This window comes from Lissotriton vulgaris, chromosome 5 (genome assembly GCF_964263255.1).
Source record: "Lissotriton vulgaris chromosome 5, aLisVul1.2, whole genome shotgun sequence".
NCBI classification, from domain to species: Eukaryota; Metazoa; Chordata; class Amphibia; order Caudata; family Salamandridae; genus Lissotriton; species Lissotriton vulgaris.
Genome location: NC_141693.1, coordinates 789,044,035 through 789,188,213, shown reverse-complemented (window position 1 = coordinate 789,188,213; position 144,179 = coordinate 789,044,035). Strand labels below are relative to the sequence as shown.

Sequence of the window (144,179 nt, the reverse complement as noted above, 5' to 3'; positions counted from 1 at the left end):
AGCAGCCTGTATGATCGTCATATCTTTCACTTTTCTATTTCTTTTTGCCTGCTTAATTTCTTTCTGTTTGGCTTCTTTAAGCCAAAGGCGGAAAGAGTCAAACATTGCCGGCCGGGCTTTTCTCTTGAACAAAATTGCTTCCAAATTATCTAATATATCAGGCTCAAAGCTACCATTTTGTGGCCACCGTAAAACACCACCTTTCTTCGTGTATCGGATCCATGCCTCATTAAAGGCAATGGGGCCAATACCATAGAATAGAGCTCATAAGTGGGAGTTCCAACCGGAGGAATCGGACATGAGTCCTCGAGCCAGGAATCCCTATTACAACCAAAACAAGAAAACTTCTTAAATTTGCTAAAACCAGGCATCTTAAATTCACTGGTCCGTTTACGAACTTCAAGGAGTGAAAGCAAAGAACACAGCACAAACGTACTCACCCCTTGGCTTTGGCTATTGCAATGGTCGAATAACAAAATTCAAAAGCAAAACAAAGAGGTGGGGGCTACCCACGAATACTTAACTAAGTGGTCTTCTCATGCCAACAGAGGTCCGTCTAATGTCTCGCAATACCAATCATCACCAGAGGGTCCCAGGCAGGGTGGCAGTCAGGGCAGCAGTCGTCAGCATCCGTCGGTAAGGAGTAGTCATGCTGCAAAAGACCTTCGGTCCACTTCGACATACAGGGGTCGCTTGACGTGGTTTGCGAATCCTCCGGAATTTTCTAGCGGGGCTTCTCACGACATCGGGCTTAACCGCTACCACTGAAGCCGCCCCACTTTGGGCGCCAATTGGAGAACCAGGCCTTATGGGCCTGGTGGCGCAGGGTACGCCTGAAAACCCCGAGTTCACCTGCCTTGTCGAACAGAGACACGAGACACTCTGTTGGGCGTAGTAAACCAAGTTTATTAGCTGCAGCCAAGCACAGTTATCCCAGAAGTTACATACAAGGTAGGTTCTGAGGAGACTGCCACTTCAATCCATGGCGCACAGTCTTTTATAGCAAACATATTTACAAAGTTTACTCCTTACACATACAAAATTAACCAATGAGAAAAGTTGGAAAACAATCTATCAGGTATCTCAAATACACCCCCCTCTCAAACGCCGTGTGTTACCCCTCCCAACAAATTAATCAGTGCTAGTACCGACAATCCAATTTGCAGGTGGCAGGACGTATTTGTGTGTCTCAAAGGATAGTTGTGTAACAAGAGAATACAAGGAGAGAATAGCGAAGGCAAGTCGGATAAGATAATGTAAGGAAAGAATAGGAGAAGGCAAATAGTCAGTCGAGACAGGGATCAATCAACCCAGATATGGATTAACGAACTCGGCCAGACCCTGACATAGGTTTCGTGAACAAGGGCAGGCGGTTACTCTTTAACCGAAAGGACACGTAGCAGCTGAGAAAAGCAAAAACACTCCGTTTGCCGTGCTGCCTGAGTGAGGGCACCACAAAATGGCGACGAAACACAAAATGGCGGCTAAATACGGAACAAAGTCAAAAACCAAAGAACCTCACCCTGACACTAAGTTGGGCAGTCCCCATCTCCTTTAGGGTGGCGCGAGCGGTCGTGAGTGTGCCCGCCACCCTAATCAGGTCCATATTTATAATACACCTGTCATAGTGCTGGAACTAATAAAAAGTACTCAAGAGACCAATACATTGGGGTTCAAGGTGTGGCAGAGGAAAGAGGGTAGAGTCACGGGGAGAGGAGCTTGAAAAACAGTCTGACAGTCAACGCACACATTTATTTTGTAACACATCTGCAGAAGTGAAACAGCAAAGACATATACAACAACAAATCTGTTCTAGATTACTAAATTGGTCCCAAAGAGGCTGCATTTTAAAATATCTTAAGGGTTTAAGACAGCTCCTGCAGAGATCATGCCCAGCAATTGTAAAGGGATTGTAATAGCGACAAGATAACTACCTCCAGTGGTTCACACTGTTCTGAGAGAGTTCGGTGTTTTCTCCTGTCACAGTCCTGACTCATGAAATAGCATAGTGTGTTAATATGCCTGTTACAAAGCACATTCTTTAAAATGCAGATCCCGTATTTGTAATTTATTTAGGTAGGTAATTGGGCTAATGCTTTTGACAAATCGTTTTGTTACTTCCTGTTCATAAGTTGTAAGCCTTCTAATATAGCACAGTAATCTATTTACCGGCATCAAGGAGCTGCATGAAAATTGTAAGTCATGCGTTTAGAACCTTAATGCAGATTTTCTCAATCTGCTGTTATTGTAAGAATTAAAAGAAGAGTTCCTTAGGGAAGTAATAAAGTATTTTTCGTACAGATAACCACAATCTCTGTGCTATGTTTTAGAACTTGACTTTGGGTCTCCTCCCCATCTATTCACTCTTAATATATAGAGTCTACAAGTATGGATGATATGTGGTTCCTGTGCCTCACTACCCTTATTGTCTTATGTAACATTTCTGAACACCGATTTACACACCGACCTTGGAATTGCATGTGCCCGGCAACCTCCGACAGATACTATAGCAGCTGATGACGACTTCCACACTACGCACAGCCAGACGAAAGACCAACGTATACACACCCCACAGACAGAAGTCCTTACTCGAAGTTATCTTGCATGAAATGGCCTTCACACTAACTCCCACACCATCCCAGGCGTACAACCGTTGCACACTAAAACAACTCATTTATCCGAGCTGTGGCATTTCATCCACAGAACTGGCGCAGGTCAGAAAAGTGCAGCGTCAACCAGAGCCATTGACACAATGGCAGAACATCCCAGACACATGAACAACCCCTGTCACGTGGAAATGTACAGTGCACATATGCTGCATTTACTGGGGACTCTGCCATTGGCAGTGCTGCGGATCAGTTACCGGCTAAGCTTCCACCTTGCCAATGTCACCTGCATTCATCCTGTGTTGCATTGTCGATCGTGCATATTCAAGTGGTGCATGGATGTCTGCCTATTGAACAGGACAGTAGATGAACTGGATTTTGACACGTGTGTGAACCCCCTGTTGGCACACGACCAGGAGTGATACCGGTTTATGGGATGCCTTGATACTTGACATACATGCTGGCAGCTGGACTTGGGAGATTGCACAAATCCATGTGCAGTGACCACATTGAACTGCTCCCCTATTGGGCTGTAGTGCTAATTTGTGAAAGGTGGTGAACGCAGCACATCTGTCCGGACCTGCTAATGGATGGACTCACCGTCCTGTTTGATGAAGTCGACAACGACCTCATGTTGGAAATGATGGCCTACGAAGCTGCAATCGCTTTCATGGACGAGTAACTACGTACCTGCAGCCACAAATGATTGGAACCTTGGAGGAGATTTCAAGGAATATGGCTGCCACCAGCTAAACGGCCGCGGGCACGTCTCACCTCAGGGTTTTCTGATGGTGGTCTGAAGTATCGTACTCTATGTGTCTATTCCTGATGGTTTGACCTCCTCTCCTGGGTTTCTCTTTTTCTTCCATCAGGCGGAGCAGGCAATGCGGGATGCCCTTGGTGGTCTCCGCTCCGGTGAATCGATAGCTCTTCCTCTCTGCCCTTGGGAGTTCGGAGACTGGCAGTGGGAGGAGGCAGCGTGGCTCCGGAGACGCCAGGACGCTGCCTGCTTCTGGCGCCATGTCACTGGGGGCAGAGGTAGCACTGGCTCCGGTCTGCGTTTTGATATTGCTGTCGGGACCAGGCAGCTGCAGGAGGGCGAGGAGCGGCAGTACGAAGGCGGGAGGAGGTATATAGCGCTTCAGTTTGGTGAAGCTGCAACACATGTAACTCACTCACTGGTCAGTTTATCGATTGGTGCTTGTTTCACGAGCAAGGACCTAGGGAGTGTGGGTTTTTCTTCAGCTGGGCGGGGAGCGGACAAGTGACTCTCTCTACCACATGGAGGCGGGCGAAGGAGGTGGAATAGAGGCAAAAGGGATATTTTCACCCTCCCAAACTCGGTTGATATACTCTGCGAGCCAGAGTCGCCCATTCTTTGCAGAACATCGATATTACTCAGCCCATACTGACGCCTAAAAAATCTCCTCCTATCTTGGAAACCAATGCAATAATTAAACAGCGAAAGCGAAGGGCTATGATCGACGAAGCAGATTTAAAGGGGAAAGAGGTCCCTAAGAGTAGGGGGAGAAGGTAGGGCGAAGAAAAAACTATCCTTAAAATTGAAGATCACCCTTTCTTTAAAAACCTACTTTAAAGTTATGTCCTCCACAGCGGATACTGGTGAGCCAGTTAAGACAACCAGGCAAGGGGAGTCGAAGGGGGGCCCTCTAAGCCTAAGCCCAAGCCTAAAACCAAGGTACCAGCTAGTGATACAGGGCCCCCTCCACCCCTTACCCTATTCTTGCAGTGTAAACAGAGAGGACCCAAGCAGTAGGGGGGGCCTACAGTAACTTTGCCATTAACTTCACCCGATCCCCACCCAGCAGTGAGCCTGTCTAATAGATATAATGTTCTCAAAATACAGGACTCTCAAGTCTCTTAAGATTCTCAAGACAGTGCAAAGGAAATAGTTACTGAAACAGCCACCGAAACTCAGAATGGGGAAACTGTAGAAGCCGGTGCCCAAGGATTTGCGCCTCTCTCCCTGTCTGATATCCTACTCCCCATGAAGGAGATGTTAAGTGGGTTTAAGATTTCAGAAATGAATCAGGCAGAGTTGGCCAGTAGGTTTTCCATCTCTGAAGCCAACCAGGCAGTAATCCAATTGTCTTCCGAGGTGTTAGCCCTGAAACTGGAGGAGGTTATGGCAAGGACGGATCTAATAGAGGGGAATATCCCTATAATTAAGGAGGCTACACACTCTGCTTCAAAGGATGTGGCAAAATTGACAGCACAGAACAAAGAGCTCAAGGATGACCTAGAACTGTTGGAAAACCACTTCAGGAAAAACAACCTGAGACTTTTAAATATTCCCAAGACTTTAGAGGGAGCAGACATTAAAAGATTTGTCATTTCCCTGATTCAGGGGACTGTTCTAAAGTGCTCACCTGGTATTAACCCGGCCCAAGAGATTCCAAGGGTCCATCGAGATCCTTTTAGGAGGAATCCGTGCAGACAAAAACCTAGGAAGATTTTGATCCTTTTTCTTTCCTTAAGTAAGGCTCAATATCCTTCTCGCTCACAGGCCAATAACCATTCTCCTTTCTGATAAGTTCTGACATTTCACACACGACAGCAGCAAGGCAATAGGAGTTGGGGAGTAGACTAGTCGAGCTGAAAAGGCTCAATTGAAGTTTCCAGCTCAACTTCGAGTAATGTATAATAATCAGATGCATCAGCTCCGCACAACAGAGGAGGTGGACGCCTTTATGGCGAAGATTAAAAAGGGGAAGTGATTTAGGAGAGGGAGGCAACAATAGTGTCAGGGGTTCTTTGGCTTTAGATTTTCAGAACGTCTCGATTTTTTCTTTCTAGTTTATAGACCGAGGGGGGAGTGACCTAATAGGCATCACCGATTAGAAGGGAGGTTCCTCATGGGAGCCAGGGGGCACAAGAGAGCGGGGTAGGGGGTGCACAGGGTGGGGCGCAATGGGTTACAATAAAAAATAAAAAAACCTCATCTCACTTGAAGCATTTAACAGCTCAGTCAACTGATCTGGGTCAAGAACTTGTATTCCAATGGCAGGTGATAAGATAAAATATATGAGGATGAGTTTTATCTCTTGGAACGTAAACGGGCTGAGATGTCCAAGGAGGCAAAGATTGATATTAAAATATTTGGAGCTCTCCGAAGCACAGGTCTGCCTTTTGCAAGAGACACACTTGATTTTGGGGGAATCTAAATGATTGTTTTCCAGTATCCCTTGGATTAAAGGTTATTGTTCTTCTGAACAAACAATTAATAGCCGTGGAGTAGCAATCTTGATTAAGCAGGGGCTAGCTTGTTCTATAAAGTCGGCACAGACTGACCAAACAGGCAGGTGGATTGTTGGACCATTGGACCTGGGAGGTACAGATTTAACATGTGCTTCCTTCTATGGACCAAATGTGGATGATGCATCCTATATCTATAAGCTACAGTCCAAGTTAATCTTGGGAACCCCTCCTACGAAAGTGGGCAGGGATTTCAATGTCCTTTTAGATCCTCTTAAGGACAGGTCAAATCAGGTCCATTATAGAGGGGCTCTGCATATTCGCCGTGCAATGAAGAATTTGATGCATGACTTGGAGTTGGTTGACGCCTGAAGGGGGAAGATGGGTGACCTCTCGGGGTTTACGTTCTAAAGTAAAAAATACCATCATTCTTCCAGGATTGACTACTTTTTAGTTAGTAGAAATCTCCTGGATACTACATCTGCAGTCACCATACTTCCAAGCCATCTCTCAGATCATGCACCAATCTAGTTTTCCTATAAAAAAAATAACTAATGCGACACAAACAAGATGGATGCTTAATAGGGCAAAGTTAGCAGACCCTGAAATTATACAAGCCATTAAAATATCTTCCTTAGAGTTTTTTGATCTAAATATCAGTTCTACCGCTATTAAATTTGTTTGGGATGCCTTTAAGGCCAACCTGAGGGGCGGCTCCACCTCCTTATATGCTCCAAAAATCAAGCCGAAGCCCGGGAGCTAGGATCAAGTAAGGAAAAAATCAAACACCTAGAAGCTGAAAGAATGCTGTTAATAGGAGGGAGCCCAGCAAGGTTGGTTAAAGTGCAGGACGGTCTTGCTAAAGCTAGGCAAGAGTTTAGAGGGAAGTTAGATGAGAAGTGTAAGGCTCAATGGCGTAATAAGAACATGAATAATTATTAGTATAAGGAGTATAGGGAGAAAGCAGGTGCCCTTCTAGCCTGGAAGGCCAGAGCTGACCGCTTTGAAAACAACATTAGCGAGCTAGTAATAAACAACAACGGGGATACATCTACTAGTATACAGGATATTCAGACTGCCTCCTCACACTATTCTCAGATCTCTATAAAGAGAATGTAACTCCTTCAAAAGAACAAATACAAACATGGCTGAGTAGAAAATCTTTACCTACTTTAACCCAATGTAGCCAAGACCATCTGGATGCCCCTATTAGGCTGAAAGAGATACAAACTCAAATTAAGTTATCAAAAAATAATAAAGCATCAGGCATGGATGCATTGCAAAATGAAGTTTACACATTTTTGTCAGATGAATTGACCCCAGCTCTGGGAACTTTGTTACATTCAACATATAGCTTAACAGGTCGAATTCCTAGCTCCTGGAAGGAAGCAACCATTGTCCTAGTACTTAAACCTGAGAAAGATCCATTAAAAGCAGGTTCATATTGTCTGATCTCCCTGCTAAATGCCGATTATAAGATATTTATAGGCATTTTGGCAGGGAGATTGGCTAAGCTGGTCCCTGGATTGGTTAACATTGACCAGAAAGGCTTTAGAACCGGGCGTTACATCTAGGAGAAGACACAGCTGATTATAGGTAATATAGACCTGGCCATAATAAGATGAGACCCCTTGGCAGAGATAGCTTTAGACGCTGCCAAGGTGTTCAACAGGGTATGTTGGGTTTACCTCTGGGAGGTATTGGGCGCAATGGGTTTTGGTCCCACATTTATACAAACTTTGAGGAAATGCTATCAGGGAGCATAAGCAAAAATCTTGATAAATGGAATGCTTACCTCCAGCTTCGAAATCCAGAGGGGGACTAGGCAGGGTTGCCCTATCTCGCCCTTGTAATTTGACTTAGACATAGAGCCGATGGCTCAGGCTATTAGATCAGAAGAGCTAATCCCCCCTTTTAAATCTCAACTATATCAATCTAAGATAGCTTTATATGCTGATGATATAATCCTATATACTAGTAACCCAGAAGTGACCTTCCTGCGGGTTGGAACCGTACTGGAGGAGTTTGGCTCTATTTCTGGCTATTTAGCCAATTCCTCCAAGACAGAAGTGATGTGCTGGAATATCGATCAGTGGGGGGACCGGTTAGTAAAGAGTTCAAATATCTGGGCATTAATATTGTTAATGATCTTGAGAAAATTCCCCTCATTAATATGAAAAAATTATTAAGGAGATAGATTGTCTCTTCGTAAGGTGGAGGAACCTTCCCCTGACTATTTACGGGAAGGTTAACCTAGTGAAAATGATCATCCTCCTGAAGTTGACTTACCTGTTTAATGCAGTTCCCCTGACGTTGCCCTAACAGACTATTTCCAAGGTTCAAAGTTGGTTTGGGGGGATAAGGGAGTAAGGCTGTCATGGAAAATATTGAGGTGCAGATTAATCAAAGGTGGGTTAGCTCTTCCAGCTGGTATCTAGTCGCATTCTAATTTCAAGCTACATGGATGCTACTGTCTAATCCAGCAGAAACGGCTTGGGGAAGGTTGCTTAGCGAATTGGCAATAAATTATGGCGGGAGAGGTGCAGAGTGGTTTCTTTACAAGTTTGGGTCTCCGACGTTCTTTAAAAGAGTGTGTTTGAAGGTTCTTAAGACTGCGTTAGAAACTTAGTTTAAAGTAAGAACCAGATGGGGGATTGGCTACTATTCCGATTTTGCCCCCATATGGGATTCCCCGGGGACCACTGTGTCTCCAAGATGGTCTAGCTGGCCCTATTAAGAGAGCAGGAGTCTCTACATGGTCTGATTTGGGGACACAAATGGTATTCTTCCGTGGGAACTACTGAGAGCCAGGATAGGCCCTAGTTTTTCAAAGTTTAAGTTTCTACAACTCAAATCTTGGTTTGAGGCGGACAATGGGGGTATCAAAGGAAATTGGGATACAGAGGTCTTATTTCAATATGTTCAGCCGTTGAAGAAAGAAATTTCTATCTGGTATAAAAAGTTATTAGATACAGATGATCTAGGTATTCCATCACAGACATAATGGCTTTTTGCTAATGATGGACTTTCCACCTCAGGCTTAACACAGACTCACAGAGGGTTTTTGGTATGTTGATTCTGTTGGCTCGCAGGGAGATATGTATAAAATGGAACGAACATTTGTGGCTAAACCTACCTTACTCTGTGCAACGCCGCCATCGCCAGGAGTCACTGGGAGCCCAACACCGTCACCGCCAGGAGTCACTGGGTGTCAAAGCCGCGCCGCCACCCCGGGACTACAATTCCTGGCTGCCTTAGCGGCGGCGCGTTCTAATGACGACGCGCCAGTACCAGGAGGCGCATTTAAACAACGCTGAGACCGGCGGAGTGGGGGAACATTTGTGGCTAAACCTACCTTACTCTGTGCAACGCCGTCATCGCCAGGAGTCACTGGGAGCCCAACGCCGCCACCGCCAGGAGTCACTGGGTGTCAAAGCCGCGCCACCACCCCCGGGACTACAATTCCCAGCTGCCTTAGCGGCGGCGCGTTCTAACGACGATGCGCCAGCGCCAGGAGGCGCATTTAAACAACGCTGAGACCGGCAGAGTGCGGGAACATTTGTGGCTAAACCTACCTTACTCTGTGCTACGCCGCCATCGCCAGGAGTCACTGGGAGCCCAACGCCGCTACCGCCAGGAGTCACTGCGTGTCAAAGCCACGCCGCCGCCCCGGGACTACAATTCCCGGCTGCCTTAGCGGGGGTGCGTTCTAATGACGATGCGCCAGCGCCAGGAGGCGCGTTTAAACAACGCTGAGACCGGCGGAGTGGGGAAACATTTGTGGCTAAATCTTCCTTACTCTGTGCAACACCGCCATCGCCAGGAGCCACTGGGAGCCCAACGCCGCCACCGCAAGAAGTCACTGGGTGTCAAAGCCGCACCGCCGCCCTGGGACTACAATTCTCGGCTGCCTTAGCAACAGGAGGTGCATTTAAACAACGATGAGACCCGCTTCCCGGGACGAGCCGGGCAAAGCCCGGGCCAAGGGCGGGCCCATTTGAGCCCGTTCGAGAACGGTTCGAGGACGGGATGGGGCCACATCCGGTTGATGCCATTTCAAGGTCAGTGGTGATTAGTCCTTGGGGACATAAGACTAAAGCATCTACATATTACTAGATTCTAGTTGACTGACTGGCAAAGGGTCCCACCATCATTTACTAAAGAATAAAAGCAGGCATGTCTGTTAAAGGGGGCAAAGGAGTGAAAACTGCCCCTACAGGCACCATCATGGGAACGCTGGACCAATTCATTGTACGGGCTACATCAGTTGTAGTGCACGAAATTGACCGTGCTGAGAAAAGGCTGTCGATGGAATCTGGTCTCAACAAGAGGTCCTCAATTGGAGCACCGGCTAGGATGATTTTCCCCATAACAATTCAAGGCCCTATTGCCCCTATAGGCGAAGGCATGGGTGGAAATCAAGTTACTCATTCTGCTTTAATTCATAGGGTCCATGGGGAGTCTGGTGATTTATGTTCACCCCAAGAGAACTTGCAGGAAGTAGAATATAGTGGTGCAGATCGAAGCATTCTGAACAGCCCGAGGGGGTGCCCCCCAAGAACGTGTCAAACGCGTGGTTCAAAGCAAGCTGAATCAGTAATAGCAACTAAAAGGAAAAGAGGGGGCTCAATCCAGAAGGGGAGACAAGCTAAAGTAAAGAAGATAAACGCTCACGGAGAATCATCTGAGGCTCATACTTTACCCTTAAATACTGTGGAGCCATTATCTCCGGCAAATGATCTAAGAGACCCAGTGACACCTCAAAGGATGGACACCCCACAGGACTGGTCACAAGAAACATGGGATAAACTTGAGCAGCTTTTCTAAAGGTCTTCTATCCCCATTTACAATAGACTGAATGCCTTGGAAAAGAGATTGTCAATCTTGGAAGGGGCAGGGAGCAGGGACATAGATATTGGTGGATCTATGTTTAGCATAAGGAGTGTTCATGAGCCAGTGAGAGCCCCTGAGGCTCCTGAAGTCACTGTAAATGGCAATGTTAACCCCCTACCTAATTTAACACAGGTATCAAGATCAAAAGATAACACTGTTATAACTAAAAGTGACCCTGTTGCTCTGTCCAGTTCAAGTGCAACCAAAGGTGCACAATCTATGGTTAATGAAGGCCTTGAGAAAGAGGGCGTAAACCCGGGGCTTTATAAACCGGGCCCCCATAAACGGGCCAATAGTGATCCATTATTGGGCTGTCTCCCACGCATCGATCTCCCCCCAGCCTCTGTCCCCTATGTGTGTATTGTGCCAGGGGTACTCCCATTAAGACCAGGCCAACGTGAGGACTATCCGGACCTGAAGAATAAGTGTATATATTGGCTTAATGCCAATCGGTCCCTTCCGCCCTGGATGTCGGCGGGAATCCTTTTTGCAAGAAGAATGGATTGGGTAGGTTCGAGACCCAAGGATAGAAAGGGGGATAGTGTCATTATAAATTTTAGAGACCGTAGAGTTGTGGATCACATTTGTAGTTGGGGTAATTTGGGTACTGACACTTGCATTAAACCATTTGCATTAACCTACTTTTACCCATCAAATGCCCGGAGTCCTTGGAACAACCAGGGAGGAAGAGGAGGGTTTACGGAAGGTGTTGAGTATGGCTTTGGAATTCGCACATCGAATAAGTACAATGCTTTAACTGGCCTAGACGAGTGCGATTGACTTAAAGCTGACTCTTGTAACCGGAGCCCTCTATGTGACGTGAATGCTGCCAATCCATCCACTTCTGAATATGTATTGGGTGACCCAGGATATGCCATATCTAGCTCCAATAATATCCCACATGGGGGGCTTAGTTCTTGTCCTGCTCCCGTGGCTATGAACCCGAGATCCCTGAGTAGTTCGGGGGTAAAGGGATTGTCACCAGTCATGGAGCTGACTCCGAGACTGGGCCAATCCCTCCCTCAGCCAGCAAGGGAATTTGGTGCCAATTGATTTGGTGCCAATTGATTATGAGATTTGTAGGGCGGAAAATGTCACTCTGCTATCCTGGAATGTTACAGGACTAGGTTGCAAGATAGTACTCCCCGAATGGTCTGATTTTATTGAATCCCATGACATATGCCTCCTACAGAAGACTTGGGCGACTGAACCTGTGTTCAAACTGGGTATCTAACTTTTCATGTTCCAGTGATCAAGCAAGCAAAGGGCCGAGCAATGGGGGGTCTGTTGGTTTGGGTACACCAGGCATTGCGCTGCAAAATATCTCAGGTCCCTACCAACAATGCTGATATACTTCAGATAAGAATTAGCCCTGTGCTTGGCCCTAACTTGTGTATTTTTAATGTATATGCACGAGGCCTTAAAGGTGGAATAAGCTCTGAGGTTATAGCAGATTTGGAGCAGTTGTTAGATGGCATGCCAAGGGGCACTAGTGTAATAATAGCGGGGGAATTATTTTCAATACCACGTTTGAACCACTTAGGGTGGACGATTTGGCCCTAACCGAAGATGAAGATAGGAAATGGGGCATACCTACCCTTGAGATCGAGCCTATTAAAAAGTGGACGGACATGGCAGTCCAACTAAAGGGGATGAGCGTAAGCCAGCAGTTGAGAGCCTTGAATTGGCGATCACAGTCAGATAAGCAGGGGGCCAATACTTTCAACAACTGGGTCAGGTCGAGCCGCATTGACTATTTCCTTGTAAGCCTACTATTGTGGCAGTTCATAAAGGACATGGCCGTTATCACACGAGCCGAAAGTGATCATGACCCGCTGATAGTCACGGTAACCGGCCTATCTGGTGCAGCAAATCCCCCGAGGTTAGAGGTAGGGGGTAGTGATTTTGGCATTATCTAACGACATGCTGCACCTGAAATGGAGTAACGGTTCCAATTCCCCAGATGCTTTGGTAGCCACGAATAAGGAGGTGGACAGGGTAGTGGAAGAGTGGGGAACCAGTGAGGATAAACAGTCCTCATTGTCTAATGTTACAGTAACACATACTGCCCTTTTCCACCGGTTAAAACTATTTTTCTGTAAACCTAGTAATCCCAACAGAGCCAAGCTACAGAAAGTGGAAGGGTGGTTCAACATGAAATGTCGCCTAGCACGGAGGTCTTTAGGAACAGCACTTGGCACTCGGGATTCAGTAAAAAAAAGGCTGGCACATGACTCATATAGAAAGGTATTAAAAGAAGCAAAAAAGTTCTTGAACCAGTCGAGATGGCAGGAGCTAAAGGAGGCATGTACGTCCAGGAACCCTAAATTATTTTGGGACACATATAAAGTGTGCCCAGACCGCCCACAAAATAACGTTGCCCACCACTCCTGGGTTGAGCACTTCGAACCCCAATATGCATCTTTGGGGGAAGAAGTGAATATGTTATGTTATGTTATTTATTATTTATTAAGCGCACATACGCCCGAGGGCTTCTTGGCGCTGGTGAGAGAGTCAACATAACAATACATAAAAGAAATACAATCACTGTTTACCATAAGCCTGGGAAAAAAGAAAAGTTTTAAATGCCTTCCTGAAGGCAAGAAGGTCCTTACTGTGTCGCAGAGTCAAAGGGAGGGAGTTCCACAATGAAGCGGCTAAAAATTGAAAACTGCTGCCTCCCTGACGTTTCTTTTTGAAACGAGGGACCTCAAGAAGGTCTTTGTGGATGGATCTCAAGCTGCGCAAGGGTTTGTATTTGCGCAGTAGCAGTCTAAGGAACATAGGACCCTTACCTTCCAAAGCCTTGAACACAATACAGCCCACCTTGAATGTGGCTCTCTGTTCCACAGGCAGCCAGTGCAAAATCTCTAGTCCATGTCTAATTGATTCCCACTTAGGGACTTTGCAAATAAGTCTCGCAGCTTGATTCTGCAAGTATTGCAGTCTTTTAAGTTGGCCAATAGGCGCCCCCAAGTAGAGGCCATTTGAAAAATCAATATGAGACAGGACTAGGGCACTAACTGTCTGAATTAAGGCCAGACCTGTGAGGAGATGTGCTATTTTCTTAATCTTCCTCAACTGAAAAAACCCCGAGGAGACTACAGTTCCGATTTGACTTGCCAAGGTAAGATCCTCGCTAAGAGTCACACCCAAACTTTTTACCGTACGGGATTTTTTTGGGGGCGAGCCCATGTCCGACGGCCAAAAGCTAGGACTCCAACTGATCTCACTCTTCCCAGGTAGAATAAGCTCCGTTTTTCCCGGGTTTAACTTAAGGTGGTTTAGAGACATCCACCTCTGGATAAAAGACATAGTCGCTCGGAATTCCTCAGCAGCATTGTGAGAATTTAGCACAAAAACCAACTGCAGGTCGTCTGCATAATTATATACATCAACCTTAAACTCTCGTAGGGAGAACAGCAAAGGCCGCATATACAAATTAAATAATAAAGGGGACAAGGAGGATCCTTGAGGAACCCCACAAAAGGAAATTTTCTTTGGGGCTGTGAAAGAACCCAGTCGAACCGATTGGGTACGTCCTGAGATAAAGGACTTGAGCCAGGCCAAGGCCAAGTCCCGAAGACCGGCCTGTTCGACACGGTTGACCAAGATGGTATAGTCAACCGTGTCGAACGCAGCAGACAGGTCCAATAACACCAAGGCCTGGTGCAGGTCCCTGTCTGCGTTGGACCTTAAGGTATTCTGAACGGCCAATATCACTGCCTCAGTCGAGTGACCAGGCCGGAACCCTGCCTGGTTGGGTTGTAAATAGCCAGAGGCTTCCACAAAACTTGATAGGCAGTTGGTTACATGCGCCTCCAATATTTTAGATAAATAAGGCAGTAACGATATTGGTCTATAATTAGAAAGGTCTGAGGAGTCAATACCAGGTTTCTTTTTTAAAGGGATCAGTAAGGCCTGTTTAAAACTATTAGGAACATTCCCTGACATAAGGGAGTTATTAAGCAGTGGAATCAGGCTACTTGGGAGTGCCCGACCTATTTCTCTCATTACTTGGGGAGGGCAGGCATCCTGAGGAGATCCTGATTTAACTCTAGTGAGCAGATCTTGAAGGATTTGGTCAGTGATTAAAGAAAAGGAATGCAGAGTAAGAGGGTTAAAAAAGATATCATCTATCGGGACACAGACTGGTGACTTGGATAGAGTATCCTTAATCAACACTATTTTATCATTAAAATAGTCATTCAGCGAGTTGCAGAGCAATTGTGAGGGGACAACCGGGGGAGAAGTTCTCTCATCATTGCACAGCTCAGTCACAATCCTGAAAATTTCTTTCGACTTGTTGGTCGCATTAAGTATTTTAGAAGAGAAATAAGCAGTTTTGTGAGTGTGCAACGTCTTTTGGTAGGCTTTACGAACTGAACAGTATACAATCCTTGCTTCGGGACAGTAGTTGGTACGCCATGTTCTCTCTTGCTGCCTCACTTCAAGTTTTAATTTCCTTAACTCCGGCGTGAACCACTTATGCGCGTCCGCGCCGCGTGAGTTGTCAAAGCGAGTGAGGGGAACACAGACATTAATGGCCGAGGTTAGCCAATCTTGAAGCCTACAATCGGCTATCTCCACATCTGAGCTCTGCTCTGGCAAAGTAGACTTTAACAAATTTAAAAAAGCTGACATGTCCAACGAGGACCATTTCCGAGTCAGACTGGTAGCCTTCAGCTTAAATTGAGGAGCTTTCGCAACACAAAATGAGAAACTGATGATAAAATGGTCAGACCAGCTACAGGGTTTAAAATCAATAAAATCAATAGCCAAATTCTGGATTCTTGGATCCCTATGCCCACAGTTTTTTCTTAAGCGAGATATTCACACTAGCGGATGTGGATAGGGCGTTAAACTCTATAACACCAGGAAGAGCACCAGGAATAGATAGTGTCCCTGCAGATGTGTTCCTGAGTTACAAATCCTCCTGGCAATTGTACATTAGACACCTAGCAAATGCTATTGCCCTTGGTGCCCCAATTCCAGCCTCCTGGAAGGGGCAGAGATAATTCTAGTATTTAAAAAAGGGGATAAGTCCATGGCAGCAAACTATAGACCAATTAGTCTTATAGATTCTATCCAAAAGATCATTGGTCGTTTGGTCCTACAAAAAGTTCAGGTGTGGATGGAGGAGGAGACGATTCTATCCCCATTGCAAGCGGGCTTCCGTCCCCTTTCCAGTACAATTGACCAGGTCTTCCGGTTTATTACCATCTACTGGAAGACAGTTGTTCTGGGGAAAGGGGCCTTGTATGCAGTTTTTGTGGATCTTAAGGCAGCCTTTGATCTAGTGCCTCGTCACAGGCTGTGGAGTGTCCTGAGGGAAATGGGGATGTTGCCTGACTTACTATCCCTGATCGTCCGCCTGCATGAGGGTAACAATGCGCGGGTGCGGTGGGAGGCACTGGTGGAGGTGATGGGATCATTTCCCATTGATAGGGGGGTGCGACAGGGTTGTTTGCTTGCACCGACCTTGTTCTCACTCTTCGTCAACGGGGTGGCTGGTTTCCTCTCCGCGGTCCCCCTGGATGCCCCAACGCTGGCAAATTAACAAATACCCATCCTCATGTTTGCGGATGACACTTTAATCATGTCTAAGACACCCAGTGGACTGCAGAAAGCCCTAAGTAGGTTTGAGGATTTTTGTTGTATGCAGGGCCTTACCATTAACACGGAAAAAACAAAGTTCATGTCCTTCAATGAACATAGGTCATTCCGTGGTAAGGTATATATGAATAAGGTCCCCCTTGAAAAAGTTGATGCTTTTACCTACTTAGGAGTGACGATTCAGGCAAATATGGGGTGGTCAAAACAAATCGATATTGCCACCATAAAGCATAAGCAGCAGGCTGGGATCCTTGTAACTAAGTTCAGATCCTCACTTTCTAAACCAATCAGTCCATTAATGGAAATCTATGGTATGAAGGCCCTAAGTTCAGCGCTCTACAGAGCAGAGCTCTGAGGATTTGCAAATGTATCATCATTGTCATTAGCCGAAAATTCCTTTTTTCGAAAGGGCACTGGTGTCCCTAAAAGTACTCCAATATATCCACTGTTGCCGGATCTGGGTAGAAAAACTGTACACGATCTGGCGAAACTCCGACCCCTTCTATACTGGAGAAGACTATGGTGTACGGCTGAGCTCGCCCATTATGCTAATAGCCTTAAAGATGTAATGGTTACAGATCGATTCCATAAGATCAGATGGCTGAGGGAAATCAGGGTGCTGCTGGAAAACCTTGGCTTGCACAAATTGTGGGCCAATCCCGACAATGCCTCATTTCCTTCTAAAAAGATCTTGAAGGAGATATACTGGGATAAGATTATAGCTACAGCCTGCACAAACAGTTCAGTAAGACATTTGATTGGTCGATTTCTCAATTTTAAGACTAGGCCTGTACTTGAACAGTATTGGGATCTCATTGAAAAACCATTAGATAGAAAGCTGTACTTTCAATTGAGGGTCGGTACATTACCCGTTAGGTCATTTACATGCAAATGGTCAGGGGCCGCTGAGAAGGTGTGCCCAAAATGTAATGAGGTACAAGAAACAACTAGTCATCTGTTGTTTTTTTGCCCGCTGTACAAGTAAACTGTTTGGGTTTAGCAGGCATGAAGAGGCACTGAGAGTACTAACAACGGACTCTTCTCCAACAATTGCAGTTGCTACAGCCAAATTTTTGGGCTGGGCCTGGATCATTCAGATTAAGGCACTTAGCTAGGGCTGTTTTATGGCTCTAATCCTACAGTGTTGCTTTTGTACTGTATTACCCGCAATGAATTGGGGCTCTAGAACATTTGATATATATTGCTGATGATGAACTTGTTTTATCAATTTTTAACTAGAGTCTTATCCGGCAGTTACTTGTGGTTTAATAATACTTTTAAATTTGTTTTAAAATTTGCAATATTTATTGTTTTAAATTGTTATATCTGTATGTTGTGCTTTTATGACAAATCTGTCGAATAAAGCTTTTGAACTGAACTGATATGTATAAAATGGAAAGATCCCCTCCCCCCTTAAACGGAAGACTGGCTAGAATCCTCACTTGCAATGGCCTGGCTTGAACCTGTTGGAACCAGCGATAGCTCAATGACTATTTGGCAACCTTTTACCACCATGGGCCGAGATATGAGGATACTATGACATCTATGGTAAAATTGATCTGGTCCTATGATTACACCATAACCCCAAAGAGGGCTGGTCGGGTGAACTAAGCACGTGCAGGAAGCCGAAGGGCACCCACTTCGAAAATGACAGCTTTGCAAGTTCTGCAGCATGTTCATTGGTGAGATGAGGACAAACAAAAAAGAAGAAAAAAACTGATTGGAACCCATTGCACATGTCCCAACACCTTGTTACATCTTGGAGATCTGGTCACATATTCCACGACAACAGTGGGCATGGCTGCATATGCCTGGACTCCGACTGCATGAGCAGACAACAACGCAGGTTAACACACACCTGTGAAAGGTGAGGCAGTCCCCCGGAGTGGACAGTGGTGCTTAGCAACGTTCCTCATTCAGAGATACTGCTGCATAGGTCAGCATGTTGTGACACTTATCTTGCCCATGCTGATACACATATGCTAATAAAGTCTACGCCCCTTCACTTGTATCCAACTGTGATGAGTGTTGATTTGAATAACAATGTGTATCTCACTGCCTATCTAGGTCATGGCCATACATGCGCATTGATAGCATTACCAAGGGAGTACCTTTTTGTTGCATCACTGTCCCTACATTCATCCATACTTACATACTTGATTGATCATAGCCATGCCACATCTGTGTGAATTAAAATGTTTTATTCACATTCAGTGGTGTGCTGAAGCTGGAGCAGTACAGGGCGATGCAAACCCCACTTTACATTGTTGCCCCGTGGAGGGCCAGTTAGAGTCCTTTAGGGATTGACAAGTTAATCGGAAGCGGAATACATCAGTCCGCAGTGATTGCTGTGTCATTGGTAACCAGACAAAATATGGCAGTCAATGTCGAGGTCCAAGGTGAGTGCCACTGAGTGTATCGAGGACAGTGGAAGGTGTTATTCCAGGGCATGATGCAGAGGGCAAAACCAAGCTGAAACCGGCCATATGGCGGAGATGAATACTATCACTTCATTCTTACCACAAAGTTGGATTCATCATCATCTTCGTCCTCTGATGTGTCAGGTGCCTCACATTTGGGTGGTGGTGTTTTGTCTGCATCACTGTGTGGCAGTGACACATCAGGAGCCATGGGTGGAATGTCTGCTACACTGTGTGGCACTGACACTTCAGGGGCCAGAGAAGTAGATGGAGTGGTAGCAGCAGCATTCATCTGCGCCAGGCCTTGTGGTGGCAATGCCATGAAGAGGATCTGCAGGGCATGGAAGATCCCAGCTACATCTCGCTGGTGTGCATGAATGGCAAACATTCCTTCCACCTGCATCTGCTCAAAGCTCCCCATCATTTTCCTTATGTGTCCCAAATCCTGGGTGACATTGCTGGAGCTACTCTGAATAGACAGTTGTTCTTCGCTCAGAGTCATGACTCCAGCAATGTCAGCCATGGATTGTTGAAGAGCATGGAGCGGACAGTGGCTGTCCGTTAGGGACTGTAAGTGGTCCCTGATGGGACTTAGCGATACAAAAGGGGATGATGGATGGAGCGTTTGAGCAAATCAAACACTCACCCCCAGTCAACTGATCTGGGTTTAATCCATCACCATTCTTTAGCTCACTCTGCCACCCCAGTTCAGACATGGCCATATGCAAATCAGTCTGACCCTGTGCCTGATGGGAACAGTCCAGCCCGAACTGGCAAGCCATGCCTTCCGTTGACCAGATACAAGCATCCCGGGACCGGTTTCGGATTCATAATCCTCATCAGCCAGGCTATCTTGAATCCAGTGGCAAAGTGAGCAAGGGACTCACGTCTGAGCATACCCTGCCAACTTAGAGCGAACAAAGCGATACAAAAGGGGATGATGGACGGAGCGTTTGAGCAAATCACACACTCACGCCCAGTCAACCGATCTGGGTTTAACTCATCACCATTCTTTAGCTAACTCTGCCACCCCAGTTCAGACATGGCCATATGCAAATCAGTCTGACCTTGTACCTCATGGGAACAGTCCAGCCCGAACTGCCAAGCCATCCCTTCCCTGGACCGGAAACAAGCATCCTGGGACCGGTTTCGGATTCATGATCCTCATCAGCCAGGCTATCTTGAATCCAGTGGCAAAATGAGCAAGGGACTCACGTCTGAGCATACCCTGCCAACTTAGGGCAAACAAAGCGATACAAAAGGGGATGATGGACGGAGCGTATGAGCAAATCAAACACTCACCCCCAGTCAACTGATCTGGGTTTAATCCATCACCATTCTTTAGCTCACTCTGCCACCCCAGTTCAGACATGGCCATATGCAAATCAGTCTGACCCTCTGCCTCATGGGAATAGTCCAGCCCAAACTGCCAAGAAATGCATTCCCTGGATTGGAAACAAGCATCCTGGGACCGGTTTCGGATTCATAATCCTCATCAGCCAGGCTATCTTGAATCCAGTGGCAAAGTGAGCAAGAGACTCACGTCTGAGCACACCCTGCCAACTTAGGGCGAACAAAGCGATACAAAAGGAGATGATGGACGGAGCGTTTGAGCAAATCACACACTCACCCCCAGTCAACCGATCTGGGTTTAATCCATCACCATTCTTTAGCTCACTCTGCCACCCCAGTTCAGACATGGCCGTATGCAAATCAGTCTGACCCTGTGCCTCATGGTAACAGTCCAGACCGAACTGCCAAGATATGCCATCCCTGGACCGGAAACAAGCATCCTGGGACCGGTTTCGGATTCATAATCCTCATCAGCCAGGCTATCTTGAATCCAGTGGCAAAGTGAGCAAGGGACTCACGTCTGAGCATACCCTGCCAACTTAGAGCGAACAAAGCGATACAAAAGTGGATGATGGACGGAGCGTATGAGCATATCACACACTCACCCCCAGTCAACTGATCTGGGTTTAACTCATCACCATTCTTTAGCTAACTCTGCCACCCCAGTTCAGACATGGCCATATGCAAATCAGTCTGACCCTGTGCCTCATGGGAACAGTCCAGCCCGAACTGCCAAGCCATCCCTTCCCTGGACCGTAAACAAGCATCCTGGGACCGGTTTCGGATTCATGATCCTCATCAGCCAGGCTATCTTGAATCCAGTGGCAAAATGAGCAAAGAACTCACGTCTGAGCATACCCTGCCAACTTAGGGCAAACAAAGCGATACAAAAGGGGATGATGGACGGAGCGTATGAGCAAATCAAACACTCACCCCCAGTCAACTGATCTGGGTTTAATCCATCACCATTCTTTAGCTCACTCTGCCACCCCAGTTCAGACATGGCCATATGCAAATCAGTCTGACACTCTGCCTCATGGGAACAGTCCAGCCCAAACTGCCAAGGAATGCCTTCCCTGGATTGGAAACAAGCATCCTGGGACTGGTTTTGGATTCATAATCCTCATCAGCCAGGCTATCTTGAATCCAGTGGCAAAGTGAGCAAGGGACTCACGTCTGAGCATACCCTGCCAACTTAGGGCGAACAAAGCGATACAAAAGGAGATGATGGACGGAGCGTTTGAGCAAATCGCACACTCACCCCCAGTCAACTGATCTGGGTTTAATCCATCACCATTCTTTAGCTCACTCTGCCACCCCAGTTCAGACATGGCCGTATGCAAATCAGTCTGACCCTGTGCCTCATGGTAACAGTCCAGACCGAACTGCCAAGATATGCCATCCCTGGACCGGAAACAAGCATCCTGGGACCGGTTTCGGATTCATAATCCTCATCAGCCAAGCTATCTTGAATCCAGTGGCAAAGTGAGCAAGGGACTCACGTCTGAGCATACCCTGCCAACTTAGGGCGAAAATAGCGATACAAAGCGGGATGATGGGCGGAGTGTTTGAGCAAATCAAACACTCACCCCCAGTCAACTGATCTGGGCTTAATCCATAAACCATTCTTTAGCTCACTCTGCCACCCCAGTTCAGACATGGCCATATGCAAATCAGTCTGACCCTGTGCCTCATGGGAACAGGCCAGACCGAACTGCCATGTCATGCCTTCCCTGGACCAGAAATAAGCAACCTGGGACCGGATTTGGATTCATAATCCTCATCAGCCAGGCTATCTTGAATCCAGTGGCAAAGTGAGCAAGGGACTCACGTCTGGGCATACCCTGCCAACTTAGGGCCAACAAAGCGATACAAAAGGGGATGATGGACGGAGCGTTGAGCAAATCAAATACTCACCCCCCCGTCAACTATTCTGGGTTTAATCCATCACCATTCTTTAGCTTAATCTGCCACCCCAGTTCAGAGATGGCCATAGGCAAATCTGTCTGACCCTGTACTCATGGGAACAGTCCAGCCCGAATTGCCAAGCCATGCCTTCCCTGGACTGGAAACAAGCATCCTGGGAACGGTTTCGAATTAATAATCCTCATCAGCCAGGCTATCTTGAATCCAGTGGCAAAGTGAGCAAGGGACTCACGTCTGAGCATACCCTGCCAATTTAGGGCGAAAAAAGCGATACAAAAGGGGATGATGGACGGAGCGTTTGAGAAAATCAAACACTCATCCCCAGTCAACTGATCTGGGTTTAACCCATCACCATTCTGTAACTCACTCTGCCACCCCAGTTCAGACATGGCTATATGCAAATCAGTCTGACTCTGTACCTTATGGGAACAGTCCAACCGGAACTGCCAAGCCATGCCTTCACTGGACCGGAAACAAGCATCCTGGGGCCCGTTTCGGATTCATAATCCTCATCAGCCAGGCTATCTTGAATCCAGTGGCAAAGTGAGCAAGGGACTCACGTCTGAGCATACCCTGCCAACTTAGGGCGAACAAAGCGATACAAAAGGGGATGATGGACGGAGTGTTTGAGCAAATCAAACACTCACCCCCAGCCAACTGATCTGGGTTTAATCCATCACCATTCTTTAGCTTAATCTGCCACCCCAGTTCAGACATGGCCATATGCAAATCAGTCTGACTCTGTGCCTCATGGGAACAGTCCAACTCGAACTGCCAAGCCATGCCTTCCCTGGACTGGAAACAAGAATCCTGGGAACGGTTGCGGATTTATAATCCTCATCGGACTCGCTATCTTGAATCCAGTGGCAAAGTGAGAAAGGGACTAATGTGTGAGCATAACCTGCCAACTTAGGGCGAACAAAGCGATACAAAAGGGGATGATAGACGGAGCGTTTGAGCAATTCAAACACTCACCCCCAGTCAACTGATCTGGGTTTAATCCATTACCATTATTTAGCTCACTCTGCCACCCCAGTTCAGACATGGCCTTATGCAAATCAGTCTGACCCTGTGCCTCATGGGAACAGTCAAGCCCGAACTGCCAAGCCATGCCTTCCCTGGACTGGAAACAAGAATCCTGGGAACGGTTGCGGATTTATAATCCTCATCGGACTCGCTATCTTGAATCCAGTGGCAAAGTGAGAAAGGGACTAATGTGTGAGCATACCCTACCAACTTAGGGTGAACAGAGCAATACAAAAGGGGATGATGGACGGAGAGTTTGAGCAAATTACCCCCAGTCAACTGATCTGGGTTAAATCATCACCATTTTTTAGCTCACCCTGCCACCCCAGTTCAGACATGGCGATATGTTTTGCCATTGTGTAACATTCCATCCATCATCTTGTGAATTTTGCTGTTCACCCTATATGGGAAGGATATGCCCAGACGTGGTTCCCATGCTCACTTATCCACTGGACTCAAGCTATCCCGGCTGAAGATGGCTGATAGCCAGAAACCGGTATTAGGATGCTTGATTCCGGTCCAGGGAAGACATGGCTTGGCTGTTCGGGCTGGACTGTTCCCATGAGGCACAGGGTCAAGACTGATTTGCATATGTCCATGTCTGAACCTGGGGTGGCTCGGTGAGCAAAATAACAATGGATTAAACCCAGATCTGTGACTGGGGGTAAATGTTTTGCCATTGTGCAACATTCCGTCCATCATCTTGTGTGTTTTGCTGTTCACCCTACGTGGGAAGGGTATGCCCAGACGTGGGTCCCGTGCTCACTAAGCCACTGGAGGCAAGCTATCCTGGATGAATTATTTATTTTTTATTTATTTATAGCATTTATAGAGCGCTCTGCAACCCTACGGGCATCCTGGCGCTGGGTACATATAGCTGAAAAACCTGTGTAACAGAGGAGGACAGTGGTCTAGGTTCTGAACGATTAGATTTTTGGGAAGAGCCATGTTTTAACCTTTTTTCGAAAGGCCATCAGTTTGTTTGTTTTTCTGATGTCAGTTGGAAGGTTGTTCCACAAATGAGCTACAGCTATACTGAAAGCTCTGCCACCACAGGTGGCTTTCTTGATCCTGGGTATGCTGATAAGGTTTAAAGATGTGGAGCGAAGAGACCAGGTAGGCTCATACCAGTTAAATTTATTTTGGAGTGGTCGGGGGCCTAGCCCATGAACTGCCCTGAAGACAATACATAGGGATTTGAAACAAATCCTCTGGTGTATAGGCAGCCAGTGGAGGTCGGCCAAGGCGAGAGTGGTAGAAGATCTTCGTTCTCGAGAGAGTGCCAGTTTAGCTGCAGCCACCTGGATGCTTTGAAGTAAGGAAATAAGATAGGCAGGGGATTCCAGTAGAAGAGCGTTACAGTAATCCAGGCGGCTGGGGGTGGTGCTCCTGACTATGTTGGCTCTGGCCTGTGAAGGCAGGAGAGGTAGCAGCTTTTGCAATCCTCGCATTAAAGCAAGGCAGCTGCTGACCTGCTTGTTGACATTGGTCTCTAGGCTCAGACTGTTGTTAAAAGTAACTCTGAGATTCCTTACTGATTTCACTGGGGCAGGCGCATCTCCTAACAGCTGAGGCCAGAAGTCTGTAGGTAAAATTTTGGGGATTTTTCCTACCATACAGTGCAATATTTCAGTCTTGTCACTTTTAAATTGTAATGAATTCTGGTTTAACCAGAGTGACATTTCCAGCATGCAGGTGTGGAAGGTCTCAAGTGAGTTTGCATGAGCTCCATCAAGAGAGATCATCAGCTGTGTGTCGTCTGCGTAATTAGTCACGCTAAAGCCGTGACTTTTGATGATGTTCATCAGGGGTTGCATATATATGTTGAAGAGTATAGGGCTGATAGCGGACCCTGAGGGACCCCATGTGGAACTTTAATAAACTCTGATTGATACGGAGGGATACCTACTGCCTGCCATCTATCCGTCAGGTAGGAGCGGAACCAGTCAAGCGCGATTCCTCCCACTCCAATGTTCTTCAATCTTTTTATCAGGATTTCGTGGCTCACCGTATCGAATGCGGCGGACAGGTCTGGCAAAATTAGGATTGCTGATTCTCCCCTGTCCGCCCTTATTCGTAACTCATCCAGAACTGTCAGCAAAGCTGATTCAGTTCCATGAGCTGGTCTGAAACCAAATTGCTCCTCTTCCAGGATGTTGTTGGTTTCTAGGAAGAGGGCTAGGGATCTGCTGACCCATCGCTCTATGATCTTTATCGGGTATGGTAGGAGCAATATAGGTCGGTAGTTCTTTTGGCAGTTTGGGTCCAGATTTGGTTTCTTTAGTAATGGGGTGATAACTGCCAATTTCCATTCTTTAGGTACGGAGCCTGTGTGGAGAGATTGGTTGTATAACTGATGCAGCACTGGAAAGATTTCATCTCCGAAATCCTTAACTATTCTTTGAGGTAGAGGGTCTAGAGGGGATCCTGATGACGTGTTAAGGGCTATTCTTAAAAATTCTTGTTCTGTAGGAACCTCAAAATGTTCCAAGATGGCGTTTGGAGGAGGGCCTTTAACATTTTCCGCCTTCTTATCTCTATTTTCTTGATTGCTGTTGTCCTGTATTGTGGGAGTAGAATTACCTTTCATTCCCTCGACAATTTTACTGATTTTTTCCTGAAAGAATAGTGCTAAGCCGTCACATAATTCTTGTGAGGGCTTGATTTGACTGTCAGCGCAAGCAGGATGAGATAGCTCTCTGATAATCCTGAAGGTGTCGCAAGATTTATTAGAGCTTTTGAGAATTAAGTCTGCGAAGTGGCTTGCTTTGGCTCTAATAATTTCCTTCTTATAATGTGTGATTGTAAGCCTCCACAACACTTTCTCCTGTTCCGAGTAGTTTTTCCTCCAGAGCTTCTCCGCCTTTTTGCAGGCGTTTTTCAATTCTTTCAGTTTGTCCGTATACCAGGGCGCGGAGGGTTTTCCTCTTTTCCTGATTGTTTTCAGAGGTATAGTATCATCAAGTTTCTTAGTTATCTCTTTACATAATGAGAGGTAATTTGTAGTGACATCGTTCTCCGATTTGAACGAGGTCCCAACATGACGAAAGACGGCTGATAGTCAGAAACCAGTCCTAGGATCCTTGATTCCGGTCCAGGGAAGACATGGCTTGGCAGTTCGGGCTGGACTGTTCCCATGAGACACACTGTCAAGACTGGTTTGCATATGGCCAAGTCTGAACCTGGGGTGGCTTGGTGAGCAAAATAAAGATGGATTAAACCCAGATCTGTGACTGGTGGTTAATGTTTTGCCATTGTGCAACATTCCGTCCATCATCTTGTGTGTTTTGCTGTTCACCCTATGTGGGAAGGGTATGCCCAGACGTGGGTCCCGTGCTCAATAAGCCACTGGAGTCAAGCTAACCTGGCTGAAGACGGCTGATAGCCAGAAACCGGTCCTAGGTTGCTTGATTCTGGTCCAGGGAAGACATGGCTTGGCAGTTCGGGCTGGACTGTTCCCATGAGGCACAGCATCAAGACTGATTTGCATTTGGCCATGTCTGAACCTGGGGTAGCTTGGTGAGCAAAATAACGATGGAGTAAACCTAGATCTGTGACTGCGGATGAATGTTTTGCCATTGTGCAACATTCCGTCTATCATCTTGTGTGTTTTGCTGTTCAACCTATGTGGGAAGGCTATGCCCAGATGTGGGTCCCGTGCTCACTAAGCCACTGGAGTCAAGCTATCCTGACTGAAGATGGCTGATAGCCAGAAACCGGTCCTAGGATGCTTGATTCCAGTCCAGGGAAGACATGGCTTGGCAGTTCGGGTTGGACTGTTCCCATGAGGCACAGGCTCAAGATTGATTTGCATATGGCCATGTCTGAACCTGAGGTGGCTTGGTGAGCAAAATAATGATGGATTAAACCCAGATCTGTGACTGGGGATGAATATTTTGCCGTTGTGCAACATTTCAACTATCATCTTGTATGTTTTGCTGTTCACCCTAGGTGGGAAGGGTATGCCAAGACGTGGGTCCCGTGCTCACTAAGCCACTGGAGTCAAGCTATCCTGGCTGGAGATGGCTGATAGCCAGAAACCGGTCCTAGGATGCTTGATTCCGGTCCAGGAAAGACATGGCATGGCAGATTGGAATGGACTGCTCCCATGAGGCACAGGGTCAAGACTGATTTGCATATGGTCATGTCTGAACCTGGGGTGGCTTGGTGTGCAAAATAACGATGGAGTAAACCTAGATCTGTGACTGCGGATGAATGTTTTGCCATTGTGCAACATTCCGTCTATCATCTTGTGTGTTTTGCTGTTCAACCTATGTGGGAAGGCTATGCCCAGATATGGGTCCCCTGCTCACTAAGCCACTGGAGTCAAGCTATCCTGACTGAAGATGGCTGATAGCCAGAAACCGGTCCTAGGATGCTTGATTCCAGTCCAGGGAAGACATGGCTTGGCAGTTCGGGTTGGACTGTTCCCATGAGGCACAGGCTCAAGATTGATTTGCATATGGCCATGTCTGAACCTGAGGTGGCTTGGTGAGCAAAATAATGATGGATTAAACCCAGATCTGTGACTGGGGGTGAATGTTTTGCCATTGTGCAACATTCCGTCCATCTTCTTGTGTGTTTTGCAGTTCAACCTATGTGCCAAGACGTGGGTGTGGGTGTTTTGCAGTTCAACCTATATGCCAAGACGTGGGTCCTGTGCTCACTAAGCCACTGGAGTCAAGCTATCCTGGCTGAAGATGGCTGATAGCCAGAAACCGGTCCTAGGATGCTTGATTCCGGTCCAGGGAAGACATGGCTTGGCAGTTCGAGCTGGACTGTTCCCATGAGGCACAGGGTCAAGACTGATTTCCATATGGCCATGTCTGAAACTGGGGTGACTTGGTGAGGAAAATAACGATGGATTAAACCCAGACCTGTGACTGGGGATGAATGTTTTGCCATTGTGCAGCATTCTGTCCATCATCTTGTATGTTTTGCTGTTCACCCTATGTGGGAAGGTTATGCCCAGACGTGAGTCCATTCCTCACTAAGCCACTGGATTCAAGCTATCCTGGCTGAAGACGGCTGATAGCCAGAAACCAGTCCTAGGATGCTTGATTCCGGTCCAGTGAAGACATGGCTTGACAGTTCGGGCTCAACTGTACCCATGAGGCACAGGGTCAAGACTGATTTGCATTTGGCCATGTCTGAACCTGGGGTGGCTTGGTGAGCAAAATAACGATGGATTAAACCCAGATCTGTGACTGGGGTGAATGTTTTGCCATTGTGCAACATTTCGTCCCCCATTTTGTGTGATTTGTTGTTAAAGCTATGTGGGAAGGGTATGCCCAGACGTGGGTCCTATGCTCACTAAACCACTGGAGTCAAGCTATCCTGGCTGAAGATGGCTGTTAGCCAGAAACCGGTCCTAGGATGCTTGATTCCGGTCCAGGAAAGATATGGCTTTTGTCAGTTCGGGCTGGACTGTTCCCATGAGGCACAGGGTCAAGACTGATTTGCATATGGGCATGTCTAAACCTGGGGTGTCTTGGTGAGCAAAATAACGATGGATTAAACCCAGATCTGTGACTGGGGTTGAATGTTTTGCCATTATGCAACATTCCGTCCATCATCTTGTGTGTTTTGCTGTTCACCCTATGTGGTAAGGGTATGCCCACACGTAAGACCCGAGCTCACTAAGCCACTGGAGTCAAGCTATCCTGGCTGAAGATGGCTGACAGCCAGAAACTGGTCCTACGATGCTTGATTCTGGTCCAGGGAAGACATGGCTTAGCAGTTCCGGCTGGACTGTTCCCATGAGGCACAGGGTAAAGACTGATTTGCATATGGCCATGTCTGAACCTGGGGTGGCTTGGTGAGCAAACTAACGATGGATTAAACCCAGATCTGTGACTGGGGGTGAATGTTTTGCCATTGTGCAACATTCCGTCCATCATCTTGTGTGTTTTGCTGTTCACCCTATGTGGGAAGGGTATGCCCAGACGTGGGTCCCGTGCTCACTAAGCCACTGGAGTCAAGCTATCCCGGCTGAAGATGGCTGATAGCCAAAAACCGGTCCTAGGATGCTTGATCCGGTACAGGGAAGACATGGCTTGGTAGTTCATGCTGGACTGTTCCCATGAGGCACAGGGTCAAGACTGATTTGCATATGACCATGTCTGAACCTGGGGTGGCTTGGTGAGCAAAATAACGATGGATTATACCCAGATCTGTGACTGGGGGTGAATGTTTTGCCATTGTGCAACATTCCATCCATCATCTTGTGTGTTTTCCTGATGGGACTTAGACACCCACGAATGGCTTCTAGTTTGTCTGCCATGAGGTCGAACCCCACCTGCAGCTGATCAGCCATCTGCTCCTGGCACCCTAACACACGGCGTTGTAATGCCATGTGTTGGTCGTGGGGGTCCTAGGAGACGGCCGTGGTGGTGGGTGCTTCCTGCTGTGTGGTCTGTGCAGGGGTGGGGTCTCCTCGATGCAGCTGGGCTGCCCTGTTCCTGGAGGTGGGGTGCTGAGCTGTCCATGAGCGTTTGGAGGGCATCGGTTTCGATGTTGGTGAGGTCCTCTTCATCATCAGTGCTGTGTTGCTGGGTCTACTCTGCAGGAGTGTTGATTCTTCCCCTGCAATGTGAAGGGGAGATGCAGATTGACATTGTGTTCACATTTATGTTCACAGATTGTACAAGTTTACTAACAGACTGCATGACAATGTACATTTTAACTGTTTGTGAGGAGATGCCTATTTAATGCGGGACAATTGACGTTTCTATGCCATCACGGATGTGAGGTTGTACTTGTACATTGTCATCTCAGTTTCTTGCTATACACTATAGCCAGGATTTCTGGGACCTGTTGTGCCTCCTTCGCAGAACCGGTGAAGGAGGCACAACAGGTCCCACGCCGGTGCTGGCCAGAAATCCTGGCCACCCCTTGCCACTTCAATAACCTTGGAGCTAAAGCAACCCAAAACTAGCGTGATCCGCCTCTAACGTCCCACAGCCTTATTTTTAACCGCTGACTGTAATCAGGCGTCGTAGCACAGCCGGGACACGCTAGGTGTCACTGGGTGGGCCCGATGATGAAGCATGCCACCAACTAGGTTGGTGGGTGAGGGCTTTCAAAAGACACCCAACAGGTGCCACCACCGATTGACAAAAAATAATACTGAGTCACCATGACTGTTATAATATTAATGTCATGCTAACCCCATTCCTAGCTAGTCTCTTTTTGATTTACTGACAACCATAAATGTGGAACATGCCATGCATGTGCCAATGCCATTGTCAACAATCAAATCTGCATTAATGGCTATCATGTACAATTGAAAAAGATGACAAATTGCAGAACGTCCAGTTGCATTTATGCCATCCAATGTCCCTGCCCTCTCACCTATGTTGGTGAAACCGCCAGAGAGGTGCGGGTAAGAATAGGGGAACACAAGTCCAATATCAGACGTTCCAAGGATACAGCACCACTTGTAAGCCATTGGATGGAGAGCAACCACTCAGAGGAAGATCTTCGTTGGATCATTCTTGAGAAAATCCACCCCAAAAGGGACAGGACAGTAACGACGTATGCAAAAGCCGCAAAGTGTTTTGGATCTTTGTACTTAATTCCAAAGACAAAGGACTGAACAAATCCCTTCCTTGGGAAAAAGCTATTCTTTAATTATCTCTGCCTTGTCTGCATGCCTAGTCCTGATTATAACCTCCTTTTTGCATCTCATTGTCTATTCTGAGCTGCTTTTCTGTAGATAAAAGCTGGTCCGTACATACGAGACGTGCTTCGATTGTGCTCCGCCCGAACTCGAGGTGATGCAGGATTAATAACTGCTACTCCTGTCCATACCTGTTCAAGTTGGATATCTTGATACTACTATTCCATACATACCGGATTTTTCTGCTTCTTTTGTATTTACTTGAATACCGATGAGGAACAACCCGTCGCCAGGCTGAATTATCAAGTACAGCTTCCCACTTAATAGCGAATAGAATCGATAAGTCATTTTTGACGAACAGTTACCTACGGGATGCAGTCATTTCCTGTTAAACAGATAACAATCTCTTTACAGACCATAACTTAATAAACAGTCCTGAGGATGGTTTCAGCAAACTAACGTCAGAGAAACCGAAACGTCGACTTTACACCTTATCCCTTTCTTTTGTTTGGTTCAATGTGATTTGGGATAGGTGTCTTTTTAGGTTCTGTTGTGTCACTTTGTAATTTACTTATTTGTGTACCTACAGCCCTAATTTTATTTACTTATTGATCTGTATATGTAGCTGATTTCTTTGATTGAGCTATTTGATAAAGTTATATTTTTCGTATACACCTTGTGTCCTTGTTTTCATGTTTATATGTTATATGTTGATGCATTGCTCGTACTGAATTATAAAATTATTGATAGATTCATTTTAAGGATAAGTAACTGATCCTTTGTGGAAATAATTTCAATTAAACAAAATATAGTTTGAACAAATTCCCTTGAAGGCAAATTTACCCTTTCAACTTCATTACCCAAGCCCTCAAGGGTATTCCGGGTCGCTCACTCCTCCTAAAACTTTCTGTAGATAAGTCTGCCTATTCTGGAATACCTTGCCTTTTGTTTTTCTCTCTTTAGTTATTTTTTAGTCTCCTCTGACGCCTTGATTGTAAAGGACCTTCTTTTTTCTGCTGATGCAGAATTCTTGTTACTATGATTTAACTATCAAGCTTATATGACATACAGTTTCTCGTATTTCACCATATATATACCCCACTATGGGACGAGATTTTTAAATTATTCCTTTTTAGGTCTCACCTACGCAGCGCATATGCACTACAAAGGCAAAAAGGCCTGTTTCGATCGCTTTGCCTTTTCAGCCAAAACGTGCACGTGTTCCATTGCCTTCAATGGCAACGCATGCAAGTGTGGCGATTGACTTGCGGGAGTGTGCGGCGCCATATGGTAGCAATTATCGGTCCTGACGCTGCTCGCTCTCGCAAGTGAAACACTTTCAATCGCCCCCTCCTCTCGCCCCTTCCCCTGCTGCCTCCTTTTAGCCCGAAGATCGCACGTGTTTTCTGTAAGAAATGCATATCAGTTGTGCTTAAGGTGAAGTAATTACTTGTACAAAACACTCTAAACGGAGAAACTCCATGTCTTTGACCTCTTCTTCCCTGCCTTCGAGAACCTCTCATCACAAAAATGAAGTCGGTTGTCACTAGGCCAACGACTTTCCACGCAGGTGAATCACGCCTCTGCCCCAGCTTGACACCAGTAAGCCTGTCACGGGTTCTGATGACGGCAGACGTGATAAAAGTAAGTTGCAGAAGGTTCACGTGATATTAGTAGAAGCAGTAACGTGAGCGGTACAGACTTCCCGCTGCACGGGTGGCGGCCGCGGAAGGCTGCTGGCCCACTGCAGTGTTCCATCAGGGTTAGCACTTGAGGCTGTGGGAAGCCGGCTCAATCTCCTGTGGTAACACAGCCAAGCCAACCTGCATGCAGAGAACCTGCATTGATTGCACTCATCAGGAACTGAGGCTGTGGCTGATGACAGGCAGGCGAGAGGGTCACTCAGAGAGGCAAGACGTGCCGAGATTCGGCCGGAGGACTCTGAGCACTGCCCTGGGGTAGAGAAACCAAAGGGGTTCTATGTAAAATTTCCACTAGACAAACTTTGATCAATCCCCAGCAGGTCCATTAGTCACCAGAGTTTTCTTGACAGTTTTATTGGTGCTTGAAACATGCTGGAGGCAAGCAAACTGTCAGGTGCCATTGGAATGTGGCAGACACATCGAAGGGTGTGTCAAAACGTCAGTGCTCAAACCTGCTGTCATCTTTATCAATGAAACATTGTTCCAAATACGGATTTTGGACTGGGGGATAGGGTTGTTTGAATGACACGACCCTGCGCGCATTACCGGTTCCCCGTGAGCCCATATCATGTAGTAGTATTATAAACACTGCTGGTGGTAACTGTCACGCACTGTGACCCGTGAGGATTATAAACTTACTGGTGCCCCTATGATCAGATCTGAGACTCAGACAGAGTACATGCGCTGGCAGCAGAGGTGCGCAATGCAACAGGCGTTCACACTGCACAAGGGTCTGCAGACACTAACACTGCTGTAATGCATACCACACAATTGCTGATGGCTCCAACACTGCAGAAGGGCACACATCACAAATGCTGTCTATCACAGGCGTAAGAGTGCATGCAGTCCTCTGTGTAGGAGTACACTTGCACAGGGGTTATGAACTGCCCGGGGAGCTCCAGAATAAGTTCAGTCTTGGTGCACACTGCATTGGAAGGTTGCCGCTCTGCCAGGTGGAGTGCAAGAGGCTGCAGGCCCCGATTGCATAATGCACGCTTTACATATGTGTGCAGGCTCTGGTACCAGGCCTGGGAAGGGTTAAGGAAGTGGACACTGTGATTGCAGTCTCTGACTGTAAGGGGTTCACTCTGCACAGAGACTGCAGCCTCCGACTGTAAGGGAGTGCACGCTGTGGTTGCAGTCTCCGACTGCAGGGGGTGCAAAAAGCACCGAGGCTGCAGTGTTAAACTGTATGGGGACTCATATGGCACCCGAGGCTCGACCTCTGCCACTGCGGTGCCAAGGGGAATCTTCAAACCCTCGCCGCGCTCTCACTGACGTAAAGAAAACTGAGGGGGCCTCCCTGAACGGTAGATAGAGGGGGCCCCCCTCCGGGCTCAATCAGGAGCTCCCCGGCCTGAGTGCAGTGCCGAGGGGGCCCCCTGGATCTTTGGGCCCCCCTGCACTGCGGGGCCTGCAGGGGCCTGTGATACGCCCCTGAGTGCTCTGCAGATTACACTGCGGCCATGTGCATTTATACAAATTCGGCTTGCTGTGAACGGCACATGCATAGCCCTATTAGTTCAACATCTTTCATGTAGACATCATGGCGGCTGGTGTGCTGCTCGTCTAGGAGGTAAATATTGGCCTAACCCCACCCACCCTGCTGCGTGTCATGTGAGTGATCCCTCCTCCCAAGGAAACCGACATTAGGTTATTGCAGGCCATCCTCAAATGGGATTGTCGGGCCTTACCTGCTTCTTGGCACCACGATTCCCAATATATGCAGCAGGTCTCAAGTGTGTAAAGGGGCCCCTCCCTCATTTCATCACACTCTTCCCTCTCTTTGACACTTTTGAGGATTCTCGGTCACTGAAAAATGACAATTTTTTGTACAGAAAGTGCGGCATGGGCTTGATCTTTAATAGAATATTGGCCAGGGTTATTTTCTTCCTTAGACTCTGTACAATAACTAGCATTCGCATAGCCAATGGGTCTCGCCTTTGGGATCTTATACGTGTTTTAGCCATGTAACAGTTAATGTTGTTGCAGTGAGGATATTGGCTGCATAACTAAATACTTATAAGGTCCCAAAAGCGAGACCTATTTGGCCATGCCAATGCTTGTTACCTTTCAAGTCCGGCCCATCAGTACTGACCAGACGCTATCCCTTTATTATTATCCAAGGGCTATGTCTCACTGACACACCCCCACTGGCTACGTGTTTCTTCATGGGCTATTTAAACGCCCATCGCTGATTGGCTCCTGCCCATGGACTTTTTCCGGCCACTTTACCAGAGGGAAGCGCTTGGATTCCACCAACGAACAGCCGCTTTATCGTTCAGGTATTTCTCTCTGACCGCTCAGCCTCTGCTTCTATTAATCCACCGTCTGACTTCTGACTTCTGCTTTCTGTGTGTTTTTGCCGTTCGTGCCCGAGTGCAACTATTTATATGTTTCCCTTCCTCTGTTTACTCCCTTCCTGCCTTGCTATTATCACGTCTTTATCCGCTACATTATTGGACCATGCCTTTGCCTGCTAAATATCGCTAGCAGTCTTGCGTCATTGAGCTAAGAGACTGCCCTTCCCTACTAGGTATTTACCCTCGGACTTTGTAAATTCCTTCTAGCTACGATACTATTGGGGATAGCGTTAAAACTTATGTGCGTTTGCTGGTCTTCTTGTAATTTTATTGCAGTGTCCCGTTAATTAACAGTTTCCAGTTCAGCAGCAGTGTTTCCAGTCACGCCCATCAGTCTCTGCACGTTTCTTTTTCATTACCATCACCAGGTGAGTGCTCTGTCCTTGCTTGATCACCATGTTGTTCCCTGAGTGTCACGTGGCCTCGGAACATTACTTCTTGGACATTTTGCTGACTATCTCTCTATCCCAGAACCGCCTCAAGTGTTCTTATTTGATAAACCGATGCGGTTGACCTAACCTCCCCTACCGTTTCGAATTTCTTACGCCTTCTGCGCATTAGATTAGATATTATTTATATATATATATATATATATATTTATTTTTTTTTCCTGGTTGTGCCGTTCGATAATTTATTTTTTTATTGAAGCTAACGCTACAGCCTTCATGTCAATTAATGTGATATTTATTGCCTTCTTATTTATGTGAAATAGTGTTGGCTACCGGTGCCCAGACGGAGGAGAATCCCGTCTACATTTGCTTCTGCTGTCATCTTTTGCGAGCGACATTTTTCTACGAAGTACTTGTTTTTTCCTAGGACAGGTAAAAGATTTAACTAGCTAGTCTTTCATATTATTGTACTATAGAGCCACTCTTAAGAACTTATCGTGCTCTGCCTATTTGTCCGGGCATGCTCTACTCAAATAGATTCACACGTGTTTTGAGCAAAAGCTTGTTTCTTTATTGTGTTCTCAGTACACCCTTTAACATAAAGCTGCCTTTGCGGTTTCTTTTATTTATTTATATATTTATTTTTCTTCGTATTCTGGTTCAGCAGCTATTTCTCCACTTCCAGAGGCGCGCAACTAGAGCCAAATTTCGGGGGACTAAGAAAAAATTTCGTGGGGGGCTAAACCTTTAATCAGTAGGCAGAGTGGAGCTGCAGGGCCTCCAACAAGGTGTGATTAATATTCAAAGACCTTTGAAACGTACGGGTGTGGCTGTGTGTGTGCCCAGGATCTGTCTCATCCCGGGCTGCCACACACGACGGGGGGGGGGGGGGAGCTGAAGCCCAGTGAGTCCAATGGGTGTTGCCCGCCTGTCCACTTCTGGGGTATCTCTTCGGAGGTTGGTGCAATACTTATTTCTTTTTAGGTCTCGCCTACGCAGCGCTCATGCGCTGCTTAGGAGAGACCTGTAGTCTTCGCCACAGCTTTGGGCGCAAAAATGTGTATGCATTGCAACGCGTGCACATCTTGGCGATTTTTCCTTTCGGGAGCGCGCAGTGCCATATGTTGGTGCCATATGGTTGCAGGCTCCCGAAAGAAATGCGCCCATGCCCCATCCCCCCTGCTGCCACTTTAACTGCCTCGCGGCTTCACTGCTGTGCAGTCAATGATTGTTGGTCCTTTCCAGCACAAATTCTTAGTGACCTGGTATGTAATTAGAAAAACGTTTTAATTGTATGTATAGTACAGAAAGTGTATTGAAATTACCGCTACCCTCACTGGGAAGGCGCTGTAGTTTTTCCAATTAGTATGTTAAATCTCGAAATATATTCATTTTAGTCCTCATATTGACTTAATTTTTAATTGTGTTTTCGAGTTAAATTTGGGGTTGCGTTGTGCTTGTGGGAGGAGTGGCTTCCGTTTCGGTCCAAGCCCACATGGCTCTGCCAACTCTCCTTTTATATGACTGAGCCTGAGGACTTTGTACTAAGTCTGTGCTTTTCCTGAGCGGATTTGATTCAAAGGTGCGTTAAATACGTATGTTTTTGAAGGGCCACGATTTACTAACCAGTCTGGCGTTTACACAGCTACCCATTTCTAGTGGGCAAAGTAATTAATATTAAGCAGTATTATTTTTCACAATTTTCTTTTGTCCTTTATCCAAAAACGAGCTGCTGCCTCTTTATTTGATGAAATGCTGGGTTTCTAACGTCACTAGAAGTTGCAGAGTAATTTACTCTTTAGCCTACATGTTAAGTCTTCGTAAGCTACATTTGGTTTGTCATAGTCTGATTCCACGCAACCGAATTCTTTTCAACTGTTTAGTCATGCGTTTGCTTTAAATCTACATACGACGAAGTAAACCGTATTGGCTGTTCCGAATAGGGCGTTGCAAACCAAACCATGGTCTGATTAACTCATTAACATTTTAAATGTCCTGGCTTAAATTTAATACTAGTTGTCACGTTTACCTGTGCTTTTAATCAAGGCCCTGATCGAAGCCATGCTAGCATGAAATTGTGTGGCTGGTGTGGTCAAACAGGTGCCAAAAGCAAATGTTTCTTTTGACGGTCGCTAGTTTCCATTTGCTGTGTAATGGACTGGCAACATTGCAGGGAAACACAAACTTACTAATAACTGTATGTAAACGGAAGAAGCAACAGTGACCCACCAGGGTTGTGCATATGACCAGTATGTTGCATGTAGTATACGTGTTCTAGCACTGACCTCTGACCAATCGGTTTGCTTGTTAGGTCAGGTAAGGTATTTATATGAATGTCTTTACCAGCTGCTTAATTGACAGTACTGTTAACTTTACTTATAGACTCGCATTTCTAGAGGCATATATGCATCATGGCCTGGAGATGAACTGGACCCAAAGTAATAGGTAAGTCCTTAGCCAGGGCGGCTTTGTCGCATATTCAGGCTTTGAACTGTGCCCCAGGGTTGGGAACTGATCACATTGGTATTGTGGTCACCTGTGTGTAGATCCAACTTTATTATGGAATGTGTAAATACAATGTATTGTGGAATGGTTTAATCCCACACACTATTTGATGTGGGTGTGATAGAGAATGTTAGGAGGTCTCGGATGTACACTAGGTGTCAGGTGCATCTTTAAGTAATGCTTTAGGGATACACTGACTCCTCTGCCCCTTTAAACCGAGCCCTGTTCTCCAACTGCAATTGAAACTCCGACTAGCTGCTTCAAATTGACCCCCCCCCCCCCCCTGTCCCTAATGCTCTATTAGATGTGTGCCTATACTCGGAATAGCGCTAGTACTACATGGTGTACTGGCCATTCAGTTCCTGGCTCGCCCAGGTGCAGAGTGGAACAATTCATTCCTTCCTTTATGTACTATGACCTGATATGCACTATGCCTGCCTACTGCCCCTGGACCATCAAATCTTATTGAATAATGCACCAATAAGCTGATTTGGGATAACTTTGTGGCTTTCATCCAAGTCATGTAGACTTGCTGTGGTTTATGTGGATAGAATTTAGCCTAGAGACTCCTTTACTTGACTGTTACTGAGAAGCAGCATTTCAGGAAAGCACTTAACTTGTGGCGTGGGATTAGATCGCATTCACGGTGGCTATGGCTAGTTTTATGATGTACAATTTTTTTGTTTGTAGGAAGATGCCTGAAGGCAATACCAAAAGGAGCTGGATGTCTTCTATTCAGATACCTTTGGTAAGACTCGAGTTTTGTAATGCATAGAAAGTTTATCATGTTCTGATTAACTTTTTCACTTTGAGTGCAGACATATTGCCGTAGACCATGGTTCCTTGCGGCGCCAGCGTTTTTTACTATACTTCTAGATTAGTTTATTTGCCATATAGATAAGCAGAAATAAAGCGCCATGTGGTGGCACGCAGTGGAAGGCCATTTGTAAAAGGCCTTTGTTGCTTATCGCTACTTTTGGGTGTTAAACGGAAACAGAGGTTCAAAAGTTGCCGCATACCTTGCCTTTTCTTGTCACATAATTTTCTCAACCGTGCCGCATGATTTGGCTCCCCTGTCAATTCCACCGGCAATGCATATAGCTTTAAATGGTATCTTGCTCCAACTCTAGTAAGGCGAAGTAGGTAGGTTTGTGCGGATCTGCAGGATAACCGAGGAATTTAGGTCTGCAGTAGCTGAAGGACTTCCAACTTAAGGCTAAAGTAAGGTGGATGGTCTTTGGAAGCTCGTATCTGTATTTGAAGCAGTCACTACTACAACTGCAGGGAATTCTAACTGCGTAACAGGCACAATTGCTACCTCCGGGCTTTATATCGAGTCAATGCATAAACCTTCCTATTGCCGCCTACGGTTTACCTTGTCTGGGACAGTTATACCGCTACACACCATACTGTTAACCTTATATAGTCAAATGTTTGGATGATTGATTGCATATGGCGTGCATAGATTGATTACAAATTATGTTAACCACTGTTCTCTCACAGGTATTGAACACCGCGTGGTGCCTCGTGGCTGATAAATTAAGGTGATGCCTTTGTTAATGTCCTCGGCGCGTCAAAAGCCAGCTTACAGCATACTACACGTTCTCTAGGTGCTTCTACAACTAGGTTACTAGCTTGACCCTGTTTAAGGCTGTATACTGCATTTTATCTTGTCATGGGGTTTGTTGTCTTATGATGACGAGTTCATGCACCACACAGAATGTTCTGTTGATTATGAAACTCTGAAGACACAACACTTCCATTAATCGTTTAGTGAGTACGTTTTATCTAGCCTTCTTTGTCTTGCTTTATGCTGCTAGTGGCCTGTAATGGGTTAATTGAGCAATGGTGACGCGGACCATAAGCGCACTGACTAGTCAATGTGCCTCCGGTTTCAACGGTTCTCATTCTATTTTTCTTTTCCAGGTGAACCATGTAGTCTGTGCTGGGCCTGCTAGTCCAGGTAAGGCATGCTGCTTGATGACTATTTACTTTTAAGATGATGGTAATGATGATACAACTAAACACAGCTGGAATTACCGGCAGATTGTTTGTGGTGAGACTGTTTTTCTGAACACTGTTGATCACGTTAAATGGAGGCGTTATGTACAGATTATCTGCCCATACTGAAAGTACTTTGTTGTTTGCAGCCCCACTGGTGACGCAGCGATTCTGAAGACTGCGTTGCATCAACTGGTAAGTGTTAATGTGCAGCTGGATAATATTGTTGTAGGCCAGTGACTTTTAACCATGAGGAGTTAAGCGGTTATCATCTGCGGACCCCATATAATCATTACTGGAACAAATCAATTAAAACAAATTACATGAAATGAAGCTTTTCTAAATGCAGAGATCTATTCAGATTGGTTTGTGGAAGCATGGAAAGTGATCAAAACAGAAGTTACGATCCTAATTTTTAGCCTCGGATTTGAAATCCCTGCAGTCTTTCAGAACGTCTTTGAATTTTCATTTTGCTGCTTTCTATGAAGTCACCGACCGCCCTGAGTAAGCTTTGCGGGCCATCCGTTTAGACCCTCTTATAGAACATTGAATGTTTAAATGTATATGAAGCCATGGAACTGTGCTTGCATTAAATGAAGATGAATGAAGATGAGGTTCAAATCTTGGACTGGTTAAGATCTCGCCTTCCAGTGGTGCGCTACTGCGCTGCACGAAGCATGGATACGCTGTGCAGTCTGCACCAACTCCGTCAATAGCCAAAGGTCACTTGGACTATATCCGATCTGCTGAAAATCTATTTGTGTACCCCAGTACCATCCCAGTAATGCGCTATCTGATTAAATTCCTGAATTGGTCGCGGGTCATCTTGACACAAGACTGCCTTGAAAATCACACATAATGAAGGTGTCTGTCTCACCGGACTACCACTTTTTAAGCATGCGCAATGAACAACTGATTAGCACGCAGTGATTTGTCCACTTCTGTCATATCTCACTTCACTTCAAGGCCAGTTACAGGACGTCTAAAACGAGCAATTTCCTTGGTATAAAACTAGCTTTTCTGAAACCCCATTTTCTGTGCAATGAAACTTGTCTAAACTTAACTTTAGATGAAATGCCAGGTCTGCAAGTAAAGTTGCCCCTGGCATCCTTTGCAGCCGTAGTTCCTACGGACATCATTGGTCATGTGGCGGCTAAATGTCAATGTCTACTTTTTTTGTTCATGGGTTACATTTGAATTCTACTTTTACTACAAAACTAAACCAGGCTTTTACTTCACCTTTAACCTTAGTGGCTTTTTGAGATGTTTCCATGTCTGAAATAGCTGGAATTACCGGCTGATTGCCAGTGATTATGTTTTTCTGAGTACATCGTAAATCTATAAATTGTAGGTTGTGTAGGTCCGAAATGTTACTTGCTAACCCTTGTTTTGCCTTTACAGGGCTCGAATTTTGGATATTTTGGTGAGTTGGCATTTTTCAATTATCTGGTCTCCATTTGTACTGTGCAGAATGATGACTTGGAAAAGCCGTCCGATGCGACAACTGACGAGTTTTCTGTTTCTGACTTCATGGCTAATCTACCATAGCCTGCTTCTGTTTGGCCAGAGTCTAATTCCCTTCCCCTGCCTTTCTACAGCAAGGAGTACCCTGGGTGATCAACGTGCCCTCCCTGGGTCACACGAGCTTCGCTTGCAATGGTAAGGAGATCCACTGCCTATATAGATAACTGTCTTAACTCATGCATAAACATGATGAATCCTAAGGATATAGGAAAAGCCGACAGATGCGATAACTGACGATTATTTTCACTTCTGACTTGATGCGGTTATTGGGCTAGCTAGAATTTGTGGCTATTTTGGTTTCTTCAAGTTTTGTTTGTTGTTTTAGGACCATTCTTGGTGGTGAAGCCTAAATCTGCGAACACTAGCATGCCTGCCAGACTACAGCACTCCATGTAAGGCGCAGCAATGTCAAGTTATTGATGCAGATTCCCTTTAAGTAGGAAACTGCTCGCCCCTAGGATTGTTTTTAGTTCCGAAACTACATTTGTGGGGAGCATTATATGCTGACATTGTGCCTTTTTAGGTTCTATTCAGTAGTTTCAGGGAGCAGCATATTATAAAGTTGCGCCAGATCTTCATCTCATATTAGTGGCCTTGCGTTTTAGGGAAGAGTGGCGCAAATCCTGTCCCAGAGGCCTGTTAAGGTGGGGCTCACACTTTTAATTCTAATCTGAGGTGGTGAGGTTATGCAATGCGAGTCTGGTCTGTGATGATACCATTTCAATTTGCTGACTCACTGGATGAGGCTTGCGGATATGGGACTGAGACCAGCCTGTTTGATATGACTTTGTGCTCGTCATGTTTTTATTCCACCTAATGTATTTTTCCTCCCTTTCAGGTCTACTGGACGTGGCAATACTGAAATATGTTTCGGATTGCTAGTGCTGAATGCTAATTTGGAATCTCGCTGGTGTGGTCCTGTGCAGCTGTGCCGTTTTCTGGGAGGGAAATGAAGCAGACTTTTATAGCTATGACACCGGAATGGGGGCCGATCTAATTTGTATTGGTCAGCCCTTCATCTTGTCGTTAAGTTTAAATGTGTTGTACATTGATATGCGCTTTACTTGGACTTTATCATTTATGCACCACACTTGTCTACACTAAATAAAATGCACTGTGACAAATCACCAACTTCTCTAGTGGCTCTGTGGGCATACATGCTTAATTACACCTTGCTGCATGGTATGCGGGAAGACAAGTGATTTACGAAGATGCCTCCACTGAGGATAGCTTTCTGATAACAGTAGGCCACCCACTTTACCCCTGTACTCAATCACCCCCCTAAGTTCAGCTTTATGGAACTCTAACTCAGTTTTGTGAGTGGCAATTGACAATCGTTTATTTACTCTTGCATGCTGGGAGGGGCACGAATTGGGAGGTGCCACAATGAGTGGTTGGGTATACAACTGTTACAACGAAGTTTTTACAACGCACTACCATTACAACGCAGGCATTACCACACATACCATTACAACGCATTGCGCTGGGGGGCGCTCTAGGATAGGGAATAAGTATAATTTTATATCCAACACCTTCCCTAGTGTCCACGGGGACTGGAGTTGGAATATAAAATTATACTTACCACTATCCAGCACCTCTAAGCGCTATGCGTTGTAACGGTATTCGTTGTAAATACCGCGTTGTAATGGTATGCGTGGTAAAAGTATGCGTTGTAACGTCATACATCCGAGTGGTTGGTAGTGGATGCAGGAAATAAGCTCAGGCCAACTGGTTTATACCCTTATTGTCCCATTGGAGCCAGTGTACATCTGAGCAGCATTCGGAGTGGCATCCCAGCTGTGTATTTTGAGACACCCAGGAAGAAAATAACTATTGAACCTCTGTGGCTCTGGTATTGCTAATCTTGAATTGCCACTTCTAGAAAGTGGTTGTTTAGAAAGTGGTCGTTTCTCGCCTCTTAAGCTCTCGTGTATATTACAGTCTGTCTCCAATACAATTTCTGGGATCCCAGCTCTGAACATCAAGTGCAGGACACTATACTGCATCTATCTGTATAATGATGAGCCCTCCTGGGCAAAGTGTGTGTGTGTGGGGGGGGTTGACTCCTACACCTGAATAGGTAGTGTCCAGGCTTAGTAACACCCCTTCAGATAGGCAGACCGAGCTGGGCTGAAAAGAGGCTTGTATACCAAAGGCTTTGCAGTCCTACACTTAAAGGACACATTTGGTTAAAAGTGACGACACCCCCTCCTAGTTCGCTTTGGGGTTCTAATGAGCCTGCCAAGACTAGGCTGCCACAGTAGGGACTACCACTTTGCTGACTGCTGTTTGCTCGCTACCTCTGATCTGGGCAGTGAGGACTTTGCTGGTTACGTGCAACAGAAGTAACTCCAAGGGCTTGTTGGCTTTTCCCTGTTTAGGAAAATTCAGGGCCTTCAAAGATTTAATCCACACAAGCCAAGCTACTGCTGTTCGGCTCTACTAATCTGCTCTCAGCCAGTCCTGGGCTTTCAGTGTTGGTAGCTGATCAGCACTGTGCCGATCAAGAGCCAGTGCCTGCCTGTTAAGAGCAGACATGTTTGTCAACACTTGATGATCCATTTAAAATAACTTAAAGCATGGTTTCCTGCTGACCAGGGGCAGAGTATGTTCCTAATCTATGGTGTGGATTACTGTCTTTTCTCATCAGAACTGTAAAGAGCCTACTGAAGGCGCAAGGTCTCTTGGATTGTACAATCCTAAATTGAGATGCTTTAATTGGATTCTTGGTTATTTTGAAGGGTAAAATACTAATTTCATACTTATTGTGGTGTTTTCACTCCTACTCGCTATAGGGGTAGGCAGCTGGCTGTCTGTATACACTCTACTGACCAATTACTTTTAATACTGCTCATCTCCCACAAGCCCCCAAAACTGCCACCAAGTTTTACACTATTGAGGTGGGATCCAACAAGTCACACAATGGTATAATACAAATTATAAACTAGACTGGAGGAGGTAAGTAGTGTACACTTGTATTAATGATTAGGGCATTGGCACATGGATTACAAATCTGATATTTACAATTACAAATATATCAAGATCTCTGCTTGCTTTTTCCCAGCAAGTCTCCAAGGTATGAATGGAAAATTGGTATGGGAAATGTATATTTGTAAGGCAGTGACACTAGTCTTTCCACCGTGAGGTGGAATGCAGGTATTCATTTTACCAAAATAAGTGTCCGTATTAAATGCAAGATATCTATAAGCATATAATGAACTGGCATCTTTATATCCATGAAAGAGGAAAAGCAACTGCAAAGCTAGCCATAAGTGAAGCAAAGCAGTAAAGTAGTTTGGCACCAAGAAAAGTTCAATTTACTGTCTGAATTGCTTGATTCTTTGGCACTTTCTAGACTAAGTGAGAATCCAATAGAGGCATTTAAAGTTGAAGCAACCTCTTCCTTGAAGCTGTAACCAGTTGTCACCTAGAAACTTAATTGCCATGTTCGATTAAAGCAGGTATGTATTTGTTGGAGCATAGAGCAGGCTTGAAACCAGAACTTGAATTTGCCTAGAGTTCCTGTAATTGTGGAAGACATGGGAATAACTACCGACAAAGTTGCAGGAAGCTAGTTCTGTGCACACTATACCATACTTTTGAATGGTATATACGGAGTCCAGTGGATCCCCAGAGGCTAAAGTAGATCACACTAATGCTCCTGTGTAGTGTTGCTGAGCAGCTAGACTTAGAGGGCAGAGTTGCGTGTTTGTTGTACACACAGGCAATAAAATGATTCCACACACACTCCATGACTAAATCTGAGACCATGGTATGCAAAATTATTACTTTTAGTATATTTTATAGAACCAAGGATACTTTGTTGCAGTAAAATAAGTTTTGCAAGATCGCTGATTTTCAAGGGTTCTGAAGGATTACTCATTAAAGATTGAATACTTTTATACAGAGCAAATAAAGCCTAAAGCAGGGGATTTGTATGTTCACCCCCCACAAAGTGATCATTGACATATGATTATAAAATGGTGAATTTTGCAGCAGCACTCCCATACAATTATTTAGCTAACAAGTTAAAGACAGGGCTACTGTAATTATGTTGCAGGGGAGTACCAAATTATGTGGTAAAGCTGACTAAATTATGCAGTGAGAAGAGGTAAATTATGAGTAATAGCTCATCCTGTTATAGTTTTGTTCCTTCATTTTAACTCAGTTTATACTGTGAACAAAGGTTAGATCTCATTAGTATTGAACACTGGTCTACAGCAATAAGCAACAGAAATGACCAGTCAACCTTTGCAAGGTGCCTTCCACCGTGCTGCATGGCTAACCGCTTATATGGTCCCAAAGGCGAGACCTATTGTCTATGCCAATGTTTGTTCTGTGTCTTGTTTCTAGTGCCATTTAAACACTGAATTATATCCTTGAGAAACTCGGTACTGTTGACCTTATTGTTTATTTTTTTAATATAGACTTAAAGCCTATGATGTAATGTATACAGCTAGTTCTTTAAACTGCTATCAATACATAGCCTGTTTTTATTTCTGACCGGTCCTGTTACACCATTGGTTCTCGTGAACCTCTACTTGCTCCCTGAACAAGGTGGTACCTCAATGAGGGGAAGGTCACCGAAACGTGTGTCGGCGCTCTGAATGAGGCCCCTCAAATTTTCTGTATATTATGAATACCATTACTGTGTATAAATTGTGGAATATACTGATCTATTAGGCAGCGATCAGATGTAGTTTGGGGCCCTAATGCATAATCAGCTTGTTTGGGTATAAATGTGACATGCGTATTTGTGGTGCTGTATGGTTTGAGTTTGCAATGTGGACTGTATCTGAGTGCTGAGTTAGTTTATGTAATGGGATCGATTTGGGCAGATTAAGATTATTTTTGTAATTCGTTTGCCATTTTTAATGTACTGCTTTTTGATTCACTGGTAGCATAACTTTCTAAACTTTTTGGTTTTTCTAAAAAATATGGAAACACTAACAATAAAATGGAACAAAAAATGATAGTAATTTTCGTGATATTTTAATTTTCTTGCTATTGGTCCAGTCAGTGTCACACTTCGAACATATGATGCATTGCACATATTGAAATCAAATAGATGGTAGATATTCTTCCTTAGTGATAGTTTCCTGCTATGCCAAATGCGAATGGTCCTTTTCTGCACACAAGTGGCAGCAGTTGTGATCTATGTTCTGTTGTGAAAGTGTTGTAGTTTGTACCACGTTATCATTGTTAATGTTGAAGTGCTGGAATTGTGTGTGCTGCATTGTGGATGAGTTGCCCCTTCAGCTCTGGTTTTGTGGGCCCTTATCCCGTTCAGGCAGTGTGCCTTTCACTTCTGTGCTTATACAGTGCAGAGATGTTGCAGACTTGGGTAAATTGGACTCTTAGTCGGGGTTGTGACTCTTGGACATGGTTTGTCCGCAGATGTGCTATACTTAATTGTGCATGTGTCTATACTTAATTGTGCATGTGTCTATACTTGTGCATGTGTCCCATTGTGCCCATCTCCCCCATCCCCCTAGTCCCTGGTCGTTGTTCACCCTGTTGCTGTTGTAGTGTAGTTCCTAGTTTCCCACTAGGCCCTGCGCATTGGAATAACATAAACAGTAGTATCGACGTGGAACTGCAGATATTCCAGGCCTCCACTGACTATGCTAAACTTAATTGGGTTGTGTTACCAACTAGCTCAGAGGTCACTGGAAACTTTCTTCTCTGCATAGGAAGTGATCAGCTTCCTTGGCACAGACCAGAAGGGATTCAGTTTTCCAACAACCGTGCAACATGACAACTTTGCTCCTCAGATCAAGAGTCAATCTCTAGGGTCGTGTGAAACAATAGACATAGATTTCACTCAGTCAGTCTAGTGCAGTTTACTTTCACGAGATGTAGAGAACAGAGAGACGGGCGTGTATCAAAGGTTAACATTTATTGAACAGTCTTTCTTCTCGTACAAGAGAAATGTATTGCCACAATTGCAATAATTGTTATTATAAAAAGTACGTACAGTAAGATAAGTATTGCGAAATAGAACTGTGAAAGCATTGATATGGTTTCATAGCCATACAATGGTTTAAAAGTAATTAAACATATATACAGTCATATATACATTAGGCTAACATACTCAACTGGTGCTTCTAACTAAGCCTACCCCAGTGTGCCTGACCTAAGCCTAACACGTGAAAAGGGGAGTAAGTAAGTAGCTTAAGTTAAGTTGGTTTTGCCAAGGTTTGTTTCAAGAATTCTCGTCTAAGGGTTTAGTCAACACCATACCTCTGAATAGAATGATGGAGGATTGGTATCTCCTTCAGGGGTCTCTCTCGATATCCCAGTCACCGGCGAGGGTAAACCGGAAGCGCCGGGACTGGATTTCTCTGCACGAGAAAGGCAGCGGCTCTCTTCAGCGCGTCGAGGAAGGAGGGGGGACAGCGTCCGCGGGCAGCTGGAATCTGCTGGATGTCTTCGCAGAGGACGGCTGTTCAGCTCCTTAAGCGTACTGCACCATAGTTCGCGCTGTAGCGGCGATAATGGTAATCAGCAGCTTCACCACCACAGGATAGCAGGCTGCAGCGACAGAGTGCTAGATTTACCAACACGGGGTCTTGCAGGCAGCCAGCATCAGCTCACAGCTCTCATTGCTTAAGGCAACGTTGGTAATATTTATACCTGACAGGTGCCGGGTTTGACGCAAGTTTGCTGGACATAAGACGTCAATTAAAGATGTCACTAGGAAGTGACAGTTATCAGTTGCTCATTAGAGTTCCATTACTAATCAAAACATAGCAAGCGGGGATTTCCAGGTTTGCTAAGTTTTTATCTTGTTGAAGAACTCGGAGTGTTATCTAGGAATATCAGATAGTGACTGCTGCTCTGTCATTGCACTAATTGGTCGCAAAGGAAGTAGCAGAGAGTCATGCTGGAATGTGGCTCTGTTCGTGTGAGGCCAGAGATGACTTTTCAGAAAATCGCACTTGAACGGTTATGCCAATATAGGGAATAAATGGATTTATAGCCGAATAGGGGCATAAGGTCACAGTATCGATCAGGAACCTAGAACCAGGAACCTCTGGTCTGGAAAACTTTTTCCTTGGGAGTGGATTGTTTATTTCCATCCCAGCTCTTTTTAGGAGTGTTTAAATTATTTTTAATAAATAATTTTTCAGGATTTTCGAGCAGTTGGGGCTTAACTGGTTTTCCACCCAAGCTGTCTCTACCTAATTCTTCATAGCATTTTTCTATGATTTTTGCAAGCTCAACAGGATCTTTTATATCTGTTTCCCTCAACTTCTGGCGAATCGCCACAGATGCTGCTTCTCCCTTTACGTTGGCTAATAATATAGCTGTGACCTGCTTGAAATCTTTCAGTAATTTCATACCCAGATTTAAAGCGGGCTCTGGACCGAATTAATTTTGAATCTGTTTTAGCACTTCTGGTATTACCGCCATAGACGGAACACCGTGTGTTTTTGTGTAAATGGAAGCAAAGACTGTACCCCAAGTGTCGCAGTCTTCCACGTGTGGTGCGATTCCCATAGGAAGGCAGATGGTCAAGATTCTGTGTTTCTCAATAGGGGTAGTATCAGGAAATACTGCCTCTATTTGAGTGATTTTTTTGTGCTAACCAGAAAGGAATTTGTTCCCGTTTTACGGGTGTTTTACCAAGACATGACTGTATGTTCTGTGGTGTAATTTTATTTGTGTTCCCCTGATGAGGGGTCAGCTGGTGTGAATTAACAGCTGTCTGGACTGTTGCAGTCCGCATTACATATTGGACTAATTGCCTATGTATTTTTATTAATGTGTTTAGCTGTACTAACAGCTCTTCTCTTGACATTCTTGCAATGTCAGGATGTGGTGTGTAGCTGGCTAGAACCGGCCACGTTGCTCCTGGTCTACCTAGTGGACCGAGCCTCGTTATGTGATTATTGTGTTTTAGGGCGCCATTAAACCAGAGCAGGTGCTCTTGAAATTTAAGTGGGATTTCAATTTCCTCGAAAGGAGCGTACTCTCCCGGAGGTTCCTCTATTTTGTAATAGTAACTCTTGTGTTGCAGCGTTTGCCGCTGGAAAGTTTATCCATGAATAGAATACCTCTGTCTGCCGATACTCGTGAGCCTCTATCACGAAAATTACTGTACCACCTTGAGGTGTCAGTCCGTTTTCTATAAGTTTTAAAGTTATAGATTTTCTTAAGTGGACCGGGATGATAGTAGCATCCGGGTCTGCTTGTTCGGCACCTTGCTGAGTCACGTCTACTGCGGCCCCAGAGGTTCCGTTGGTTTCTACTGACATTTTTTATAAATGCAGGCTTTGCAGAGTAGGTCTCCAAGGAGACAAAGATTAGGTGCACAATATTTTGGAACACTGTATCCTTCAACGTTGAATAAACCGGAGCTTTACATAGGAATCTCTTCCTACTAAGGTCGGGCGGATTTTAACCTTTCACCCACTCCAGACGTCTATTGGAGTTTTTACGGGAGAAAGGGGTCTGTGAAATATGCACGACTGAGTTACTCTATAAGTCTTACGTTAGTTTATCGCCTTACCAAATGTTGGGCGCCATGTAGTGTAGTTCCTAGTTTCCCACTAGGCCCTGTGCATTGGAATAACATAAACAGTAGTATCGACGTGGAACTGCAGATATTCCAGGCCTCCACTGACTATGCTAAACTTAATTGGGTTGTGTTACCAACTAGCTCAGAGGTCACTGGAAACTTTCTTCTCTGCATAGGAAGTGATCAGCTTCCTTGGCACAGACAAGAAGGGATTCAGTTTTCCAACAACCGTGCAACATGACAACTTTGCTCCTCAGATCAAGAGTCAATCTCTAGGGTCGTGTGAAACAATAGACATAGATTTCACTCAGTCAGTCTAGTGCAGTTTACTTTCACGAGATGTAGAGAACAGAGAGACGGGCGTGTATCAATAAAGGTTAACATTTATTGAACAGTCTTTCTTCTCGTACAAGAGAAATGTATTGCCACAATTGCAATAATTGTTATTATAAAAAGTACGTACAGTAAGATAAGTATTGCGAAATAGAACTGTAAAAGCATTGATATGGTTTCTTAGCCATACAATGGTTTAAAAGTAATAAAACATATATACAGTCATATATACATTAGGCTAACATACTCAACTGGTGCTTCTAACTAAGCCTACCCCAGTGTGCTTGACCTAAGCCTAACACGTGAAAAGGGGAGTAAGTAAGTAGCTTAAGTTAAGTTGGTTTTGCCAAGGTTTGTTTCAAGAATTCTCGTCTAAGGGTTTAGTCAACACCATACCTCTGAATAGAATGATGGAGGATTGGGGTCTCTCTCGATATCCCAGTCACCCGCGAGGGTAAACCGGAAGCGCCGGGACTGGATTTCTCTGCACGAGAAAGGCAGCGGCTCTCTTCAGCGCGTCGAGGAAGGAGGGGGGACAGCGTCCGCGGGCAGCTGGAATCTGCTGGATGTCTTCGCAGAGGACGGCTGTTCAGCTCCTTAAGTTTACTGCACCATAGTTCGCGCTGTAGCGGCGATAATGGTAATCAGCAGCTTCACCACCACAGGATAGCAGGCTGCAGCGACAGTGCTAGATTTACCAACACGGGGTCTTGCAGGCAGCCAGCATCAGCTCACAGCTCTCATTGCTTAAGGCAACGTTGGTAATATTTATACCTGACAGGTGCCGGGTTTGACGCAAGTTTGCTGGACATAAGACGTCAATTAAAGATGTCACTAGGAAGTGACAGTTATCAGTTGCTCATTAGAGTTCCATTACTAATCAAAACATAGCAAGCGGGGATTTCCAGGTTTGCTAAGTTTTTATCTTGTTGAAGAACTCGGAGTGTTATCTAGGAATATCAGATAGTGACTGCTGCTCTGTCATTGCACTAATTGGTCGCAAAGGAAGTAGCAGAGAGTCATGCTGGAATGTGGCTCTGTTCGTGTGAGGCCAGAGATGACTTTTCAGAAAATCGCACTTGAACGGTTATGCCAATATAGGGAATAAATGGATTTATAGCCGAATAGGGGCATAAGGTCACAGTATCGATCAGGAACCTAGATTAACACGCAACACTGTTGGCTCGGGTCCTGTTGTGCAGTGTCCGGTCCCCCAACTCCTGTCACCTTATCACCAATGATGGTCTCAGGCTGGTCCTCCGTGGGGTTCTGGTAGTCTTCTGTACTTGCTCCGGCTACCTCTGTGGTGCTTTGCAGTGGTATGCGTTTGAGTTTTTTGCTGCCGCTTTCATAGTGAATTTTCACGCCTGACTTGTGGGACTTGCAGGTGTGGCGCTGCTTATCGCTGGTTTTAAAAAAAAAAAAATGTTTTTATTGCAGTTGGGGCCCATCACAACTTTTTTCACGTTTGGGTTTAGATTATCGCAGTCCCAGTGATTTTTATTGTCGATATTTGATGCGTTATTGGGAAACTATCGCATGTTACCACCGTGTTGTGTATACAAGAAGTTCTTTTCCCACGATAGACGGTGATATGAATTTGCGTTGACCTCCTTTGACTAAGATTATTGAACGTTTGGGAGAATAACCCCCATAGGGTCAAACTGAGAGGGCCAAATTATTTCAAATGCTCACGTGCAGGATTAGTTAGTGCCTCCTATCTTACAGCAATGTATTTAACACGGCAAGTGAAGCTGTGTTTAAGAATAACATTTAATTCAATGATCAGCGTTTCATTATAGTAAGCAGCACAAAGATGCACAGTAATAGAAAAGAGGCTTGCTGTGTTCTTGTCTCATTGCATCAATAAAAAGGAACAAAGATAGTGTTTGCACATGAATCAATCGATCAAGCCCCCCTGTTTCTCTCACAGCCCTTGGATTTCCTTTGCTGTCACATTGACCTGTAGTTTATGGGACAGGTGGATCTAAAGCACAACCACTAAAACTGAACCTTAGGTAGCAGCTGCTCAAATTCAAAATGAAATGCAACTGCCCGTGGACCCCACAGGGGGCTGATCTAACGGGTGGCCCTCTAGTGCCATTAGGGCACAGACCCACCCCCTCTCTGATACAGGGACGAGTCCAACCTTCTTGCCTGTGGTGCCCTAGGTGCGTCACTTACGGCGCACTGAGGATTTGGGGAAGCTATATAGGTCTTCCCCCGCTATCTTGGCGTCCTGTTGCACCAGACACGCAGTCTTTGAGCAGGCCTTTTGATGTGCCCTTCTCGACACCTTGTCCAGTCCCGCCATTATTGGCATCGCCAGGTTCAACTCACTTTGATTTACGATGAGTGCGGGCCCGGAAGGGCCATTGCCGGTGCTAAATTTCACCACCCCCCCCCCCCTATTTTCCCCTTTTGGGATGCAGTGCCTCCAACCTCCTTGGTTTGCGGGCAATAGTAATGCACGGGATAGGGGACAACAGCACTGGGGCTGGCAGAATTAGGAGCTTACATGAGAGCACGTGGCCCACGAGTGGGCTGCATGGTGGCTCGGGCGAGTGCAAGGGAATTAATCTTCCTGCCACCCCCCCCCCCCCCCGCACCACAAAGTCTTTCACCGTGTTTAGTGGGTCCAACCGCTTAGTGGTTACTTGGTTGCAGCCAGTGTTTTAAAACATGGGCCCTGTAGGTTATACACTGATGGGTTAAGAATCTCCAGCTGTGGTGGTGGACAGGAGATGCAAGGGCTGGTCACGTTCACTACTGCGGTCTTCCGGGCATTGTGCCCCTGTTCTGTTTGGCACGGCTCTTGTTGTCCAGTGGGGGAGGGATCTCGCTTCATTCTCACTGCCTGGAGGAGGGGTTCAGGCTGTCCTGCTGCGCCGCAATGAGGAGATAGTGTTACCTAGGCAGATGCTGCGCTGGCCTGGGGCAAGGAGGGTGTCGGCCAAATTGGAAGGGGTAGAATCCCACGGTTGCTACATTTGTGGCCGTCTGGGTAAGTAAGCCTTACTGACCTCCAATGTCTGGATCGTTTGGTCACTCCTCGTGCATGGCTGTTTTGAGTGGTTGCTCTGTTGGGGAGCACACCGGGCCGCATTTGCTCTGAGTCCCGGCGTGATACCGCAAGTGTTTTCTTGGGGGGAGGGGGCGTGCTTCAGGGCACTTTTTCTCACTATGGCCTGGGGGTTCAGTCGATTCCCCGGTGGAAGAGTGACGATCTGGCAGTGTCTCCGTACATTTTAAGGTAGCAGTGGTTTGGCAACAGAGGTGGCGTTGCCTATCTGCACATATAATGTAAGGGACACGCACTAGTGAGCAGTAATTTGTTTCTGCTTACCACCATGGTAGGGCTGCGAGCCCAGTTCAGAGTCCTGTCGGTGGCGCCGTGAGAGGATTGTGTCAGCCTGTGCAGTCATGGCTTGTTGGATTCTTTTGGGGCAGCCGAGGGGCATCTGTATCCTCCAAGGTGTTGTGCACTCGCTGCTCTACGTCTGGTGTGAGCATGTGATCGCAGCAGAGGGAGTGGAGGAGCATCAGGGTCTATCCTTAGGATTTGCGGTGAGCCTAGCTGGGTACCCCGCCCCCTCAGCTCGTTCAAACTGCGCATGGGACCAAAAACAGTGGATACAACCGGGTCAACGTGGTTCCAGACGTTCATGGCCAGTGGATCTGGACTGTGAATAGTCCATGGGAAAGTCGCTGGGCGAAGGTTTCGGGTCCTGCAGTACTATGATTGTGGCAGTACTGCCAATGGGACTTAATGTTGTGACAGGAAGGAAGCCAGTTCCGCCATGGTCTATCCTTTACATGTGGCTGAAGTGCGGGTGAATCAACACACGGTTTGCTCAGGGTCATGCTGTGATCTGTGGCTATTGTTGATGGATTGTAGTTTCTGTTGCTTGCTGTACAATTGAGGCACGGCGAGTGGTTGGTTGATACAGAGCAGCAGACCCTTGCGGTGTCCCGATGGCTAGCAGTAGCACCTGGGTAAAGGTACCACTGAGCATGCTGCTGCCGGCAGTGGCAATGGTCACGATTTCACTCTGTTGCGAAGTGCGAAGGCCTGCTGCGGCGTCCTTGCGCACATTTTATTTGTGTTGCCAATTGGATAAATGCGTATGACGGTTCTTGTGCTACTGTCGGCATTGGCAGCATTTCACAAGGTTGTCCGCAGCGATTGGGTACTTTGTGGTGAGTTGGATGCATCGTGAGCACAAAAGATTGAACGCATGCTCCCTTGCCAACTGTTGATTAAAGGAGTCCTATCGAATTATCATAAGTGTTTCCCCCCCCCCCCCCTGTTGCTTATTTGTACTTGCGTTGTGCATGTACAGGGTAGTGCTGTATGCCCAGAGTTGCGGAATACATGTTAAGCTTGTATCACTGGCCAAATGCAAATTAAGCAGATTGTGGGCTGCAGTGGACGATGGGGTTCTCGCATGCCGATGTAAGGGGAAACACGGTACTAGTTTGCTGCAAGGGTGCGGTAGCGCGAGTGAGGACAGTGTGGTGCTGCATATAACAAGGTCACAGGTAAAACTTGGCAGATGTACATGCAGCAAAACATTGGCAACTGATTCTCACGTCTTATGCCTTTAGGTGTATTCTAGTCATTAGTGACATGTCTTTTGGTCTTTGTTTACTGGAAGTTTCAGTGATGGACAAATAACGTGCCTGGAGAACCCCCTTGGTGTTTACCATTTGTAGTGGGTTTTTATTTGTGGGAACGCTGAATAAAGCAGATTCTTTGTTATGTTAGCAGGCCATAGTTTCATGGGGCGGTCGAAGGCCTGGCACGGTGTACCTGAGCCTCATCAGCATGCGTACACATCCAGTTTGATTACTTACGAAGGTACCCTCTCAGTATACCTGCTATGGTTATTGCTTGGTATTTCCCTGGTCTTACTGGGACCCCACTGGCCATTCGTCCTCCTTAGCTATTTTTAAATGTATTGACCTGAGAGTACAATGAACATCCCAGTAATGCCTGAGATTGGTGCCACCTAGCTCCCCTGATTGGTTACCATCGCCCTGCCGGGTAATGACCGAGAACACACACCGCTAGTAGCACCTGCCAGACTCTGTGCTCAGGCAGTATCGCAAATTCCGGAGTGCTAGGTCGGACACTTTATTGTGTAATGGTCCACTTATTCCTTTTGTACGAAAAAGTCTCTTCCAACTTCTCCATGAGTCACGGGGACCACATCCCCTAAGGTTTTATGGTACTCGAAACACAGCCGCAACACGTCACTCACTCATTGGTCAGTTTATCGATTGGTGCTTATTTCCCGAGTAAGGACCTCAGGAGTGTGGGTTTTTCTTCTGCGGGGCGGGGACATGTGACTCTCTCTACCGCATGGAGGCGGGCAAAGGAGTTGAAATAGAGGCAAAAGGGATATTTTCCCCTCCCAAACTCGGTCGATATACTCTGCAAGCCAGAGTCTCCCATTCCTCGCAGAACATCGATATTACTCTGCCCATACTGACACCTAAAAAATCTCCTATCTTGGAAACCAACGCAATAATTAAATAGCGAAAGTGAGGGGCTACGATCGACAAAGCAGATTTAAAGGGGAAAGAGGTCCCTAAGAGTAGGGGAGAAGGTAGGGCCAAGGAAAATCTGTCCTTAAAATTGAAGATCACCCCTTCTTTAAAAACCTACTATAAAGTTATGTACTCCACTGTGGATACTGGTGAGCCAGTTAAGACAACCAGGCAAGAGGAGTCTGAGGGGGGCCCTCTAAGCTTAAAACCAAGGTACCAGCTAGTGATACAGGGCTACCTCCACCTCATACCCCATTCTTGCAGTGTAAACAGAGGACCCAAGCAGCAGGGGGCGGGGGCCTTCAGTAACTTTGCGCTTAACTGCAATCAATCCCCACACGGCATTGAGCCGATCTAATAGATATAAATTTCTCAAAATACAGGACTCTTGTCTCTCCATTCTCAAGACCGTGCAAAGGAAATAGTTACTGAAACAGCCCCCGAAACTCAGGATGGGGAACCTGGAGAAGCCGGGGCCCAAGCATTTGCGCCTCGCTCCCTGTCTGATATCCTACTCGCCATGAAGGAGGAGATGTCGAGTGGGTTTATGATTTCAGAAATTAATCGGGTCGAGTTGGCCAGTAGGTTTTCAGTCTCTGAAGGCAACCAGGCAGTAATCCAATTGTCTTGCGAGGTGTTGGCTCAGAAACTGGAGGAGGTTATAGCAAGGATGGATCTAACCGAGGCGGACATCCCTATAATTAAGGAGGCTACACACTCTGCTTCAAAGGATGTGGCAAAATTGACAGCACAGAACAAAGAGCTCAAGGATAACTTTGAACAGTTGGAGAACCACTCCAGGAAAAACAACCTGAGACTTTTAAATATTTCCAAGACTTTAGAGGGGGCAGACATTCATGATGTGTAATTTCCCTGATTCAGGGGACTGTTCTAAAGAGCTCACCTGGTATTAACCTGGCACAAGAGATTCAAAGGGCCCATTGAGATCCTTTTAGGAGGAATCCTGGCAGACAAAAACCTAGGAAGATTTTTATCAATTTTCTTTCAAGGAGCAAATCCTATCTGTAGGCTGTAAGGAAGGCTCAATATCCTTCTCGCTCACAGGCCAAGAACCATTCTCCTTTCTGATCAGATCCGACATGTCATACACGACAGCAGCAAGGCAATGGGAGTTGGGGATCTGACTAGACGAGCTGAAAAGTTTGGGAGCCAAGGCCCAATTGAAGGTTCCAGGTCAGCTACGAGTATTGTATAATCAGATGCATCAGCTATGCACAACATAGGAGGTGGGTGCCTTTATGGTGAAGATTAAAAATGGGAAGTGATTTAGGAGAGGGAGGCAACAATAGTGTCTGGGGTTCTTTGGCTTCAGATTTGCAGACCAGCTCTATTTTCTCTCTCTAGCATATAGCCTGAGGGGTGAGTGACCTAATAGGCATTGCCTATTGGAAGGGAGGGTTCCTCATGGGAGCAAGGGGGCACAAGAGGGTGGGGGGGGCACAGGGTGGGGTGCAATGGGTTAAAAATGAAAAAAGTCTCACTTGAAGCATTCCAACTCACTCAACTGATCTGGGTTAAGAACTTTTATTCCGAGGGCAGGTGATGCGATAAAATATGAGTGAGTTTTATCTCTTTGAACGTAACGGGCTGAGATGTCCAAGGAGGCAAAGATTGATATTGAAATTTTTGGAGCTCTCGGAAGCACAGGTCTGGATTTTGCAAGAGATGCACTTGACTTTGGGGGAATCTAAACCATTGTTTTCCAGTATCCCTTTATTAAAGGTTATTGTTCTTCCGAATCACAATCTTGATTAAGCAGGGGCTAGCTTGTTCTAAAGTCTCACAGACTGACCAAACAGGCAGGTGGATGTTTGCGCCATTGGACCTGGGAGGTACAGATTTAACATGTGCTTCCTTTTATGGACCAAATGTGGATGATCCATCCTATATCTCTAAGCTGCAGTCCAAGTTAATCTTGGAAACCCCTCCTACGAAAGTGGGTGGGGATTTCAATATCCTTTTAGATCCTCTTAAAGACGGGTCAAATCAGGTGCATTATATAGGGGCTCCGCGTATTCACCGTGCTATTAAGAATTTGATGCATGACTTGGAGTTGGTTGACGCCTGGAGGGGGAAGATGGGAGACCTCTCCGGGTTTACCTTCTACAGTAAAAAATACCATAATTCTTCCAGGATTGACTACTTTTTAGTTAGTAGAAATCTCCTGGATGCTACATCTGCAGTCACCATACTTCCAAGCCATCTCTCAGATCATGCCCCAATCTTGTTTTCCTATAAAAAAATAACTAATGCGACACAAAAAAGTTGGATGCTTAATAGGGCAAAATTAGCTATTGAATTTATTTGTGATTCCTTTAAGGCCAACCTGAGGGGCCGGCTCCATGGCCTTATATGCTCCAAAAATCAAGCAGAAGTGGGGGAGCTAAGATCAAGTGAGGAAATAATCAAAAGCCTAGAAGCTGAAAGAATGCTGTTAATAGGAGGGAGCCCAGCAAGGTTGGGTATAGTGCAGCTTGGTCTTGATCGAGCAAGACAAGAGTTTAGAGGGAAGTTAGATGAGAAGTGTAAGGCTCAATGACTTAATAAGAACCTGGATATTTATGAGTATGGGGGAGAAAGCAGGTGCCCTTCTAGCCTGGAAGGCCAGAGCTGACCGTTTCAAAAACATTAGTGAGCTAGTAATAAACAGGGATAAATCTACTAGTATAGAGGATATACAGACTTGCCTCCTCACACTATTCTCAGATCTCTATAAAGAGAATTTAACTCCTTCAAAAGAACAAATATAGACCTGGCTGAGTAGTAAATCTTTACCTACTTTAACCGAAGCTAGCCGAGACCTTCTGGATGCCCCCATTACGCTGGAAGAGATAAAACCTCAAATTAAGTTATCCAAAAATAATAAAGCATCAGGAATGGATGCATTGCCAAATGAAGTTTACAAATTTTTGTCAGATGAATTGACCCCGGCTCTGGGAAATTGTTACATTCAACATATAGCTTAACAGATCGAATTCCTAGATCCTGGAAGGAAGCAACCATTGTCATAATACTTAAACCTGGGAAAGATCCATTAAAAGCAGATTCATATTGTCCGATCTCCCTGCTAAATGCCGATTATAAGATCTTTATAGGCATTTTGGCAGGGAAATTGGCTAAGCTGGTCCCTGGATTGGTTGACAAAGACAGGGAAGGTTTTATAAGCAGGCGTTATGTCCAGGAGCAGACGCAGCTGCTTATAGGTAAAATAGATTTGGCCATAATAAGATCAGACACCTTGGCATTGATAGCTTTAGACGCTGCCAAGACGTTCGACATCGTATGTTGGGCTTACCTCTGGGAGGTATTGGGCACAATGGGTTTTGGTCCCACATTTATACAAACTGAGGAAATGTTATCAGGGAGCATCAGCAAAAATCTTGATAAATGGAATGCTTACCTCCAGCTTCGAAATCCAGAGGGTGACTAGGCAGGGTTGCCTCAGGCTATTAGATCAGTTTTTAAATCTCAACTTTATCAATCTAAGATAGCTTTATATGCTGATGATATAATCCTATATACTAGTAACCCAAAAATGAACATCCCTTGAGTTGGAACCTTACTGAAGAAGTTTGGCTCTATTTCTGGCTATTCAGCCAATTCCTCCAAGGCAGAGGTGATGTGCTGGAATATCAATCAGTGGGGGGGAACCGGTTAGTAAAGAGTTCAAATATCTGGGCATTAATATTGTTAAAGGTTTTGAGAAAATTCCCCTCATTAATTTGAAAAAATTATTAAGGAGATATAAATTGTCTCTTCGTAAGGTGGAGGAACCTTCCCCTGACTATTTGCAAGAAGGTTAACCTAGTGAAAAGGATCATCCTCCTGAAGTTGACTTACCTGTTTAATGCAGTTCCCCTGACTTTCCCCCAACAGACTATTTCCAAGGTTCAAAGTAAGATCTTGAGTTTTGTTTGGGGGGCTAAGGGAGTAAGGCTGTCATGGAAGAAATTGAGGCTCAGAACACTCAAAGGTGAGTTAGCTCTTACAGATATCAGCTGGTATCTAGTCTCATTCCAATTTAAAGCTACATGGATGCTACTGTCTAAACCAGCGGGAACGGCTTGGGGATGGTTGGTTAGCGAATTGGCAATAAATGATTGCGGGGGGGTTCACAGAGGGGTTTCTTTACAAGTTTGGGTCTCCCAAGTTCTTTTAAAGAGTGCGGTTGAAGGTTCTTAAGACTGCGTTAGAAACTTGGTTTAAAGTAAGAACCAGACAGGGGATTGGCTACTATTCTGATTTGGCCCCCATATGGGATTCCCTGGGGACCAGTGTGTCTCCAAGATGGTCTAGCTGGCCCTATTAAGAGAGCAGGACTCTCTACATGGTCTGATTTGGGGGTCACAAATGGTATTCATCTGTGGGAACTACTGAGAGCCAGGATAGGCTCTAGTTTTTCAAAGTTTAAGTTTCTACAACTCAAATCTTAGTTTGAGGCGGACAATGGGAGTATCAGAGGAAATTGGGATACAGAGGTCCGATTTCAATCTGTTCAGCCGCTGAAGAAAGAAATTTCTATCTGGTATAAAAAGTTATTAGATGCAGACAATCTAGGTATTCCATCAGACATCGGATTGGAACAAATCTCCATTTGAATCCGTCATTGGCGATCTAGAACCATCCTTAAAACTATTGAATAAGTTTACTAAATCATCCAGTCTTAAAAAAAAATATTTCTTTTGTCACTAATCGCATTTACTATACACCTGCCAAAATATGCTTGATGCACTGCACCCAAAGCAAACGATATCCATATGTTCTGAGTGCCCTGAATTAAGTTTGTTTTGGGAAGGGGTTGGAGACTACTTATGTAAAATCTTTAAAGTTAACATTGAGGTTAATGGCTCTCTAGTTTTTTTTTGGTAATGATGGACTTTCCACCTCGGACTTAACACAGACTCACAGAGGGTTGTTGTTATGTTTCATTCTGTTGGCTCACAGGGAGATATGTATAAAATGGAAAGATCCCCCCCTTTAAAACGGAAGACTGGCTAAAATTCTCACTTGCAATGGCTCGGCCCTGTTGGAACCAGCGACAGCTCAATGACTATTTGGCAACCTTTTACCACCATGGGCCAAGATCAGAGGCTACTATGACCTCTATGGTATTCATCTGTTCCTATGATTACACCATAACCCCAAAGGGGGCTGGTCGGGTGACCTAAGCAAGTACAGGAAGCCAAAGGGCACCCAGTTCGAAAATGATGCCTTTGTAAGTTCTGCAGCATGCTTATTGGTGAGATGAGGACAAACAAGAGAAAAAAAATGATTGGAACCCATTTCACATGTCCCAACACCTTGTTACGTCTTGGTGATCTGGTCACATATCCCATGACATCAGTGAACATTGCTGCATACGCCTGGACTCCGACTACATGAGCAGACAACAACGCAGGTTTACACATACCTGTGAAAGGTGAGGCACTCCCCCGGAGTGGACAGTGGTGCTTGGCAACGTTCCTCATTCTGAGATACTGCTGCATTGGTCAGCATGGTGTGACACTTATCTTGCCCATACTGATATGCATATGCTAATAAAGACTACGCACCTTCACTTGTATTCAACTGTGATGAATGTTGATTTGAAAAACAATGTGTCTCTCACTGGGTCATGGCCATACATGCGCATTGATAGCATTACCCAGGGAGTACCTTTTTGTTGAATCACTGTCCCTACATTCATCCATATTTACATTCTTGATTGATCATAGCCATGTCACATATGTGCGAATAAAAATGTTTTATTCACATTCAGTGGTGAATTGAAGCTGGAGCAGTACAGGGCCATGCAAACCCCACTTTACATTGTTGCCCCATGGAAGGCCAGTCAGAGTCCTTTAGGGATTGACAAGTTCACCTGAAGCGGAAGACATCAGTCCGCAGTGATTGCTGTGTCATTGGTAACCAGACAAAATATGTCCGCCTATGTCGAGGTCCAAGGTGAGTGTCGCTGAGTGTATCGGGGGGATAGTGGAAGACGTTATTCCAGAGCATGATGCAGAGGGCAGAACCAAGCTCAAACCGGCCAAATGACTGAGATGAATGCTATCACTTCTTTATTACCACAAAGCTGGATTCATCATCATCTTCGTCTTCTGATGTGTCAGGTGCCTCACATGTGGGTGGTGGTGTTTGTCTGCATCACTGTGCAGCAGTGACACAGGAGCCAGGGGTGGAATGTCTGCTGCACTGTGTGGCACTGACACTTAAGGGGCCAGAGATGTAAATGGAGTGGTAGCAGCAGCATTCATCTGTGCCAGGCCTTGTGGTGGCAATGCCATGAAGAGGATCTGCAGGACATGGAAGATCCCAGCAACATCTCGCTGGTGTGCAGCCGTGACAAACATTCCTTCCACTTGCATCCGCTCCAAGCTCTCCATCATTCTCCTTATGTGTCCCAAATCCCAGGTGGCATCGCTGGAGCTACTCTGAATAGACAGTTGTTCTTCGCTCAGAGTCATGACTCCAGCAATGTCAGCCATGGATTTTTGAAGAGCATGGAGCGGACAGTGGCTGTCCGTTAGGGACTGTAAGTGGTCCCTGATGTTATGTTATGTGTTTTTATTAGGCGCACAGATGCTTTAGCCAAGGAGCGTCCTGGCGCCCGACAAGGCAGCTGCACAACACAACGAAACAATAATCGGACAATATTAAAAACTAAGGGAACAAAAAAGTTTTCACCGCACGGCGAAAAGAGAGCAGATCCCTCAGAGCACGAATCGCCGGGGGCAGGGAGTTCCACAAAACCGCCGCGCGAACTTGAAAGGAACGCCCTCCTGCCCTACTCCGCTTAAAGCGTGGCACAACAGCCAGTTCTAAATCCGCAGATTTTAAAGCTCGGGCTGGGATATAATGGGCTAAAAGGGCAGTAAGGATCATTGCTGGGGACCCCTGCAGAGTCTTATAGGCGACACAGAGGACCTTAAACTGGATCCGCTGAGCCACCAGGAGCCAGTGCAATGAGCGCAAAGTACTAGAGGTGGGGCAAAATCTGGGTAGGCCTACCACCAATCTTGCTGCGGCATTCTGGATCCGTTGTAGGCGCCCAATCTCTGCCTGATTCAAGCCGACCAATAGGGAACTCGCATAATCCAGCCTAGAGATGACAGTGGCTTGGATCATGAGTTGCCTAGTGGGGGCATCAAAGAATTTAAGCACTGGACGGAGCCCGCGCAGAATACCAAAGCAACAAGCCGCCGTACATTTGGTGTGACACACAAACGTGAGGGAAGGGTCCAGCCAGACCCCGAGGTTCTTAAGCTCGGCAACTGGGATGGGAGCAGGACCCAAATCCCCTGGCCACCATCTCTCTCCCCAAAGTTCCGGTTGTTTGCCAAAAACCATGACCTCGGTCTTACTAGCGTTCAGCTGGAGACAGTTGGACGTCATCCAGCTGGCGACCGCCCGCAGTCCTTGCTGGAACCTAGGGGCATCGACTTCAGCATCCCCGCTGATCGTAACCGCTAGCTGGGTGTCATCGGCGTATGACACCATCTTCATACCCCATTGCCTGACAACCTCAGCTAGCGGCCTTGCGTATAGATTGAACAACGTAGGACTCAGCGATGAGCTTTGGGGGACCCCCAGGCTCAGCGGATGGAATTTGGACTGGTAGGGTGGGACGGTCACGCTAAAGGCCCGATTGGCTAAAAAAGACCGGAACCATTGGAGAGCGATGCCGGTGACACCAGCCTCCTCTAAGCGGCGCAGAAGGATGGGATGCGTGACGGTGTCAAAGGCAGCGCTCAGGTCTAATAGCACCAGCGCCGCCGTTTGTCCCGCATCAAGCACGGAGCAAACGTGAGGGATGGGTCCAGCCAGACCCCGAGGTTCTTAAGCTCGGCAACTGGGATGGGAGCAGGACCCAAATCCCCTGGCCACCATCTCTCTCCCCAAAGTTCCGGTTGTTTGCCAAAAACCATGACCTCGGTCTTACTAGCGTTCAGCTGGAGACAGTTGGACGTCATCCAGCTGGCGACCGCCCGCAGTCCTTGCTAGAACCTAGGGGCATCGACTTCGGCATCCCCGCTGATCGTAACCGCTAGCTGGGTGTCATCGGTGTATGACACCATCTTCATACCCCATTGCCTGACAACCTCAGCTAGCGGCCTTACGTATAGATTGAACAACGTAGGACTCAGCGAGGAGCCTTGGGGGACCCCCAGGCTCAGCGGATGGAATTTGGACTGGTAGGGTGGGACGGTCACGCTAAAGGCCCGATTGGCTAAAAAAGACCGGAACCATTGGAGAGCGATGCCGGTGACACCAGCCTCCTCTAAGCGGCGCAGAAGGATGGGATGCGTGACGGTGTCAAAGGCAGCGCTCAGGTCTAATAGCACCAGTGCCGCCGTTTGTCCCGCATCAAGCACGGAGCGAAGATGCTCCACCATATAGAGCAGAGCCGTCTCCGTGCTATGACCGGCCCTAAACCCATTCTGCGTCGCATCGAGGATATCAGCGTGGCGTAGATGTTCCGAGAGGACTGCGTTAACATGCGCCTCAGTCACCTTAGCCGGCCACGGCAGGAGTGAAATTGGCCGATAACTCTCAGGCTTGCTACCGTCCAAGCTAGGTTTCTTGATGATAGGACGAACCATGGCTCGCTTCCACTTCAGAGGGACATCGCCCGATGTAAGTGACAAATTGATCAGAGAACATAGCGGTGAGATGTCATGTACCGCTAAGTCTTTGAACACACCTGGGCAAAGCGAATCCGCTGGGGACCCCGACTTCACTTGACGAACCAATTTGTCGAGGCTATCAGGTGTTAAAGTAGGAAAGGAATGCAGCCCCTCTGATGATAACGGCTTAAGAGGTGGATTAGCCGCTGGAGTGGTCAACGGAAAGGCCCGGTAGATAGCATTAACCTTTTCTAGAAAGAACTCTGCCAGTTTTTCACAATGCTCAACAGAGCTCTGGTGTATCGTAGTTGCCTTTTTGGCAGTGAGATCTTTCAGCACCTTAAAAATAGCCTTGGACGGGTTCGAGCTAGTCCTAAATTGTGCAGCATAGAAGGCGGCACGAGTTCTGCACACTGCCCGGTGATACAATTTCACCGTAGACAGGTACAAAACTTTCTTCACGCTAACATAAGATTTGCGCCAGGCCCGCTCTGCACGCCTACAAGAAACCTTCAGTGCCCGCAGCGAGTCATCGTACCAAGGGCTGGCTTTGCCGGTCCCAGTTTTACAGCATACCAAGGGGATAAGTGTGTCTAAAGCCCTGGTTACCCAATTACAAAACCTGTCATAGACCTGATCTGCCGACCCAGTAATGTCAAATGAGTCGGCCGATAGGAGATGGAAAAACTCGTCCAGCTTAAGTTTATTCCAGCGTCGTCTTGGAATAGAACATACCACTGGCTTAGGTTGTATAGCCGGTGTAGGGCAATGGATCTGTATCAAATAATGATCAGTCCATGCCAGAGGTGTGTAGCTGGAGATGCAGGCTTCCGTAAGATTGGTGAAAAACGGATCGAGGGTGTGACCCCCTGAATGGGTGGGCTGTAACACCAGCTGAGTCAGCTGGAGCGCCTCAAGATCTGCCATAAAACTGGACACCGTAGGACTGGCTATGTTGTCAAAGTGCAGATTTAAGTCCCCAACGATGGAGAAGTTGGAACACCCTGCAGCCAGTTCACTAATGGCGTCAGGTAGCGCCGCTCTAAAAGCCACTTCACTCCCTGGGGGTCGATAAATCAATAGCCCGACAGGGTGAAATTAGGCGTAATGGCTACCTTGAACATTGCACTTTCACAGCCCGAGATTTTTTGACCCTGCCACGAACATGAATGACAGGACTTAACAGCAAGGGCTATCCCTCCGCCTCTAGAGGCTCGGTTAAGAGTGAATACCGAGTATTCCGGCGGGAAGGCCAAGTTGACAACGGCCGTGTCGGCATCCTGTAGCCAGGTCTCCGTCAGGCAAAATAAATCAGGAGAGTCATTACTTAGCAGGTCGAAAATGTCTAGATGATGCCTGACAAGCGACCTAGCATTTAAATTCCAGATGCTGATAAAAGGCTGTGGGCTGACGGCCACAGTGATGTGATCTCTACAGTCCCTACTTACGGGGGCAGAAAGTGTGAAACATCCGCATCCACACGTAAAAGGGCCGCATAAGGGATCCACCCGAGGCGCGGCACAAGTCACCCGTGACCGGTTGATAGCAACAAGACTGTCTCTAGTATAACACAGCATAATGGACAGGAGAACAGCCAGGAGCGGTGGCATGTGACTTAGACACCCCCGAATGGCATCTAGTTTGTCTGCCATGAGGTCAAACCCCACCTGCAGTTGATCAGCCATCTTCCCCTGGCACCCTAACACACGGCGTTGGAATGCCATGTGTTGGTCGTGGGGGTCCTAGGAGACAGCCATGGTGGTGGGTGCTTCCTGCTGTGTGGTATGTGCAGGGGGTGGGGTCTCCTCGATGCAGCTGGGCTGCCCTGTTCCTGGAGGTGGGGTGCCGGAGCTGTCCATGAGCTGTTGGAGGGTTTTGGTTTAGATGTTGTGGAGGTCCTCTTAATCATCAGTGCTGTGTTGTTAGGTCTACTCTGCAGGAGTATTGATTCTCCCCCTGCAATGTGAAGGGGAGATGCAGATTGACATTTTGTTCACATTTGTGTTCACAGATTGTACAAGTTTACTAACAGACTGCGTGACAATGTACATTTTAACTGCTTTTTGAGGAGAAGCCTATTTAATGCTGGACAGTTGACATGTCTACAGCATCACCGATGTGAGGTTGTACTTGTACATTGTCATCTCACAGTTTCCTGATATACACTAAACCAATGGCTAGGAACACACTTCTCCGTTTCAATATCTTCCATCCGAGATTCCAAGAAGATGGAATCCCTTTCAGTCAGTTTCTACGCTTGCTTATCTCCAAAACGCTGAAACCTTGAAGAAGTAATTCATCCAATGAGGATATCCACCGAGAATGGTTAGACATGCCCTCAAACGAGCGTGTTTTACCAATCGAGACTCCATGTTCCAACACAAACAACAGGAACAAATGGATAAGCTTGTCTGTGTCCCATACATTCCCCTATTTACAACAAAATCAGACAGATTGTTAACTCACAATGTCATCTACTCAATCTGGATGAGCGAACCACTTGTCTACCGAAACCTCTTTTTGCTTTCCATAGAAATAAAAACTTGAGCAATTTGTTAGTTAAAGCTACATATCCGGAGCAAAGAGGATGGACTCAAAGGTCCATCACAGGAGTCAGTCCCATCAGTGGCAACCAGAAAAGTGGGACATGCCATGCATGTGCCAATGCCATTGTCAGCAATCAAATCTGCATTAATGGCTATCTTGTACAATTAAAAAACAGATGACAAAATTGCAGGAAGTCCAATTGCATTTATGCCATCCAATGTCCCCGCCCTCTCACCTATGTAGGTGAAACTGCCAGAGAGGTGCGGGTAAGAATAGGGTAACACAAATCCAATTTCAGATGTTCCAAGGATACAGCACAGCTTGTAAGCCATTGGATGGAGAGCAACCACTCAGAGGAAGATCTCCGTTGGATAATTCTTGAGAAAATCCACCCCCAAAAGGGACGGGACAGTAACAACGTATGCAAAAGGCACATAGTATTTTGGGTTTTTGTACTTAATTCCAAAGACAAAGGACTGAACAAATCCCTTCCTTGGGAAAATGCTATTATTTAATTATCTCGACCTTGTCCGCATGCCGAGTCCTGATTATAACCTCCTTTTTGCATCTCATTGTCTATTCTGAGCTGCTTTTCTGGAGATGAGTCTGCCTATTCTGGAATACCTTGCCTTTTGTTTTTCTCTCTTTAGTTATTTTATAGTCTCCTCTGATGCCTTGATTGTAAAGGACCTTCTTTTTTCTGCTGATGCAGAATTCTTGTTACTATGATTTAACTTTCAAGCTCTTATGACATGTACAGTTTCTCGTATTTCAACATATATATACCCCTCTACAGGACGAGATTTTTTAATCATTCCTGTTTGGGTCTCACCTACGCAGGGCGCATGCCCTGCAAAGGAAAAAAGACCTTTGCGATCGCTTTGGCTATTCAGCCAAAAACGTGCACGTGTTCCATTGGCTTCAATGGCAACGCGTGCACGTGTGGCGATTGACTTGCGGGAGCGCGCAGTGCCATATGGTAGCAATTATCAAGTCAAGTCAACAAAGCTTTATTTCGATATGTGTGATATCATAAAAGCACATTTACAGTTAAAAACACAATTCATTAACAGTACATTTAAAAGAAATTACATATAAAAGCCTTTTATGTTACAATAAATAATTAATTTAAATTCATCATATTAATTTCATGTCCATCAACATAATTTCATCCGTCCAATACATTTCGGGTTGTGCACTTCATCGGGGACAGTAGGCTGAAACAAGGTATAATCACTATATAATCAAAATACAAGTGAGTGTTACACAAAGCATAAAAAACGTAAAAAACAAACACTAATATTTCATGCTGGGTGACTCAGTGAAAAAAAACCAAAGTGACTGTGTGCCATGATATGAAAAAAACAACTGCCTTCGGGCACTCACATGGATCGAAAGTGACAATAGATATCTCATCAAATCGTTTGCCACAATAGTTCAAACTGAAACAACAACAACGTAAATATAATCAGATCAATCTGTATACAAGCATACATGTGGGAAAGCTCCTCGTTTCGGCATGGAAACACTTACTAGTGGGACGCGCAGCGTCTCTATGGCAAACTCATAACGAGAAATAGGGTCTCTGAGATGGTATCAAGCAGTCGCACTAGACCGCCAATAGATGCATTCAAGTCAAAAAGGATACAGACAAATTCAGTTACCCGTGTGTGGATTGGTCCGGTTCCCGATCATGTTATTGGGAATCAGCCAATCCTAACTTCGATAGAAACAAATACATATAGCAGTGTCTAAAGTTTGAGAATGTGAAGCAGTATTTCGTAAAGTTGTGCATTGAAATAAACAGGAAAAAAGTGTATAGAATTGAAACAAAGTAAAATAAAATAAAATGACTGATTTGCATGTGGCCATGTCTGAACTAGGGTGGCTGAGTGAGCTAAAGAATGGTGATGGATTAAAGCCAGATCAGTTGACTGAGGGTGAGTGTTTGATTTGCTCAAACGCTCCGTCCATCATCCCCTTTTGTTTAGCTTTTTTCGCCCTAAGCTGGCAGGGTAAGCTCAGACGTGAGTCCCTTGCTCACTTGGCCATTGGATTCAAGATAGCCTGGCTGATGAAGATTATGAATCCGAAACCGGTCCCAGGATGCTTGTATCCGGTCCAGGGAAGACATGGCTTGGGAGCTCGGGCTGGACTGTTCCCATGAGGAACAGGGTCTGACTAATTTGCATATGGCCATTACTGAACTGGGGTGGCTGAGTGAGCTAAAGAATGGTGATGGATTAAACCCAGATCAGTTGACTGGGGGTGAGTGTTTGATTTGCTCAAACACTCCGTCCATCATCCCCTTTTGTTTCGCTTAGTTCGCCCTAAGTTGGCAGGGTATGCTCAGACGTGAGTTCCTTGCTCACTTGGCCACTGGATTCAAGATAGCCTGGCTTATGAGGATTATGAATCTGAAACCGGTCCCAGGATGCTTGTTTCCGGTCCAGGGAAGACATGGCTTGGCAGTTCGGGCTGGACTGTTCCCATGAGGCACAGGGTCAGACTGATTTGCATATGGCCATGTCTGAACTGGGGTCGCTGAGTGAGCTAAAGAATGGTGATGGATCATTAAACCCAGATCAGTTGACTGGGGGTGAGTGTTTGATTTGCTCAAACGCTCCGTCCATCATCCCCTTTTGTTTCACTTTGGTCGTCTTAAGTTGGCAGGGTATGCTCAGACGTGAGTCCCTTGCTCACTTGGCCACTGGATTCAAGATAGCCTGGCTGATGAGGATTATGAATCCAAAACCGGTCCTAGGATGCTTGTTTCCGGTCCAGGGAAGACATGGCTTGGCAGTTCGGGCTGGACTGTTCCAATGAGGCACAATGTTAGACTGATTTGTATTTGGCCATGTCTGAACTGGGGTGGCTGAGTGAGCTAAAGAATGGTGATGGATTAAACCCAGATCAGTTGACTTGGGGTGAATGTTTGATTTGCTCAAACGCTCCGTCCATCATCCCCTTTAGTTTCGCTTTGTTCGCCCTAAGTTGGCAGGTTATGCTCAGACGTGAGTCCCTTGCTCACTCGGCCACTGGATTCACGATAGCCTGGCTGATGAGGATTATGAATCCGAAACCGGTCCCAGGATGCTTGTTTCCGGTACAAGGAAGACATGGCTTGGCAGTTGGGGCTGGACTGTTCCCATGAGGCACAGGGTCAGACTGATTTGCATATGGCCATGTCTGAACTGGGGTCGCTGAGTGAGCTAAAGAATGGTGATGGATCATTAAACCCAGATCAGTTGACTGGGGGTGAGTGTTTGATTTGCTCAAACGCTCCGTCCATCATCCCCTTTTGTTTCGCTTTGGTCGTCCTAAGTTGGCAGGGTATGCTCAGACGTGAGTCCCTTGCTCACTTGGCCACTGGATTCAAGATAGCCTGGCTGATGAGGATTATGAATCCGAAACCGGTCCTAGGATGCTTGTTTCCGGTCCAGGGAAGACATGGCTTGGCAGTTCGGGCTGGACTGTTCCAATGAGGCACAATGTTAGACTGATTTGTATTTGGCCATGTCTGAACTGGGGTGACTGAGTGAGCTAAAGAATGGTGATGGATTAAACCCAGATCAGTTGACTTGGGGTGAATGTTTGATTTGCTCAAACGCTCCGTCCATCATCCCCTTTAGTTTCGCTTTGTTCGCCCTAAGTTGGCAGGGTATGCTCAGACGTGAGTCCCTTGCTCACTTGGCCACTGGATTCAAGATAGCCTGGCAGATGAGGATTATGAATCCGAAACCGGTCCCAGGATGCTTGTTTCCGGTCCAGGAAAGACATGGCTTGGCAGTTCGGGCTGTACTGTTCCCATGAGGCACAGGGTCAGACTGATTTGCATATGACCATGTCTGAACTGGTGTGGCTGAGTGAGCTAAAGAATGGTGATGGATTAAACCCAGATCAGTTGACTGGGGGTGAGTGTTTGATTTGCTCAAACGCTCCGTCCATTATCCCCTTTTGTTTCGCTTACAGGCGCTGGCAGCAGAGGTGCATAATGCAACAGGCGTTCACACTCAGGGCTGGACTGGCAGTAGCGAGCACCGGGCAATGCCCCGGTGCGCCGCACAGGTTGGGGGCCAGTTTGGGGCCACTCTGGGCCGTTTTTGTTACAGGGCCGTTTTATGCAGCATAGCTGCAAAATCGGCCCTGTAACAAAATCGGCCGAAAACCGGCCCCGGCAAAGCGCTCTGCGGCACCCACAACTCCCGGCGGAGGGGGGCCCGGCCGAGCACTTTGCCAGGAATGGTTTTGGTTCCCAGTCCGACTCCAGCCCTGTTCACACTGCACAGGGGTCTGCAGACACTAACACTGCTGTAATTCATACCACACAATTGCTGAAGGCTCCGACACTGCAGAAGGGCACACATCACAAATGCTGTCCATCACAGGCGTAAGAGTGCATACAGTCCTCTGTGGAGCAGTACACTTGCACAGGGGTTATGAACTGCCCGGGGATCTCCAGAATTACTTCAGTCTTGGCGCACACTGCATTGGACAGCCACCGCTCTGCCAGGTGGGGTGCAAGAGGCTGCAGACCCCGATTGCATAATGCACGCTTTACATATGTGTGCAGGCTCTGGTACCAGGTCTGTGAAGGGTTAAGGAAGTGGACACTGTGGTTGCAGTCTCTGACTGTAGGGGGAGCACTCTGCACATAGGCCGTAGCCTCCGACTGTAAGGGAGTGCACGCTTTGATTGCAGTCTCCGACTGCAGGGGGTGCACAAAGCACGGAGGCTACAGTGTTAACCTGTATGGGGACTCATATGGCACCCGAGGTGTTGTGGGTTCCACCTTCCGTCCCAAGCCCTTTCATGGAGGGCCATTCTTGCTCATAAACTCTGTGCAATATGGGCCTGGTTCCAGCGCTGCTTTTGGCTGCTTTTCATACTTTGATGAGGTGACTGGAAGCAGAACAAGCATTTCCAATGCAATAGGTCTCGCATTGGGAAAGTTTGAGCTATTGGTATTGTAAATGACACATTTTTTATTTATGTTTTGTTTTTGAAAATAGCGAAATTAATAGCTTTGTCATTTACAATGCCAATAGTTACAACTTTTGCAAATGTGACACCAATAGCATTTGTAATGCAATATGTTTTGTATTTAAGTGACTTACATGTATTGATATTACAAATAACAAAGGCTTTTAATTTTTCTATTTAATTAATACTTAAATAAAAGGTATTGTAATTTCTAATGGCAATAGCTTAAACTTTTGTAAGTAACTTTTGTGAAGATTATGTTCAGTGTATTTTATTGTGACAAAAATCCAAGAACAGAAGTGAAATATTAACATCTTTTTGTTACATTGGTAATAAAGCTTGAATCATTGAGAGAACATATTTGAACCAGTTGTTGTTGAATGGTTGCACAGATTGATGCTGTGGTGGCGCTGAGTGATGTTGTGATGGCGAACGAGTGATGCTGTGGCGTTCAGTGATGCTGTGGTAGCGCATAGTGATGTTGTGGTGCCCCTGAGTGATGCTGTGGTGGTGCTGAGTGATGCTGTGTGCTATGCCATGTTTTGTTTTGCTTCCCTATGTTTTGTTTTGTTATGCTATGCTATTTTTTGCTATCCTATGCCTTTGATTTGTTATGCTATGCTGTGTTTTGTTATGCTATGCTATGTTTTGTTATGCTATGCTATGTTTTGCTATTCTATGCTTTGCTATGCTATGTTGTATTTTATTATGCTATGCTTTGTTTTGCTATGTTATGTTTTGTTATGCTATGCTATGCTTAGTTCTGTTTGGTATGCTATGCTTTGGTATGCTTTTATATGTTTTGCTATGCTATGTTGTGTTGTGTTTTGTTAAGCTATGCTATGTTTTGTTGTGGTTTGCTATGTTTTGTTATGCTGTGTTGTGTTTTGTTATGTTATGCTACGTTTTGTTATGCTATGCTATGTTTTGTTTTGCTATGCTATGTTTTGTTTTGCTATCCTATGCTTTGTTTTATTATGATATGCTATGTTAAGTTTTGCTATCCTATGCTTTGATTTGTTATGCTATGCTATGTTTTGTTATGCTATGCTATGTTTTGTTCTGTTTTGTTATGCTATGTTTTGTTATGTTATGCTATGTTTTGTTCTGCTATGTTTTGTTGTGTTTTGTTATGCTATGCTATGCTTTTTTGTGTTTTGCTTTGCTATGTTTTGTTTTGTTATGCTGTTTTGTTTTGCTATCCTATGCTTTGTTTTGTTATCCTATGCTTTGTTTTGTTATGCTATGTTTTGCTATCCTATGCTTTTTTGTTGTTATGCTATGCTGTGTATTGTTAATCTATACTTTGTTTTGTTATGCTATGCTGGTGAGGGTGTGTGAGGATGAGTGAGAGTGAGGGTGAGTGAGGGTGTGTGAGAGTGAGGGTGTGTGAGGGTGAGAGGGCTGTGAGGGGGTGTGAGGGTGAGTGAGGGTTGTGTTGATGTGTGAGGGTGAGGGGGTGTGAGAGGATGTGAGGGTGAGGGTGTGTGAGGGTGAGGGCGCGTGAGGGTGAGGGCGTGTGAGGGTGAGGGTGTGTGAGTGTGATTGAGGGTGTGTGAGGATGAGAGGGGGTGTGAGGGTGAGGGGGTGAGGGTGAGCGGTGTGAGGGTGAGGGGGTTTTAGGGTGAGGGGGTGTGAGGGTGAGAGGGTTTTGAGGGTGAGGGGGTTGTGAGGATGAGGGGGTGTGAGGGTGAAGGGGTGTGAGGGTGAAGGGGTGTGAGGGTGATGGTGTGAGGGTGAATGAAGGTGTGTGAGGGTGAGGGGGTGTGAGGCTGAGGGGGTGTGAGGGTGAAGGGGGGTGAGGGGTTGTGAGGGTGTGGGGTTGTGAGGGGGAGGGGGAAAAAGACATGTTTGCAGGGCAGAGGATTTGTAGAAGACCTCTTAATGGGAGAGAAAGAGGCCGAGCATTTGACCGAGGATAAGAGCAGCTGTCCGCACTCAAACATGCATCTCTGGGGCTGGAAATGCTGCTGTCTCCAATTCAGACTTTCTCTGCAGATCGCCACTATAATTGCGCATATATTTACTCAAATGGCTGTCCTATTTGAGCTGTTTACCAAGGGTCAACTCGCAATTGTAGTCTTTACGAATTACAGTTTAGGAGCCCACACAGCCCACAATAAATAAACAATTTTAACGCATGCCTATGGACATTTTAAATGTTAAAAATAGGGACGATGATGGCTTAAAGCGATACAAGCATATTAAGCCACAGATAAAATAAAGCACGGTCACTAGACACACATAGTAAAAGAGTAGGGGAGCTGCCAGCAAATTTTTTTGGGGGGAATCAAACTTGGCGACTTGTTATTCACGGAGTCAGCAACCAAGCAGGAATTTCAAGGTCCCGGTAAATAATGGCCAACTAAAGTGGTCACGAAGCACGAAAAAAAGGATTTAAAATAACACGAGTAAAGTCCCAAAAGACCGCAGAAATCAGAACAAGGGAATGATCCAATGAGACCGCTGGGACGACGTTAGGTGCGGCGGGAGGGGGCGGGGATGGTGTGCTGCGGAATGAGTCCTCGACTCGTGCTACTAAGGTGAGGTGAGAGGAATGCAATACTGAGGGAAGGCGCGTGCTGCGAACACTAAATCCTAAAGGAACCTGGCACTGTGACCAATGTCTGTTCGAAAATAGTTAAAGGAAAGCACGTGTATAACAGCAACAGTAACAACACATTAAACATTTTGATTTTCGTGGTTCGGGCTGTGGTAATGCCCTCCTTGTTAGTGAGGAGAACCAGAAGGCTTGGTGGGCAGGGGGCGTGCTGGGGGCAGGTGGCGTGACAGCAAAGCTCTTAAGCTATCAGCATTCGAGGGGGGCCACTGACAGGAGTAGTGTTTATCCAGCGTGAACTTTGTACTGGCATGCAGCAGGTTAGATTAAAGCCCGAGGGTCGCCGTAGGAAATGGGGTGAACTCTTACAGGAAAACAAGCAGGGGGCAGGGGAGGAGGGTTCCGCGCGTGAAGGAGCCTGGCCAGAGGTGTTCGGTTAAACATGAGATTTTCTTTCTCATCCGAAAGAAAGACAGGCGAGGAACACATGATGTGAGGAAACAAACACGGAGGTGTGAAACTTCCGATGTTTGTCTTGAGACGCACACAGCCGTGTGAAGTGCCGTCTGTGCCTTTGAAGCAGATTTACCTTTGAAGCAGATATACAGTGAAGTGTGCAACCCGAAGCCTGGCTTTCATGTGCACGCGCTTTTTAGGTCAATGCGCTTGTGCATTGAGCTTGCTCTTCACGGGCACAGCAAGAAATCGCCCGATGGTTAAGCTCTTGTTAAGCCCCAATATCTCTTGCAAGCTCAATGCGCAAGCGCATTGAGAGGCGAGACCTAAAAACTGGCGTAGGACTACACTATCTATTCCTCATTTGTTGCTGATTCGAGTCCAGAGTATGTAACGATGTAAGGTTTTTTAGCATTCCAAGCAAAATAGGAGTCTGTTTTGGCGTGCTCCCTCTTCAGAAAAAATAAGGCTGTTTTCAGACCTTTATTGTTTTTGGTGTAACGCAGTGGCAGTTCTTAAAGGGTCCTGTCTACCTAGCTTTATGATGTGCCGGCCCTGCCTTCTGGCTCCATGTTTCCGTTCCTGATCTTTTCTTTTGCAACCCATTGCTATCTGTTGTGTTAGTCTAAATAGGTCAGTGTAAACAATGTCCATCTTCTAAGGAGTTCTCAGACACCCTCTACTCTCTTAATTTCATCTCTCATATCCACTCTCCCACTCACATCAAAGGTCACACTCTTGACCAGATCTGGTCCCTAAATTGCCCTGTAGAGTCCTTTTCAATTTTGCCCTGCACCTGGTCTGACCGTCACCTGATTTCCTTTTCTCTTCCCATTCAACCCCCGGTCAAGCCCCCACTCCCCAAAAACATCTGGGTTCGAGCATGGGGCCGAGTAGACCCAGATAGCCTATCCTCCATACTCACTACCTCCATTCCCCCCCTGCAAGACCTGTCTACCAGTTCCCAGGTCACGGCCATTGATCAGTGGCTCTCTGCAGGTTGTGACTCCATTGCTCCCCTGAAACGGGTTTCAACCAAACGAGAGAAGGACGCCAATCAGTGGTTCAATCAAGATCTTAAAGCCACTAAACTGGCGGTGCGTCGTGCGGAGCGGGACTGGAGGAAAAACTACTGCCCCTCTTTACGCCTGGAGTTTATTAACATCCTGACTCTATATAAAAAAAACATCCTAGAGGCAAAAACCATCTCCTTTTCCTCCAAAATCCTCGCACCCGAAAGCAAATCGAAGGAAATCTTTTCGATCGTTCACAATCTGGCGTTTTCGGACAGAACCTCTCTCAAACCCACTCCTTCCCTGGAACTCTGCCACTCCCTAAATAATTTTTTTATTCAAAAAATCGCAACCATTAAAACTAACATTCCCCCTCCGTCCCCTACCTTTGTGGACCCTCAGTGTCCTCCCCCAAGGACTATCTCACCACCCTCCCACCTCTAACTAAGGAATCGCTGACCGCCATAATTCCACTTGTTAAATCTGGTTCCCCGCTAGATCCTTGCCCGGCTCATATTCTCCGTCACATCTTCTCTAGCTGCCCTGACCCCCCCCTTCACCTTCTCAACAGCTCTCTATCCCAGGGCGTGGTACCCAACTCACTTAAATCTGCTGTCATCGTCCCTATTTTGAAAAAAACGGGCGCCGATCCCTCAATCCCAGCTAATTTCCGCCCTATTTCTCTCCTACCGTTCCTGGTGAAAGTACTAGAGCGCCACGTCACCTACGCCTTGAGCTCTTTCGTGGAGAAGAACGGGGCTCTCGCCCCCCGCCAGGCCGGATTTCGCCCCGCACACTCTACGGAGTCCGTAGTGCTTTCGGTCCTTGACAACCTCAGGGAGGGAATGGATACCAGCCAACCTCAGGCCTTGGTTCTCCTCGATCTCTCAGCCGCCTTTGACATGGTGGATCATTCCATCTTACTTTCCCGTGTCAGGGCGGCGGGGATCGAGGGCACCGCGTTGATCTGGTTATCCTCCTTCCTGAGGGACCGCACCCAGGCAGTTCGCCTGGGCGATTTCACTGCGGACTTCCGCGACGTTCAGTGCGGGGTCCCCCAAGGTTCCTCCCTCTCTCCCCTCTTATTCAGTCTTTACATCTCCCCTCTTATCTTCTCACTGCAACAAATGGAGGTCACCGTATTCAACTATGCGGACGACCTCCAGCTTGTCTTCAACCTTTCCTCTTCCCCCGATTCTGTCCTAAATTTTCAAACCATCATGATCCACATCCGGGACTGGATGAACCACAATCATCTTAAACTCAACCCAGACAAGACCGAGCTGGTGCTGACGGGTGGTTCATCCAGCCCCTGGTCCCCCATCTTCTGGCCCCTTCCCTTGGTTCCCCACCTGTTCCCTCTACCTCAGTTAAAACTCTAGGCATCAAGCTCAACTCCCAACTCACCCTTCACTCCCAGGTCAGCTCTGTGGTTTCTTCCTCCTTTCTGGCACTGCGTACCATTCGCAAGGTGTCCCGTTTCTTCTCTTTTGATGCCCTAAAACTAATCACTCTCGCCATGGTCGTATCCCGCCTGGATTATGGCAACGCCCTATATGCAGGTATTCCTGCATATAGTCTTCGGCGCTTGCAGCAGATTCAAAACCAGGCGGCGCGCCTGGTGTTCAAACTCCCAAAATCCTCCCATACCACTCCCCTCCTAAAGTCCTTACATTGGCTTCCTGTCTGTGCCCGTGTCCAGTTTAAGCTTGCATCTATCACCTTTCAAGCACGACTGGGCACGGCGCCGGCTTTCATCTCATTGGAGATTATCCCCTATGTTCCCTCCAGGGAACTGAGGTCATCTACCCAATCTCTTCTCACTGTTCCACGGTTCCGAAGAAAGAAATGGGGGGGCTCGAAATTTGCGACCCTCGCCCCGATTTTCTGGAACTTGTTGCCTTCAGAGCTCAGAGCTTCAACTTCGTACCTGTTGTTCCGGAAACAGCTCAAAGCATATCTTTTCGCCAAATCCTTTAATTAACACTTATTTTCTCATTCATTGGTTCCATCTTAGCCCCTGATCTTCTGCCTTAATCTCTTTCAGTTTAGCGCCATGAAACCGCTGGTGTACGTGCGCTGTATAAATAATTTTAAATAGAAATAAATAGAAATAGAAACAATAGTTATTAGTAAAAGCAATCCTAACCAGCATGTTAGGTTTTAACTCCTGAGTTTCTATAGTTACCCAGGCCGCCCACTCTTAAGATATATTACCTACCAATATAGATGACATCCGACTCTTACACCTTGTAGCCCTCATTGTCTTATGTAACATTTCCTATACATTGACTTACACATTTATATGGGTCATTGTCTCAATATAATTTGTGTGTGATTTACCGCACTCTGACACCCTGCCCTACATACTTGGCATGACAAGCACTTGGAATGGGGTCCAGATTAGCATGCTACTTGCAGAAAGAAACCATTACAACCCCCCATCAAGGGTAGCAAGCACTATATAAATTCAAACATTTTTCCCTTCTCTATCCCTCCACTATCCTTCTCAATCCAAATAATCTGGCTGATATATCCACCACTCAAATTACTTTCATATTTACACTCTACGAATTCCCCACTAACCCTTTATGGGTTACGAAGAATCATGCTACTCACTGAAAAAGTGCTTTTACACCCCATTAGGGGTAGCAAGCTCTAATAAAGCAAATCTTTTTCCCTTCGCTATCCTTCTCAATCCCAATAATTGACCAACATATCCACCACTCAAATTACATTAATATTTTATACTATACTAGTTCACCACTAATCCTTTATGGGTTCTGATGTAGTGTGCTACTCGCCGAAAAAAGCACTTTCACAGGGGTAGTAAGCACTATAAAATGCAAATACAATACACTACAATAAAAGAAATGAAATACCCATGAGAGAGGTTCTAGGTGAAGGGCACCATTGGCGGATGGGCCATACCAGGCATCGGGATTTTCACAGGAGGCTAGAAAGATAGGAGGCTGGTTTTGTTAGTGGGGGCTGGATTTGTAGCAGTGTAGTAGTTTTGACAGTATTGCTAAGTTCCTTGTATACCCAGCCGTTTTCAGGCAACAACAAAAGTGTCACAATAACACTGGTGATTAATGTACCTGCTGGAGAGAGATTGGAGTTTTGTCCAGTGGCAGTTTTGATAAGGTAGTGCAGAGGGTTAATAAGCCTGCTGCAAAAAATGTGTACTGTGCATATCAAAATACAGTATTTCATGTACGCAGCTCACTGGGTTACTGCTTTTGTTACATAGATTCTTTAGTTATTGTGTAGTTCATAAATGACAATCATAATCTAGCACAGTGAGCTATGAACTGCCATCAAAGAGCTGTTTTGTATTGGTTAGAAAGTTATGGCTGTTTCCCAGTTTTTCATTAGCCGGATGTTGGTAAAAAAAATGGATGTTTGGGGGGAAAAAATTCATATAATTAAAGTCAGGAGTTGTTTTTGGCATTGGAGGGGTTCTCGGTGATCGAGAGGATCAGTTGAGTGTCATCTGCATAGGAGAATATGCGGAGTCCGAGGGATCTGAGGACGTCTGTAATGGGGGTCATGTAGGTGTTGAACAGGGTGGGGCAGAGGGAGCATTCTTGTGGCACAGTGCATGTGATATCTTTGGGTGCGGAGGTGAAGGGAGGCAATAGGATGCTCTGTTTGTGTCCTATAAAGAAGGAGGTGATCCACTTGAGGGCGCCTTGTCATATGCCTGTGTTGTAGAGTCTTTTGTTGTGGGTGTTGCTGTTGCTGGAGACTGTGTCGAAAGCTGCAGAGAGGTCGAGGAGGATCATTGCCATGGTTTCTCCACGGTTGAGGAGTGCTCTGACGTTGTCTGTGGCGGAAATCACTGAGATCTCAGTGTTGTGGTTGGCACAGTATCCTGATTGAGAGGCGTCCAGTAAATGGTTTTGTTCCAGGAGTTTGGTGAACTGCTGGTTGATGGCTTTCTCAAGAACTGTGGCCAGGTAGGAAGTAGGAAAATTGGATGATAATTTTTGAGATTTTTGGGGTCCACGGAGGGTTTTCCTAGGAGGGGTTTGAGGTCTCTGTGTTTCCATCTGTCTGGGAAGATGGAGGAGTTAAGGATGCTGGCGAGTTGCGTGTTGATTGGGTTTGTTGAGCGGTTGTAGAGGTAGTGGAGGCTGCAGTCAGTGGGCGTCTCTGAGTGGATGGAAGACATGATGGCTGAGGTGGTCAGGGTGGTGAGTGGTGACCAGTTGGTGATGGTTTGGCTGGTTGGTTGATGTTGAAATTGTTGTAGATGGTGGTCTTGCTATGGAAGTAGTCTGAGAGGGGTGGATGGTCTCCATGGCTGTCGGTTTGGAGAATTCTTTGACTATTTTGAAGAGTTCCTTTGTGTGGTTGGCTGTGGAGTCGATGAACTGTGCAAATGTCTCAAAACATGTCAACAGTTAGGAAACCACAAATGGACCACATATTTGTTATTCAGAAGTGTGCTCAAAACAAAGTTTTAATAGGATAAAAACAATCAAGGCACTTTACTTGCTGATGTTCAAATGATACATATTTGCAGAAACCGCATTTCCAAAGATTATTATTTGTGCGCTACTTGGTTTTATCAGTAAAACTGCATTTTGGCATTGTTCTTCTCTTTCAAAAGAAAATGTTCTGTATGTAAAAAACAGTGTCCCTTTGTGACCTACAATAATGCCACAACAACGTATACAGTTTATAGTCTATAGCACACTTCTGTGGATTAGTGAGAATCTGCAGGTTAACCCTTACAGAAATGAAACAGTCCAATCATATATAGGTGAAATAAGGAGGGCTGATATATGACTAACCAGGACATTATATAGTAATGTCAACTACTATCTAATCTAACCCAACCCTCATCAACATCTACATGAGCCCCCAGCCGCCATCGCACGCAAACACCACATCAACATTATCTCCTACGCTGACGACACCCAGCTGATACTCTCCCTCACCAAAGACCCAGCCACCGCCAAAACCAACCTACAGGAAGGAATGAAAGAGGTTGCGGAATGGATGAAGCTCAGCCGCCTTAAACTGAACGCAGACAAGACGGAGATCCTCATCCTTGGACAATCCCCATCCGCCTGGGACGACTCCTGGTGGCCCACGCCACTGGGCACCGCACCGACCCCCTTGGATCGTGCACGCAACCTCGGGTTCATCCTGGACCCCCTCCTCACTATGACCAAGCAAGTCAACGTCATCTCATCATCATGCTTCAGCACCCGACGCATGCTTCGTAAGATCTTCCGGTGGATCCCCGCAGAAACCAGAAAGACGTTTACCCATGTCCTCGTCACAGGCCGACTGGACTACGGAAACACCCTATATGCAGGAACCACCACCAAACTCCAGAAACAACTACAACGCATACCGAACGCTTCCGCACGCCTCATCCTCGACATTCCTTGCCACAGCCATACATCCGCCCACCTGAAACTCCTGCACTGGCTCCCCATCAACAAGAGGATCACCTTCAGGCTCCTCACCCATGCACACAAAGTACTCCACGACATGGGCCCGACTACCTCAACAGCCGCCTCTCGTTCTACACGCCCACCTGTCACCTCCGCTCTGCTATCCTCGCCCTCGCCACCGTCCCAAGGATCCACAGAACCACTGCTGTAGAAAGATCGTTCTCCTACCTGGCGGTCAAAGCATAGAACTCCCTCCCTGCACACCTCAGAACTACCCGGGACCATCTGGCCTTCAGGAAACGCCTCAAGACCTGGCTCTTCGAGCAGCAGTAATTCCCCCCTCTCTTCAGCATGAGACCCTGACGGGTGAGTAGCGCGCTCTATAAATTAACTGATTGATTGATTGATTGAATCGTTCTGGACCACAATAATGCCATACCACTCAGCAGTGTGCAGCCAAGGATAGCTCATGCAGGGTGGTTAATAACTCTGTTTTCCTGCTTCATGCTCTTACCCTCACATAAGACCTGTGTGCTACAGGTCTTATCCATCACTCAGTACCGTACCAGCCTCATAACCAATCATCACCAGCTGAACAGAAATGAAATACCTGACATCATCTGACACATAATGCTGGCCACTCTGAGGACTGCATTCTAGTCCAGCACTGCAGGTCCCAATTAGTTACATTCTATGCGTGCTGCTTTACATCTCACAATGGAACTCAGATATGAGATGCTGGTAACTAAGTCCATCCATTCAACCAGTTCTCTCACAAAACATGCCTTCTCAGGACCATGAACTGTAAACGAAATATCAGACTGAACAACCCAGCGCAGTAACCATATAAATAGATCATGATCACATGAAATACCACAAAAACACCTACCCAGTTGCTCAAAACTGCACGAAAAACTGTGACGTGCACAATTGTCTCAACCTAATATAAAAATATCTTGACTTGTACTTATGTTGGTTGTCTATTTCCTTATATATTATTGCGCATTCTCCTCTGATGTGTCTGTAAAACGTACCTTTTGTCCCAAAGTTTTGTCCTGAATTTTGACCTTCTGTCCGGGATTTTTGTCCTGAATTTTGACCATTTGTCCTGAATTTTTACACTCCCTGTCCTGAATTTGCACCCATGCCTGTTGGTCACCCTATATGCAGCAGGTCTCAGGTGTGTAAAGGGGCCCCTCCCTCATTTCATCACACTCTTCCCTCTGTTTGACACTTTTGAGGATTCTCGGTCACTGGAAAATGACAATTTTTTGTACAGAAAGTGCGGCATGAGCTTGATTTTAAATAAAATATTGGCCAGGGTTATTTTCTTGCATAGCCTGTATAATAACAAGCATTGGCATAGCCAATAGGTCGCGCCTTTAGGACCTTATAAGTGTTTAGCCATGTAACAGTTAATGTTGTTGCAGTAAGGAATTTGGCTGCATAACGAAATACTTATAAGGTCCCAAAAGCGAGACCTATTTGGCCATGCCAATACTTGTTACCTTTCAAGTCCGGCCCATCAGTACTGACCAGACCTATCCCTTTATTATTATCCAAGGGCTGTGTCTGACTGACACACCCCCATTGGCTACGTGATTTCTTCATGGGCTATTTAAACGCCCATCGCTGATTGGCTCCTGCCCACGGACTTTTTCCGGCCACTTTACCAGAGGGAAGCGCTTGGATTCCACCAACGAACAGCCGCTTTAGCTTTATCGTTCAGGTATTTCTCTCTGACCGCTCAGCCTCTGCTTCTATTAATCAACCGTCTGACTTCTGACTTCTGCTTTCTGTGTGTTTTTGCCGTTCGTGCCCGAGTGCAACTATTTATGTTTCCCTTCCTCTGTTTACTCCCTTCCTGCCTTGCTATTATCACGTCTTTATCCGCTACATTATTGGACCATGCCTTTGCCTGCTAAATATCGCTAGCAGTCTTGCGTCATTGAGCTAAGAGACTGCCCTTCCCTACTAGGTATTTACCCTCGGACTTTGTAAATTCCTTCTAGCTACGATACTATTGGGGATAGCTTTGAAACTTATATGCGTTTCCTGGTCTTCTTGTAATTTTATTGCAGTGTCCCGTTAATTAACAGTTTCCAGTTCAGCGGCAGTGTTTCCAGTCACGCCCATCAGTCTCTGCACGTTTCTTTTTCATTACCATCACCAGGTGAGTGCTCTGTCCTTGCTTGATCACCATGTTGTTCCCTGAGTGTCACGTGGCCTCGGAACATTACTTCTTGGACACTTTGCTGACTATCTCTCTATCCCAGAACCGCCTCAAGTGTTCTTGTTTGATAAACCGATGCGGTTGACCTAACCTCCCCTACCGTTTCGAATTTCTTACGCCCTCTGCGCATTAGATTAGAGATTATTTATTTATTTATATATATATATATATATATATATATATATATATATATATATTTTCCTGGTTGTGCCGTTCGATAATTAATTTTTTTATTGAAGCTAATGTTACAGCCTTCATGTCAATTCATGTGATATTTATTGCCTTCTTATTTATGTGAATAGTGTTGGCTACCGGTGCCCAGACGGAGGAGAATCCCGTCTACATTTGCTTCTGCTGTCATCTTTTGCGAGCGACATTTTTCTACGAAATACTTGTTTTTTCCTAGGACAGTAAAAGATTTAACTAGCTAGTCTTTCATATTATTGTTCTATAGAGCCACTCTTAAGAACTTATCGTGCTCTGCCTATTTGTCCGGGCATGCTCTAGTCAAATAGATTCACGTGTTTTGAGCAAAAGCTTGTTTCTTTGTTGTGTTCTCAGTACACCCTTTAACATAAAGCTGCCTTTGCGGTTTCTTTTTTTTTAAATTTATTTATTTTTCTTCGTATTCTGGTTCAGCAGCTATTTCTCCACTTCCAGAGGCGCGCAACTAGAGCCAAATTTCGGGGGACTAAGAAAAAATTTCGGGGGGGGTCTGAACCTTTAATCAGTAGGCAGAGTGGAGCTGCAGGGCCTCCAACAAGGTGTGATTAATATTCAAAGACCTTTGAAACGTTCGGGTGTGGCTGTGTGTGTGCCCAGGATCTGTCTCATCCCGGGCTGCCACACACGACGGGGGGGGGGGGGGGGGGGAGCTGAAGCCCAGTGAGTCCAATGGGTGTTGCGCGCCTGTCCACTTCTGGGGTATCTCTTCGGAGGTTGGTGCAATACTTATTTCTTTTTAGGTCTCGCCTACGCAGCGCTCATGCGCTGGTTAGGAGAGACCTGTAGTCATCGCCACAGCTTTGGGGGCAAAAATGTGTATGCATTGCAACGCGTGCACATCTTGGCGATTTGTTTCCTTTCGGGAGCGCGCAGTGCCATATGTTGGTGCCATATGGTTGCAGGCTCCTGAAAGAAATGCGCCCATGCCCCATCCCCCCTGCTGCCACTTTAACTGCCGCGCGGCTTCACTGCCGTGCAGTCAATGATTGTTGGTCCTTTCCAGCACAAATTCTTAGTGACCTGGTATGTAATTAGAAAAACGTTTTAATTGAATGTATAGTACAGAAAGTGTATTGAAATTACCGCTACCCTCACAGGGAAGGCGCAGTAGTTTTTCCAATTAGTATGTTAAATCTCGAAATATATTCATTTTAGTCCTCATATTGACTTAATTTTTTATTTGTGTTTTCGAGTTAAATTTGGGGTTGCGTTGTGCTTGCGGGAGGAGTGGCTTCCGTTTCGGTCCAAGCCCACATGGCTCTGCCAACTCTCCTTTTATATGACTAAGCCTGAGGACATTGTACTAAGTCTGTGCTTTTCCTGAGCGGATTTGATTCAAAGTTGCGTTAAATACGTATGTTTTTGAAGGGCCACGATTTACTAACCAGTCTGGCGTTTACACAGCTACCCATTTCTAGTGGGCAAAGTAATTAATATTAAGCAACATTATTTTTCACAATTTTATTTTGTCCTTTATCCAAAAACGAGCTGCTGCCTCTTTATTTGATGAAATGCTGGGTTTCTGACGTCACTAGAAGTTGCAGAGTAATTTACTCTTTAGCCTACATGTTAAGTCTTCGTAAGCTACATTTGGTTTGTCGTAGTCTGATTCCACGCAACCGAATTCTTTTCAACTGTTTAGTCATGCGTTTGCTTTAAATCTACATACGACGAAGTAAACCATATTGGCTGTTCCGAATAGGGCGTTGAAAACCAAACCATGGTCTGATTAACTCATTAACATTTTAAATGTCCTGGCTTAAATTTAATACTAGTTGTCACGTTTACCTGTGCTTTTAATCAAGGCCCTGATCGAAGCCATGCTAGCATGAAATTGTGTGGCTGGTGTGGTCAAACAGGTGCCAAAAGCAAATGTTTCTTTTGACGGTCGCTAGTTTCCATTTGCTGTGTAATGGACTGGCAACATTGCAGGGAAACACAAACTTACTAATAACTGTATGTAAACGGAAGAAGCAACAGTGCCCCACCAGGGTTGTGCATATGACCAATATGTTGCATGTAGTATACGTGTTCTAGCACTGACATCTGACCAATCGGTTTGCTTGTTAGGTCAGGTAAGGTATTTATATGAATGTCTTTACCAGCTGCTTAATTGACAGTACTGTTAACTTTACTTATAGACTCGCATTTCTAGAGAGGCATATATGCATCGTGGCCTGGAGATGAACTGGACTCAAAGTAATAGGTAAGTCCTTAGCCAGGGCGGCTTTGTCGCATATTCAGGCTTTGAACTGTGCCCCAGGGTTGGGAACTGATTACATTGGTATTGTGGTCACCTGTGTGTAGATCCAACTTTATTATGGAACGTGTAAACACAATGTATTGTGGAATGGTTTAATCCCACACACTATTTGATGTGGGTGTGATAGAGAATGTTAGGTCTCGGATGTACACTAGGTGTCAGGTGCATCTTTAAGTAATGCTTTAGGGATACACTGACTCCTCTGCCCCTTTAAACCGAGCCCTGTTCTCCAACTGCAATTGGAACTCCGACTAGCTGCTTCAAATTGACCCCCCCCCCCAGTCCCTAATGCTCTATTAGATGTGTGCCTATACTCTGAATAGCGCTAGTACTACATGGTGTACTGGCCATTCAGTTCCTGGCTCGCCCAGGTGCAGAGTGGAACAATTCATTCCTTCCTTTATGTACTATGACCTGATATGCACTATGCCTGCCTACTGCCCCCGGACCATCAAATCTTATTGAATAATGCACCAATAAGCTGATTTGGGATAACTTTGTGGCTTTCATCCAAGTCATGTAGACTTGCTGTGGTTTATGTGGATAGAATTTAGCCTAGAGACTCTCCTTTACTTGACTGTTACTGAGAAGCAACATTTCAGGAAAGCACTTAACTTGTGGCGTGGGATTAGATCGCATTCACGGTGTCTATGGCTAGTTTTATGATGTACCATTTTTTTGTTTGTAGGAAGATGCCTGAAAGCAATACCAAAAGGAGCTGGATGTCTTCTATTCAGATACCTTTGGTAAGACTCGAGTTTTGTAATGCATAGAAAGTTTATCATGTTCTGATTAACTTTTTCACTTTGAGTGCAGACATATTGCCGTAGACCATGGTTCCTTGCGGCGCCAGCGTTTTTAACTATAATTCTAGATTAGTTTATTTGCCATATAGATAAGCAGAAATAAAGCGCCATGTGGTGGCACGCAGTGGAAGGCCATTTGTAAAAGGCCTTTGTTGCTTATCGCTACTTTTGGGTGTTAAACGGAAACCGAGGTTCAAAAGTTGCCGCATACCTTGCCTTTTCTTGTCACATAATTTTCACAACCGTGCCGCATAATTTGGCTCCCCTGTCAATTCCACTGGCAATGCATATAGCTTTAAATGGTATCTTGCCCCAACTCTAGTAAGGCGACGTAGGTAGGTTTGTGCGGATCTGCAGGATAACAGAGGAATTTAGGTCTGCAGTAGCTGAAGGACTTCCAACTTCAGGCAAGAGTAAGGTGGATGGTCTTTGAAAGCTCGTATCTGTATTTGAAGCAGTCACTACTACAACTGCAGGGAATTTTAACTGCGTAACAGGCACAATTGCTACCTCCGGGCTTTATATCGAGTCAATGCATAAACCTTCCTATTGCCGCCTACGGTTTACCTTGTCTGGGACAGTTATACCGCTACACACCATACTGTTAACCTTATATAGTCAAATGTTTGGATAATTGATTGCATATGGTGTGCATAGATTGATTACAAATTATGTTAACCACTGTTCTCTCACAGGTATTGAACACCGCGTGGTGAAGCAGAACCCGCAATGCCTCGTGGCTGATAAATTAAGGTGATGCCTTTGTTAATGTCCTCGGCGCGTCAAAAGCCAGCTTACAGCATACTACACGTTCTCTAGGTGCTTCTACAACGAGGTTACTAGCTTGACCCTGTTTAAGGCTGTATACTGCACTTTATCTTGTCATGGAGTTTGGTGTCTTATGATGACGAGTTCATGCACCACACAGAATGTTCTGTTGATTATGAAACTCTGAAGACGCAACACTTCCATTAATCGTTTAGTGAGTACGTATTATCTAGCCTTCTTTGTCTTGCTTTATGCTGCTAGTGGCCTGTAATGGGTTAATTGAGCAATGGTGATGCGGACCATAAGCGCACTGACTAGTCAATGTGCCTCCGGTTTCAACGGTTCTCATTCTATTTTTCTTTTCCTGGTGAACCATGTAGTCTGTGCTGGGTCTGCTAGTCCAGGTAAGGCATGCTGCTTAGATGACTATTTACTTTTAAGATAATGGTAATGATGATACAACTAAACACAGCTGGAATTACCGGCAGATTGTTTGTGGTGAGACTGTTTTTCTGAACACTGTTGATCACGTTAAATGGAGGCATTATGTACAGATTATCTGCCCATACTGAAAGTACTTTGTTGTTTGCAGCCCCACTGGTGACGCAGCGATTCTGAAGACTGCGTTGCATCAACTGGTAAGTGTTAATGTGCAGCTGGATAATATTGTTGTAGGCCAGTGACTTTTAACCATGAGGAGTTAAGCGGTTATCATCTGCGGACCCCATTTAATCATTACTGGAACAAATCAATTAAAACAAATTACATGAAATGAAGCTTTTCTAAATGCAGTGATCTCTTCAGATTGGTTTGTGGAAGCATGGAAAGTGCATCAAAACAGAAGTTACGATCCTAATTTTTAGCCTCGGATTTGAAATCCCTGCAGTCTTTCAGAACGTCTTTGAATTTTCATTTTGCTGCTTTCTATGAAGTCACCGACCGCCCTGAGTAAGCTTTGCGGGCCATCCGTTTAGACCCTCTTATAGAACATTGAATGTTTAAAAGTATATGAAGCCATGGAACTGTGCTTGCATTAAATGAAGACCGATCCTTATTATATATTTTGAGGTTCAAATCTTGGACTGGTTAAGATCTCGCCTTCCAGTGGTGCGCTACACGAAGCATGGATACACTGTGCAGTCTGCACCAACTCAGTCAATAGCCAAAGGTCACTTGGACTATATCCGATCTGCTGAAAATCTATTTGTGTACCCCAGTACCATCCCAGTAATGCGCAATCTGATTAAATGCCTGCATTGGTCGCGGGTCATCTTGACACAAGACTGCCTTGAAAATCACACATAATGAAGGTGTCTGTCTCACCGGACTACCACTTTTTAAGTATGCGCAATGAACTGATTAGCACGCAGTGATTTGTCCACTTCTGTCATATCTCACTTCAAGGCCAGTTACAGGACGTCTAAAACGAGCAATTTACTTGGTATAAAACTAGCTTTTCTGAAACCCCATTTTCTGTGCAATGAAACTTGTCTAAACTTAACTTTAGATGAAATGCCAGGTCTGCAAGTAAAGTTGCCCCCGGCATCCTTTGCAGCCGTAGTTCCTACGGACATCATTGGTCATGTGGCGGCTAAATGTCAATGTCTACTTTTTTTGTTCATGGGTTACATTTGAATTCTACTTTTACTACAAAACTAAACCAGGCTTTTACTTCACCTTTAACCTTAGTGGCTTTTTGAGATGTTTCCATGTCTGAAATAGCTGGAATTACCAGCTGATTGCCAGTGATTATGTTTTTCTGAGTACATCGTAAATCTATAAATCGTAGGTTGTGTAGGTCCGAAATGTTACTTGCTAACCCTTGTTTTGCCTTTACAGGGCTCGAATTTTGGATATTTTGGTGAGTTGGCATTTCTCAATTATCTGGTCTCCATTTGTACTGTGCAGAATGATGACTTGGAAAAGCCGTCCGATGCGACAACTGACGAGTTTTCTGTTTCTGACTTCATGGCTAATCTACCATAGCCTGCTTCTGTTCGGCCAGAGTCTAATTCCCTTTTCCTGCCTTTCTACAGCAAGGAGTACCCTGGGTGATCAACGTGCCCTCCCTGGGTCACACGAGCTTCGCTTGCAATGGTAAGGAGATCCACTGCCTATATAGCTAACTGTCTTAACTCATGCATAAACATGATGAATCCTAAGGATATAGGAAAAGCCGACAGATGCGATAACTGACGATTATTTTCACTTCTGACTTGATGCGGTTATTGGGCTAGTTATAATTTGTGGCTATTTTGGTTTCTTCAAGTTTTGTTTGTTGTTTTAGGACCATTCTTGGTGGTGAAGCCTAAATCTGCGAACACTAGCATGCCTGCCAGACTACAGCACTTACATGGGTAAGTCGCAGCAATGTCAAGTTATTGATGCAGATTCCCTTTAAGTAGGAAACTGCTCGCCCCTAGGATTGTTTTTAGTTCCGAAACTACATTTGTGGGGAGCATTATATGCTGACATTGTGCCTTTTTAGGTTCTATTCAGTAGTTTCAGGGAGCAGCATATTATAAAGTTGCGCCAGATCTTCATCTCATATTAGTGGCCTTGCGTTTTAGGGAAGAGTGGCGCAAATCCTGTCCCAGAGGCCTGTTAAGGTGGGGCTCACACTTTTAATTCTAATCTGAGGTGGTGAGGTTATGCAATGAGTCTGGTCTGTGATGATACCATTTCAATTTGTTGACTCAGTGGATGAGGCTTGCGGATATGGGACTGAGACCAGCCTGTTTGATATGACTTTGTGCTAGTCATGTTTTTATTCCTCCTAATGTATTGTTCCTCCCTTTCAGGTCTACTGGATGTGGCAATACTGCAATATGTTTCGGATTGTAGTGCTGAATGCTAATTTGGAATCTCGCTGGTGTGGTCCTGTGCAGCTGTGCCTGGTTTTCTGGGAGGGAAATAAAGCAGACTTTTATAGCTATGACACCGGAATGGGGGCCGATCTAATTTGTATTGGTCAGCCCTTCATCTTGTCGTTTTTTAAGTTTAAAATGTGTTGTACATTGATATGCGCTTTACTTGGACTTTATCATTTATGTACCACACTTGTCTACACTAAATAAAATGCACTGTGACAAATCACCAACTTCTCTAGTGGCTCTGTGGGCATACATGCTTAATTACACCTTGCTGCATGGTATGCAGGAAGGCAAGTGATTTACGAAGATGCCACCACTGAGGATAGCTTTCTGATAACAGTAGGCCACCCACTTTACCCCTGTACTCAATCACCCCCCTAAGTTCAGCTTTATGGAACTCTAACTCAGTTTTGTGAGTGGCAATTGACAATCGTTTATTTACTCTTGCATGCTGGGAGGGGCACGAATTGGGAGGTGCCACAATGAGTGGTTGGGTATACAACTGTTACAACTAAGTTTTTACAACGCACTACCATTACAACGCAGGCATTACCACACATACCATTACAACACATTGCGCTGGGGGGCACTCTAGGATAGGGAATAAGTATAATTTTATATCCAACACCTTCCCTAGTGTCCACGGGGACTGGAGTTGGAATATAAAATTATACTTACCACTATCCAGCACCTCTAAGCGCTATGCGTTGTAACGGTATTCATTGTAAATACCGCGTTGTAATGGTATGCGTGGTAAAAGTATGCGTTGTAACGTCATACATCCGAGTGGTTGGTAGTGGATGCAGGAAATAAGCTCAGGCCAACTGGTTTATACCCTTATTGTCCCATTGGAGCCAGTGTAAATTTGAGCAGCATTCGGAGTGGCATCCCAGCTGTGTATTTTGAGACACCCAGGAAGAAAATAACTATTGAACCTCTGTGGCTCTGGTATTGCTAATCTAGAATTGCCACTTCTAGAAAGTGGTTGTTTAGAAAGTGGTCGTTTCTCGGCTCTTAAGCTCTTGTGTATATTACAGTCTGTCTCCAATACAATTTCTGGGGTCCCAGCTCTGAACATCAAGTGCAGGACACTATACTGCATATATCTGTATAATGATGAGCCCTCCTGGGCAAAGTGTGTGTGTGGGGGGGGGGGGGGTTGACTCCTACACCTGAATAGGTAGTGGCCAGGCTTAATAACACCCCTTCAGATAGGCAGACCGAGCTGGGCTGAAAAGAGGCTTGTATACCAAAGGCTTTGCAGTCCTACACTTAAAGGACACATTTGGTTAAAAGTGACGACACCCCCTCCTAGTTCGCTTTGGGGTTCTAATGAGCCTGCCAAGACTAGCGCTGCCACAGTAGGGACTACCACTTTGCTGACTGCTGTTTGCTCGCTACCTCTGATCTGGGCAGTAAGGACTTTGCTGGTTACGTGCAACAGAAGTAACTCCAAGGGCTTGTTGGCTTTTCCCTGTTCAGGAAAATTCAGGGCCTTCAAAGATTTAATCCACACAAGCCAAGCTACTGCTGTTCGGCTCTACTAATCTGCTCTCAACCAGTTCTGGGCTTTCAGTGTTGGTAGCTGTCAGCACTGTGCCGATCAAGAGCCAGTGCCTGCCTGTTAAGTGCAGACATGTTTGTCAACACTTGATGATCCATTTAAAATAACTTAAAGCATGGTTTCCTGCTGACCAGGGGTAGAGTATGTTCTTTATCTATGGTGTGGATTACTGTCTTTTCTCATCAGAACTGTAAAGAGCCTACTGAAGGCGCAAGGTCTCTTGGATTGTACAATCCTAAATTGAGATTCTTTAATTGGATTCTTGGTTATTTTGAAGGGTAAAATACTCATTTCATACTTATTGTGGTGTTTTCACTCATACTCACTATAGGGGTAGGCAGCTGGCTGTCTGTATACACTCTACTGACCAATTACTTTTAATACTGCTCATCTCCCACAAGCCCCCAAAACTGCCACCAAGTTTTACACTATTGAGGTGGGATCCAACAAGTCACACAATGGTATAATACAAATTATAAACTAGACTGGAGGAGGTAAGTAGTGTACACTTGTATTAATGATTAGGGCATTGGCACATGGATTACAAATCTGATATTTACAATTACAAATATATCAAGATATCTGCTTACTTTTTCCCAGCAAGTCTCCAAGGTATGAATGGAAAATTGGTATGGGAAATGTACATTTGTAAGGCAGTGACACTAGTTGTCTTTCCACCGTGAGGTGGAATGCAGGTTTTCATTTTACCAAAATAAGTGTCCGTATTAAATGCAAGATATCTATAAGCATATAATGAACTGGCATCTTTATATCCATGAAAGAGGAAAAGCAACTGCAAAGCTAGCCATAAGTGAAGCAAAGCAGTAAAGTAGTTTGGCACCAAGAAAAGTTCAATTTACTGTCTGAATTGCTTGATTCTTTGGCACTTTCTAGACTAAGTGAGAATCCAATAGAGGAATTTAAAGTTGAAGCAACCTCTTCCTTGAAGCTGTAACCAGTTGTCACCTAGAAACTTAATTGCCATGTTCGATTAAAGCAGGTATGTATTTGTTGGAGCATAGAGCAGGCTTGAAACCAGAACTTGAATTTGCCTAGAGTTCCTGTAATTGTGGAAGACATGGGAATAACTACCGGCCTTGCCATGAATCTGGTAAGTTTGAAAATGCATTCATGGGTGGTGGGGAGCTATTATAACCCACAACAGGACAAAGTTGCAGGAAGCTAGTTCTGTGCACACTATACCATACTTTTGAATGGTATATACGGAGTCCAGTGGATCCCCAGAGGCTAAAGTAGATCACACTAATGCTCTTGTGTAGTGTTGCTGAGCAGCTAGACTTAGAGGGCAGAGTTGCGCGTTTGTTGTACACACAGGCAATAAAATGATTCCACACACACACTCCATGACTAAATCTGAGACCATGGTATGCAAAATTTTTACTTTTAGTATATTTTATAGAACCAAGGATACTTTGTTGCAGTAAAATAAGTTTTGCAAGATCGCCGATTTTCAAGGGTTCTGAAGGATTACTCATAAAAGATTGAATACTTTTATACAGAGCAAATAAAGCCTAAAGCAGGGGATTTGTATGTTCACCCCCCACAAAGTGATCATTGACATATGATTATAAAATGGTGAATTTTACAGCAGCACTCCCATTCAATTATTTAGCTAACAAGTTAAAGACTGGGCTACTGTAATTATGTTGCAGGGGAGTACCAAATTATGTGGTAAAGCTGACTAAATTATGCAGTGAGAAGAGGTAAATTATGAGTAATAGCTCATCCTGTTATAGTTTTGTTCCTTCATTTTAACTCAGTTTATACTGTGAACAAAGGTTAGATCTCATTAGTATTGAACACTGGTCTACAGCAATAAGCAACAGAAATGACCAGTCAACCTTTGCAAGGTGCCTTCCACCGTGCTGCATGGCTAACCGCTTATATGGTCCCAAAGGCGAGACCTATTGTCTATGCCAATGTTTGTTCTGTGTCTTGTTTCTAGTGCCATTTAAACACTGAATTATAACCTTGAGAAACTCGGTACTGTTGACTTTATTGTTTATTTTTTTAATATAGACTTAAAGCCTATGATGTAATGTATACATCTAGTTCTTTAAACTGCTATAAATACATAGCCTGTTTTTATTTCTGGCCGGTCCTGTTACACCATTGGTTCTCGTGAACCTCTACTTGCTCCCTGAACAAGGTGGTACCCTCAATGAGGGGAAAGTCACCGAAACGTGTGTCGGCGCTCTGAATGAGGCCCCTCAAATTTTCTGTATATTATGAATGCCATTTCTGTGTATAAATTGTGGAATATACTGATCTATTAGGCAGCGATCAGATGTAGTTTGAGGCACTAATGCATAATCGGCTTGTTTGGGTATAAATGTGACATGCATATTTGTGGTGCTGTATGGTTTGAGTTTGCAATGTGGACTGTATCTGAGTGCTGAGTTAGTTTATGTAATGGGATCGATTTGGGCAGATTAAGATTATTTTTGTAATTTGTTTGCCATTTTTAATGTACTGCTTTTTGATTCACTGGTAGCATAACTTTCTAAACTTTTTGTGTTTTTCTAAAAAATATGGAAACACTAACAATAAAATGGATCAAAAAATGATAGTAATTTTCGTGATATTTTAATTTTCTTGCTATTGGTCCAGTCAGTGTCACACTTCGAACATATGATGCATTGCACATATTGAAATCAAATAGATGGTAGATATTCTCCCTTAGTGATAGTTTCCTGCTATGCCAAATGCGAATGGTGCTTTTCTGCACACAAGTGGCAGCAGTTGTGACCTATGTTCTGTTGTGAAAGTGTTGTAGTTTGTACCACGTTATCATTGTTAATGTTGAAGTGCTGGAATTGTGTGCGCTGCATTGTGGATGAGTTGCCCCTTCAGCTCTGATTTTGTGGGCCCTTATCCCGTTCAGGCAGTGTGCCTTTCACTTCTGTGCTTATACAGTGCTGAGATGTTGCAGACTTGGGTAAATTGGACTCTTAGTCGGGGTTGTGACTCTTGGACATGGTTTGTCCGCAGATGTGCTATACTTAATTGTGCATGTGTCTATACTTAATTGTGCATGTGTCTATACTTGTGCCCCATTGTGCCCATCTCCCCCATCCCCCTAGTCCCTGGTCGTTGTTCACCCTGTTGCTGTTGGCTCGGGTCCTGTTGTGCAGTGTCCGGTCCCCCAACTCCTGTCACCTTATCACCAATGATGGTCTCAGGCTGGTCCTCCGTGGGGTTCTGGTAGTCTTCTGTGCTTGCTCCGGCTACCTCTGTGGTGCTTTGCAGTGGTATGCGTTTGAGTTTTTTGCTGCCGCTTTCATAGTGAATTTTCCCGCCTGACTTGTGGGGCTTATCGCTGGTTTTAAAAAAAAAAAATTTTTTTATTGCAGTTGGGGCCCATCACAACTTTTTTCACGTTTGGGTTTAGATTATCGCAGTCCCAGTGATTTTTATCGTCGATATTTGATGCGTTATTGGGAAACTATTGCATGTTACCACCGTGTTGTGTATACAATAAGTTATTTTCCCATGATAGATGGTGATATGAATTTGCGTTGACCTCCTTTGACTAAGATTATTGAACGTTCGGGAGAATAACCCCCATAGGGTCAAACTGAGAGGGCCAAATTATTTCAAATGCTCACGTGCAGGATTAGTTAGTGCCTCCTATCTTACAGCAATGTATTTAACACGGCAAGTGAAGCTGTGTTTAAGAATAACATTTAATTCAATGATCAGCGTTTCATGATAGTAAGCAGCACAAAGATGCACAGTAATAGAAAAGAGGCTTGCTGTGTTCTTGTCTCATTGCATCAATAAAAAGGAACAAAGATAGTGTTTGCACATGAATCAATCGATCAAGCCCCCCTGTTTCTCTCACAGCCCTTGGATTTCCTTTGCTGTCACATTGACCTGTAGTTTATGGGACAGGTGGATCTAAAGCACAACCACTAAAACTGAACCTTAGGTAGCAGCTGCTCAAATTCAAAATGAAATGCAACTGCCCGTGGACCCCACAGGGGGCTGATCTAACGGGTGGCCCTCTAGTGCCATTTGGGCACAGACCCACCCCCTCTCTGATACAGGGACGAGTCCAACCTTCTTGCCTGTGGTGCCCTAGGTGCGTCACTTACGGCGCACTGAGGATTTGGGGAAGCTATATAGGTCTTCCCCTGCTATCTTGGCGTCTTGTTGCACCAGACACGCAGTCTTTGAGCAGGCCTTTGATGTGCCCTTCTCGACACCTTGTCCAGTCCCGCCATTATTGGCATCGCCAGGTTCAACTCACTTTGATTTACGATGAGTGCGGGCCCGGAAGGGCCATTGCCGGTGCTAAACTTCACCACCCCCCCTATTTCTCCTTTTGGGATGCAGTGCCTCCAACCTCCTTGGTTTGCGGGCAATAGTAATGCACTGGATAGGGGACAACAGCACTGGGGCTGGCAGAATTAGGAGCTTACATGAGAGCACGTGGCCCACGAGTGGGCTGCACGGTGGCTCGGGCGAGTGCAAGGGAATTAATCTTCCCGCCACCGCCCCCCCCCCCCTGCACCACAAAGTCTTTCACCGTGTTTAGTGGGTCCAACCGCTTAGTGGTTACTTGGTTGCAGCCAGTGTTGCAGCCAGTGTTTTAAAGCATGGGCCCTGTAGGTCATACACTGATGGGTTAAGAATCTCCAGCTGTGGTGGTGGACAGGAGATGCAAGGGCTGGTCACGTTCACTACTGTGGTCTTCCGGGCATTGTGCCCCTGTTCTGTTTGGCACGGCTCTTGTTGTCCAGTGGGGGAGGGATCTCGCTTCATTCTCACTGCCTGGAGGAGGGGTTCAGGCTGTCCTGCTGCGCTGCAATGAGGAGATAGTGTTACCTAGGCAGATGCTGCGCTGGCCTGGGGCAAGGAGGGTGTCGGCCAAAAGGGAAGGGGTAGAATCCCACGGTTGCTACGTTTGTGGCCGTCTGGGTAAGTAAGCCTTACTGACCTCCAATGTCTGGATCGTTTGGTCACTCCTCGTGCATGGTGGTTTTGAGTGGTTGCTCTGTTGGGGAGCACACCGGGCCGCGTTTGCTCTGAGTCCCGGCGTGATACCTCAAGTGTTTTCTTGGGGGGAGGGGGCGTGCTTCAGGGCACTTTTTCTCGCTATGGCCTGGGGGTTCAGTCGATTCCCCGGTGGAAGAGTGACGATCTGGCAGTGTCTCCGTACATTTTAAGGTAGCAGTGGTTTGGCAACAGAGGTGGTGTTGCCTATCTGCACATATAATGTAAGGTACACGCACTTGTGAGCAGTAATTTGTTTCTGCTTACCACCATGGTAGGGCTGCGAGCCCAGTTCAGAGTCCTGTTGGTGGCGCCGTGAGAGGAATGTCAGCCTGTGCAGTCATGGCTTGTTGGATTCTTTTGGGGCAGCCGAGGGGCATCTGTATCCTCCAAGGTGTTGTGCACTCGCTGCTCTACGTCTGGTGTGAGCATGTGATCGCAGCAGAGGGAGTGGAGGAGCATCAGGGTCTATCCTTAGGATTTGCGGTGAGCCTAGCAGGGTACCCCGCCCCCTCAGCTCGTTCAAACCGCGCATGGGACCAAAAACAGTGGATACAACCGGGTCAACGTGGTTCCAGACGTTCATGGGCAGTGGATCTGGACTGTGAATAGTCCATGGGAAAGTCGCTGGGTGAAGGTTTCGGGTCCTGCAGTACTATGATTGTGGCAGTACTGCCAATGGGACTTAATGTTGTGACAGGAAGGAAGCCAGGTCCGCCATGGTCTATCCTTTACGTGTGGCTGAAGTGCGGGTGAATCAACACACGGTTTGCTCAGGGTCATGCTGTGATCCGTGGCTATTGTTGATGGATTGTAGTTTCTGTTGCTTGCCATACAATTGAGGCACGGCGAGTGGTTGGTTGATACAGAGCAGCAGACCCTTGCGGTGTCCCGATGGCTAGCAGTAGCACCTGGGTAAAGGTACCACTGAGCATGCTGCTGCCGGCAGTGGCAATGGTCACGATTTCACTCTGTTGCGAAGTGTGAAGGCCTGCTGCGGCGTCCCTGCGCACATTTTATTTGTGTTGCCAATTGGATAAATGCGTATGACGGTTCTTGTGCTACTGTCGGCATTGGCAGCATTTCACAAGGTTGTCCGCAGCGATTGGGTACTTTGTGGTGAGTTGGATGCATCGTGAGCACAAAAGATTGAACGCATGCTCCCTTGCCAACTGTTGATTAAAGGAGTCCTATCGCATTATCATAAGTGTTCCCCCCCCTGTTGCTTATTTGTACTTGCGTTGTGCATGTACAGGGTAGTGCTGTATGCCCAGAGTTGCGGAATACATGTTAACCTTGTATCACTGGCCAAATGCAAATTAAGCAGATTGTGGGCTGCAGTGGACGATGGGGTTCTCGCATGCCGATGTAAGGGGAAACACGGTACTAGTTTGCTGCAAGGGTGCGGTAGCGCGAGTGAGGACAGTGTGGTGCTGCATATAACAAGGTCACAGGTAAAACTTGGCAGATGTACATGCAGCAAAACATTGGCAACTGATTCTCACGTCTTATGCCTTTAGGTGTATTCTAGTCATTAGTGACATGTCTTTTGGTCTTTGTTTACTGGAAGTTTCAGTGATGGACAAATAACGTGCCTGGAGAACACCCTTGGTGTTTACCATTTGTAGTGGGTTTTTATTTGTGGGAACGCTGAATAAAGCAGATTCTTTGTTATGTTAGCAGGCCATAGTTTCATGGGGCGGTCGAAGGCCTGGCACGGTGTACCTGAGCCTCATCAGCATGCGTACACATCCAGTCTGATTACTTATGAAGGTACCCTCTCAGTATACCTGCTATGGTTATTGCTTGGTATTTCCCTGGTCTTACTGGGATCCCACTGGCCATTCGTCCTGCTTAGCTATTTTTAAATGTATTGACCTGAGACTACAATGAACATCCCAGTAATGCCTGAGATTGGTGCCACCTAGCTCCCCTGATTGGTTACCATCGCCCTGCCGGGTAATGACCGAGAACACACACCGCTAGTAGCACCTGCCAGACTCTGTGCTCAGGCAGTATCGCTAATTCCGGAGTGCTAGGTCGGACACTTTATTGTGTAATGGTCCACTTATTCCTTTTGTACGAAAAAGTCTCTTCCAACTTCTCCATGAGTCACAGGGACCACATCCCCTAAGGTTTTATGGTACTCGAAACACAGCCGCAACACATGTAACTCACTCATTGGTCAGTTTATCGATTGGTGCGTATTTCACGAGTAAGGACCTCGGGAGTGTGGGTTTTTCTTCAGCTGGGCGGGGGGGGGGGGGGACATGTGACTCTCTACCGCATGGAGGCGGGCAAAGGAGTTGAAATAGAGGCAAAAGGGATATTTTCCCCTCCCAAACTCGGTCGATATACTCTGCAAGCCAGAGTCTCCCATTCCTCGCAGAACATCGATATTACTCTGCCCATACTGACACCTAAAAAATCTCCTATCTTGGAAACCAACGCAATAATTAAATAGCGAAAGTGAGGGGCTACGATCGACAAAGCAGATTTAAAGGGGAAAGAGGTCCCTAAGAGTAGGGGAGAAGGTAGGGGCAAGGAAAATCTGTCCTTAAAATTGAAGATCACCCCTTCTTTAAAAACCTACTATAAAGTTATGTACTCCACTGTGGATACTGGTGAGCCTGTTAAGACAACCAGGCTAGAGGAGTCTGAGGGGGGCCCTCTAAGCTTAAAACCAAGGTACCAGCTAGTGATACAGGGCTACCTCCACCTCATACCCCATTCTTGCAGTGTAAACAGAGGACCCAAGCAGCAGGGGGCGGGGGCCTTCAGTAACTTTGCGCTTAACTGCAATCAATCCCCACACGGCATTGAGCCGATCTAATAGATATAAATTTCTCAAAATACAGGACTCTTGTCTCTCCATTCTCAAGACCGTGCAAAGGAAATAGTTACTGAAACAGCCCCCGAAACTCAGGATGGGGAACCTGGAGAAGCCGGGGCCCAAGCATTTGCGCCTCGCTCCCTGTCTGATCCTACTCGCCATGAAGGAGGAGATGTCGAGTGGGTTTATGATTTCAGAAATTAATCGGGTGGAGTTGGCCAGTAGGTTTTCAGTCTCTGAAGGCAACCAGGCAGTAATCCAATTGTCTTGCGAGGTGTTGGCTCAGAAGCTGGAGGAGGTTATAGCAAGGATGGATCTAACCGAGGCGGACATCCCTATAATTAAGGAGGCTACACACTCTGCTTCAAAGGATGTGGCAAAATTGACAGCACAGAACAAAGAGCTCAAGGATAACTTTGAACAGTTGGAGAACCACTCCAGGAAAAACAACCTGAGACTTTTAAATATTTCCAAGACTTTAGAGGGGGCAGACATTCATGATGTGTAATTTCCCTGATTCAGGGGACTGTTCTAAAGAGCTCACCTGGTATTAACCTGGCACAAGAGATTCAAAGGGCCCATTGAGATCCTTTTAGGAGGAATCCTGGCAGACAAAAACCTAGGAAGATTTTTATCAATTTTCTTTCAAGGACCAAATCCTATCTGTAGGCTGTAAGGAAGGGTCAATATCCTTCTCGCTCACAGGCCAAGAACCATTCTCTTTTCTGATCAGATCCGACATGTCATACATGACAGCAGCAAGGCAATGGGAGTTGGGGATCTGACTAGACGAGCTGAAAAGTTTGGGAGCCAAGGCCCAATTGAAGGTTCCAGGTCAGCTACGAGTATTGTATAATCAGCTATGCACAACATAGGAGGTGGGTGCCTTTATGGTGAAGATTAAAAATGGGAAGTGATTTAGGAGAGGGAGGCAACAATAGTGTCTGGGGTTCTTTGGCTTCAGATTTGCAGACCAGCTCTATTTTCTCTCTCTAGCTTATAGCCTGAGGGGTGAGTGACCTAATAGGCATCGCCTATTGGAAGGGAGGGTTCCTCATGGGAGCAAGGGGGCACAAGAGGGTGGGGGGCACAGGGTGGGGTGCAATGGGTTAACAATGAAAAAAGTCTCACTTGAAGCATTCCAACTCGGTCAACTGATCTGGGTTAAGAACTTTTATTCCGAGGGCAGGTGATGCGATAAAATATGAGTGAGTTTTATCTCTTTGAACGTAACGGGCTGAGATGTCCAAGGAGGCAAAGATTGATATTGAAATTTTTGGAGCTCTCGGAAGCACAGGTCTGGATTTTGCAAGAGATGCGCTTGACTTTGGGGGAATCTAAACCATTGTTTTCCAGTATCCCTTTATTAAAGGTTATTGTTCTTCCGAATCACAATCTTGATTAATCAGGGGCTAGCTTGTTCTAAAGTCTCACAGACTGACCAAACAGGCAGGTGGATGTTTGCGCCATTGGACCTGGGAGGTACAGATTTAACATGTGCTTCCTTTTATGGACCAAATGTGGATGATCCATCCTATATCTCTAAGCTGCAGTCCAAGTTAATCTTGGAAACCCCTCCTACGAAAGTGGGTGGGGATTTCAACATCCTTTTAGATCCTCTTAAAGACGGGTCAAATCAGGTGCATTATATAGGGGCTCCGCGTATTCACCGTGCTATTAAGAATTTGATGCATGACTTGGAGTTGGTTGACGCCTGGAGGGGGAAGATGGGAGACCTCTCCGGGTTTACCTTCTACAGTAAAAAATACCATAATTCTTCCAGGATTGACTACTTTTTAGTTAGTAGAAATCTCCTGGATACTACATCTGCAGTCACCATACTTCCAAGCCATCTCTCAGATCATGCCCCAATCTTGTTTTCCTATAAAAAAATAACTAATGCGACACAAAAAAGTTGGATGCTTAATAGGGCAAAATTAGCTATTGAATTTATTTGTGATTCCTTTAAGGCCAACCTGAGGGGCCGGCTCCATGGCCTTATATGCTCCAAAAATCAAGCAGAAGTGCGGGAGCTAAGATCAAGTGAGGAAATAATCAAAAGCCTAGAAGCTGAAGGAATGCTGTTAATAGGAGGGAGCCCAGCAAGGTTGGGTATAGTGCAGCTTGGTCTTGATCGAGCAAGACAAGAGTTTAGAGGGAAGTTAGATGAGAAGTGTAAGGCTCAATGACTTAATAAGAACCTGGATATTTATGAGTATGGGGGAGAAAGCAGGTGCCCTTCTAGCCTGGAAGGCCAGAGCTGACCGTTTCAAAAACATTAGTGAGCTAGTAATAAACAGGGATAAATCTACTAGTATAGAGGATATACAGACTTGCCTCCTCACACTATTCTCATAGAGGATATACAGACTTGCCTCCTCACACTATTCTCAGATCTCTATAAAGAGAATTTAACTCCTTCAAAAGAACAAATATAGACCTGGCTGAGTAGTAAATCTTTACCTACTTTAACCGAAGCTAGCCGAGACCTTCTGGATGCCCCCATTACGCTGGAAGAGATAAAACCTCAAATTAAGTTATCCAAAAATAATAAAGCATCAGGAATGGATGCATTGCCAAATGAAGTTTACAAATTTTTGTCAGATGAATTGACCCCGGCTCTGGGAACTTTGTTACATTCAACATATAGCTTAACAGATCGAATTCCTAGATCCTGGAAGGAAGCGACCATTGTCCTAATACTTAAACCTGGGAAAGATCCATTAAAAGCAGATTCATATTGTCTGATCTCCCTGCTAAATGCCGATTATAAGATCTTTATAGGCATTTTGGCAGGGAAATTGGCTAAGCTGGTCCCTGGATTGGTTGACATAGACAGGGAAGGTTTCATAAGCAGGCGTTATGTCCAGGAGCAGACGCAGCTGCTTATAGGTAAAATAGACCTGGCCATAATAAGATCAGACACCTTGGCATTGATAGCTTTAGACGCTGCCAAGACGTTCGACAGGGTATGTTGGGCTTACCTCTGGGAGGTATTGGGCACAATGGGTTTTGGTCCCACATTTATACAAACTGAGGAAATGTTATCAGGGAGCATCAGCAAAAATCTTGATAAATGGAATGCTTACCTCCAGCTTCGAAATCCAGAGGGTGACTAGGCAGGGTTGCCTCAGGCTATTAGATCAGAAGAGCTAATCCCCACTTTTTAAATCTCAACTTTATCAATCTAAGATAGCTTTATATGCTGATGATATAATCCTATATATTAGTAACCCAAAAATGAACATCCCTTGGGTTGGAACCTTACTGAAGAAGTTTGGCTCTATTTCTGGCTATTCAGCCAATTCCTCCAAGACAGAGGTGATGTGCTGGAATATCGATCAGTGGGGGGGAACCGGTTAGTAAAGAGTTCAAATATCTGGGCATTTAATATTGTTAAAGGTTTTGAGAAAATTCCCCTCATTAATTTGAAAAAATTATTAAGGAGATATAAATTGTCTCTTCGTAAGGTGGAGGAACCTTCCCCTGACTATTTGCAAGAAGGTTAACCTAGTGAAAAGGATCATCCTCCTGAAGTTGACTTACCTGTTTAATGCAGTTCCCCTGACTTTCCCCCAACAGACTATTTCCAAGGTTCAAAGTAAGATCTTGAGTTTTGTTTGGGGGGCTAAGGGAGTAAGGCTGTCATGCAAGAAATTGAGGCTCAGAACACTCAAAGGTGAGTTAGCTCTTACAGATATCAGCTGGTATCTAGTCTCATTCCAATTTAAAGCTACATGGATGCTACTGTCTAAACCAGCGGGAACGGCTTGGGGATGGTTGGTTAGCGAATTGGCAATAAATGATTGCGGGGGGTTCGCAGAGGGGTTTCTTTACAAGTTTGGGTCTCCCAAGTTCTTTTAAAGAGTGCGGTTGAAGGTTCTTAAGACTGCGTTAGAAACTTGGTTTAAAGTAAGAACCAGACAGGGGATGGGCTACTATTCTGATTTTGCCCCCATATGGGATTCCCTGGGGACCAGTGTGTCTCCAAGATGGTCTAGCTGGCCCTATTAAGAGAGCAGGAGTCTCTACATGGTCTGATTTGGGGGTCACAAATGGTATTCCTCTGTGGGAACTACTGAGAACCAGGATAGGCTCTAGATTTTCAAAGTTTACGTTTCTACAACTCAAATCTTAGTTTGAGGCGGACAATGGGGGTATCAGAGGAAATTGGGATACAGAGGTCTTATTTCAATCTGTTCAGTCATTGAAGAAAGAAATTTCTATCTGGTATAAAAAGTTATTAGATGCAGACAATCTAGGTATTACATCACAGACATCGACTTGGAACCAATCTCCATTTGAATCAGTCATTGGCGATCTAGAACCATCCTTAAAACTATAGTATAAGTTTACTAAATCATCCAGTCTTAAAAAAAAAAAATGTTTGTCACTAATTGCATTTACTTACTATACACCCACCAAAATATGCTAGATGCACTGCACCCAAAGCAAACGATATCCATATGTTCTATGAGTGCCCTGAGTTAAGTTTGTTTTGGAAAGGGGTTGGAGACTACCTATGTAAAATCTTTAAAGTTAACATCGAGGTTAATGGCTCTCTAGTTTTTTTTGGTAATGATGGACTTTCCACCTCGACTTAACAGACTCACAGAGGGTTGTTGCTATGTTTGATTCTGTTGGCTCACAGGGAGATACGTATAAAATGGAAAGATCCCCCCCCCCTCCCCTAAAACGGAAGACTGGCTAAAATCCTCACTTGCTCGGCTTGAACCTGTTGGAACCAGCGATAGCTCAATGACTATTTGGCAACCTTTTACCACCATGGGCCAAGATCTGAGGTTACTATGACATCTATGGTAATCATCTGTTCCTATGATTACACCATAACCCCAAAGGGGGCTGGTCGGGTGACCTAAGCAAGTACAGGAAGCCAACGGGCACCCAGTTTGAAAATGACGGCTTTGTAAGTTCTGCAGCATGCTTATTGGTGAGATGAGGACAAAAAAAAAGAAGAAAAAAAACTGATTGGAACCCATTGCACATGTCCCAACACCTTGTTACGTCTTGGTGATCTGGTCACATATCCCATGACAACAGTGAACATTGTTGCATACACCTGGACTCCGACTACATGAGCAGACAACGCAGGTTTACACATACCTGTGAAAGGTGAGGCACTCCCCTGGGGTGGACAGTGGTGCTTGGCAACGTTCCTCATTCTGAGATACTGCTGCATTGGTCAGCATGGTGTGACACTTATCTTGCCCATACTGATATTCATATGCTAATAAAGTCTACGCACCTTCACTTGTATTCAACTGTGATGAATGTTGATTTGAAAAACAATGTGTGTCTCACTGGGTCATGGCCATACATGCGCATTGATAGCATTACCCAGGGAGTACCTTTTTGTTGAATCACTGTCCCTACATTCATCCATATTTACATACTTGATTGATCATAGCCATGCAACATCTGTGCGAATTAAAATGTTTTATTCACATTCAGTGGTGAATTGAAGCTGGAGCAGTACAGGGCCATGCAAACCCCACTTTACATTGTTGCCCCATGGAGGGCCAGTGAGAGTCCTTTAGGGATTGACAAGTTCACCTGAAGCGGAAGACATCAGTCCGCAGTGATTGCTGTGTCATTGGTAACCAGACAAAATATGTCTGCCTATGTCGAGGTCCAAGGTGAGTGTCGCTGAGTGTATCGGGGAGATAGTGGAAGGCGTTATTCCAGGGCATGATGCAGAGGGCAGAACCAAGCTCAAACCGGCCAAATGATGGAGATGAATGCTATCACTTCTTTCTTTCCACAAAGCTGGATTCATCATCATCTTCTGATGTGTCAGGTGCCTCACATGTGGGTGGTGGTGTTTGTCTGCATCACTGTGCAGCAGTGACACAGGAGCCAGGGGTGGAATGTCTGCTGCACTGTGTGGCACTGACACTTCAGGGGCCAGAGATGTAAATGGAGTGGTAGCAGCAGCATTCATCTGTGCCAGGACTTGTGGTGGCGATGCCATGAAGAGGATCTGCAGGACATGGAAGATCCCAGCAACATCTCGCTGGTGTTCAGCCGTGACAAACATTCCTTCCACTTGCACTTGCAGATTGACATTTTGTTCACATTTATGTTCACAGATTGTACAAGTTTACTAAAAGACTGCATGACAATGTACATGTTAACTGTTTGTGAGGAGATGCCTATTTAATGCGGGACAGTTGACATTTCTACAGCATCACCGATGTGAGGTTGTACTTGTACATTGTCATCGCACAGTTTCCTGCTATACACTAAACCAACGGCTAGGAACACACTTCTCCGTTTCAATAGCTTCCATCTGAGATTCCAAGAAGATGGAATCTCTTTCAGTCAGTTTCTACGCTTGCGTAGAAACTGTACATCTATCAAGGATTATCTCCAAAACGCTGAAACTGTGAAGAAGTAATTCATCCAATGAGGATATCCACCGAGAATGGTTAGATATGCCCTCAAACGAGCGTGTTTTTACAAATCGAGACTCCATGTTCCATTTCAAAACACAGGAACAAATGGATAAGCTTGTCTGTGTCCCATACATTCCCCCATTTACAACAAAATCAGGCAGATTGTTAACTCACAATGTCATCTACTCAATCTGGATGAGCGAACCACTTGTCTACCAAAACCTCTTTTTGCTTTCCATAGAAATAAAAACTTGAGCAATTTGTTAGTTAAAGCTACATATCCAGAGCAAAGAGGATGGACTCAAAGGTCCATCACAGGAGTCACTCCCATCAGTGGCAACCAGACATGTGGGACATGCCATGCATATGCCATGCATGTGCCAATGCCATTGTTCGCAATCAAATCTGCATTATGGCTATATTGTACAAATAAAAAAGAGATGACAAATTGCAGAAGGTCCAATTGCATTTATGCCATCCAATGTCCCTGTCCTCTCACCTATGTAGGTGAAACTGCCAGAGAGGTGCGGGTAAGAATACTGTAACACAAATCCAATTTCAGACGTTCCAAGGATACAGCACAGCTTGTAAGCCATTGGATGGAGAGCAACCACTCAGAGGAAGATCTCCGTTGGATAATTCTTGAGAAAATCCACCCCCAAAAGCGACGGGACAGTAACAACGTATGCAAAAGGCACAAAGTATTTTGGATTTTTGTACTTAATTCCAAAGACAAAGGACTGAACAAATCCCTTCCTTGGGAAAATGCTATTATTTAATTATCTCGACCTTGTCCGCATGCCTAGTCCTGATTATAACCTCCTTTTTAATTCTCATTGTCTATTCTGAGCTGCTTTTCTGTGGATGAGTCTGCCTATTCTGGAATACCTTGCTTTTGTTTTTCTCGGTTTAGTTATTTTCTAGTCTCCTCTGAAGCCTTGATTGTAAAGGACCTTCTTGTTACTATGATTTAACTTTCAAGCTTTTATGACATGTAAAGCTACTCGTATTTCAACATATATATACCCCTCTACGGGACGAGATTTTTTAATCATTCCTGTTTGGGTCTCACCTACGCAGCGCGCATACGCTGCTAAGGCAAAAAGACCTTTTGCGATCGCTTTGGCTTTTCAGCCAAAAACGTGCACGTGTTCCATTGGCTTTAATAGCAACGCGTGCACGTGTGGCGATTGACTTGTGGGAGCGCGCAGTGCCATATGGTAGCAATTATCAAGTCAAGTCAACAAAGCTTTATTTCAATATGTGTGATATCATAAAAGCACATTTACAGTTAAAAACACAGTTCATTAACAGTACATTTAAAAGAAATTACATATAAAAGCCTTTTATGTTACAATAAATAATTAATTTAAATTCATCATATTAATTTCATGTCCATCAACATAATTTCATCCGTCCAATGCATTTCGGGCGGTGCCCTTCATCGGGGACAGTAGGCTGAAACAAGGTATAATCACGATATAATCAAAATACAAGCAAGTGTTACACATAGCATAAAAAACGTAAAAACAAACACTAATAATTAATGCTGGGTGACTCAGTGAAAAAAAACCAAAGTGACTGTGTGCCATGATATGAAAAAAAACAACTGCTTACGGGCACTCACATGGATCGAAAGTGACGATGGATATCTCATCAAATAATCGTTTGACACAATAGTTCAAACTGAAACAACAACAACGTAAATATAATCAGATCAATCTGTATACAAGCATACATGTGGGAAAGCTCCTCGTTTCGGCATTGAAACACTTACTACTGGGACGCCCAGCGTCTCTACAGCGAACTCATAACGAGAAACTGGGTCTCGGAGATGGTATCAAGCAGTCACACTAGACCACCAATAGATGCATTCAAGTCAAAAAGGATACACACAAATTCAATTACCCGTGTGTGGATTGGCCCGGTTCCCGATCATGTGATCGGGAATCAGCCAATCCTAACTTCGATAGAAACAAATACATATAGCAGTGTCTAAAGTTCGAGAATGTGAAGCAGTATTTCATAAAGTTGTGCATTGAAATAAACAGGAAAAAAGTGTATAGAATTGAAACAAAGTAAAATAAAATAAAATTACTGAACCGGTCCCAGGATGCTTGTATCCGGTCCAGGGAAGACATGGCTTGGCAGCTCGGGCTGGACTGTTCCCATGAGGAACAGGGTCAGACTAATTTGCATATGGCCATGTCTGAACCGGGGTGGCTGACTCAGCTAAAGAATGGTGATGGATTAAACCCAGATCAGTTGACTAGGGGTGAGTTTTTGATTTGCTCAAACGCTCCGTCCATCATCCCCTTTTGTTTCGCTTTGTTCGCCCTAAGTTGGCAGGGTATGCTCAGACGTGAGTCCCTTGCTCACTTGGCCACTGGATTCAAGATAGCCTGGCTTATGAGGATTATTAATCTGAAACCGGTCCCAGGATGATTGTTTCCGGTCCAGGTAAAACATGGCTTGGCAGTTCGGGCTGGACTGTTCCCATGAGGCACAGGGTCAGACTGATTTGCATATGGCCATGTCTGAACTGGGGTGGCTGAGTGAGCTAAAGAATGGTGATGAATTAAACCTAGATCAGTTGACTGGGGTTGAGTGTTTGATTTGCTCAAACGCTCCGTCCATCATCCCCTTTTGTTTCGCTTTATTCGCCCTAAGTTTGCAGGGTATGCTCAGACGTGAGTCTCTTGCTCACTTGGCCACTGGATTAACGATAGCCTGGCTGATGAGGATTATGAATCTGAAACCGGTCCCAGGATGCTTGTTTCCGGTCCAAGGAAGACATGGCTTGGCAGTTCGGGCTGGACTGTTCCTATGAGGCACAGGGTCAGACTGATTTGCATATGGCCATGTCTGAACTGGGGTCGCTGAGTGAGCTAAAGAATGGTGATGGATTAAACCCAGATCAGTTGACTGGGGGTGAGTGTTTGATTTGCTCAAACGCTCCATCCATTATCCCTTTTTGTTTCGCTTACAGGCGCTGGCAACAGAGGTGCATAATGCAACAGGCGTTCACACTCAGGGCTGGACTGGCAGTAGCGGGCACCTTGCAATGCCCTGGTGCGCCGCACAGGTTGGGGGCCAGTTTGGGGCCACTCTGGGTCGTTTTTGTTACAGGGCCGTTTTATGCAGCATAGCTGCAAAATCGGCCCTGTAACAAAATCGGCCGAAAACCGGCCCCGGCAAAGAGCTCTGCGGCACCGACAACTCCCGGGGGGAGGGGGGCCCGGCCGAGCACTTTGCCAGGGCTGGTTTTGGTTCCCAGTCCGACTCCAGCCCTGTTCACACTGCACAGGGGTCTGCAGACACTAACACTGCTGTAATTCCTACCACACAATTGCTGAAGGCTCCAACACAGCAGAAGGGCGCACATCACAAATGCTGTCCATCACAGGCATAAGAGTGCATACAGTCCTCTGTGGAGCAGTACACTTGCACAGGGGTTATGAACTGCCCGGGGAGCTCCAGAATTACTTCAGTCTTGGCGCACACTGCATTGGACGGCCACCGCTCTGCCAGGTGGGGTGCAAGAGGCTGCAGACCCCGATTGCATAATGCACGTTTTACATATGTGTGCAGGCTCTGGTACCAGGTCTGTGAAGGGTTAAGGAAGTGGACACTGTGGTTGCAGTCTCTGACTGTAGGGGGAGCACTCTGCACAGAGGCCGCAGCTTCCGACTGTAAGGGAGTGCACGCTGTGATTGCAGTCTCCGACTGCAGGGGGTGCACAAAGCAGGGAGGCTGCAGTGTTAAACTGTATGGGGAGTCATATGGTACCCGAGGTGTTGTGGGTTCCACCTTCCGTTCCAAGCCCTTTCATGGAGGGCCATTCTTGCTCATAAACTCTGTGCAATATGGGCCTGATTCCAGCTCTGCTTTTGGCTGCTTTTCATACTTTGATGATGTGACTGGAAGAACAACAAGCATTTGCAATGCAATAGGTCTCGCATTAGGAAAGTTTGAGCTATTGGTATTGTAAATGACACATTTTTTATTTATGTTTTGTTTTTGAAAATAACGACATTAATAGCTTTGTCATTTACAATGCCAATAGTTATAACTTTCGCAAATGTGACACCAATAGCATTTGTAATGCAATATGTGTTGTATTTAAGTAACTTACATGTATTGATATTACAAATAACAAAGGCTTTTAATTTTTCTATTTAATTAATACTTAAATAAAAGTTATTGTAATTTCTAATGGCAATAGCTTAAACTTTTGTAAATACCTTTTGTGAAGATTATGTTCAGTGTATTTTTTTGTGACGAAAATCCAAGAACAGAAGTGAAATATTAACATCTTTTTGTTACATTTGTAATAAAGCTTGAAACATTGAGAGAACATATTTGAACCAGTTGTTGTTGAATGGTTGCACAGATTGATGCTGTGGTGGCGCTGAGTGATGTTGTGATGGCGAACGAGTGATGCTGTGGCGTTCAGTGATGCTGTAGTAGCGCATAGTGATGTTGTGGTGCCCCTGAGTGATGCTGTGGTGGTGCTGAGTGATGCTGTATACTATGCTATGTTTTGCTTTCCTATGTTTTGTTTTGTTATGCTATGCTATGTTTTGCTATACTATGCCTTTGATTTGTTATGCTATGCTATGCTGTGTTTTGTTATGCTATGCTATGTTTTGTTATGCTATGCTATGTTTTGCTATTCTATGCTTTGCTGTGCTATGTTGTGTTTTATTATGCTATGCTTTGTTTTGCTATGTTATGTTTTGTTATGCTATGCTATGCTATGCTTTGTTCTGTTTGGTATGCTATGCTTTGGTATGCTATTATATGTTTTGCTATGCTATGTTTTGTTGTGTTTTGTTAAGCTATGCTATGTTTTGTTGTGTTTTGCTATGTTTTGTTATGCTGTGTTGTGTTTTGTTATGTTATGCTATGTTTTGTTATGCTATGCTATGTTTTGCTTTGCTATCCTATGCTTTGTTTTATTATGCTATGCTATGTTTTGTTGTGTTTTGTTATGCTATGCTATGTTTTGTTATGCTATGTTTTGTTATGTTATGCTATGTTTTGTTCTGCTATGTTTTGTTGTGTTTTGTTATGCTATGCTATGCTTTGTTGTGTTTTGCTATGCTATGTTTTGTTTTGTTATGCTGTTGTTTTGCTATCCTATGCTTTGTTTTGTTATCCTATGCTTTGTTTTGTTATGCTATGTTTTGCTATCCCATGCTTTTTTGTTTTTATGCTATGCTGTGTATTGTTAATCTATACTTTGTTTTGTTATACTATGCTGGTGAGGGTGTGTGAGGGTGAGTGAGAGTGAGGATGAGTGAGAGTGAGGGTGAGTGAGAGTGAGGGTGTGCGAGGGTGTGTGAGGGTGAGAGGGTTGTGAGGGGGTGTGAGGGTGAGTGAGGGTTGTGTTGATGTGTGAGGGTAAGGGGGTGTGAGGGTGAGAGGATGTGAGGGTGAGGGTGTGTGAGGGTGAGGGCGTGTGAGGGTGAGGGTGTGTGAAGGTGAGGGTGTGTGAGGGTGATTGAGGGTGTGTGAGGATGAGAGGGGGTGTGAGGGTGAGGGGTTGAGGGTGAGGGGTGTGAGAGTGAGGTGGTTTTAAGGTGAGGGGGTGTGAGGGTGAGAGGGTTTTGAGGGTGAGGGGGTGTGAGGGTGAAGGGGTGTGAGGGTGAAGGGGTGTGAGGGTGAAGGTGTGTGGGAGTGAAGGGGTGTGAGGGTGATGGTGTGAGGGTGAATGAAGGTGTGTGAGGGTGAGGGGGTGTGAGGGTGAAGGGGGTGAGGGGTTGTGAGGGTGTGGGTTTGTGAGGGTGAGGGGGAAAAAGACATGTTTGCAGGGCAGAGGATTTGTAGCAGACCTCTTCATGGGAAAGAAAGAGGCCGAGCATTTGACCGGGGATCAGAGCAGCTGTCCGCACTCAAACATGCATCTCTGGGGCTGGAAATGCTGCTGTTTCTGATTCAGACGTTCCCTGCAGATCGCCACTGTAATTGCGCATATATTTACTCAAATGGCTGTCCTATTTGAGCTGTTTTCCAAGGGTCAACTCGCAAATGTAGTCTTTACGAATTACAGTTTAGTAGCCCACACAGCCCCCAATAAATAAACAATTTTAACGCATGCCTATTGACATTTTAAATGTTAAAAATAGGGACGATGATGGCTTAAAGGGATACAAGCATATTAAGCCACAGATAAAATAAAGCACGGTCACTAGACACACATAGTAAAAGAGTAGGGGAGCTGCCAGCAAAAAAATTGTTAGGGGAATCAAACTTGGCGACTTGTTATTCACGGAGTCAGCAACCAAGCAGGAATTACAAGGTCCCGGTAAATATTGGCCAACTAAAGTGGTCACGAAGCATGAAAAAAAGGATTTAAAATAACACAAGTAAAGTTCCAAAAGACCTCAGAAATCAGAACAAGGGAATGATCCAATGAGACCGCTGGGACGACGTTAGGTGCGGCGGGAGGGGGCGGGGATGGTGTGCTGCTGAATGAGTCCTCAACTCGTGGTACTAAGGTGAGGTGAGAGGAATGCAATACTGAGGGAAGGCGCATGCTGCGAACACTAAATCCTAAAGGAACCTGGCACTGTGACCAATGTCTATTCGAAAATAGTTAAAGGAAAGCACGTGTATAACAGCAACAGTAACAACACATTAAATATTTTGATTTTCGTGGTTCGGGCTGTGGTAATGCCCTCCTTGTTTGTGAGGAGGACCAGAAGGCTTGGAGGGCAGGGGGCGTGCTGGGGGCAGGTGGCGTGACAGCAAAGCTCTTAAGCTGTCAGCATTCGAGGGGGGGCACTGACGGGAGAAGTGTTTATCCAGCATGAACTTTGTACTGGCATGCAGCAGGTTAGATTAAAGCCCGAGGGTCGCCGTAGGAAATGAGGGGAACTCTTACAGGAAAACAAGCAGGGGAGGAGGGTTCCGTGCGTGAAGGAGCCTGGCCAGAGGTATTCGGTTAAACATGAGATTTTCTTTCTCATCCGAAAGAAAGACAGGCGAGGAACACATGATGTGAGGAAACAAACACGGAGGTGTGAAACTTCCGATGTTTGTCCTGAGACGCACACAGCCGTGTGAAGTGCCGTCTGTGCCTTTGAAGCAGATTTACCTTTGAAGCGGATTTACAGTGAAGTGTGCAACCCGAAGCCTGGCTTTCATGTGCACGCGCTTTTTAGGTCAATGCGCTTGTGCATTGAGCTTGCTTTTCATGGGCACAGCATGAAATCGCCCGATGGTTAAGCTCTCGTTAAGCCCCAATATCTCTCGCAAGCTCAATGTGCAAGCGCATTGCCAGGCGAGACCTAAAAACTGCCGTAGGACTACACTATCTATTCCTCAATTGTTGCTGATTCGAGTCCAGAGTATGTAACGGTGTAAGGTTTTTTAGCATTTCAAGCAAAATAGGAGTCTGTTTTGGCGTGCTCCCTCTTCAGAAAAAATAAGGCTGTTTTCAGACCTTTATTGTTTTTGGTGTAACGCAGTGGCAGTTCTTAAAGGGTCCTGTCATACCTGGCTTTATGATGTGCCGGCCCTGCCTTCTGGCTCCATATTTCCGTTCCTGATCTTTTCTTTTGCAAACCATTGCTATCTGTTGTGTTAGTCTAAATAGGTCAATGTAAACAATAGTTATTGGTAAAAGCAATCCTAACCAACATGCTAGGTTTTAACTCCTGAGTTTCTATAGTTACCCAGGCCGCCCACTATTAAGATATATTACCTACCAATATAGATGACATCCGACTCTTACACCTTGTAGCCCTCGTTGTCTTATGTAACATTTCCTATACATTGACTTACACATTTATATGGGTCATTGTCTCAATATAATTTGTGCGTGATTTAACGCACTCTGACACCCTGCCCTACATACTTAGCATGACAAGCACTTAGAATGGGGTCCAGATTAGCATGCTACTTGCAGAAAGAAACCATTACAACAACCCCATCAAGGGTAGCAAGCACTATATAAATTCAAACCATTTTTTCCCTTCTCTATCCCTCCACTATCCTTCTCAGTCCAAATAATCTGGCTGATATATCCACCACTCAAATTACTTTCATATTTTCACTATACGAATTCACCACTAACCCTTTATGGGTTACGAAGAATCATGCTACTCACCGAAAAAGTGCTTTAACACCCCATTAGGGGTAGCAAGCTCTATATAAAGCAAACCTTTTTCCCTTCACTATCCCTCCACTATCCTTCTCAATCCCAATAATTGACCAACATATCCACCCCTCAAATTACTTTAATATTTTATACTATACTAGTTCACCACTAATCCTTTATGGGTTCCGATGTAGTGTGCTACTCGCCGAAAAAGCACTTTCACAGGGGTAGTAAGCACTATAAAATGCAAATACAATACACTACAATAAAAGAAATGAAATACCCATGAGAGAGGTTCTAGGTGAAGGGCACCATTGGCGGATGGGCCGTACCAGGCAACGGGATTTTCACAGGAGGCTGGAAGGGTAGGAGGCTGGTTTTGTTACTGGGGGCTGGATTTGTAGCAGTGTAGTAGTTTTGACAGTATTGCTAAGTTCCTTGTATATCCAGCAGTTTTCAGGCAACAATAAAAGTGTCACAATAACACTGGTGATTAATGTACCTGCTGGAGAGAGATTGGAGTTTTGTCCAGTGGCAGTTTTGATAAGGTAGTGCAGAGGGTTAATATGCCTGCTGCAAAAAATGTGTACTGTGCATATCAAAATACAGTATTTAATGTACGCAGCTCACTGGGTTACTGCTTTTGTTACATAGATTCTTTAGTTATTGTGTAGTTCATAAATGACAATCATAAACTAGCACAGTGAGCTATGAACTGCCATCAAAGAGCTGTTTTGTATTGGTTAGAAAGTTATGGCTGTTTCCCAGTTTTTCATTAGCCGGATGTTGGTAAAAAAATGGATGTTTGGGGGGGAAAAATTCATATAATTAAAGTCAGAAGTTGTTTTTGGCATTGGAGGGGTGCTCGGTGATCGAGAGGATCAGTTGAGTGTCATCTGCATAGGAGAATATGCGGAGTCCGAGGGATCTGAGGACGTCTGTAATGGGGGTCATGTAGGTGTTGAACAGGGTGGGGCAGAGGGAGCATTCTTGTGGCACAGCGCATATGATATCTTTGGGTGCGGAGGTGAAGGGAGGCAATAGGATGCTCTGTTTGTGTCCTGTAAAGAAGGAGGTGATCCACTTGAGGGCGCCTTGGCGTATGCCTGTGTTGTAGAGTCTTTTGATGTGGGTGTTGCTGTTGCTGGAGACTGTGTCGAAAGCTGCAGAGAGGTCGAGGAGGATCATTGCCATGGTTTCTCCACAGTTGAGGAGTGCTCTGACGTTGTCTGTGGCGGCAATCACTGAGGTCTCAGTGTTGTGGTTGGCACGGTATCCTGATTGAGAGGCGTCCAGTAAATGGTTTTGTTCCAGGAGTTTGGTGAACTGCTGGTTGATGGCTTCTCAAGAACTGTGGCCAGGTTGGGAGCAGGAAAATTGGATGATAATTTTTGAGATTTTTGGGGTCCACGGAGGGTTTTCCTTGGAGGGGTTTGAGGTCTCTGTGTTTCCATCTGTCTGGGAAGATGGAGGAGTTAAGGATGCTGGCGAGTTGTGTGTTGATTGGGTTTGTTGAGCGGTTGTAGAGGTAGTGGAGGCTGCAGTCAGTGGGCGTCTCTGAGTGGATGGAAGACATGATGGTTGAGGTGGTCAGGGTGGTGAGTGGTGACCAGTTGGTGATGGTTTGGCTGGTTGGTTGATGTTGAAATTGTTGTAGATAGTTGTTTTGCTGTGGAAGTAGTCTGAGAGGGGTGGATGGTCTCCATGGCTGTCGGTTTGGAGAATTCTTTGACTATTTTGAAGAGTTCCTTTGTGTGGTTGGCTGTGGAGTCGATGAACTGTGCAAATGTCTCAAAACATGTCAACAGTTAGGAAACCACAAATGGACCACATGTTTGTAATTCAGAAGTGTGCTCAAAACAAAGTTTTAATAGGATAAAAACAATCAAGGCACTTTACTTGCTGATGTTCAAATGATACATATTTGCAGAAACCGCATTTCCAAACATTATTATTTGTGCGCTACTTGGTTTTATCAGTAAAACTGCATGTTGGCATTGTTCTTCTCTTTCAAAAGAAAATGCTCTGTATCTAAAAAACAGTGTCCCTTTGTGGCCTACAATAATGCCACAACAACGTATACAGTTTATAGTCTATAGCACACTTCTGTGGATTAGTGAGAATCTGCAGGTTAACCCTTACAGAAATGAAACAGTCCAATCATATATAGGTGAAATAAGGAGGGCTGATATATGACTAACCAGGACATTATATAGTAATGTCAACTACTATCTAATCTAACCCAACCCTCATCAACATCTACATGAGCCCCCAGCCGCCATCGCACGCAAACACCACATCAACATCATCTCCTACGCTGACGACACCCAGCTGATACTCTCCCTCACCAAAGACCCAGCGACCGCTAAAACCAACCTACAGGAAGGAATGAAAGAGGTTGCGGAATGGATGAAGCTCAGCCGCCTTAAACTGAACGCAGACAAGACGGAGATCCTCATCCTTGGACAATCCCCATCCGCCTGGGACGACTCCTGGTGGCCCACGCCACTGGGCACCGCACCGACCCCCTTGGATCGTGCACGCAACCTCGGGTTCATCCTGGACCCCCTCCTCACTATGACCAAGCAAGTCAACGCCATCTCATCATCATGCTACAACACCCTACGCATGTTTCGTAAGGTCTTCCGGTGGATCCCCGCAGAAACCAGAAAGACAGTTACCCATGTCCTCGTCACAAGCCGACTGGACTACGGAAACACCCTATATGCAGGAACCACCACCAAACTTCAGAAACAACTACAACGCATACAGAACGCTTCCGCACGCCTCATCCTCGACATTCCTCGCCACAGCCATATATCTGCCCACCTGAAACTCCTGCACTGGCTCCCCATCAACAACAGGATCACCTTCAGGCTCCTCACCCACGCACACAAAGCACTCCACGACATGGGCCCGACTACCTCAACAGCCGCCTCTCGTTCTACACGCCCACCCGTCACCTCCGCTCTGCTATCCTCGCCCTCGCCACCATCCCAAGGATCCACAGAACCACTGCCGGAGGAAGATCGTTCTCCTACCTGGCGGCCAAAGCATGGAACTCCCTCCCTGCACACCTCAAAACTACCCAGGACCATCTGGCCTTCAGGAAACGCCTCAAGACCTGGCTCTTCGAGCAGCAGTAATTCCCCCCCCTTTCTTCAGCGCCTTGAGACCCTGACGGGTGAGTAGCGCGCTCTATAAATTAACTGATTGATTGATTGATTGAATCGTTCTGGACCACAATAATGCCATACCACTCAGCAGTGTGCAGCCAAGCATAGCTCATGCAGGGTGGTTAATAACTCTGTTTTCCTGCTTCATGCTCTTACCCTCACATAAGACCTGTGTGCTACAGGTTTTATCCATCACTCAGCAACTGTACCAGCCTCATAACCAATCATCACCAGCTGAACAGAAATGAAATACCTGACATCATCTGACACATAATGCTGGCCACTCAGAGGACTGCATTCTAGTCCAGCAGTGCAGGTCCCAATTAGTTACATTCTATGCGTGCTGCTTTACATCTCACAATGGAACTCGGATATGAGATGCTGGTAACTAAGTCCATCCATTCAACCAGTTCTCTCACAAAACATGCCTTCTCAGGACCATGAACTGTAAACGAAATATCAGACTGGACAACCCAGCGCAGTAACCATATAAATAGATCATGATCATATGAAATACCACAAAACACCTACCCAGTTGCTCAAAACTGCACGAAAAACTGTGACGTGCACAATTGTCTCAACCTAATATAAAAATATTTTGACTTGTACTTATGTTGGTTGTCTAATTCCTTATATATTATTGCGCAACCTCCTCTGATGTGTCTGTAAAACGTACCTTTTGTCCCAAAGTTTTGTCCTGAATTTTGACCTTCTGTCCTGAATTTTTGTCCTGAATTTTGACCATTTGTCCTGAATTTTTACACTCCCCGTCCTGAATTTGCACCCATGCCTGTTGGTCACCCTACATGCAGCAGGTCTCAGGTGTGTAAAGGGGCCCCTCCCTCATTTCATCACACTCTTCCCTCTGTTTGACACTTTTGAGGATTCTCGGTCACTGGAAAATGACAATTTTTTTTACAGAAAGTGCGGCATGAGCTTGATTTTAAAAAAAATATTGGCCACGGTTATTTTCTTGCATAGCCTGTATAATAACAAGCATTGGCATAGCCAATAGGTCTCGCCTTTAGGACCTTATAAGTGTTTAGCCATGTAACAGTTAATGTTGTTGCAGTAAGGAATTTGGCTGCATAACTAAATGCTTATAAGGTCCCAAAAGCGAGACCTATTTGGCCATGCCAATGCTTGTTACCTTTCAAGTCCGGTCCATCAGACTGACCAGAGCTATCCCTTTATTATTATCCAAGGGCTGTGTCTGACTGACACACCTCTACTGGCTACGTGATTCCTTCATGGGCTATGTAAACGCCCATCGCTGATTGGCTCCTGCCCATGGACTTTTTCCGGCCACTTTACCAGAGGGAAGCGCTTGGATTCCACCAACGAACAGCCGCTTTATCTTTCAGGTATTTCTCTCTACCGCTCAGCCTCTGCTTCTATTAATCAACCGTCTGACTTCTGACTTCTGCTTTGTGTGTGTTTTTGTCGTTCGTGCCCGAGTGCAACTATTTATATGCTTCCCTTCCTCTTTTTTTCTCCCTTCCTGCCTTGCTATTATCACCGGACCGTGTCTTTATCCGCCACATTATTGGACCATGCCTTTGCCTGCTAAATATCGCTAGCAGTCTTGCGTCATTGAGCTAAGAGACTGCCCTTCCCTACTAGGTATTTATCCTCGGACTTTGTAAATTCCTTCTAGCTACGATACTATTGGGGATAGCTTTGAAACTTATATGCGTTTCCTGGTCTTCTTGTAATTTTATTGCAGTGTCCCGTTAATTAACAATTTCCAGTTCAGCGGCAGTGTTTCCAGTCACGCCCATCAGTCTCTGCACGTTTCTTTTTCATTACCATCACCAGGTGAGTGCTCTGTCCTTGCTTGATCACCATGTTGTTCCCTGAGTGTCACGTGGCCTCGGAACATTACTTCTTGGACACTTTGCTGACTATCTCTCTATCCCAGAACCGCCTCAAGTGTTCTTGTTTGATAAACCGATGCGGTTGACCTAACCTCCCCTACCGTTTCGAATTTCTTACGCCCTCGGCGCATTAGATTAGAGGCTTATATATTTTTTTGTTGTTTTTTTCCTGGTTGTGCCGTTCGTTAATTTTTTTTTTTTTTTTTTTTTTATTGAAGCTGAAGCTACAGCCTTCATGTCAATTCATGCGATATTTATTGCCTTCTTATTTATGTGAATAGTGTTGGCTACCGGTGCCCAGACGGAGGGGAATCCCGTCTACATTTGCTTCTGCTGTCATCTTTTGCGAGCGACATTTTTCTACGAAATACTTGTTTTTTCCTAGGAGAGGTAAAAGATTTAACTAGCTCGTCTTTCATATTATTGTACTATAGAGCCACTCTAAGAACTTATCGTGCTCTGCCTATTTGTCCGGGCATGCTCTAGTCAAATAGATTCACACGTTTTTGAGCAAAAGCTTGTTTCTTTATTGTGTTCTCAGTACACCCTTCAACATAAAGCTGCCTTTGCGGTTTCTTTTTTTTCTTTTTCTTCGTATTCTGGTTCAGCAGCTATTTCTCCACAGTAATTATTATTAAACAACATTATTTTTCACAATTATTTTCTTTTGTCCTTTATCCGAAAACGAGCTGCTGCCTCTTTATTTGATGAAATACTGGGTTTCTGACGTCACTAGAAGTTGCAGAGTAATTTACTCTTTAGCCTACATGTTAAGTCTTCGTAAGCTAAATTTGGTTTGTCGTAGTCTGATTCCACGCAACCAAATTCTTTTCAACTGTTTAGTAATGCGTTTGCTTTAAATCTACATACGACGGAGTAGACCGTATTGGCTGTTCCGAATAGGGCGTTGCAAATCAGACCATGGCCTGATTAACTCATTAACATTTTAAATGTCCTGGTTTAAATTTAATACTAGTTGTCACGTTTACCTGTGCTTTTAATCAAGGCCCTGATCGAAGCCATGCTAGCATGAAATTGTGTGGCTGGTGTGGTCAAACAGGTGCCAAAAGCAAATGTTTCTTTTGACGGTCGCTAGTTTCCATTTGCTGTGTAGTGGACTGGCAACATTGCAGGGAAGCACAAACTTATTAATAACTGTATGTAAACGGAAGACGCAACAGTGACCCACCAGGGTTGTGCATATGACCAGTATGTTGCATGCAGTATGTGTTTTAACACTGACCTCTGACCAATCGGTTTGCTTATTAGGTAAGGTATTTATATGAATGTCTTTACCAGCTGCTTAATTGACTGTACTGTTAACTTTACTTATAGACTTGCATTTCTAGAGAGGCATATATGCATCGTGGCCTGGAGATGAACTGGACCCAAAGTAATAGGTAAGTCTTTTGCCAGGGCTGCTTTGTCGCATATTCAGGCTTTAAACGGTGCCCCAGGGTCGGGAACGGATTGCATTGGTATTGTGGTCACCTGTGTGTAGATCCAACTTTATTATGGAACGTGTAAACACAATGTATTGTGGAATGGTTTAATCCCACACACTATTTGATGTGGGTGTGATAGGGAATGTTAGGAGATCTCAGATGTACACTCGGTGTCAGGTGCATCTTTAAGTAATGCTTTAGGGATACACTGGCTCCTCTGCCCCTTTAAACCGAGCCCTGTTCTCCAACTGCAATTGAAACTCCGACTAGCTGCTTCAAATTGACCCCCCCCCCAGTCCCTAATGCACTATTAGATTTGTGCCTATACTCGGAATAGCGCTAGTACTACATGGTGTACTGGCTATTCAGTTCCTGGCTCGCCCAGGTGCAGAGTGGAACAATTCATTCCATCCTTTATGTACTATGACCTGATATGCACTATGCCTGCCTACTGCCCCTGGACCATCAAATCTTATTGAATAATGCACCAATAAGCTGATTTGGGATAACTTTGTGGCTTTCATCCAAGTCATGTAGACTTGCTGTGGTTTATGTGGATAGAATTTAGCCTAGAGACTCTCCTTTACTTGACTGTTACTGAGAAGCAACATTTCAGGAAAGCACTTAACTTGTGGCGTGGGATTAGATCGCATTCACGGTGGCTATGGCTAGTTTTATGATGTACCATTTTTTGTTTGTAGGAAGATGCCTGAAGGCAATACCAAAAGGAGCTGGATGTCTTCTATTCAGATACCTTTGGTAAGGCTCGAGTTTTGTAATGCATAGAAAGTTTATCATGTTCTGAATAACTTTTTCACTTTGAGTGCAGACATATTGCCGTAGACCCTGGTTGAGATAAGGAAAAGCCTGCGCAACCACAAATTAATACAGAACTGTAATAAATTCTTTGGTCTTGATTTCACAGCAACAACAAAGGACAGTTGGTAAATGCAGTAATATTTATTGCGCCAGCCGACACGTGTTTCATTAGTGAAATAAACTCCAAATCTTCAGGGCCGAATCCAAATGGACAAAGGCAGAATAATCCCCCACGACTGGTGATGATTCCAACCCAGTCCGGGTACAAGGATCTTCAAGTCAGGTGCACCGGTTGCGTGTGGAATACACTTGTCTATTGGTTCATGAAGAATGAAAAAAAATTGTTGTGTTATTATTGGCATCAAGAACGGTGCAACTGTAGTCAGTGGCTTTTGAGTGAGCAGTGACCATCCAGAAAGCCTCAATGGGCAAAAGTAGCCGGCACCGCCCTTCAAAGTCGTTCTGTCTCGCCTTTACTAGTGTGTTGCTGTCTCCGGGTCAGGATTGCCGCAGACCGTGGTTCCTTACGGCATCAAAGTTTTTTAATATAATTCTAGATATTTCTGCTTTATCTATGTGGAAAATAAGCTAAAGCGCCATGTGGTGGCACGCAGTGGAAGGCCATTTGTAAAAGGCCTTTGTTGCTTATCACTACTTTTGGGTGTTAAACTGAAACAGAGGTGCAAAAGTTGCCGCATACCTTGCCTTTTCTTGTCGCATAATTTTCTCAACCGTGCCGCATAATTTGGCTCCCCTGTCAATTCCACTGGCAATGCATATAGCTTTAAATGGTATCTTGCCCCAACTCTAGTAAGGCGAAGTAGGTAGGTTTGTGCGGATCTGCAGGATAACCGAGGAATTTAGGTCTGCGGTAGCTGAAGGACCTCCAACTTCAGACAAGAGTAATGTGGATGGTCTTTGGAAGCTCGTATCTGTATTTGAAGCAGTCACTACTACAACTGCAGGGAATTCTAACTGCGTAACAGGCACAATTACTACCTCTGGGCTTTATATCGAGTCAATGCATAAACCTTCCTATTGCTGCCTACGGTTTACCTTGTCTGGGACAGTTATACCGCTACACACCATACTGTTAACCTTATATAGTCAAATGTTTGGATAATTGATTGCATATGGTGTGCGTAGATTGATTACAAATTATGTTAACCACTGTTCTCCCACAGGTATTGAACACCGCGTGGTGAAGCAGACCCCGCAATGCCTCGTGGCTGATAAATTAAGGTGATGCCTTTGTTAACAATGTCCTCGGTGCGTAAAAAGCCAGCTTACAGCATACTACACGTTCTCTAGGTGCTTCTACAACCCGGTTACTAGCTTGACCCTGTTTAAGGCTGTATACTGTATTTTATCTTGTCATGGGGTTTGGTGTCTTATGATGACGAGTTCATGCACCACACAGAATGTTCTGTTGATTATGAAACTCTGAAGACACAACACTTCCATTAATCGTTTAGTGAGTACGTTTTATCTAGCCTTCTTTGTCTTGCTTTATGCTGCTAGTGGCCTGTAATGGGTTAATTGAGCAATGGTGACGCGGACCATAAGCGCACTGACTAGTCAATGTGCCTCCGGTTTCAACGGTTCTCATTCTATTTTTCTTTTCCAGGTGAACCATGTAGTCTGTGATTGGCCCTGCTAGTCCAGGTAAGGCATGTTGCTTGGATTACTATTTACTTTTAAGATAATGGTAATGATGATACAACTAAACACAGCTGGAATTACCGGCAGATTGTTTGTGGTGAGACTGTTTTTCTGAACACTGTTGATCACGTTAAATGGAGGCGTTATGTACAGATTATCTGCCCATACTGAAAGTACTTTGTTGTTTGCAGCCCCACTGGTGACGCAGCGATTCTGAAGATGGCGTTGCATCAACTGGTAAGTGTTAATGTGCAGCTGGATAATATTGTTGTAGGCCAGTGACTTTTAACCATGACGAGTTAAGCGGTTATCATCTGCAGACCCCATTTAATCATTACTGGAACAAATCAAATAAAACAAATTACATGAAATGAAGCTTTTCTAAATGCAGTGATCTCTTCAGATTGGTTTGTGGAAGCATGGAAAGTGATCAAAACAGAAGATACGATCCTAATTTTTAGCCTCGGATTTGAAATCCCTGCAGTCTTTCAGAACGTCTTTGAATTTTCATTTTGCTGCTTTCTATGAAGTCACGACCGCCCTGAGTAAGCTTTGCGGGCCATCCGTTTAGACCCTCTTATAGAACATTGAATGTTTAAAAGTATATGAAGCCATGGAACTGTGCTTGCATTAAATGAAGACCATTCCTTATTATATATTTTGAGGGTCAAATCTTCGACTTGTTCAGATCTCGCCTTCCAGTGGTGCGCTGCACGAAGCATGGATACGCTGTGCAGTCTGCACCAACTCTGTCAATAGCCAAAGGTCACTTGGACTATATCCATTCTGCTGAAAATCTATTCGTGTACCCCAGTCCATCCCAGGAATGCGCTATCTGATTAAATGCCTGCATTGGTCGCGGGTCATCTTGACACAAGACTACCTTGACAATCACACATAATGAAGGTGTCTGTCGCACCGGACTACCACTTTTAAGCATGTGCAATGAACAACTGATTAGCATTTGTCCACTTCAGTCATATCTCACTTCACTTCAAGGCCAGTTACAGGACATCTAAAACGAGTATTTTCCTTGGTATAAAACAAGTTTCATTGCACAGAAAATGGGGTTTAAGAAAAGCTAGTCTAAACTTTAGATGAAATGCCAGGTCTGCAAGTAAAGTTGCCCCTGGCATCCTTTGCAGCCGTAGTTCCTACGGACGTCATTGGTCATGTGGTCGCTAAATGTCAATGTTTACTTTTTTGTTCATGGGTTACATTTGAATTCTACTTTTACTACAAAACTAAACCAGGCTTTTACTTCACTTTTAACCTTAGTGGCTTTTTGAGATGTTTCCATGACTGAAATAGCTGGAATTACCGGCTGACTGCAAGTGATTAGTTTTTTCTGAGTCCATCGTAAATCTATAAATCGTAGGTTGTATAGGTCCAAAATGGTACTTGCTAACCCTTGTTTTGCCTTTACAGGGCTCGAATTTTGGATATTTTGGTGAGTTGGCATTTCTCAATTACCTGGTCTCCATTTGTACTGTGCAGAATGATGACTTGGAAAAGCCGTCCGATGCGACAACTGACGAGTTTTATGTTTCTTACTTCATGGCTAAACTACCATAGCCTCCTTCTGTTCGGCCAGAATCTAATTCCCTTTTCCTGCCTTTCTACAGCAAGGAGTACCGTAGGTGATGAACTTGCCCCCCCTGGGTCACACTAGCTTCGCTTGCAATGGTAAGGAGATCCACTGACTATATAGCTAACTGTCTTAACTCATGCGTCAACATGATGATTCCTAAGGATATAGGAAAAGCCGACAGATGCGATAACTGACGATTTTTTTCACTTCTGACTTGATGCTGTTATTGGGCTAGTTATAATTTGTGGCTATTTTGGTTTCTTCAAGTTTTGTTTGTTGTTTTAGGACCATTCTTGGTGGTGAAGCCTAAATCTGCGAACACTAGCATGCCTGCCAGACTATGACCATTCTTGGTGGTGAAGCCTAAATCTGCGAACACTAGCATGCCTGCCAGACTACAACACTCCATGTAAGTAGCAGCAATGTCAAGTTATTGATGCAGATTCCCTTTAAGTAGGAAACTGCTCGCCCCTAGGATTGTTTTTAGTTCCGCAACTAAATTCGTGGGGAGCATTATATGCTGACACTGTGCCTTTTTAGGTTATATTCGGTAGTTTCAGGGAGCAACATTTTGTAAAGTTGTGCCAGATCTTCATCTCATATTAGTGGCCTTGCGTTTTATGTAAGAGTGGCGCAAATCCTGTCCCAGAGGCCTGATAAGGTGGGGCTCACACTTTTAATCCTAATCTGAGGTGGTGGGGTTATGCAATGCGAGTCTGGTCTGTGATGATACCATTTCAATTTACTGACTCACTGGATGGGGCTTGCGGATATGGGACTGAGACCAGCCTGTTTGATATGACTTTGTGCTCGTCATGTTTTTATTCCACCTAATGTATTTTTCCTCCCTTTCAGATCTACTTGACGTGGCAATACTGCAACATGTTTTTGGATTGCTAGTGCTGAATACGAATTTGGAATCTTGCTCGCCTGGTGTGGTCCTGTGCGGCTGTGCCTGGTTTTCTGGGAGGAAAATAAAGCAGACTTTTATAGCTATGACACCGGAATGGGGGCCGATCTAATTTATATTGGTCAGCCCTTCATCTTGTCGTTTTGTAAGTTTTTAAAATGTGTTGTACATTGATATGTGCTTTACTTGGACTTTATCATTTATGTACCACACTTGTCTACACTAAATAAAATGCACTGATCGACAAATCACCAACTTCTCTAGTGGCTCTGTGGGCAAACATGCTTATTTACACCTTGCTGCATGGTATGCGGGAAGGCAAGTGATTTACGAAGATGCCACCACTGAGGCTAGCTTTCTGATAACAATAGTCCCCCCACTTTACCCCTGTACTCAATCACCCCCCCTAATAAGTTCAGCTTTATGGAACTGTAACTCAGTTTTGCGAGTGGCAATTGACCATCGTTTATTTACTCTTGCATGCTGGGAGGGGCACTGATTGGGAGGTGCTTTAATGAATGGTTGGTAGTGGATGCAGGAAATAAGCCCAGGCCATCTGGTTTATACCCTTATTGCCCCATTGGAGCCAGTGTAAATTTGAGCAGCATTCAGAGTGGCCTCCCAGCTGTGTATTTTGAGACACCCAGGAAGAAAGTACTATTGAACCTCTGTGGCTCTGGTATTGCTAATCTAGAATTGCCCCTTCTAGAAAGTGGTTGTTTAGAAAGTGGTCGTTTCTCAGCTCTTAAGCTCTCGTGTACATTACAATCTGTCTCCAATACAATTTCTGGGGTGCCAGCTCTGAACATCCTAAAGTGCAGGACACTACTGCATCTATCTGTGTACTAATGAACCCCTCTCGGTAAAGTGAAGGGGGGACGGGGGGAGATTGACCTCTACACCTGAATAGGTAGTGGCCAGGCTTCTCAACACCCATTCAGATAGGCAGACCGAGCTGGGCTGAAAAGAGACTTGTATACCAGAAAGGATTTGCAGTCCTACACTTAAAGGACACATTTGGGTAAAAGTGACGACACCCCCTCCTAGTTCGCTTTGGGGTCCTAATGAGACTGCCAAGACTAGCTCTGCCACAGAAGGGACTACTACTTTGCTGACTGCTGTTTGCTCGCTACCTCTGATCTGGGCAGCAAGGACTTTGCTGGTTACGTGCAATAGAAGTAACTCCAAGGGCTTGTTGGCTTGTCCCTGTTCAGGAAAATTCAGGGCCTTCAAAGATTTAATCCACACAAGCCAAGCTACTGCTGTTTGGCTCTACTAATCTGCTCTCGACCAGTTCTGGGCTTTCAGTGTTGGTAGCTGATCAGCACTGTGCCGATGTTTAAGTGCAGGCATGTTTGTCAACACTTGATGATCCATTTAAAATAACTTAAAGCATGGTTTCCTGCTGACCAGGGGCAGAGTATGTTCCTAATCTATGGTGTGGATTACTGTCCTTTCTCCATCATAACTGTAAAGAGCCTAGTGAAGGCGCAAGGTATCTTGGATTGTACAATCCTAATTTGAAATGCTTTAATTGGATTCTTAGTTATTTTGAAGGGTAAAATACTCATTTCATACTTATTGTGGTGTTTTCACTCATACTCTCTATAGGGGTAGGCAGCTGGCTGTCTGTATACACTCTACTGTCCAATTACTTTTAATACTGCTTTAATCTCCCACAAGCCCCCACCATTGCCACCAAGTTTTACACTATTGAGGTGGGATCCAACAAGTCACACAATGGTGTAATACAAATATTTATAAACTAGACTGGTGTAGTTGTGGGCCTCAGCAAGGCCTACCAGTGCTAGGGGTTCTCCCTTCTCTGCACATAGATGTGTAAAAGGCTTCGTGTAATCTGGAGTGCCTAACACTGGTGCAGAACAAAGAGCTTGACGGAACTGTCAAAGCATTCTCACATTCATCTCTCCATCTTCTCTGCACAGAGTCCTCAAACCATAGAATAGAAGTTGGCACAGAAACTGGAATAGAAAATACAGAGTTTTTTTAAACCTCAGGATTTGAAACTACATGTTTGAAGTTGCGCACACACAATGGAATGAGCTTGGTCGTTTATACCCACACAGGGGCTCAAATGAAGGCGGTACGAGCACATAATGCTGGTTTTAGGTACATATATGGTCATACAGAAAATGCAGTCAACAAGTGGGAGGAGCTAAAGGTGGCTGTTTTTGGCCAACACATCCTGACCGTTACATTCTAGTGGCAGCTGCAAAGACAACTGCAAGATCAACTGAGCATGTGCGAAGGTAGAAGATGCTAAATATATCGTCTCCAGGCAGATTTCAAGAGCAGTTAACAGAAGGGTAGGAACAGAGCACATGGTGAACATGAGGTAGCACATGGCATACAAAATGGCTGCCAGAAATACAAAATGGATTCCACAAAACAGGCAAGATAGCCTCTAAATACAGGATGCCTTCTGCTAACGCTAATACGATCGCTGCAATTTACAACAGAGGTAAGTAGTGAACACTTGTATTGATGATTAGGGCATTGGATCATCAATTACAATTCTGATATTTACAAATATATCATATCTGCTTGCTTTTTCTCAGAAAGTTTCCCAAGGTCTGAATGAAAAATTGGTATGGGAAATGTACATTTGTAAGGCAGTGACACTAGTTTTCTTTCCACCGTGAGGTGGAATGCAGGTATATATTTCACCAAAATAAGTGTCTGTATTAAATGTAAGATATCTATAAGCATATAAGGAACTGGCAATTTTATATCCATGAAAGAGGAAAAGCAACTGTAAAACTAGTCATAAGTGAAGCAAAGCAGTAAAGTCGGTTGGCACCAAGAAAAGTTCAACTTAATGTCTGAATGGCTTGATTCTTTGGCGCTTTCTAGACTTTAAGTGAGAATCCAATAGAGGAGTCCAATAGAGGAATTTAAAGTTGAAGCAACCTCTTCCTTGACGCTGTAACCAGTTGTGTCACTTGGAAACGTAATTGCCATGTTCGAATAAAGCAGGTGTGTATTTGTAGGAGCCATAGAGCAGGCTTGAAACCAGAACCTGAATTTGCCTAGCGTTCCTGTAATTGTAGAAGACATTGGACCAACTGCCGGCATGCCATGAATCTGGTAAGTTTGAAAATGCATTCATGGGTGGTGGTGAGCTAATATAACTCGCAACAGGACGCAGTTGTAGGAAGATGGTTCTGTGCACACTATACCATACTTTTGTATGGTATATACGGAGTCCAGTGGATCTCCAGAGGCTAAAGTAGATCACACTAATGCTCTTGTGTAGTGTTGCCAAGCAGCAAGACTTATCAGAGGGCAGAGCTCCGTGACTAAATCTGAGACCAATGGTATGTAAAATGATTACTTTTAGTATATTTTATAGAACCAAGGATATTTTGTTGCAGTAAAATAGGTTCTGCAAGATCACTGTTTTTCAAGGGTTCTAAAGGATTACTCTGTAGAGATTTAATACTTTTATACAGCGCAAATAAAGCAAGCAGGAGTTTTGGATGTTCACCCCTCACAAAGTGATCATTGACTTATGGTTATAAAATGGTGAATTGTGCAGCAGCACTCCCATACAATTATTTAGCTAACAAGTTAAAGACAGTGCTACTGTAATTATGTGGCAGGGGAGTACCAAATTATGTGGTAAAGCTGACTAAATTATGCAGTGAGAAAAGGCAAATTATGAGGAATAGCTCATCCTGTGATAGTGTTACTCCTTCATTTTGTCATTTTAACTCGGTTTAAAACTGTGGACAAAGGTTATCTCATTAGTAATTAACACCTAACTACAGCAATAAGCAACAGAAATGGGATCAGTAAATCTTTGCAACGTTCCTTCCACCGTGCTGCATGGCTAACCAAGTATATGGTCCCAAAGGCGAGACCTATTGGCCATGCCAATGCTTGTTCTGTGACTTGTTTCTAGTGCCATATAAACACCGAATTACAACCTTGAGACGCTCTGTACTGTTGACCTTGTTGTTTGTTTTTGAATGTAGACTTAAAGACTATGATGTAATGTATACAGCTAGTTCTATAAAACTGCTATCAATAGATATCCTGTTTTTATTTCTGACCGGTCCCGTTACACCATTGGTTCTCATGAACCTCTACTTGTGCCCTGAAGAAGGTGGTACCTCAATGAGGGGATTGTCACTGAAACGCGTGTCGGCGCTCTGAATGAGGCCCCTCGAATTTTCTGTATTATATGAATACCATTACTGTGCATACATTGTGGAATATACTGATCTATTAGACAGCGATCAGAAGTAGTGTGGGGCCTTAATGCATAATCGGCTTCTTGTTTGGTATAAATATGACGTGCGTATTTGTGGTGCTGTATGGCTTGAGTTTGCTATGTGGTCTGTAACTGAGTGAGTGCCGAGTTTGTTAGTTCATGTAATGGGATAGATTTGGGCGGATTAAGATTATTTTTGTAATTTGTTTGCCAGTTTTAATGTACTGCTTTTTGATACACCAGTAGCATAACTTTCTAAAGACACTTGTTGTGTTTGACTAAAAAATATGAATACACTAACAATAAAATGAATCAAAAAATGATGGTAATTTTCGTGATATTTTAATTGTTTCATGCTATTGGTCCATTCATAGTGTCACACTTCGAACATATGATGCATTGCACATATTGAAGTCAAATAGATGGTAGATATTATTCTTTAGCGATAGTTTCCAGCTATGCCAAATGCGAATGGTCCTTTTCTGCACACAAGTGGCAGCAGTTGTGTCCTATGTTCTGTGGTGAAAGTGTTGCAGTTGGTACCACATTGTTGTAATTGTTGAGGTGCTTGGATTCTCATGTGTGTGCGCTGCATTGTGGGTGAGTTTCCCCTTCAGCTCTGATTTTGTGGGCCCTTATCCCTTTCAGGCGGCTACCTCCGTGGTGCTTTGCTGTTGCATGTGTTTTGTTTGTGTTTTTTGCTGCCGCTTTCATAGTGATTTTTCCCGACTGACTCTGGAACTTGCAGGCGTGGCACTGCTTATCGCTGATTTTTAAAAAATTTTTTTATTGCAGTTGGGGCCCATCGCAACTTTTTTCACGTTCGAGTTTAGATTTTTATTGCTGTCCCGGTGATTTTATTGTGGATATTTGACGTGTTATTAGAAAACTATTGCATGTTACCGCCGTGTTGTGAATACAATGTTAACAGTTATTTTCCCACGATAGATGTGAAATGAGAATTTGTGTTGACCTACTTGACTATGATTATCGAACGTTCTTGAGAATAACCCCCATAGGGTCAAACGGAGAGGGCCACATTATTTCATATGCTCCCATGCAGGATTAGTCAGTGCCTCATATCTGAAAGCAATTTATTTAACACAGCAAGTGATGCTGGGTTTAAAAATAACATTTAATACAATGATCACTCCTTTATGATAGTAAGCAGCACAAAGATGCACAGTATAAGAAAAGAGGCTTGCTGTGTTTTCTTCATGTCTCATTGCATCAATAACAAGCATTTGCAATGCAATAGGTCTCATTAGGAAAATTTGAGCTATTGGTATTGTAAATGACAATTTTTTTATTTGTGTTCGTTTTGAAAATAGCGAAATTAATAGCTTTGTCATTTACAATGCCAATAGTTTTAACTTTTGCAAATGTGACACCTATAGCATTTGTACTGCAATATGTGTTGTATTTATGTGAGTGGTAGTAATGTGCTGGATGAGGGGCCCCTTGCCAACCCTGAAAAGATGGTCTGGTGATATGCTGTTCTGCAATACGCAATCAGAAGCCTATGGCGAGCTGCTCCAACCCAGGAGCCGGCCCAAGAACTTCTGGGGACTGTACCAAACCTACATATATTCCGAAGATCAGGTGGAAGAGGCCCCAGCGCAGGCACAGGACGGGCAGTCAGAACAGGATGATCTAGAATGTTAGGCAGCGCGGGCGTAGAGGGTTAGGGCTGTAGGACACACTCGAATCGGAGGCATGGGGGGTGGATATAAGGGTAGCCCTTCGACTCCGGAGGATCGGATTGGGGGCTCCTCCAGGGGGGGTAGCATCAAGGGGCAGTTGGGGTCCAGGTAATCCCAGGAGGTGGATTTGGAGCCCACTCACCAGAGCTAGGTACACCACACAGGTCTGTTAGACGGCCACGTAGCCTGAGCACCAGTAGGAGTTTTGGGGTGTTGGGGTAGGGGTTTGGGTTTTCTCTTTTTTGGGGGGGGCCAAAAAGTTAAAATAAAATGTTTGATACTAAAGATATGATGGATCGGTGGACACAGTCGGTGGCACCCATTTGTGTATGTGACAAGAACCCTATTTGCCTTTTCGCTATGTACTTTACAGACCAGTTTGAATGTGATGCTGGCCTGAGAAGGGTTGTAGGCGTACAGCTTTGTATTCATTTCATCCTGCCAATAAAATAAATTTAAAAAAAAAATGGCTTTTAATTTTTTTTAAATACTTAAATAAAAGTTATTGTAATTTATAATGGCAATAGATTAAACTTTTGTAAATTACTTTTGTGAAGATTATGTTCAGTGTATTTTATTGTGACGAAAATCCAAGAACATAAGTGAAATATTAACATCTTTTTGTGACATTTGTAAAAAAGCTTGAAACATTGAGAGAACATATTTGAACCAGTGGTTGCTGAATGGTTGCACAGATTGATGCTGTGGTGATGCTGAGTGATGTTGTGGCGGCGACTAGTGATGCTGTATCGTTCAGTGATGCTGTGGTAGCGCTTAGTGATGTTGTGATGGTCCTGAGTGATGCTGTGGCGGTGCTGAGCGATGCTGTGGTGATGCGATAGATAAAGGGAGGGCGATAGATAGATAGGTAGCTAGATAGAGTGAGGGCGATAGATAGAATGAGTGAGGGGGATAGATATACAGATAGATAGACAGATAGGCAGACAGACGAGACAGAGTGCGGTCCCTAGACGGAGTGCGGTCCCTAGACGGAGTGCGGTCCCTAGACGGAGTGCGGTCCCTAGACGGAGTGCGGTCCCTAGACGGAGTGCGGTCCCTAGACGGAGTGCGGTCCCTAGACGGAGTGCGGTCCCTAGACTGAGTGCGGTCCCTAGACTGAGTGCGGTCCCTAGACTGAGTGCGGTCCCTAGACGGAGTGCGGTCCCTAGACGGAGTGAGGTCCCTAGACTGGGTGCGGTCCCGGTTGTGAGTGGGGGGGGGGGGGTTGTGTGTGGGTGGGGGGTTGTTTGTGTGGGGAGACTTTTGAAAGCCTTACTATAATCTCACCAAACAAGCATTGCTAAAGCAATGCTTTCAGCGAGACCTAAAAACGCAGGTAATTGTTTAGGTAACTCTGTGTCAAACTGCACAGCATTTGTTGTCTTATTTTCTGATCTCAGCTATCTAAAACCGTGGTTTTGTACCGAGTAGCCTGCTTGAGGCCCTCCTTCCACTTCTGTCTTGAGAAAAAGATCATATAGCTGATTTAGTTTCCTTTTAACTAATTTTGGACGGGTTACCGCCACTATAGAAAGCAATTTAGAAAACACCTGCCCCATGAAGTCAGATGGCAAACAACAAAAAAATCGAAAGCTTCTGGTGGGATCTCTGACCTCCGAGGCTGACACGGTTTGATGGGAAATTTGATGTAATAAGCAGCGAAAGCCAAAAGACCTGTTGTCCGCAATGAAGGCTGCAAGTTAGCAGAATTAATATAACTGTACAATGGAAGGGCCCTCCAGGGACACGCCTGGAGAGTGAAGGTAGTGATGGGAGTGGAAAAAAAACAGGACTGCAAAAATCATTTAGCCCTGACATTCTGTCCCCTTTGCTAAACGGGGGATAAACAAAGGAAAAGAAACCTAGTCTAAAATCGCGAAGCGTTCCTTAATGTCAGCGCTTGAAGCTGGACAAAAGAAAGGGCCGCTTCCTCCTGGTGTGTCCCCGGGTGTCTTGCCACTTAAAAGTATGGCCACAGGCCTGAGGGGCATCAAAGCGCTGTCTTAAAAAATATAAATAAGACATGTGGGTAGTCTAGGCCTGACAGGGCCTGCTTGTAAAAACACTGCTAACCTGCCGTCACTGAAGCCAATATAAAGCAATAACTGACATCCCACCCTTCAGCCTAGGACTGCAGGGGACGTCCCAGTGGGACAGCGGAGCCGCCATTTTGAATAAATCCACACAAAATGAAGGAGTGGAAGTCTGCTTAAGCAGCTAATGATGCCTGGGTCTGTGGCCCATCAAAGCACAATAAATCACTGAAGATGGAAGTGCTTATCTCCTGCAAGCAGAGCCAGGGTGAAATCTCCTCAGAGCCAAAGGATGCGTATAAATATATATTCTTTTTTTTGGAGATGATTTATGTCAGGGAAGGGCAGTCATTTAACAAACTGGCTGATCATGATGAATAGGTGTGAAGGAGGAAGAGCAGCCGGGGAGCCCTGGGCTCCGTGGCAGCGCTCAGATAAACAAAACACTTCTAGAAGGTGCATGCCATCCCGGGTTGCAGTTAGTCTAAAGCTGTCACAGGCACATGTAGCAAGAAGTACATCCTAAATTATCACACAATTTATTGAGCAACTGCTACACTCCGATTTGTGAACTCCAGTGCAGGCGAATTCCATTTAATTGCACCCCATGATGCAGGGATGGCATATTCATTAGGTAGCCCCCTGACACAGACAGCAAATTATTTAGCTTTCAGATTGTGTGTTTTGTGCACTTTGCTCATGTTCCATAATCAAACAATGAAAAACAAAAAAAATATTGAAGTTAAACATTATCTCCTAGGGCCGTTTCCCTTCCTGCTTTCATGTCGCCTTCGATCATACTTAAATTTGCAGTTTGAGAGGGAGAAGTATGAGACAAAAACATTATTTGCGGTCTCTGGTGATGGCAGTAAAAAAAGTTATTAGCAAAACAAACAAGAGCAGTTAATGTTTCACGCCGCCGGCCGAAAACCGGAAGTTCAGGAACGTCACCCCTCGTGGGGCGGGACTTCTGCGGGAAGCCCGTGCCCACAGAGTGGCTGCCCAGAGGAGCAGTGGTGATGCGGGGCTCCCATGCCTGAGGGAGAGCCCCGCGTGTGCCAGGAGATGATCAGAAGGAGCAGAAGTGGTGGCTGAGGCTGCCGATGCAAGTGCGCGGCTCCCATGAGTAAGGGAAGCCCTGCGTGCGCCAGGTGATGGGGCGGAGTGATGGAGCCTGTAGCAGCACAGCGAGGAAAGAGCCTGGTGAGTGGTGTGGGGTGGGGGGGTGCACATGGGTGTGTCTGTGTGTGTGCGTGTTTGCCTGTGTGTGCGCGTGTTTGCCTGTGTGTGCATGTGTGATTGATTGCAGGAGGCTGACTTGCTCTGGAAGTGGGACAGGAGATGTGCACATGGTGTACGTGAGTGCACACATGCTGAAATCGCTGACTGCCCTGCGCGTGCCCATCCCTTGTCTCAGTTCCAGAGCAAGTGGATAACAATAGAGGCTTTGCTGGATGCAGCCCTTCGTGCTGCTTACACCAGCTTGATCTAAAAAGGAACAAAGATAATGTTTGCACATGAAACAATCGATCAAGCCCCCCTGTTTCTCACATCCCTTGGATTTCCTTTGCTGTCATATTGACCTGTAGTTTATGGAGCAGGCGGATCTACAACAAAACCACTAAAACTGAACCTTAGGCAGCAGCTGCTCATATTCAAAATAAAATGCGGCTGCCCGTCGCCCCCACAGGGGGACGATCAAACAGGTGGCCCTCTAGTGCCATTTGGGCACCAACCCACCACCTCTCTGATACGGGGACTCGGAGGAGTCCCACCTCCTTGCCTGAGATGCCCTATGTGAATCACTTCTGGCGCACCGAGGATTGGGGGAAGCTATATAGGTCTTCCCCCACCATCTTGGTGACCGCTGTTGAGCCACACATGCCGTCTATGTGCCCCTCTGGACACCCTGTCCAGTCCCGCCAGTATCGGCATCGCCAGGTTCAACTCACTTTGGTTTGCAGTGAGTGCGGGCCCGGAAGGTCCATTGCCGGTGCTAAACTGCATCCCCCTCTATTTTCCCCTTTTGGGACGCAGTGTCTCCAACCTCCTTGGTTTGCGGGCAATAGTAATGCACGGGATAGGGGACAACCGCATGGGGGCTGGCAGAAATGGGAGCTTACATGCGAGCACGTGGCCCACGAGTGGGCTGCACAGTGGCTCTGGACGAGTTCATGGGAATTAATCGCCCCCGCACCCAAAGTCTTTCACCCTATTCAGTGGTTCCGACCGCTTAGTTGTTACTTGGCTGCTCCCGTTGTTTTAAAGCATGGGCCCTGTAGGTTATACATGGGTGCAGGGGGGTTAAGGCTCACCAGCTGTGATGTTGGACAGGGGATGCAAGGGCTGGTCATGTTCCCTACTGCGGTCTTCCGGGCGTTGTGCTCCTGTTCTGTTTGGCACGGCCCTTGTTGTCCAGTGGGGGAGGGATCTTGCTTTGTTCTCACTGCCTGGAGGAGGGGCTCAGGCTGTCCTGCTGCGCCGCAATGAGGAGATAGCGTTACCTAGGCAGATGCTGTGCTGACCTGGGGCCAAGAGGGGGGGGGGGGGGTCGGCCAAAAGGGGAGGGGTAAAATCCCATGGTTGCTACGTTTGTGGCTGTCTGAGCAAGTAAGCCTTACTGACATCCATTGTCTGGGTCGTTTGTCACTCCTCGTGCAGGTTTTTTTTTAGTGGTTGCTCTGTCGGGGAGCACACCCGGCCGTGGTTGCTCTGGGTCCTGGTGTGATACCGCAAGTGTTTTCTTGGGGGGGCGGGTGCTTCAGGGCACTTGTTCTCCCTGTGGCCTGGGGGCTAGGATTCAGTCACTTCCCCGGTGGAAGAGTGACGATCTGGCAGTGTCTTCTTACATTGTAAGGTAGCAGTGGTTTGGCAACAGAGGTGGCGTTGTCTATCTGCACATATAATGTAAGGTACATGGACTTGTGAGTAGTAATTTGTTTCTGCTTGCCATCGTGGTAGGGCAGCGGGCCCAGTTCAGAGTCCTGTCGGTGGCGCAGTGAGAGAAATATATCAGCCTGTGCAGTCATGGCTTGTTGATGGATTCTTTTGGGGCAGCCGAGGGGCATCTGTATCCTCCGAGGTGTTGTGCACTCGCTGCTCTACGTCTGGTGTGAGCATGTGATCACAGCAGAAGGAGTGGAGGAATGTCAGGGTCTATCCTTAGGATTTGCGCAGGGCCTAGCAGGGTACCCCTCCCCCGCCACCTCAACTCGTTCAAACCGCGCCTGGGACCAAAAACAGCAGATACAACAGGGTCAACGTGGTACCAGAGGTTCATGGCCAGTAGATCTAGACTGTGATCTGATAGTCAATGAGAAGGTCGCTGGGCGAAGGTTGTGGGTCCTGCATTACTATGATTGGGGCAGTACTGCCAATGAGACTTAATGTTGTTGGGACAGGAAGGAAGCCGGGTCCGCTATGGGCTATCCTTTACGTGTGGCTGAAGTGCGTTCAAATCAACACAAGGTTTGCTCAGGGTCATGCTGTGATAAGTGGCTATTGTTGATGGATTGTAGTTTCTGTTGCATGCTGCACAATTGAGGCATGGCGAGTGGTTGGTACATAGCAGCAGACCCTTGCGGTGTCCCGATGGCTAGCAGTAGCATCTGGGTAAAGGTACAACTGAGCATGCTGCTGCCGGCAGTAGTAATGGTCGCAATTTCACTCTGTTGCGAAGTGTGAAGGCCTGCTGCGGCGTCCCTGCGCACATTGTATTTGTGTTGCCAGTTGGATAAATGAGTATGACGGTTCTTCTTGTGTTACAGTCGGAGTTGGCAGCGTTTCACAAGGTTGTCTGTAGCGATCGGGTACTTTGTGATGAGTTGGGTGCATCGTGAGCACAAAAGGTTGATGAACACGTGCTCCCTTGCCAACTGCTGATTAAAGGAGTCATATTGTGTGTTGGGTATGAAATGATCATAAGTGTTTCCCCCCTGTTGATGTTTATTTGTACTGGGTACTTGCGTTGTGCATGTACAGGGTAGCGCTGTATGCGCAGCGTTACGGAATACATGTTAAGCTTATATCACTGGCCAACTGCAAATTAAGCAGAGTTAGATTGTGGGCTGCAGTGGACGATGGGGTTCTTGCATGCCGATGTTAGGTGAAACACAGTACTTTTTTGCTTCAAGGGTGTGGCAGCGCGAGTGAGGACAGTGTGGCGCTGCATATAACAAGGTCACAGGTAAAACTTGGCAGATGTACATGCAGCAAAACATTAGCAACGGATACGCACGTGGTACGCATTTAGGTGTATTCTAGTCATTAGTGACATGTCTTATGGTCTTTGTTTACTGGAAGTTTCAGTGATGGAGAAATAACGCGCCTGGAGAACCCCCTTAGTGTTAATTTGTAGTGGGTTTTTATTTGTGGGAACGCCGAATTAAGCAGATTCTTAGTTATAATAGCAGGTCATAGTTTCATGGGATGGTCGAAGGCCTGGCACGGTGTACCTGAGCCTCATCAGCATGCGTACACATCCAGTCTGATTACTTATAAAGGTACCCTCTCAGTATACCTGCTATGGTTATTGCTTGGTATTTCCCTGGTCTTACTGGGATCCCACTGGGCATTTGTCCTCCTTAGCTAATTTTAAATTTTTTGCGCTGAGTACAATGAACCTCCCAGTAATGCCTGAGATTGGCCCCACCTAGCTCTCCTGATTGGCTACCTTCCCCCTGCTGGGTAATGACAGTGAACAGACACCGCTAGTAGCACCTGCTATACTCTGTGCTCAGGCAGCATCGCAAATTCTGGAGTGCTAGGTAGGACACTTTATTGTGTAATGGTCCACTTATTCCTTTTGTACGAAAACGTCTCATCCAACTTCTCCAACAGTCACAGGGACAGCATCCTCAAAGGTTTTATGGTACTCGAAATAACTGTAGGAAGTCTAAAATAGCCTCCAAGTCATCCATACGTGGTTAGATACCCCTCCAGTAAGTTTCTCTCGGAGAAGTGGTGCTTGCCCTTAGTGCTGTGGAGATGTGGATTAAAGAGCATTCAGGGTTCCCATGGCTTTTAGTCAAAGGACCACTGTACAGATAGATGGAGGGCGATCACAATAGGCAGAGAATGGGTGACAGTGATAGCAAGGCGAGACTGCCAGATTGCTTAGATAATCTATTGTATCTCCAAATAAATGGGTACCGGGAGGCTAACGCAGTGAATATGGCCTTTATGAGGAACATCTGCTGGCACCACATAGAAACAGCTCCCATGTACACTTGGTGGGCATTTCTAACTTTGAACGAAAGTTGAACAAACCATAGAGTTTCAGTGCAGGGCCCCATTTGGTTGGGCAATTTCATTTGTAAATCATTAAAACAGTCAGCCCTGTGAATTAGGCTGTGATACGACTAGCTAAGAGGTTTGTTCAAACCTGGTAGAGCATATCGACCATAATTAAGAGTGGAACCAGGAACAGCTTTACAATTCAATGTTGTAGATTTCCTGTAGAATTCTAGATGGACAAGCTTCAGGGATAAGGCCCTGACCTTTGACCCCTTGAGGGACAATCACTAATTCAGAGCAAGTAGGCGTGGAACATACTAATCCCCCAGCGGGTGTAGAACAAGAGGAACAGGTATACGTGAATTTGTGACCTTGTGACGACCTGTCTTAGCAGTCCCGGTCACACCACAGAGGGCAAAGGCAAGGCCTCAGCCCCTGATGGACTATGTTTAATTTTCTCATTGTGTGGAAGTGGGGATCGCAATCTTGTTGTGTCTTGCTATGTCTGGTCGATGCAGCTAAAATGTGCTCCCTGCAAACTAGGTTAGGTTACAGGTCGCCTCAGTTAAGACATATTCACCCACGCTTTAGCCGGGGCTCAGGTGGGTTGTGGTAGTTGTCATCTAACAAGTGGTTTGCGGTGCAAAAAAGTTTGGTAAACATGGCGTTAGAGCACAAATTATGACAAAGAATTATAAGACCATTTGGCATTCCCAATATTCAGACCAGGGCAGGTACTTGGACATATTGTTCCCCTCCGGTTCACAAAGAGTTGTCTGCCCCTGGGTTATCCTTCTATGGGCTAGAACCAGAGACTGGAAGGGGCATCTTCTGTGTCCAAGTACGTTGATAGTTAACGCTGGGGTAGATGTACCATGAAGGGCATAGTTACTACTTAGGTTGTCCCAAAGTTTTGGGGTCAAACTGGATTGAAGCAGTAAGTTACAGTCCTTAGGAAGCATTCAGAATTCCTTCAATCCAAGTAGGACAGTTAGCAATACATAGTTTCAGCGGGTGGGTAACATACTCCGGTTATTCAGTGACCACATGCCCCTGGGGCAAGCACTTTACAAAAACAGAGCTTCAACCAGAAGGGTGCCAAGTGGCAAAAAACAGTAAATAGGTTTAATATGTGTCTCAGGCCTTACAGCTGTGTGGAGACAGTCCCATTTTGAGGTACGCCCAGGTGAAAATTGGGTGCTTTGTAAGGCTCTCATGACCAATGTGGTTTGTGGTATCTCCCAGCGGATCCACTGAAGGTGTACTGCAGCTAACATGAAACTGGGAATCTGGGATTCCGACACTTTTGCAGATTTAAGCATCCATGGTCAGAGATGGTTAGCAGGTACTGGCATCTGTGATCCAACGGCAGTTAAGCAGGCAGGTTGGCTGCGACAGTTGTCACTACATGAAAGGGTGAGCTGTCGTCAATAGTGGGCACAATACATGTATTGTTTCAAACCAGATTTGACACCAATAAGGTGTTCACCAGGGTTTAGCAATCAAAGGGGTCTGTGCAATTGTCTGGTCAATGGGGCAATGTAAGTGCACCCCAGAACCAAGGGTAGGTGACATGTTGCTGCAGTTAAGCTCAAATACCCCTCCCAGTTAGCTACATTAGCCACACTGGGCGGGGATGCTGTCAGCCAATATAGTGTGCTGCTGTCCCAATAAATGGGAAAACATGGTGTCCAGTACACAAGGCTACTATGTAAAAAACATTTGGCACGAACAGTATTCAATAAATTAAAATGTAACAGGGCAGCAAATGTTTCCACTGCTGGGGCTGTACAGGGTGGGCAGTGTGTGACCCCCCCCCCCTCTCTCTCAGGAAATAATCCACAATGGGGGGAAGGTAGGACTTAGTCAATCCTGAATGTTAGGCACCATATTGCAGACAGGTTAACTAAGTTGGTTTGCCTAGGGGTTTCACAACCGAGGGAGCTGAGCAGGCAAAATTCCCATAAGGGATGCATGGCAAGTGCAGGAAAACATCCTAACTCAGATTGGCCCAAGGTGGGGTCCCCCCAATTTCTTAGTGATACACCTGGGGCAATTGCCTCATTGCCAGGGGGAGGAAGTTACTCTTACAAGCCATGAAAGATGACTTATGGTCATCAGTAAATAGATGGGTCAATGTGAGCTCTTGTGGTTTGAGATTTTTCCCCGCAGAGTGTGGTTTGGGGCTTAGTAAGAGGTGGCCGTTGAACATTCCCGGAAGGGAGTTAATAGTTCAATGAGTACGTTCACAGATCAGAGGGGTCTGGGTTTCATCAGACATGAGATGATTCAAGCTAATGTGAGAGGGTACTTTGATAAAGAGGGGGTTCATTTATCACCAATAGGGATGGTTTTCTTCCTTCTAGATTTGCAGGAGGCTCTAGAGATGAGTTTGCAGGGGAGAGTATAGCTGTTTTGGTGGGTGGGTCTATCGGCAACAGAGGCAACCTACAGAGCTGTGGTGGAGTTACAGGGACAGCTGGAAGCAAATGGGTACAGAAGGGTACCTCTGCAGGGCACAATAGGGGTGCCAGAGCCAAATCCCAGGAGCCTCATGGCAGGTTCCTGGAAGACTACTTTGTGTCCCGTAAGGCCTTCGGGCGGTTGTGGGCATGAACAACCGGGGGCTTGCCTTGCTATGCTCCACCCTGAAAGGGGCGTGAGTAATAAGGGACTAATGTGTCACGTGAACTGGAGAGAGGATCAACCCATAAGGTGCAGCACTGATTGGGTTCTCCACAGTGCTGCTTGGCTCATTTGGCATGCAGGGCAGCATAGGTTGGTTACAGCTGCCTGCCCTTGGATCGCCCATAACATAACCCACCATATTGCATACTTTTGTGTGTAATAAACCTGCAGCAATATTTTCCAAATCAAAAGTTGTGTTGTGTGTTTATTTATTTAGCATGCATGCTAATGTGTGTGTGGGGTGTGTTGCCAATAGTGGCACTATGCAGCTGCCCAAAGGCCCCCGCAGGGGGCTGATCAAATGGGTGGCCCAAATAGTGCCATTTGGGCACCAACCCAACCCCCCTCTCTCCGATGCGGGGACTCAGGGAGGAGTCCCCTCCTCCTTGCCTGGGGCACACTAGGTGCGTCACTTACTGCGCACGGAGGATTGGGGGAAGTTATAAAGGTCTTCCCCTGCCATCTTGATGTCCTATGTTGCGCCAGACATGCCGTCTCCCACCCTACTACTTACCCGGATTGGGGGTGGCAGGTAAGATACATGGAATCAATGTACCCTCTAATTTGTTTCCTCTGTGTGAGGCAGTGGAGGGTCTCTGTGCGCTGCAACCATGGCTATGTGTGCCAGGAACCAAACCACACGTGTGTGCGGCACCAAATGTCACTCAAAAAGTTTACTTTAAAAAGTGAAAAGATGGTGCATTTTCACAAATACAGAGCCACAATAAGGGTCTTAAGGGCAGTTTGCAAATAGGTCAAGCATGCCATGCCATGAATTGGTTACACTGGCAAGTACACTTCAAGTTTAGAAAAGCACAAGACTTCAATGGTGGTACCATCATAAGATTTTAATAAATATTAACTGGAGCACAGTTCATTGGGTGGGGAAATGTTGAGAGCCTATACAATATCACATATTCACAATAAGGGAGAGGGCTGTTCAGACACGTCAAGTGGCATCACTAGATGGGTGACAGGGTTGCTTCTCACGGCGATCCTTGCCATTTTTCCAGTGCTGAGAAACTTGGTCTAGGTCAACTTTCACATTCAGGAGGTAGGCCTTTGTCCTCATCAGCATATCCAAATGCTTCTGCTCTAGTCTATTCCTCAATTTACTCTTGATAGTATTATTGAGGCTGAACCCTCGTTCACAATCTGCACTAGATGCTTGAAACATTGCACAGACATCAACAAGCTGAGACACTACACTATAATGAGCAGCATTGCGTACAGTGAAAGTCACCATATCTTGAAAGGTGGTATATAACCCACCCTTTACATGTTCTGCCACCACATATTTATAGTCTCTGTATTGTTGAACAACATCTTCTGGTGTTTTCACAATCACCCAGGGCCAAGACATTTTTATACTTTTCAACAAGTCTTAGTATATTCTCAGTCCCAAAATCAAAATGTGATTGTGTTGCTATTGCCTGGATTTCAAAACTTGCCCATTCTTTCAGCTCATCTTCAGGGAACCTTTTTTGCATGTGCTCACAAAGAAGGGAAACAAAAGACAAAATAGGCCCACTGTCAAACTATTGCCTTTCCTTGCTCAAAAAGACAGTGTCCCCCAAATACTGCTGCTTAATTTGGCCAATCTTTGCTCTTGCATACTGTACAGTTTCAACAGTAGTCAAAGAACTTTTTTGGAATAGTTTGCACAAAGTTGCAAATTCACCCAGAATGTCATTAAGTACTGCAAGGGAAATATGGTGGTTGGAGTCCGATAGCTTTTTATAACAATATTTAGCAATTGGATCATTCTCCTCAACTTTCTCATGCTCAAAGTACTTAAGAACAGTCTTGTAATTACGAATTAGTGCACCAACAGCAAAATGCCTTGAAAGCCACCGGACCTCATTCAGTGGTCGAAAAGAGACAACTTCACGTTCAGTGACAGATGCAATTTCATCCAGCTTGTACTTCCTTGCAGGAGATCTGGAGAACACAGTGTAGACCGTCCTCAATAATGTCTCCATCTCTTTAATCATTGGAACCCTCTTCCAGGCATCATCAACTACAAAATCTTCTCGATGGGCGACACAATGCTGCTCAACTAGATGAGGAATGGATTGTTTAGGCAAGTAGCGAAACCATTATTCCTACCCAGCATCACAGACACACCATCGGATGTGAACATGACCATTTTCATGAGGTCCAGTTCATTGGCAGTGTAGAATTCTTTCACAGCAGTAGTGATAGCCTCAGCATTACAACTAGTCAGCTTCTCTATGCCCCCAAACTGCGTTTTGTGCTCTGTTGATGTTTCAGGTCAGAATTTGAAGTAAAGGATGAACATTTTTGTAAAAGAAATGTCTGTGCTCCCATCAATTATCAAGGTGTGATACAAAGCTTGCAGAAGTTCTGCCATAGCTTTACAGTGTATCACGCTATTGATGACCTCAAGGAACTCAAAGGCATAGTTCTTGCTCCTCCAGCGGTCTATCTTCACATACAAAGCTAGGTGGTCATGGATGTCTTGTACGGATAACATTGAAGCATT

At 45.4% G+C, this 144,179-nt stretch overlaps 1 long non-coding RNA gene and 15 other non-coding genes across 35 annotated transcripts; all 16 read left to right on the top strand.

The window, feature by feature from the left end:
* Positions 1 to 34,587: 34,587 nt before the first annotated feature.
* LOC147711569 (uncharacterized) lies at positions 34,588 to 126,028 on the top strand. Of its 20 annotated transcripts, XR_015295934.1 has the most exons (19): positions 34,597 to 34,665; positions 35,020 to 35,111; positions 35,456 to 35,564; positions 37,515 to 37,577; positions 38,328 to 38,385; positions 39,141 to 39,181; positions 39,564 to 39,600; positions 39,788 to 39,833; positions 41,040 to 41,061; positions 41,237 to 41,297; positions 41,488 to 41,554; positions 85,790 to 85,854; positions 86,600 to 86,657; positions 87,413 to 87,470; positions 88,078 to 88,123; positions 89,325 to 89,346; positions 89,522 to 89,582; positions 89,773 to 89,842; positions 90,287 to 90,582. It is a non-coding gene; the product is annotated as an uncharacterized LOC147711569 (long non-coding RNA). The 20 variants fall into 20 exon arrangements; XR_015295936.1 differs by lacking the exon at positions 35,456 to 35,564; XR_015295943.1 differs by lacking the exon at positions 41,040 to 41,061 and having other exon boundaries at positions 41,109 to 41,297.
* Positions 37,175 to 37,317, top strand: LOC147711584 (small nucleolar RNA SNORA16B/SNORA16A family). Its single transcript, XR_015296341.1, has one exon. It is a non-coding gene; the product is annotated as a small nucleolar RNA SNORA16B/SNORA16A family (small nucleolar RNA).
* On the top strand, positions 39,644 to 39,713 carry LOC147711583 (small nucleolar RNA SNORD65). Its single transcript, XR_015296191.1, has one exon. It is a non-coding gene; the product is annotated as a small nucleolar RNA SNORD65 (small nucleolar RNA).
* LOC147711582 (small nucleolar RNA SNORD65) lies at positions 40,897 to 40,965 on the top strand. Its single transcript, XR_015296192.1, has one exon. It is a non-coding gene; the product is annotated as a small nucleolar RNA SNORD65 (small nucleolar RNA).
* Positions 41,097 to 41,166, top strand: LOC147711581 (small nucleolar RNA SNORD49). Its single transcript, XR_015296156.1, has one exon. It is a non-coding gene; the product is annotated as a small nucleolar RNA SNORD49 (small nucleolar RNA).
* Positions 41,345 to 41,417, top strand: LOC147711580 (small nucleolar RNA SNORD49). The gene has a single exon (XR_015296154.1). It is a non-coding gene; the product is annotated as a small nucleolar RNA SNORD49 (small nucleolar RNA).
* On the top strand, positions 41,861 to 41,935 carry LOC147711579 (small nucleolar RNA SNORD99). Its single transcript, XR_015296291.1, has one exon. It is a non-coding gene; the product is annotated as a small nucleolar RNA SNORD99 (small nucleolar RNA).
* On the top strand, positions 85,450 to 85,592 carry LOC147711578 (small nucleolar RNA SNORA16B/SNORA16A family). The gene has a single exon (XR_015296340.1). It is a non-coding gene; the product is annotated as a small nucleolar RNA SNORA16B/SNORA16A family (small nucleolar RNA).
* LOC147711577 (small nucleolar RNA SNORD65) lies at positions 87,934 to 88,003 on the top strand. The gene has a single exon (XR_015296190.1). It is a non-coding gene; the product is annotated as a small nucleolar RNA SNORD65 (small nucleolar RNA).
* LOC147711576 (small nucleolar RNA SNORD49) lies at positions 89,382 to 89,451 on the top strand. The gene has a single exon (XR_015296155.1). It is a non-coding gene; the product is annotated as a small nucleolar RNA SNORD49 (small nucleolar RNA).
* Positions 89,630 to 89,702, top strand: LOC147711575 (small nucleolar RNA SNORD49). Its single transcript, XR_015296153.1, has one exon. It is a non-coding gene; the product is annotated as a small nucleolar RNA SNORD49 (small nucleolar RNA).
* Positions 90,147 to 90,221, top strand: LOC147711574 (small nucleolar RNA SNORD99). Its single transcript, XR_015296290.1, has one exon. It is a non-coding gene; the product is annotated as a small nucleolar RNA SNORD99 (small nucleolar RNA).
* Positions 120,353 to 120,495, top strand: LOC147711573 (small nucleolar RNA SNORA16B/SNORA16A family). Its single transcript, XR_015296342.1, has one exon. It is a non-coding gene; the product is annotated as a small nucleolar RNA SNORA16B/SNORA16A family (small nucleolar RNA).
* Positions 123,324 to 123,393, top strand: LOC147711572 (small nucleolar RNA SNORD65). Its single transcript, XR_015296189.1, has one exon. It is a non-coding gene; the product is annotated as a small nucleolar RNA SNORD65 (small nucleolar RNA).
* Positions 125,010 to 125,082, top strand: LOC147711571 (small nucleolar RNA SNORD49). The gene has a single exon (XR_015296152.1). It is a non-coding gene; the product is annotated as a small nucleolar RNA SNORD49 (small nucleolar RNA).
* LOC147711570 (small nucleolar RNA SNORD99) lies at positions 125,583 to 125,657 on the top strand. The gene has a single exon (XR_015296292.1). It is a non-coding gene; the product is annotated as a small nucleolar RNA SNORD99 (small nucleolar RNA).
* Positions 126,029 to 144,179: the final 18,151 nt, after the last annotated feature.